This window comes from Aristolochia californica, unplaced genomic scaffold (genome assembly GCF_029961685.1).
Source record: "Aristolochia californica isolate CCGP_79_NKW_82.1479 unplaced genomic scaffold, dmAriCali1.0.hap1 SCAF_16, whole genome shotgun sequence".
Lineage (NCBI taxonomy): Eukaryota > Viridiplantae > Streptophyta > Magnoliopsida > Piperales > Aristolochiaceae > Aristolochia > Aristolochia californica.
In genome coordinates this window covers 4158708-4302886 of record NW_027181837.1, presented here as the reverse complement: position 1 = coordinate 4302886, position 144179 = coordinate 4158708, and the positions used below count along the sequence as shown (strand labels likewise).

At 35.9% G+C, this 144179-nt stretch overlaps 10 protein-coding genes, 1 long non-coding RNA gene, 1 other non-coding gene and 1 pseudogene across 16 annotated transcripts; 6 read left to right on the top strand and 7 right to left on the bottom strand.

Moving 5' to 3' along the window:
• The first annotated feature begins 28126 nt into the window (after window positions 1-28126).
• LOC137953599 (F-box/FBD/LRR-repeat protein At1g13570-like) lies at window positions 28127-29176 on the top strand. The gene is made up of 2 exons (XM_068801037.1): window positions 28127-29041; window positions 29138-29176. The coding sequence occupies exons 1-2, from the start codon at window positions 28127-28129 to the stop codon at window positions 29174-29176; spliced, it is 954 nt and encodes a 317-aa protein (XP_068657138.1).
• An 18360-nt stretch (window positions 29177-47536) lies between these two features.
• LOC137953392 (pentatricopeptide repeat-containing protein At5g61990, mitochondrial) lies at window positions 47537-56479 on the top strand. 4 transcript variants are annotated; one of them, XM_068800766.1, is made up of 3 exons: window positions 47537-47822; window positions 47951-51703; window positions 55982-56479. In XM_068800766.1, the coding sequence occupies exon 2, from the start codon at window positions 48170-48172 to the stop codon at window positions 51248-51250; it is 3081 nt and encodes a 1026-aa protein (XP_068656867.1). In that variant the 5' UTR covers window positions 47537-47822; window positions 47951-48169; the 3' UTR covers window positions 51251-51703; window positions 55982-56479. The 4 variants fall into 4 exon arrangements, with proteins under 4 accessions (XP_068656867.1, XP_068656868.1, XP_068656869.1 ...); XM_068800767.1 differs by lacking the exon at window positions 55982-56479 and adding an exon at window positions 55636-55805; XM_068800768.1 differs by lacking the exon at window positions 55982-56479 and adding an exon at window positions 53647-53662.
• An 11943-nt stretch (window positions 56480-68422) lies between these two features.
• LOC137953597 (uncharacterized) lies at window positions 68423-70800 on the bottom strand. The gene is made up of 6 exons (XM_068801034.1): window positions 70017-70800; window positions 69910-69971; window positions 69643-69780; window positions 69157-69417; window positions 68938-69029; window positions 68423-68540 (listed from the first exon to the last, which is right to left on the bottom strand). The coding sequence occupies exons 1-6, from the start codon at window positions 70798-70800 to the stop codon at window positions 68423-68425; spliced, it is 1455 nt and encodes a 484-aa protein (XP_068657135.1).
• Window positions 70801-74406: 3606 nt separating this feature from the next.
• On the bottom strand, window positions 74407-75126 carry LOC137952519 (uncharacterized). The gene is made up of 3 exons (XR_011112297.1): window positions 74987-75126; window positions 74860-74892; window positions 74407-74580 (listed from the first exon to the last, which is right to left on the bottom strand). It is a non-coding gene; the product is annotated as an uncharacterized lncRNA (long non-coding RNA).
• Window positions 74664-74735, top strand: TRNAM-CAU (transfer RNA methionine (anticodon CAU)). Its single transcript has one exon. It is a non-coding gene; the product is annotated as a tRNA-Met (tRNA).
• A 15-nt stretch (window positions 75127-75141) lies between the features above and the next one.
• Window positions 75142-75785, bottom strand: LOC137953596 (uncharacterized). Its single transcript, XM_068801033.1, has 2 exons — window positions 75220-75785; window positions 75142-75145 (listed from the first exon to the last, which is right to left on the bottom strand). The coding sequence occupies exons 1-2, from the start codon at window positions 75783-75785 to the stop codon at window positions 75142-75144; spliced, it is 570 nt and encodes a 189-aa protein (XP_068657134.1).
• Window positions 75786-78206: 2421 nt separating this feature from the next.
• Window positions 78207-79122, bottom strand: LOC137953594 (CASP-like protein 1B2). The gene is made up of 3 exons (XM_068801031.1): window positions 78875-79122; window positions 78675-78795; window positions 78207-78595 (listed from the first exon to the last, which is right to left on the bottom strand). The coding sequence occupies exons 1-3, from the start codon at window positions 79120-79122 to the stop codon at window positions 78356-78358; spliced, it is 609 nt and encodes a 202-aa protein (XP_068657132.1). The 3' UTR covers window positions 78207-78355.
• A 669-nt stretch (window positions 79123-79791) lies between these two features.
• LOC137953273 (protein LSD1-like) lies at window positions 79792-83777 on the bottom strand. 2 transcript variants are annotated; one of them, XM_068800595.1, is made up of 7 exons: window positions 83498-83777; window positions 82315-82428; window positions 81080-81193; window positions 80583-80695; window positions 80327-80404; window positions 80163-80234; window positions 79792-80059 (listed from the first exon to the last, which is right to left on the bottom strand). In XM_068800595.1, exons 2-7 carry the CDS (start codon window positions 82424-82426, stop codon window positions 80018-80020), a joined length of 531 nt encoding a protein of 176 aa, XP_068656696.1. In that variant the 5' UTR covers window positions 82427-82428; window positions 83498-83777; the 3' UTR covers window positions 79792-80017. The 2 variants fall into 2 exon arrangements, with proteins under 2 accessions (XP_068656696.1, XP_068656697.1); XM_068800596.1 differs by having other exon boundaries at window positions 80583-80692.
• Window positions 83778-85096: 1319 nt separating this feature from the next.
• On the top strand, window positions 85097-91096 carry LOC137953767 (vacuolar protein sorting-associated protein 2 homolog 2-like; annotated as a pseudogene).
• Window positions 91097-92682: 1586 nt separating this feature from the next.
• Window positions 92683-115163, top strand: LOC137953765 (SART-1 family protein DOT2-like). The gene is made up of 12 exons (XM_068801264.1): window positions 92683-93701; window positions 102901-103042; window positions 109729-109783; window positions 109911-110024; window positions 110207-110303; window positions 110393-110459; window positions 110564-110623; window positions 110739-111363; window positions 113490-113848; window positions 114190-114410; window positions 114508-114592; window positions 114669-115163. Exons 1-12 carry the CDS (start codon window positions 92683-92685, stop codon window positions 114741-114743), a joined length of 2919 nt encoding a protein of 972 aa, XP_068657365.1. The 3' UTR covers window positions 114744-115163.
• A 396-nt stretch (window positions 115164-115559) lies between these two features.
• Window positions 115560-120155, bottom strand: LOC137953810 (mitochondrial import inner membrane translocase subunit Tim9-like). The gene is made up of 3 exons (XM_068801325.1): window positions 119975-120155; window positions 118931-119158; window positions 115560-115975 (listed from the first exon to the last, which is right to left on the bottom strand). The coding sequence occupies exons 2-3, from the start codon at window positions 119023-119025 to the stop codon at window positions 115789-115791; spliced, it is 282 nt and encodes a 93-aa protein (XP_068657426.1). The 5' UTR covers window positions 119026-119158; window positions 119975-120155; the 3' UTR covers window positions 115560-115788.
• An 8819-nt stretch (window positions 120156-128974) lies between these two features.
• On the top strand, window positions 128975-132053 carry LOC137953369 (probable beta-D-xylosidase 5). The gene is made up of 5 exons (XM_068800737.1): window positions 128975-129649; window positions 129733-129902; window positions 130011-130108; window positions 130274-131038; window positions 131207-132053. The coding sequence occupies exons 1-5, from the start codon at window positions 128975-128977 to the stop codon at window positions 131884-131886; spliced, it is 2388 nt and encodes a 795-aa protein (XP_068656838.1). The 3' UTR covers window positions 131887-132053.
• A 2910-nt stretch (window positions 132054-134963) lies between these two features.
• Window positions 134964-142829, bottom strand: LOC137953583 (uncharacterized). The gene is made up of 14 exons (XM_068801019.1): window positions 142732-142829; window positions 142521-142620; window positions 141916-142036; window positions 141156-141287; window positions 138669-140872; window positions 138103-138423; window positions 137182-137460; window positions 136788-136916; window positions 136506-136706; window positions 136249-136391; window positions 135774-136080; window positions 135527-135666; window positions 135340-135388; window positions 134964-135140 (listed from the first exon to the last, which is right to left on the bottom strand). The coding sequence occupies exons 1-14, from the start codon at window positions 142827-142829 to the stop codon at window positions 134964-134966; spliced, it is 4401 nt and encodes a 1466-aa protein (XP_068657120.1).
• Between the last annotated feature and the right edge of the window lie 1350 nt (window positions 142830-144179).

Sequence of the window (144179 nt, the reverse complement as noted above, 5' to 3'; positions counted from 1 at the left end):
TTCTTGTCTCTTTTTCACTCTTATAGGGTGAGGGGCATAATTATAATATTATATTTTTATTCATTTTAAAATAGTGCTTCAAGAGGAGGGTTTGGACACAAGTCCACAATCTCATTCTCCTCTTGTTTTCTCCCTAACATGCCTTCTCTCCTTTTGTTCATAGATTAATCCATGGAGTTTTGAAAATCAACATGGTATCAACGCATTGATTTTCAGGACTCACAGTTATGGTTTTCAAGATTCTAGAAACCCTTTATTTTTCGTTGCTCATATTGCTGCTTCATTTTTCATCTTTGCTGGAATTTCGTTTCGATATTGTTGATCATCTTTGTTGTTGTTGTTGAAAACTTCATTTTTTTTATGTTACTCGTTCCAATACTAGTGGACAAACTGTTGGAACCATGGTTTTCTCCTAATTGGCTCGTCTTCCTTCCAGCACTGCTCATTTTCTCCTGCTGCCTAGCATTACTCTGTCATTACCAATCCTCTCTATTTGGCTTGGATGGTGCCTTTTTTTTTTCATTGGAGAGACTACCCTGTTTCTTCTGCACTTCTCGTTGATACGCAGAAAGCATAGGTGTTGATCATAGGGGAGAAATTATTTTTGGAGAAGCTGCTCTCTCAACGGCATAGGCAGTTGTTTTTCTTCTTTTCTTGATCATTATCTTTTGGAGAAGAAGATGCTCTTCCATTATCTGTCATAGCACCGATGTCTGATCTCTGAATCTCGTACCTCCATTGCTCATCCTTTGATCGGTGTCTAAAGAGGAGTCTCTGCTCCTCCATTGCTCGGCAGTTGATCACTTCCAACAAATCTTCCATCACTCGGTAAATCGACTGTTGGCTTCCAATATCTCTACCAAACTCGTTGGACGAAAGTTGTTGTCATCTTCGGTCACCATCTTTTGATCACTAGAGGCTGGCTTCTTTGCTCGGTTGGACATTAGCTGGCAAAGCGTGGTTGGTTTTATCCAGCTTGGTATCAATGCCATCTTCAATATTAATTCTGGAAACTTACTATTCTTCATATGAGAACGACCAATTGTCTAGCAATGTTATTTGAGCACTGGCATTCATATTCCACTCCAAAAATTTCTTCACCAAATAGTCAGCCATTGGTGTGTCATTCTGAAAACGTTGTTGCTTCAATGGAAGATATCTTCGTTCAACAAGACTTGTTGAAATGTTTTTGGATCCGTTTCTGGCTGAAAAATATTGTTTGATTCATCATATCTTCTCTTATGAGATCACGTGGAAAATGATATTTCTTGCTGGCTTTGTTGTTCATGCTCAAAATTGATCTTTTGGTATCTGCGGATCTTCGTTATTGATCTTCCGATTCATTCCATTTTTACTCTGATTGCCGAGAATATATTTGCATTATTCAGGAAGATATCTAGTTGTTTCCAAAAATATTTGATATTCCTCTGTTCAGAAAGATCACGACAATGTACCAATCATTTTTCTCTCATTTTTTCTTTACGATCTCTCAGACAGCATTGCTTTGTTTGGAAATATTTTATATGACTTAGCTGATTGTTATTTGGTTATTGCTGCCTACTGAGTGATATGCATGATTTACTCATTTTGAGCTAGTTATTTCTCGAGTGTCAACTCCGTTGCTGTTACTGGAGACGACAACACCAGACTCTGCCGAGTTAATCTAATTAATCTATCGGGTTTACATACTGATTCTGTTCATGGGTTATTTCCTGAGCGCTAGCTCTGTTGCTTTTGTCGAAAATGATGACACCAAACTTGGACCGGGTCAACTCGAACACGAGCCAACCTGACTCGGTCTACTTGCTCTCTTCTTGTGTTATACTGGTCTAGGTTCATATCTTCCTTATTCAAGAATGAACTCGCTACGAATTATTTCATGTGTCCTTATTCTCTTAAGGACTTCCATTATTTACCGGTTATTTGGGCATTGGCCCATTTCTCTTGCTACTATTGTGTCTCTTTGATTGAGACATTCTTATTGAAGAAAAACTACTCAATTGCTTGCCTTGGGTTCATTATTTACTGATTGTTGTCGTCATTGGTTATTGTAATGAAGATTTGAATTTCTTAAAAAAATAAAACACATAGTGAACCCAATTTCCACACCCTATCTTCCTCATTACCCATTACCCTTTGGCACTCTTTTCTCCTATCGTCATTTATTTGACTCTCACTTACCCTTTTGGCCAAACCTTTTAGCATTGCTTTGGTTGGTCATTTTATTTATATGGGTCTTTGAAATCTTTTTGAGACTTTTTATTAGTACCCTTGGGTCTTGAAAACAATAATATGGCAATTCCTACTTCAATTCAGACTCAAATACATCAAATAAAAAATTAGAGATTATATCAAATAAGAAATATGGAACTCCTAATAAGAAATTAAGACTGACCCCCCTAAAACTCCTACATTAACCAACCTTTTGGCTTTTCTTAACAAAACTTTTCCCATTTAACCCGAAGGTGGCACCCCCCTCCCTTTCTCATGCTTGGCTTCCAAATGCCAAAAATGACCCTATTAAACTTTACTTACCCCTAGTAATCTCCTTGCTCATCTTATAATACAAACATTAAGGATTATTGTATACACTAATGCCTTTGAGTCATTTGTATGTCTTTCAAAGAAGCTCCATTGGAAAGTTTTACTTTTTATTAGGTGTAAAATAGTATTTTATAATTTTAATTAGGGTATAACATTTTGATGTAAGGGTACGTTGGATATATATGGTTTGGAATTTTTGCTAATATCTGGTGAGATTTGTTAGTACATATGTACTAGCAATGAGTTGGTTCCCTTCCCATGGACAAACCATTCTTCCATGTAGACGAATTTTATTTATCCTTTTCATGTGATTAGAGGGGACTAATATCACTAAAAAATTTGAAATCCCTATTTACACGTTTACTCATCTCTTCGCTATATCGAATCCTAGGGGTGGGCACAAGTAGGATTTGTAGAGTTCTTGAAAACCCAAATTCCGATACTAAAGCTTGACCCTGAAAACCCAAATTCTGATACTAAAGCTTGACCCTGAAACCCAACCATTCCCCTTTCTCTTGGATTACCATAATTCTAGGAAAAGTGATCAAAATGACAAGGAAAAGAGGAAGGGGAGAGAAAAATAAACGAGGGTTATGAAAGAGACTTACAATTACTTCAATCAAAGGGATGATAGATAAAATTAATTAGAAAGATAAAAAGTAGTAAATTAACTAGAAGAAAATTAAAAAGGAAATAAATTAAACAAAATTCAATGCAACAAACAATCCTATTGAGGAGAGAAGTTATGGAACAAATATTAACCCCAGAGAAGATTCATTATTATACACTGAAAACGTGTCTTTACAATTTATTTGAGAATTAGGAGAGTTACAAAATATTGACTTTGTATCAGAAACAACACCAACAAGATCAGCTACCTGTGAGACAATATTATTCATCTGTTCTTTGATCCCGGTGAGGGCTACTCATTTAATCTCTCGATGTGGATTGATTTGTCTACAATAGGAGTTGAGGAGCTTGAACTTGATTTGAGTGGGGTTAAGTAGCTTGAACTTGATTTGAGTGGGGTTAAGTAGCTTGAACTTGATGATTATTAGAGGATAAAGAAATTCAAAATACCGAACTGTTTGTTCTCTTGTCCATCAATATCTGCATTCAACTTTACCTGATGCATAAAGAAGCCTCATTATGATTTCAAGGGAGTGAAATCTCTAAAAAATGAAAGTAGTGAAGATTGATCATCTTCGGCCCAATAGATGAAAATAAGTATGCCAAACCTGAAGAATCTTGAGTAGAAGGGTAGATTTTTTGACAAGCCAATTTTCAAAGACACCCCCTCCTCCTTGAATGAAATTACTATGATGCTCATCCTTGACCTCGATTTCTTCTTTGATCTATCCAGGGATGTAGACCACTAGAACTCAAGTTTTTCAAATTGAATGCTCAACCCAGCCAGCTGCTACCTTGAACCATCACGTTTGTCAAACTGAATGCTCAACCCAACCACTTCAGCATCTAGACCGGTTTGGTTGAGCATTTCAATTTGAAAATTTGGATGGTTCAACTTGTCAATATCTCAGGTAATAGCGGAGCTCCAATAAAATTCTTGTCGGGACCTCGTCGTGTTTACCTGTTATAAGCAAGAAAACGAACTTAAATAGAGTTCAGATGATTTAAGAAAGCACCATTAAAGAAAAAAAAAACAAAGAGGATTCAAATAGCGATGGGGAGAGCATCAGAATTGCACATTTTAAATAGATGAATGAATGAGAAAAAGTCTTAAAAATGGATCGATCGCAATACAGTAATCCAGTCTCCTAGAAAAAAAGAGGATCACAACTTTGAATAGCTATGTTGTTCCTCTTCTTTGCTACAATTTCTTTACAAAACGTAAAAGAAGAAAAAGATGAAAGGAAAGATAAAACACTCTTGATTCTCCTTCCCTCTACTCTCATTATTCTTATGTCTCTCCTGCATTATATAACTCTTGTTTACGCATTTCTAATGGTAACAAACAATGCAAACCTGACGACGGGGCGTGACAGATGTTGCTGTGTCAGCAACCATTTCAATATGGAAGCAGAAAGTGCCATTTGGCAAACAACCACGTGGACGAGTGCTGTTAGAACCGAACCTGACCCATCGGTCCTATCATAATTGGACTGGGTAAGATTAGGTCCGATTCAATGCTTACAAAAGTTATGTGAAAAAATTCAGTTATAGCAGTCAATCAAATTGCTAACTTATATCTGATGAGACGATCGAGTGCGCTGCATCTCCCATTACCACTCGATCACAATTAACTTCATCCAAAGGTTGTTTCTTATTAGAAATATTTTTACAAAATTGCAACGGAATATAAAAGCTAAAGTAAACCCTAACACTCGTAACCCTTGTGGCTCTTTCCCTCTCAGAACTACATCACAATTTTTCTACTCTCTTAGTATCACATGATTACTTAGCTTAGGTCTAATAAAACCCTTGTATGGCATTTTTTATTTCTCTATAAAAATAAATATGACCAATTGCAGTCCGAATGTTTATACAAAGGATTTTTTTTATTTTCACTATTAAATAGTGTCCATAAATCTCATGAAAGCTTCCCGAGGATTATTAATAATAATCAAGACTTTAATTTATTTATTTTAATAATTACCTAAAAATATTTTCTGTAACATTGGGATAAGAATAAATCATCTATGAGATAATACTGTAATTATATAATAAATTATAGTTAATAATTTATATTAACTAATTACTTGATCAATAACTCAATTAGTTACTTCACAAGTCATATTACATTAACATGACTTGATCAATTTATAATGTGCATCAATATGATCATGCAAATTATTATACTCTCACTAATTAATAATTTAAATCGTGAACCAAATAGTTATATTTAGTTTATATTTTAATTTTTCTAACTTTGAAAGTATTTCCATCAATATACAAAGAATTTATGTGTATCTCACTAATCAATTTCTATTTTCCATTTTAAGAAAATCTATAGAAAAAGTTTTTATCAAAATGATTATATATAAGGATAATTGAAAATTTTAATAATATCAAATAAATTACTTAATTAAAATATATTAATTAATTTTTATATTATGTTAACCAAATTAAGTTGATTGATCATTAAATTTTTTTATTTAATTTAACTTAAATATTTTCTTAAAATACAACAAATAAATTATAATAATATTTAATGAAAATTTAAAATTCTAATGTTTAATTTTTTTATTTATTCCATTGATAAAAATCTTATCTCGTTTCACATAAAAGCACTATTATACTTGATTAATGACTTACATAGCACTATGTTGGTAGTAAGAGGAAATGTTAAATATAAGTATATGTGAGAATAGGTGATTAATTATCTGTGATTATATTTTTTCCTATTTATTCTCGATAAAATTATTCTATCTAGAATAATATCTATTTCTTGATGATTTTTTAAATTTGCTGAGAATAAGTGAATATTTCTCTGCAATTTTTTTGTTTTTATACTTATTTTCAATTAAATTGTTTTATCGAGAATAGCATATATTTACCATAATTTTTTAATTTTATCAAGAATAATTAGATATTTCTGAATTAATTTTTTTTTAATGTTTCCTACTTATTCTTGCAAAATTATTTCGTTGAGGAAAAATATATTTCTCAATGATTTTTTATTTCATAGAGAATAGTGGATATTTTTTATTTTTTCCTAACTATTTCTTAGAGAAATTACTTCTTTGAGAATAGTGTATATTTCTCAAAATCACCAACATAAGTTCTTCTACACTATCAAAATAATAAAAATCAACAAAAACAAAAGTCAAAGTAAATAAAAAAATAGACCTAGGAAATGTGTCCCCCTCCCAAGTCTTGGAAGTTGAATCTCCATTTAGAAGAGGGGATGTTACGGTCCCGGATCTGATACATAGATTCGTAGGGAGGAAGAAGAGAAAAATGAAGATCAATCCGAAGGGAAGCTTGAAAACCCAAGGTTCTTTGAGGAGAACGTACACCCCTGGTCTCGTTGATGAGAACTCAAAAACATTGTTTACTCTAAATCAATGCATACCTTTTTCATTACTCTTACCCCTTAAATAGGGTTCACCCTCACAAGGTTTAAGATAAAATAATACAAAAATACCCCTATAAATAAAATATTCCAAAAATGCCCCTGTGGCCTATTAATTCTTTAACTAGCATAAAATAAAGTAAATTAAAAAAACAATTAAAATAATAATGTTATTGGGGAAAACAAGAGGCAAGGCTGTCCTTCCCTAGGTAAAATCCCTATACCCTCCCAATCCCATATCGAAGAGAAAGAAGGGATTTTGGAGTATAGAGAGAGAGAGAGAGAGAATCGTTTTTTGTATTACTGATATAATTTCTAATAACTCTGATAGCAATTTGTCTGGGGGTACTATAATTCTTTTATAGGAATAGGTTGACAATACAATACAAATACAGAAAAACAGGGACAAGTTATTTATAACTATGGCTAAAGCAAATGAAATGACTAACATAAGCAAACATGCTATATTCTGAAGGCTTTTCCTATATATAAAATCTTATACAGAATTGCTAAAAATAGATAAATTTTTTCACACAAAATTATAAATAAAACTATAAATAGAATAAGCATACAAAATATAAAGGAAGTTCATGGTAGTGATAACCAGGAGCGATCCTTGTCTTTCAATGCAGCGGGATCTATCAGAACTACTAGCCCTCACCCAGTAGATTCCAGCCTAATAAACTACTTTTTTTTTTGACAAACTATAAAAGTCGTAAGAATTAAAAGACTAATAATAATTATTATAACAACAAAAAGTAGTATCATAAATAAAGATAAATCAAGAGTGGAAAAACAGTATATGTGAAATTTCCTAAAGCTACATCCTAAACCTTTATTGTTTCAATCTTATCTTTCTTTCTTCAGGTATAGAGAACCCAAGACATGACGACTTCTATGGCTTCCTAGCAATTTTGCTTTTGCCATGAGCTCCTCTTTTTTTTCCCAACAACAAAGCCCTGACGCCTCCTTTGGCTAAACGGGCGAACATATGGGACATAGGACCGTGAAACATCAAAGGTCACCATAATGTTTTTACGTCATGCAGGGGATTGACTCTAGATTAGAGAAAGATATCATGGATTCAAACAGACAGAGGATTAGGAGTTCCCTTTAGGAAATAAAATTACTTTTTTAAAAATAAGAACTTACTTGGAAACACAGTTGATGTAGGAATTATGCAGGGGATTCAGAGGAAGAGAAAGAAGTCATGGGTTTAGAGAGAAAGGTGAGCAAGAACTGGGGTTTTTCATTCTTATCTTCTATAACTTACAACAGGGTATTTATAGACAAACCTTTGTCGACACGGAATAGATAGAGATTGTCATCCGGGTGCTCATTGCGCCCCATCGTCAATGACTTATCTCATAATCTTTACAAGTGTGCGGCTAAGGTTAAACAAAACCCAAAAATGAAAAATACAAACTTTTTACAAAGTCAAAAACATGGTGCTAGGAAACCAGGGGCATCTTAAAACCACCATGTGCTAAAATAGTGGGTTGGAAACTTTTATCTCAAACCATATGATGAAACCATGGGTTGAAAACTTTTATCTCAAACCATATGATTAAACCATGGGCAGGAAAACCATGTGCTGAAACCGTGGGCAGAAATTTTTGTCTTCTCAAACAGGATCATGTCTATCTTTATTTTGAGTCAATGATAGTCATTTCAGATGCCTTTTTCTAGATAATCTTCTTAGTATCCATTATCTTGAATAATAGTCTAAGTATCCATTATCTTTTTCTTTTCTAGATAATCTTCTTAGTACTTTTGTCTTGCTATTTGCCATCTAAAGTGGTCAAATTGTGTATAGCTTCTGAGTCAAAGTCATAGTCTTCATCTTCTTCTTGAGAATAACACTGAAGAGTCCGAGTACCAATAGATCCAGATTTACTGGATATTTCTGAGTCTTGTTTCTCATAACCTTGTTCTTTAAGATATTCTTGAAAATATTCTTTCATCATCTTTTTAATATCTCTGGATTTGTCTATTGTTTGTCTTTCTTCTTTTCTTCTGATATTTTTGGCAAAAGTCCAGCCCTCAACGGATTTGATGTGTCTTTACCAGCTATCGTTTGAGCTGGACTAGCTAGTGACTTACCCTCACTAGTAGGTATCTAGGTAGAAAAAGTACCTGTTAATCTTGCCTTGAGTTATCTGTTTTCTTCTTCAATGGTGTTCATGTATTCTTTTTGAAAATCATTCTTTTCCTGGAGTAACTTCTTTTTTCATCGAGTCTTTGTATGGTCTTGGATAGGGTTTCACAGTGAAAAAAAAATAATTCTTCTAGTATCTTTGGCAATCCCATAAGATATTGTTTTAAATGCAATTGGTACCCTAGCAAGAAAAATAGAACAAAATGTAATTTATGTTTTATAGAAGCTTGTATACCCTGCCTAAAGATTTTAGGTATAACACCAGAAGATAATACTTTGCATAACAAGATTAGTAATACAAAATTAGAAATTAAATCCAGATACATATGAAAAGAACTTTAAAAAAAAACTATAGAAGCCGTAAGAAGTAAAAGACTGACAATAATGATTATAACAATACAAAGTAGTATCATAAATAAAGATAAAACCAGAGAGGAAAAACAGTAGATGTGAAATTTGCTAAAGGTACATCCTAAACCTTTACTGTTTGAATCCTTATCGTTCTTTCTTCAGGTATAGAGAACCCAAGACATGTCGACTTGTATGGTTTCCCAGCAATTTTGCTTTTGCCACGGGCTCCTCTTTTTTTTCCCAACAACAAAGCCCTGACGCCTCCTTTGGCTAAATGGGCGAACATATGGAACATAGGACTGTGAAATATCAAAAGATCACCATAAAGATTTTACGTCATGCAGGGGATTGACTCCAGATTAGATAAAGAAATTATGGATTCAAACAAACAAATGTTTAGGAGTTCCATTTAGGAAAACCCCTAAGTAAAAAAAATTGTTTTTTTTTTTAAAATAAGAACTTAATTGGAAACACAGTTGATGTAGGAATTATGCAGGGGATTCAGAGGAAGAGAAAGAAGTCATGGGTTTAGAGAGCAAGGTGTGCAAGAACTGGGTTTTTTCATTCATATCTTCTATAACTTACAACTGGGTATTTATAGACAAACCTTTGCCAACATGGAATAGATAGAGATTGTCATACGGGTGCTCATTGGGCCCCATCGTCAATGACTTATCTCAAAATATTTACAAGTGTGTGGCTAAGGTTTAACAAAACCCAAAAAGGAAAAATACAAAATTTTTACAAAGTCAAAAACAAGGTGCTAGGAAACCAGGGGCATCTTCAAACCACCATGAGCTGGAAAGCTTATCTTCTCAAACCATGTGCTAAAACAGTGGGTTGCAACAAACCATATGATGAAACCATGGGCTGGAAAACCATGTGCTGAAACCATGGGCTGAATTTTTTGTCTTCTCAAACAGGATCATGTCTATCTTTATTCTTAGTCAATGATAGTCTTTTCAGATGTCTTTTCTAGATAATCTTCTCAGTATCCATTATCTTGAATAATAGTCTAAGTATGCTTTATCTTTTTATTTTCTTAATAATCTTCTTAGTACTTTTGTCTTGCTATTTCCCATCTAAAGTGGTCAAACTGTGTATAGCTTTTGAGCCAAAGTTATAGTCATCATCTTCTTCTTGAGAATAACACTGAAGAGTCTGAGTACCAGTAGATCCAGATTTACTGGATATTTCTGAGCCTTGTTTCTCATATCCTTGTTCTTGAAGATATTCTTGAAAATATTCTTTCATCATCTTTTTAATATCTTTTGGATCTGTCTGTTGTTCGTCTTTCTTCTTTTCTTCTGACATTTTTGGCAAATGTCCAACGGTCAACGGATTGGATGTGCTATAAAACATAAATTACATTTTGCCCTATTTTTCTTGCTAAGGTACCAATTGCATTTAAAACTGTATCTTATGGGATTGCCAAAGATACTGGAAGAATTGTTTATTGTGATCACTGTGAAACGCTATCCAGGACCATACAAAGACTCAATGAAAAGAGAAGGTTACTGCAGGAAAAGAATGATTTTCAGAAAGAATACATAAACACCATTGAAGAAGAAAACAGACAACTCAAGGCAAGATTAATAAGCACTTTTTCTACCTAGATACCTACCAGTGAGGGTAATTCACTAGCTAGTCTAGCTCAAATGGTAGCTGCCTAAAGATTTTAGGTATAACACCAGAAGATAATACTTTGCAAAACAAGATCAGTAATACAAAATTAGAAATTAAATCCAGATACATACGAAAAAACTTTAAAAAAAAATCTATTATTGCCATAATTAAAAGACTAACAATAATGATTATAACAACACAAATTAGTATCATAAATAAAGATAAAACCAGAGAGAAAAAATAGTAGATGTGAAATTTTCTAAAGGTACATCATAAACCTTTACTGTTTGAACCATTATCTTTCTTTCTTCAAGTATAGAGTACCCAAGACATGACGACTTGTATGGCTTCCTAGCAATTTTGCTTTTGCCACGAGCTCCTCTTTTTTTTCCCAACAACAAAGCCCTGACGCCTCCTATATGGGACATAGGACCGTGAAACATCAAAGGATCACCTTAATACTTTTACGTCATGCAAGGGATTCACTCCAGATTAGAGAAATAAATTATGGATTCAAACAGACAAAGGTTTAGGTGTTCCCTTTAATAAAACCTCTAAGTAAATAAAATTACTTTTTTAAAAATAAGAACTTACTTGGAAACACAGTTGATGTAGGAATTATGCAGGGGATTCAGAGGAAGAGAAAGAAGTCATGGGTTTAGAGAGCAAAGTGTGCAAGAACTGGGTTTTTTCATTCATATCTTCTATAACTTACAACTGGGTATTTATAGACAAACCTTTGCCGACACGGAATAGATAGAGATTGGCATACAGGTGCTCATTGGGCCCCATCGTCATTGACTTATCTCATAATCTTTACAAGTGTGCGGCTAAGGTTGAACAAAACCCAAAAAGGAAAAATACAAACTTTTTACAAAGTCAAAAACATGGTGCTAGGAAACCAGGGGCATCTTCAAACCACCATGAGCTGGAAAGGTTATCTTCTCAAACCATGTGCTAAAACAGTGGGTTGGAAACTTTTATTTCAAACTATATGATGAAACCATGGGCTGGAAAACCATGTGCTGGAACCGTGGGCAGAATTTTTTGTCTTCTCAAATAGGATCATGTCTATCTTTATTATGAGTCAATGATAGTCTTTTCAGATGTCTTTTCTAGATAATCTTCTCAGTATCCATTATCTTGAATAATAGTCTATGTATCCATTATCTTTTTCTTTTCTAGATAATCTTCTTAGTACTTTTGTCTTGCAATTAGCCATCTAAAGTGGTCAAATTGTGTAAAGCTTCTGAGTCAAAGTCATAGTCTTCGTCTTCTTCTTGAGAATAACACTGAAGAGTCTGAGTACCAATAGATCCAGATTTATTGGATATTTCTGAATCTTGTTTCTCATAACCTTGTCCTTTAAGATATTCTTGAAAATATTCTTTCTCATCTTTTTAATATCTTCTTGATCTGTCTACTGTTTTTCTTTCTTCTTTCTTCTTACTTTTTTGGCAAATGTCCAGCCGTCAATGGATTTGATGTGTCTTTACCAGCTACCGTTTGAGCTGGACTAGCTAGTGAATTACCCTCACTGGTAGGTATCTGGGTAGAAAAAGTACCAGTTAATCTTGCCTTGAGTTGTTTTTTTTCTTCTTCAATGGTATTTATGTATTCTTTTTGAAAATCATTCTTTTCCTGGAATAACCTTCTCTTTTCATTGAGTCTTTGTATGGTCTTGGATAGGGTTTCACAATGATCACAAAAAACAATTCTTCTAGTATCTTTAGCAATCCCATAAGATACTATTTTGAATGCAATTGGTACCCTAGCAAGAAAAATAGAGCAAAATGTAATTTATGTTTTATAGAAGCTTGTATACCCTGCCTAAATATTTTAGGTATAACACCAGAAGATAATACTTTGCATAGCAAGATTAGTAATAGAAAATTAGAAATTAAATCTAGTTACACACGAAAAGAACTTTAACAAAAAAACTATAAAAGCCCTAAGAATTATAACACTAACAATAATGATTATAACAACACAAATTAGTATCATAAATAAAGATAAAACCAGAGAGGTAAAACAATAGATGTGAAATTTTATAAAGGTACACCCTAAACCTTTACTGTTTGAATCCTTATCTTTCTTTCTTCAGATATAGAGAACCCAAGACATGACGACTTGTATGGCTTCGTGGCTTCGTAGCAATTTTGCTTCTGCCACGGGCTCCTCTTTTTTTTTTCCAACAACAAAGCCCTGACACCTCCTTTGGCAAAACGGGCGAACATATGGGACATAAGACTTTGAAACATCAAAGGATCACCATAATGCTTTTACGTCATGCAGGGGATTGACACCAGATTAGAGAAAGAAATTATGGATTCAAACAGACAGAGGTTTAGGAGTTCCCTTTAGGAAAACCTCTAAGTAAATAAAATTACTTTTTTAAAAATAAGAACTTACTTGGAAACACATTTGAGGAATTATGAAGGGGATTCAGAGGAAGAGAAAGAAGTCGTGGGTTTAGAGATCCAGGTGTGCTAGACCTGGGTTTTTTCATTCATATCTTCTATAACATACAACTGGGTATTTATAGACTAACCTTTGCCGACACGGAATAGATAGAGATTGTCATCCGGGTGCTCATTGGGCCCCATCGTCAATGACTTATCTCATAATCTTAGAAGTGTGTGGCTAAGGTTAAACAAAACCCAAAAAGGAAAAATACAAACTTTTTACAAAGTCAAAAACAAGGTGCTAAGAAACCAAGGGCATCTACAAACCACCATGAGTTGGAAAGCTTATCTTGTAAAACCATGTGCTAAAACAGTGGGTTGGAAACTATTATCTCAAACCATATGATGAAACCATGGGTTGGAAAACCATGTGTTGAAACCATGGGTTGAATTTTTTGTCTTCTCAAACAGAATAATGTGTATCTTTATTATGAGTCAATGATAGTCTTTTCAGATGTGTTTTCTAGATAATCTTCTCAGTATCCATTATCTTGAATAATAGTCTAAATATCCATTATCTTTTTCTTTTCTAGATAATCTTCTTAGTACTTTTGTCTTGCTATTTGCCATCTAAAGTGGTCAAATTTTGTATAGCTTCTGAGTCAAAGTCATAGTCTTCGTCTTCTTCTTGAGAATAACAGTGAAGAGTCTGAATACCAATAGATCTAGATTTACTAGATATTTCTGAATCTTGTTTCTTATAACCTTGTTCTTTCAGATATTCTTCAAAATATTCTTTCATCATCTTTTTAATATCTTCTTGATCTGTCTACTGTTTGTCTTTCATCTTTCTTCTGACTTTTTTGGCAAATGTCCAGCCATCAATGGATTTGATGTGTCTTTACCAGCTACCGTTTGAGCTGGACTATCTAGTGAATTACCCTCACGGGTAGGTAACTGGGTAGAAAAAATACCTGTGAATCTTGCCTTGAGTTGTCTTTTTCCTTCTTCAATGGTATTTAAGTATTCTTTCTGAAAATCATTCTTTTCCTGGAATAACCTTCACTTTTCATTGAGTCTTTGTATGGTCTTGGATATGGTTTCACAGTGATCACAAAAAACAATTCTTCTAGTATCTTTAGCAATCCCATAAGATACTATTTTAAATGCAATTGTTACCCTAGCAAGAAATATAGAGCAAAATGTAATTTATGTTTTATAGAAGCTTGTATACCCTGCCTAAAGATTTTAGGTACAACACCAGAAGATAATACTTTGCATAACAAGATTAGTAATAGAAAATTAGAAATTAAATCCAGATACACACGAAAAGAACTTTAAAAAAAAACCTATAAAAGTTGTAAGAATTATAACACTAACAATAATGATTATAACAACACAAAGTAGTATCATAAATAAAGATAAAACCAGAGAGGAAAAACAATAGATGTGAAATTTTAAAAAGATACATCCTAAACTTTTACTGTTTGAATCCTTATCTTTCTTTCCTCAGATATAGAGAACCCAAGACATGACGACTTGTATGGCTTCCTAGCAATTTTGCTTCTGCCACGAGCTCCTCTTTTTTTTCCCAACAACAAAGCCCTGACACCTCCTTTGGCAAAACGGGCGAACATATGGGACATAGGACTTTGAAACATCAAAGGATCACCATAAATATTTTACGTCATGCAGGGGATTGACTTCAGATTAGAGAAAGAAATTATGGATTCAAACAGACAGAGGTTAAGGAGTTCCCTTTAGGAAAACCTCTAAGTAAATAAAATTACTTTTTTTAAAATAAGAACTTACTTGGAAACACAGTTGATGTAGGAATTATGCAAGGGATTCAGAGGAAGAGAAAGACGCCATGGGTTTAGAGATCAAGGTGTGCTAGACTTGGGTTTTTTCATTCATTTCTTCTATAAGATACAATTGGGTATTTACAGACAAACCTTTGCCGACACGGAATAGATAGAGATTGTCATCCGGGTGCTCATTGGGCTCCATCGTCAATAACTTATCTCATAATCTTTACAAGTGTGCGGCTAAGGTTAAACAAAACCAAAAAGGAAAAATACAAACTTTTTACAAAGTCAAAAACAAGGTGCTAAGAAACCAAGGGCATCTTCAAACCACCATGAGTTGGAAAGCTTATCTTCTCAAACCATGTGCTAAAACAGTGGGTTGGAAACTTTTATCTCAAACCATATGATGAAACCATGGGCTGGAAAACCATGTGTTGAAACCATGGGCTGAATTTTTTGTTTTCTCAAACAGAATAATGTGTATCTTTATTATGAGTCAATGATAGTCTTTTCAGATGTCTTTTCTAAATAATCTTCTCAGTATCCATTACCTTGAATAATAGTCTATGTATCCATTATGTTTTTCTTTTCTAGATAATCTTCTTAGTACTTTTGTCTTGCTATTTGCCATCTAAAGTGGTCAAATTTTGTATAGCTTTTGAGTCAAAGTCATAGTCTTCCTCTTCTTCTTGAGAATAATAGTGAAGAGTCTGAGTACCAATAGATCCAGATTTACTGGATATTTTTGAATCTTGTTTCTTATAACCTTGTTCTTTCAGATATTCTTGAAAATATTCTTTCATCATCTTTTTAATATCTTCTTGATCTGTCTACTGTTTGTCTTTCTTCTTTCTTCTGACTTTTTTGGCAAATGTCCAGCCGTCAATGGATTTGATGTGACTTTACCAGCTACCGTTTGAGCTGGACTATCTAGTGAATTACCCTCACGGGTAGGTAACAGGGTAGAAAAAATACCTGTGAATCTTGCCTTGAGTTGTCTTTTTCCTTCTTCAATGGTATTTAAGTATTCTTTCTGAAAATCATTCTTTTCCTGGAATAACCTTCTCTTTTCATTGAGTCTTTGTATGGTCTTGGATAGGGTTTCACAGTGATCACAAAAAATAATTCTTCTAGTATCTTTAGCAATCCCATAAGATACTATTTTAAATGCAATTGGTACCCTAGCAAGAAATATAGAGCAAAATGTAATTTCTGTTTTATAGAAGCTTGTTTACCCTGCCTAAAGATTTTAGGTATAACACCAGAAGATAATACTTTGCATAACAAGATTAGTAATAGAAAATTAGAAAATAAATCCAGATACACACGAAAAGAACTTTAAAAAAAAAACCTACAAAAGCTGTAAGAATTATAACACTAACAATAATGATTATAACAACACAAAGTAGTATCATAAATAAAGATAAAACCAGAGAGGAAAAACAATAGATGTGAAATTTTAAAAAGGTACATCCTAAACTTTTACTGTTTGAATCCTTATCTTTCTTTCTTCAGATATAGAGAACCCGAGACATGACGACTTGTATGGCTTCCTATTAATTTTGCTTTTGCCACGAACTCCTCTGTTTTTTCCCAACAACAAAGCCCTGACACCTCCTTTGGCAAAATGGGCGAACATATGGGACATAGGACTTTGAACATCAAAGGATCACCATAAATATTTTACGTCATGCAGGGGATTGACTCCAGATTAGAGAAAGAAATTTTGGATTCAAACAAACAGAGGTTTAGGAGTTCCCTTTAGGAAAACCTCTAAGTAAATAAAATTAATTTTTTTAAAATAAGAACTTACTTGGAAACACAGTTGATGTAGGAATTATGCAAGGGATTCAGAGGAAGAGAAAGAAGCCATGGGTTTAGAGATCAAGGTGTGCTAGACCTGGGTTTTTTCATTCATTTCTTCTATAACATACAATTGGGTATTTACAGAAAAATCTTTGCCGACACGGAATAGATAGAGATTGTCATCCGGGTGCTCATTGGGCTCCATCGTCAATAACTTATCTCATAATCTTTACAAGTGTGCGGCAAAGGTTAAACAAAAACAAAAAGGAAAAATACAAACTTTTTACAAAGTCAAAAACAAGGTGCTAAGAAACCAAGGGCATCTTCAAACCACCATGAGTTGGAAAGCTTATCTTCTCAAACCATGTGCTAAAACAGTGGGTTGGAAACTTTTATCTCAAACCATATGATGAAACCATGGGCTGGAAAACCATGTGTTGAAACCATGGGCTGAATTTTTTGTCTTCTCAAACAGAATAATGTGTATCTTTATTATGAGTCAATGATAGTCTTTTCAGATGTCTTTTCTAAATAATCTTCTCAGTATCCATTAGCTTGAATATTGGTCTAAGTATCCATTATCTTTTTCTTTTCTAGATAATCTTCTTAGTACTTTTGTCTTTCTATTTGCCATCTAAAGTGGTCAAATTGTGTATAGCTTCTGAGTTAAAGTCATAGTTTTCGTCTTCTTCTTGAGAATAACAGTGAAGAGTCTGAGTACCAATTGATCCAGATTTACTGGATAATTCTGAATCTTGTTTCTCATAAACTTGTTCTTTAAGATATTCTTGAAAACATTCTTTCATCATGTTTTTAATATCTTCTTGATCTGTCTATTGTTTGTCTTTCTTCTTTCTTCTGACTTTTTTGGCAAATGTCCAGCCATCAATGGATTTGATGTGTCTTTACCAGCTACCATTTGAGCTGGACTAGCTAGTGAATTACCCTCACTAGTTGGTATCTGGGTAGAAAAAATACTTGTTAATCTTGCCTAGAGTTATCTGTTTTCTTCTTCAATGGTGTTCATGTATTCTTTTTGAAAATCATTCTTTTCCTGGAGTAACCTTCTTTTTTCATCGAGTCTTTGTATGGTCTTGGATAGGGTTTCACAGTGATCACAAAAAACAATTCTTCTAGTATCATTAGCAATCCCATAAGATACTGTTTTGAATGCAATTGGTACCCTAACAAGAGAAATAGAGCAAAATGTAATTTATGTTTTATAGAAGCTTGTATACCCTGCCTAAAGATTTTAGGTATAACACCAGAAGATAATATTTTGCATAACAAGATTAGTAATAGAAAATTAGAAATTAAATCCAGATAAACACGAAAAAAACTTAAAAAAAAAACTGTAAAAGCCGTAAGAATTATAACACTAACAATAATGATTATAACAACACAAAGTAGTATCATAAATAAAGATAAAACCAGAGAGGAAAAACAATAAATGTAAAATTTTATAAAGGTACATCCTAAACCTCTACTGTTTGAATCCTTATCTTTCTTTCTTTAGATATAGAGAACCCAAGATATGACGACTTGTATGGCTTCCTTGCAATTTTGCTTTTGCCACGGGCTCCTCTTTTTTTTTCCCAACAACAAACCCCTGACACCTCCTTTGGCAAAACGGGCGAAGATATGGGACATAAGACTTTGAAACATCAAAGGATCACCATAATGCTTTTATGTCATGCAAGGGATTGACTCCAGATTAGAGAAAGAAATTATGGATTCAAACAGACAGAGGTTTAGGAGTTCCCTTTAGGAAAACCTCTAAGTAAATAAAATTATTTTTTTAAAAATAAGAACTTACTTGGAAACACAGTTGATGTAGGAATTATGCAGGGGATTCAGAGGAAGAGAAAGAAGTCAAAGGTTTAGAGATCAAGGTGTGCTAGACCTGGGTTTTTTCATTCATATCTTCTATAACATACAATTGGGTATTTACAGACAAACCTGTGCCGATACGGAATAGATAGAGATTGTCATCCGGGTGCTCATTGGGCCCCATCGTCAATGACATATCTCATAATCTTTACAAGTGTGAGGCTAAGGTTAAACAAAACCAAAAAGGAAAAATACAAACTTTTTACAAAGTCAAAAACAAGGTGCTAAGAAACCAAGGGCATCTTCAAACCACCATGAGTTGGAAAGCTTATCTTCTCAAACCATGTGCTAAAACAGTGGGTTGGAAACTTTTATCTCAAACCATATGATGAAACCATGGTTTGGAAAACCCTGTGTTGAAACCATGGGCTGAATTTTTTGTCTTCTCAAACAAAATAATGTGTATCTTTATTATGAGTCAATGATAGTCTTTTCAGATGTGTTTTCTAGATAATCTTCTTAGTATCCATTAGCTTGAATAATATTCTAAGTATCCATTATCTTTTTCTTTTGTAGATAATCTTCTTAGTACTTTTGTCTTGCTATTTCCCATCTAAAGTTGTCAAATTGTGTATAGCTTTTGAGTCAAAGTCATTGTCTTCATCTTCTTCTTGAGAATAACACTGAAGAGTCTGAGTACCAGTAGATCCAGATTTACTAGATATTTTTGAGTCTTTTTTTCTCATAACCTTGTTCTTTAAGATATTCTTGAAAATATTCTTTCATCAGCTTTTTAATATCTTCTGGATTTGTCTATTGTGTGTCTTTCTTCTATTCTTCTGACATTTTTTACAAGTATCCAGCCATCAACGGATTTGATGTGTCTTTACCAGCTACCGTTTGAGCTGGACTAGCTAGTGAATTACCCACACTAGTAGGTATCTTGGTTGAAAAAGTACTTGTTAATCTTGCCTTGAGTTGTTTGTTTTCTTCTTCAATGGTGTTTATGTATTCTTTCTGAAAATCATTATTTTCCTAAAGTAACCTTCTCTTTTCATTGAGTCTTCGTATGGTCTTGGATGGGTTTCACAGTGATCAGAAAAAATAATTCTTCTAGTATCTTTGGCAATCTCATAAGATACTTGGTCTTCTCTCATAAATCTTAAGGATGGGGCTATATATTAGTTAGTTCCTATACTGAGCTTAGCAGCTTCTACGGGTTCTTGTAATTATTAAATCCTTTATAAATAGGTCTTTGAAAATCTTGAATACTTTCTATTACTTCAGTCCATGAATGAAAAACTCCTGGAGTTTTACCTTTAAAAACTACATAAAAATTAAAACTTTTCTTTTTCTAACAAAAATATTCTAATAAACTATTAATACTAGCTAAAAAGTACTTTTGATCTTTCGGAATTCTATGATAAGAAAGCCATAAGTTGTCTAATAAGCATTGTTCTTTTTTGCCAATAGAAATATAGGGTAAAATCTTAAATGTAATATTAGATTTAGGAAAAACTACAGATTTTTTATTACCAAAATTTAAAAATTCTTGTCCATAATTATTGAATCTGGAAGAAGAAGAACTTGAGGACATCTGGTCTAGAAGATCCATCTGTTCAATTAACCAAGGACGAATCAAAAAATCTCCTACTTAATGTATCTGCAAGACTATTATTTTTAGCTTTGATATGTCCAAATTCTATCTTGTATCCATTTCCTGTAATTATATTTACAAGATTTAGCCATCTTTTTCTACTTATCTTATTTTCGTTGCTTCTTTGGAAATATTTTACTATTGCTTCACAATCAGTTCTTAATGTAAATTCATTTTTACTAATAATGAAAAGCCAAAAAGCTTCTAAGGAGTAAATAATTGCTAAAATTTCTGCATCTATGTTACTCATATTTCCTTTTTCTTTTACTTTTCCACTAGCATAACTACTGATACGTTCTTCTTGTATCTTTTTCTTTATTGCTATCCCCCTGAACCTCTTTGCTCATCTCCTCTCTTCACTTTCCTCAAGGATTCTCCCGAGGTTCCCCTCTCTCTTCTATCTGCTCCTTCTGAAGCTACTAATCCATTCTCAAGGCTCTACGGGGTATTCGGCTTCTTTAATTCCAATCATCAACCTCTACAGGTTCATTTTCTTCTCAAATGAAATTCTCTTTCTTCAATCATTGACTGCTTCATCTTACGCAGATTTATTATTTCTGTTCTATTACATTTTTTTCTTTTCCTATCCATATGTTTCCTTTTTCTTTTCTGTTTCAATTTGAACAAATAGAGATGGATGCAGCATGGATTGATATCAGCTAGGTACATAAAAATGGTATCTCTTCAGTGATTTTTTTTTTTTTTGCATATCCATAATTGTCCTATTCTTTTATGGGTGTAATTGATCAAGTTTGTCTCCTTTATTGATCTATTGAATGCATTTTAGAAAAGCAATGTGCTTGGTTTCGTTCATATTGATATAGGCGCAGAGAAAAATTGTATCAACTTTTCTTTTGAGGAAGGATCCTTGGCTGATTTAATGGCGGTTAGCTTTCTAAAAAGAGAAAATAGGCAAACAAATAATTTTTGGGTTTCAATTAATCTCTTCTTCCCCTTCAATGTGCACTAATATAATAAACTAAAGTTTAATTGTTGGATCCGTGGCAATTTAGGTTTTTTATAATATAATCACCTCATTCCAAACGCTAGTGGTGCTTGTCATTCATGTCTGCCCCCTAAATGGCAACGAATATTATTTTATGCTTGAAAAAATTATGAGATTGCTTCATACCTAGTGATGCTTCCCCATCTTACTTTGTTTAGAAACCTTGTACTATAACTTGTGTAGAGGAGGATTTCCCTATAGTTGTAGTTCTTCCATACTAACTTAGTCACCAAATGATAGATAGGAATAACCTAGTCCTCTCGTATGCAGGCTGGTTCCTCATAGTTCTCCCTTTAACACAAATGGTAAATTGGAACAAAACTATTTCATAATATTCTAAACCAAACCGATATACCACTTGAGTCAGCATACAAAAACACCTTGAGACCTACTTCAACCACATGATGTAATGAGTCAACATTGAGGTGCCAAATGACTTAATCCATAAAATCTCTTGGGATTCATCAGCCTATTCTCCCTAGTATACCTTTGATCATGAGGCAAACTCTACCTTAAAACCAATCAAAAAGCATATCTCTTATGTCTTCTACTCTTTCATGGTTTAGTAAGAGTCAGAATATTGGTCAAATGAATAAGCCAAATCAATATTGGGATCCTCATTAAACTAATCTTTTGGGATGTTTAGTCATGCTAACCCAATGTAATCTCTTTGAGAATGAGACTATTCATTTTTGAAGTGATTTCAACCATTTGGGACTAAATAGCTTATATTCTCTCCATTTATAAAAGTTAATACAAAGTCAAGTCATTTTATATACAAGGACTAACACTCACAATTTGCCACTGTGAATGATAGGTGTTCCAATCATGAAGGCCAAGATGAAGATGCAATATCTTTCATCAAAGGATAACTAGAATAATGGAAGTATATGGAAGCTTTATTCCTATAGCTACAAATTTGACCAATAGTTATAGATCCACCTTAAGCAATTGAAGTGACATTTCCATTGCTTCTGGAAATGTAAGCACCATCAAATTGACCTCACAATTTAACTGATCATTAGAAGTGGAAGGCCATTTTAAAAGTCTTCAATATGATGGAGCAAAATATTTTTTTGGATATGGAAACATGGTCTCTCATTGAGGAGCAAAACTATCAAGGCACTTATACGTCTTACGTGACTCATAAATTCAAAAAAAAATCCTTGTATATTTTTCAAATTGAATCACTTTAAAAAGTCCAAAATAGAAGTCCAATGAAGTGAATCAATAAGAGCAAGTCCAATAAAGAAAATCTCTAAATTAATTAGGACCTTCTCCAATTGATTCATGAAATTGGACTTGCCCTAATTGATTGACTAAAACTACATACAAATTTAGAGATGACAAAAATATCATTGGGTTGCGTCTTTCATTTTAGTGGATTTTTTATCATGAAATTGGAGTGAAGGTAAGTATTTCTTCCATGGAGTACTAAACCAAACATTACAAGGTTTGGACATAAGCTAAAATATCTAACTACTCCAGTGTGCAAGTCATTTTCTCTTAGTTGTAATGTACTTAGAAAAGCAAGGATTAATAATAAAAATTCAACATGAATTACTATCCTAAAAGACTTATCCAACCTTTTCCCTCTCTTTTCTCCTACTATTTCTCAATCTCTATCTCAATATCTATCTCAATCTCTTCTTACACCAAAATCATGTGTACCACACTCAATTCCTCTTTGACTCTTTTACTCCACTCTACACCCTACTTTCTTCTCTTCTAACAATGCCAATGGCTTTATTACTAGCTAGGGTTCGTTGTCTTAGGGATGTTTAACCTTTTTTTGGATTCTTCAAATTATGTTTTTTAAGTGGAGCAATGTGTAGTGGGAAGATAAATTAATTTTAAAACCCCAAAATTTTTGCTTTTATTTTTAGTATTTGGCACCAAAATACTAGCCTATTTTGTATAAAATTAGGATTTATTTATAAGGTTCTGAGCCTAATCTATGTTTCCAAACTAATTGGTAATAGAGTCATTCAATCCAACGCATTGGTCGAAAGAAGGACAATGCAAACTTTGTGTTCTTGTCATTGTATTTTTCTCTTCTTAGACGCAAAAGACTATTTTTTTCTAGCAAAAGTTGAGTGGAAGATAAAACTCTTAAGTTTCCTAACAAGAGGACCCGGTTCATCACCAAAATTCTAAAAATATGATGAAGCAAAGAAGTTCTATTCTCCACAGTGGTTCAAAATCTTGAAGTCACTTGCAGTCGATACAAAAAACATCAAATACCTTGACATGACAATCACACTCCTAGGCAGCTTGCAATCTGGTAGCTTGCATAGAAAATACAACTCCATTTTGAGTATCTCGATGGAGAAAGCAGATACTTGAGAGAAGAAATTATCTATTTCACATAACAAGGCAATTCAGTCAATTTCTCTTAAAGTAAAGTCAATGTGTCGTCCACCTCTATCATTGGCAATGTTGATAAAATTTCTTTCCAAATGGCATACACCCAACAAAGCAAGCACACTCTTGCGAAACTTGCAATACGGTAGCTCAATCTAGCCTTTAATGCAAGATATATGGAAATAATATAATACCTACTATTGTGCTAATTTTCATTGAATTACCCCTTTTTGTTGACCCATATTATCAATTCCAAAAGGGCACAACAGATGGCTTACATCCTCTTGGTTTAAATTGATTGATAAAACCATTTAATGTTGCTATCTTGAAAAATTCAAGACAAGACTCATGGTTTAAATTGATTGATAAAACCATTTAAAGTTACTTTCTTGAAAAATTCAAGACAAGACTCACCGTACTGAACATGTAGTACACATCTAAGACCATGGATATTGAGATAGAAATGCATACTAAATAAGGAAAAAGAAAAATTGCGTACATATACTTTGTAGATTTTTGGATAAAGTGTCAAAGGCAATTCATCCTTCTGAGTTGGCCATAAAAACTACCAAATACAAGGAAGTATCTAATTTTCTTAATTAACCATCTAAGTCACTATGCAAGTAAATCACGTGTATCACCAATCTAACAATATATTTACTTGTTGAATCAAATCTAGAAATCAATCTTTAAGATATGGAAATTGTGGTACTGCTATATTCAAAATTGTCTGAGTGACACTTAAAGACTAATCCTTCCAAATCAAATTTTAATCCACTAATTTTTTTTGGTCAAAATAAGATAAAAAAATCAAACGAGTATGCGGTGGTTGAGGTCCCTCCTTCGGGGGTGGTTACGTGCACAAGTCTTCCAAGCGATCATAGTTGTGGGTGATACCAAATATCAATTCTATGTACGCCCTTAATCACACAAAAGAATCTTGGAAGCATTGAACTCTATGTTACCAAATCAGTTTTAAAGCTAGATATACTTTACTTGTGAGAAAGCATTCAAAATAAATACCTTTTGGCAAATGAATATTTCTTATAGTAGTTAGCCAATATCCTTGAGGCTAAATTAGTTAGTACTCTCCAAAATCACATAGTTAAGAAAGCTCAACTAGATATACTTGAGACAACGCATGATAAATAAATACCTTTAGGAATATTTATGTTTCATATAGTAGTTAGCTAGAACCTTTGGGGCTAAATTAATTACTTCCGACCAAAATAACTTAGTTAAGAAGGATCATTTCACATGAGCAATAGGATGAATGTGCCGGTCTCAAGATCCTCATAGATATAATTTTTATGACAACATACAATTAAGTTACTTATGAATGAATAAAGAAGAAAGCAGACGACCCCATGGAAGGGAACAACAACATGTGTCGCTCAAACAAGCCAAATTTTCAAAACAAGATTTCGGCCCAATTACAAGAGTCGACCCCTTATTTCAAAAATTCTATTTTTCAAAAATTTAGGCCCAGATTTGGATGTTACAGCACTCCCAAAGGATCAATAAGTGACATACCAATATGTTTTGTAATAAGAAAGAATTTAATATATATTTGATTAAATTTTTTGGACTTTTTTACCTTGTTTTTCTAAGTGACAAAATATCATTTTCTAACTCTAATTGGTTTTTTTAAATCTTGAAGAGATTTCTATTTAAGAAGATCTCTCACAAACTTGTTTTCAACATGCTACCAAAGAAAAATTTTGAAGTGCTCATGCTCCTAGACTCAAATTTGAGGTTTTAACCATCTCAAGCTCTCAAAGGAAGTCAAAACTTGAACTTAAGTATTTCTTCCTAGAGATAATAGTATCATTGTTTTTTTCTTTTAAATATTGTTTAAATACTTAGAACTATGATTGTTGAATGTGAGCCTATTGATTCGAAGATCATATTTGAATCAATACTTGATTGATTGTTTGAATGGTTACCACTCAAAACTAGTTTTGCAGCCCCTTGATTGAGCTTCTTATTTTCAAATCACTTTATACATTCTTGTGTGTTGATTTATTAGGGTATTTAAAATGGTTTTTACATAGTATTAGAAGTTTGGGGTAGAATTTCAAAATCCAAGTATATACATGCATTTACATTTAAATCTTAGATTGTATTTGGTTGAGAATATTAAACTAGTGTCAACATACTTTTAAATCGATCACTGAGGTTTAGACTACTGCTACCCATGAGCTATACTTTCAAACCATTGATTCCATTGAGCTGAGTGCAACCCTTGATTTGAAAAACCAATCCAAGATTTACCTTGGACTTATATTTTGAAATCTAATGATTAAAGACTATTTGAGATTTTCTTACATAGATTATAAGAATCGGTTGTGTTTATTATTTGCTCTTAGATTATAAAATCTACCAATTAGGAAGCTAGTAACACTTGTAAATTGGGTCAAGCATTCGGTAGACAAGACCATCCTAACCTCAATTTCATTGAGTGCATCCATGTGTGGCTGAAAAAGAAATGTTGTGAAGCATTGCTACTATGATTGTGTGATATAAGTCCTCATGTAGCCAAGCACTCTTGAAACTCTCATTCTTAAGTCTAGGCTAGTACCTTATAAGTTATTATAAATCATTGTGAAGCTCTAGGCTTGTGTAGTCTACTTTGCTACTAGAAACCCCTTTAATGGTCTAGAATGTGTGCTTAGTTTGTGATTGTAAATCTAAGTGAAGGTGATTTTTTGTAAGTTAGGTTTTTTTGTCAATTTAGTGGACGCCCAACACCCTCCAAAATTTCTCCCTCATTGGACCAAATAGATTGTACCAGCTCCATTTTCCATTTTCCTACTACTCACTTCCCTTCGTTAAAAATTGAATGCATGTTGAGTCCTTTTTAAGAAAAATGTTAGTGGAAGCATTACTATTCCCATTGATAACTAATTGTGGTAACAAAAATATACTCAAAGATAAGGCACTTAAATAATAAAGAACATTAAGATATTTTAAAGATAATTATGAACATATAAACACCATAAAATAACTTAACACGAGGATCTAATGGCTCAAGAATCATCTTATCACGAATATCAAATAGACAATAATCTAATTTTGAAAAGATGCTCCCTTTAAACAAAGTTTATTGTGACCATATTTAGTTGAAACATCTCCTTATCACCTCATTTGTCATGGACGTAAAGCTTCTTTGTGCCTCCAATGATGAGATTTCTCCCAAATCTTGTCATTTAAATATTGACATAGTCATGCTTCTCATATTTTGCTTCCAATAAGAACTTATTACACTTAACTTTTGTGATTTTACTAGAAGTCATATGCAAATTTTGGTTTACTTCCTCTTGGCCACAGCTATGCTTGCCTCTTTTTATCTTTTAATTAGTTTTTATGTGAACATAATCTTCTCTTTCCTCAAGCACTTTTAAATTGTTTTGGATTTCCTTAATTTGGTCCACTTACCCCAGGCTGCCTATATCACCAAGACATATAACATATCAAGTGGGACGTATTGGATATATGATCTCGTAGAGCCCTGAAAGATGATACATGTCTTATAAAGTGCAACACATGGTGCAGACAGTATGTATCAGATCAAATATTATTCGATATGTTACTGATACCAATACATACTCGATCTTACCCACTATATTAACTTTTTGATGTTTCCTTTTTGTAGCATCATATCTTTCCTAAAAAAACACATTTACCAAACTTAAGGTACTCTTGTTTGATGTTAGTTACACAAAATAATTGTGCATCAATTAGTAATGACAAACTTTATTTTGTAGTTGCTCTTTTCAACCTTATCCAATTTTCACATAAACAAAGTTATTTAAGGCACAAGAAATGGAAAATAGCCATAAAGCTGAAAATTAGTATCTTGAAACAAATTTATCCAGATGACATTTCTTCATAAATTGTTATATAAACCATTTTTATGTTGTTCTTATTTTTAATTTCTTATTTTATTATTATGTTAGATCCTGATACTTTAATTGTTGAATCTTAATATTTCCCAAATCAAGTAGAATTCTTGAACTTCTTGCTAATTTTTTTCCTTTGGTTTAAATTTATTGAAACATTTGTAACAGTCAGAAAAAAATATAAAAAAAATACAAATACAAAAGTCTTTATCCACGTAGAGTTATTTTTCTCTTGAATGCCATCTATTCCAAATAATGAAATGAAAAAAATGAAAAGCCCCTTATTTCTCCTACAATAGGTATCATTGAATATCAAAGCATTGTTCCACATGAACTGGGGTCGAGACTAATCATAGGTGGTAGTTGTGATTGGCATATGTAGAGCCTTTGAAACAAAAAGCAATGATTAATCTCGTTAATGGGATTCATTCATAATTAATCCCTAAGTGAACAAATAGACAAATTATTTCCTTCTAATGCAATTGATATATGTATAATTTTTTTGTCCAAAAAAAAAAGCTTTTGAATATATTTTTGCAATTTTTTTGTCCAAAAAATAGATTGACTAACACAATATTTTTTTTGTTATTTCAGGTCACAAATAGCAGTGCATAACAAACAAAAGGTCACTCAATGGACTTTCAGCGTAAAAGAACCTTCACTGAGAAGAAAGACAGTATTAGCAAGCTACCAGAAAATATTCTTCCATTGAACTGTGCAGTGAGGACTTCAATTCTATCTAGGCAATGGATAAACATGTGGAAACCCTTATGGATATACACAACTATTATAGACTTCAATGAGGAATTCACAACCAATTTAAAGAAGACAGATTATGTACAAGCTGTCCACCAACTTTTACAGCTCCATACTCTAGACAAGGTTAAGAAGTTTCGCATGTTCTTTTCTCCCGGAGACAGATACTCATTTGATCTCATAGAGTGGATTGAGTTTGTCAAAGTTAAAGGAGTTGGAGAGCTTGTGCTTGATTTGAGTGGAAGTGTAAGGCACTCCGACTCGACAGATGATGATGATATCAGGTGGGGGATGAATAAATTCAGAATGCCAAACTCTTTGTTCTCTTGTCTATCAATATCATCTCTCGACTTAACTTGGTGCATACTAAAGCCTCCGCATGATTTCAATGGTTTCAAAGCCCTTAGAAGTGTTGCTCTCTATGGTGTGACAATTAATGGTGTTCAATTAAGTGAGATAATTTGTGGGTCCCCTCTTCTCGAGGACTTAACTATGAGTTATTGCGACTCCCTGAAGTCAGTAAAGATTGATCATAATCAATTGATGAGATTAACACTGGAGTCATGTTTCGATGTTGAAGAGATGGAGATAAGAACGCCAAACTTGAAGAATCTTCAGTACAAGGGTCAAGTTTGTGACAAGCCTATATTCAATGATGTCTCCTCCATAAATGAAGCTACCCTACTGCTCACCCACGATAAGCTTGACTACGAGTTGCATCTTTGGCAGAATTTCTTGACGAAGCTCTCACATGTAAGCTCCCTATATGTTAAAGTCACAAGTACTTATCCGGTACGTTTCCATCTGCCAATTTCTGTTTTTGTGAAAATACATTTTCTGGTATGGTCAACCTGACTAGTTCCTTGTCTTTGATGCTCCTTGCTGAAGGGTCATGTGGACGACGTTCTTTTACATATTTGGAGTTGATCAAGCTAATATGTCTAAGTTTTTCAGTTACACCCTCTTGCCCTTTTCTCCTTCAGAAAAAAAAGATCTATATACAAGTGAACTTTTATAAATGTCCAAGTCACGTAATCATATATTTTTTCTGCTATTTTTTTACTTCCTGTTTCCACTAGCATGACATAAGAGGAGATAAATTTGGTTGTTTTCTTAAGAGGAACCCCTCATTGGTTGCTTGCTCAATTTATCACTTTTCCTCAACTGAACACTGGAGTCATACCCGTGATACAGAAGTAGTCAATGGAGCATCATTTTTCATCCGTTTTTCAAATATCTAAATACAACGATATAACTGAATGTCATATCACAAAGATGACTTTTGGTGCATTAGTCATGCAAATGTTTTACATTTTGTGGCAGCTAGAGCCCTCTTAAAGTTTTTTTCTAGTGCCAACATATAGGAATCTGACCCTTTAGTATTTAACCAAGGAGAGAATTTTTCTCAAAACTGGGATAGTGAAAATCTCTGCCTCTTCGTCACTCTTGCCTGATTGTGTGCATATGGCAAGTTGCAACTCTGCTGTATGGTGACTACAATGATTATGTTGTTAAATCCTCTTGAAGTTAACTATTTTTTACAGTATGCATTGCACGTTTCTTATATTCCCAGGTCCTCCAAGAACATGAAAATAGCAATTGTCATTGGTCAAACTACTGAAGCAAGGGCACTTATCTTCTAAAGGTGAAATGCATTCCTTGGACTTCTATTAAGTTCAGTTCACTTGTTTTGCTATTTTTTTGTGGATGCGGGATCACTTCCTTTGGTTGAGTTCGATTGGATTGAGAAAGTATAGATCTTCACCTTTTGTTTTGAACATGCTTTTATCGCTGGTTTCAATGAGGGGAAATAGTTGAGCAGATTTTGCTTCTCCTTGTTTCAGATCTCTTCGAGATCTACAAAAAATAGAATTTGAATCTGCATTTGGGTTTTCTTTGTCTCATCTCTTTAAATTTGACTTATGTATTAAATTTTGGTTAAATCAGACTTTGTCCTCTCAAATCAAGGAGAGAACGAGGAAGGGAAGATGCCATGCTGAGTTGACTTGATTGTTCTTTCTCTCTCACAGTGGAAAAGATTTTGTAGCTTTTTAGTGTGTTTGTTGCTCTATTGGTCATCATGAAGAGGAAAAGGCATCAGAAATTACAAGGAAACAAGCTCATAATTCTATTCATCGGATGGATGACATAGAATAGAATTTCATGGCGGGGAACATAAAATTTAGGATCATTATTAGGTTCGTTGTTTAAGTTTTTATCAATAATTTTAGTATTTATTATTCAATCATTTTTATCATCAAGATCATTTTTAGGTGTTTGTCAGAATTTATGTATTTATTACTCAACCAATTTTGTTTTGAATCTACTTGGGTTGTCTTACACACATATCTCTTTTTAATAAAAAGAGACATTGTTTCCATTAAAGTCCACTATTTGAAGATTTGGTTATTTTTTAAAACCATAAGTTTTCATTTTCTCCAACGATAAGTAAAACAAGTTGATAAGGCACATAGATCCAAGTTAGATTTTAATCATTTGAAGAAAAAAAAAAGGTTAGAATTTCAACAAAGGTTTATTTATGTATTTATATGATTTCATGATTTTTAATATTATATTTATTTAATAACTTACAGAGAAATTAAATATTATAAAACCAACATTTAATTATGAGGGTACTTTGGTACTTTTTATAATAAATTTTTATATGATATATTTAAGTAAATATAAAACCTTAATTTAAATTTTTTATTATCAATTAAGTAAGATATAAACTATTTAACTTAAAAGTATTATATTAGTAAATTATTTTTGTACTTTCCATTATATTTTTAAAGAGCATTCTAACAGACACAAAATTATTTTCTAGTGTACTTTCTCTTGAGTACATTAACACAAAAGAGTGCATTCTCTAAGGAACCCATGATTTCGCTTTCTCTCTCTCTCTCTCTTTCTCTAAGGACCTGTATGGAACCTACATAAAACAAAAGAAAATAAAATAAAAGGAGAGAGAAAATTATTTTATGTTGTTTGGCAGCAAGGAATCTGTTGAAGAGAAGATATGGAAGCCTCTTACATGACTCCCACAATAAGAAGTCTTACAAAGCCAAAATTTATTACGAAGGAGGTCTCATAGAAGAGTTTCAGTTTAAAGGTGTTTTAGTTATATTGGTTTTCTATTTATGTTGAATTATTTAATTAAGCTAAGACTTATCTTTAAGTGTTAGAGTTTGGGTGTAATTGGGACAAGGGTAGTTTAATTGTAATTGGACTCTACTACTTTCCTCTATTATAAATAGGGGTTCTTGTACTCTGATTACAACAAGTCAATGAAGTTTTTCTCTTTTCCATAAATTCAACAGAATCATTGAGGGAAAATAAATTTCACTTTCTCTCTTAATTAATATATTTTCTCGCACAAAATGATATAATTTGGGGAGGAAAAAAATAAATAGAAACTTGAGAGAAAATCTTAATCATCAACATTTTAAAATATTAGTAATTTTCTTTTCTTTTTCATTTTCCACATGCATCCAAACAAGAGAAAGTATATTTCTCTTCCCTTTCTCTTTCATTTTTCATGGTCATCCAAACAAAAGAAAAAACTTTTTTTCTTTTCTTTTCTTTTCTTTTCTTTTTTCTTTCTCTTTCTCTTTCTCTTTCTTTTCTTTTCTGTTCTCTCCACTTTAAGTGTTCCAAACACAGTCTATGGGTTTGTTTGGAAGCAGCAAAGAAAATAAGAGAGAAAAACCCTTTTTCTCTTAGTTGATAAATTTTCCCTCACAAAATGATGGAATTTGGGGAGAGAGAAAAAGAAATAGAAACTTGAGAGAATTTTAATAATATTGCTAATTTTCTTTTCTTTTTTCATTTTTCGTATGTATCATAACAAGAGAAACCACATTTGTCTCTCATTTTCTCTCTTGTTTAAGAATCAAAATTTTAAAATATTGCTAATTTTTCCTTCTTTTTTTCTTTCCACTTTCTAGTGTTCCAAACACAGCCTAAGTGATTTGCTTTGGCAATTAATTGTAATAATCCCACGCAAGTGAGAAGCCATAAAACTATAAAGAAGTACTTATTAAAGAGAATCTTATAATAATTTAGAGTTTGAGCTAGAGAAACAAAAAGAATAATCACACGAACTATATAAATAATTTAGACATATTCGACTTGCGTTCTACGCAATCAAACGGTATGCGCCTTCAGATTCATGAACTATATAAATAGAGAAAATAATCACGGTTTACATTTCTTCGATCAAGTTATCACAGGCAAAGACACCTGATTAACCATTTCTCCGGTGCTGAGAGCCTTTTTCACTTGGTCGCCAAAATTTCTGCTGACAAAAATAGATGGGATAGTTATATTGTGCACATATTTGGCCGATTCTTCAATGTTATTCGCAATGAAAACAGTTGATGCTCCCGCCTTCTAAGCACTCCAGACTTTCAGTGCAAAGTAGCAATCTGTAGGATCATAAACAAGAATAAGAACAATTATGAAGAAGATAAGGAGAATTCAATAAAAAAAATATTGAAGTGAAGCACCTGCATACTTTCTGCGACGGCCCAGGTCTTTCCCCAGAAGGAGATGCCTAAAATGATCAAAGTCTTCACAACCCTATTGATTATCATTCGCCTGGGCAGTGTTGTGATTCCCCTTCATACTTTTTGGGGGAGGTCACTCTTTAAGCTGGTTCCCGGTGCCGGAAACAAGAACAGGCATAGGAAGACAAGAAAGAAGCGCCAAATCTCACTGCTACCTCAAGGAGGAAATAGATAGTGATTACATTGGAGGATGATTGATGTGACAATCGTGGTCATTTCCCATTTTTAAATCCCTTTACTGTATACTGCTGACTTATACTTTATATCTTGGGGTCAAATCATTTTGGATAAGCCTTCACCAACTGGGATTCTCTATAGTCATTATCTCGTCAAACTGAAACTACAACTTGGTTCTACGATTTTGTCATTATCTCTGTCGTTTCTTTGAAAATCCAAAATCTATCTGATTTTATGTTATCTCTCGGATTTTCACTCAACTCACGTTTTGCTTAAGAGGGGTTGCGATGTTGGCGAACTCCAATTTCCTCTCGATCTCGTTCCTTTGGTATATAGATAGATCTAGATATATAAATAAATATAAATATAGATGAGGTGAGCCCTACTTAGGACTGGCACAAGTAAAATACCAACAAACGAACCTGTTGAGGGGACAAGTTATGGAATAAATATTAATCTCTAACAAGATTCATTACTATACATTGAAAACGTGTCTTTACAATTTTATTGAGAATTAGGAGAGTTACTAAATATTGATTTTGTATCAAGATTGTTTGTTCTTTTATCCATCGATATCTTCACTCAACTTTACCTGATGCATAAAGGAGCCTCATTACATTTTCAAGGGTCTCAAATCCCTAAAAAATGAAACCAGTGAAGATTGATCATCTTCGGATGAAAAGATGGAGATAAGTAAGCCGAACCTGAACAGTCTTGGGTACAAGGGCAAAGTTTGTGACAAGCCCACTTTCAACGACATCCCCTCCCTAGATGAAGCTACCGAGATGTACACCCTTGACTTTGACTTCTACTTCCAACTATCCAGGGATGTAGTCCATTTGAACTCAAGGTTTTGCCATATTTTTTTTTTATATTTCAGATCACAAATAGCAGTGCATAACAAACAAAAAGTAGGTCAATGGACTTTCAGCATAAGAGAACCTTCACTGAGAAGACTGACAATATCAACAAGCTACCAGAAAATATTATTCACCACATACTCTCTTTTCTTCCATTGAAGTGTGCAGTGATGACATCAATTCAATCTAGGCAATGGATAAATATGTGGAAACCCCTATGGATTTATAACACTATTATAGACTTGACGAGGGTAGAGTTTCTAAAAAGCCAATTTTCAAAGATCCCTTCCCTGAATGAAGTTACCAAGATGTTCATCCTTGACCTCGACTTTTTCTTCGATCTATCCAAGGATGTAGACAACTTGAAGTCAAATTTTTCAAATTGAATGCTCAACTCGTCCAACTACTACCTTGAACCATCACGTTTGTCAAATTGAATGCTCAACCCAACCAGTTCAGCATCTAGACCAGTTGGGTTGAGCATTTCAATTTGAAAAGCTGGATAGTTCAACTTGTCAATATCTTAGGTAATGGCGGAGCTCCAGTAAAATTCTTGTTAGGACTCCGTAGTGTTTACCTGTGATAAGCAAGCAAACAAACTTAAATGGAGTTCAGATGATTTAAGAAAGCACCATTAAAGAAAAAAACAAAGAAAGATTCAAATAGCAATGGAGAGAGCATCAAAATTGCACATTGTAAATAGATGACCCAATGAGAAAAGGCTTACAAATGGATCAATTGCAGTATAGCAATGTTGTTCCTTATCTTTGCAGCAATTCTTTACAAAAATGCAAAAGAAGAAGAAGAAGAAGATGAAAGGAAAGACAAAACACTCTTGATTATTTTTCCCTACTCTCATCGCTCTTAAGTCTCTCCTGCTTTATATAACTCTTGGTTACGCATTTCTGACCATAACAAACAATGCAGTCATTGAATGCGCTTGTAAAATTTGGTGTAACGAACCTGAAAATTAGTTGTTACTTGTAACACACCAGGAAATTGATTGTCACAAATCTGACTATGGGGCGTGACAGATGTTGTTGACTCAGCAACCGTTTTAGGAAGGAAGCAGAAATTTAATGGCATAGAACCGAACCTGACCTTTCCGTCCTATCGTAATTGGACCGGGTAAGATTAGGTCCGGTTCAATGCTTACAAAGTGATGTGAAAAAACTCAGTTATAGCAGTTAATCAAACTACCGATTTATATCTAATGAGACAATCAAGTGCGCTATCGTGCATTGCATCTCCCATTACCGTTCGATCACAACTAAGTTCCTCCAATGGTTGTTTCTTATTAGAAATATTTTAACATTTTTGTTACAAAATGCCACGGAATATAAAAGTTAAGGTAAACCCTGACACTCGTAACTCTCCTGGCTCTTTCCCAACAAAACACTTGATGGGTTTTTCTATTTCTCTATAAAAATAAATATGAGCAATTGTGGTCTGAATGATAGGTTCCCGAGGATTATTATAAATTAATTAATCAAGTTATAGTATTCTATTGTTATATGATAAGTTATAGCTTAAATACATATTACGTTTGTGGTTTTTGAATCCTATTAATGATGAATTAATAATAACCAAGTCTTTAGTTTATTTATTTTAATAAGTACCTTGAAATATTTTGTGTAACATTGGGATAAGAATAAATCATCTGTGAAATAATAATGTAATTATGTAATAAATTATAGTTAATAATTGATATTAACTAATTACTTGATCAATAACTCTACTAGTTACCTCACAAGTCATATTACATTAACATGACTCGATCAATATATAATGTGCATCAATTTGATCATGCAAATTATTATACTTTCACTAATTAATAACTTAAATCATGAACCAATAAGTTATGATTAGTTTAGAGTTTATTTTTTTCTAATTTTTCAAGTATTTCTATCAATATACAATGAATTTATGTGTATCTCTCTAATTCATTTATATTTTCTATTTAAAGCTAATATATAGTAAAAAAATTATCAAAATGATTATATATAAGTATAATGGAAAAAATTAATAATATCAAATAAATCACTTATTTTAACTATATTAACCTCATTGATCATTTAATTATTTTAATTTAATTTAACTAAAAATATTTTAGTTAAATATTTTTCATAAAATACTAAATAATATTATAATATTATTTAATTAAAATTTAAAATTCTAATGTTCAATTTTTTTTAATTATTCTATTGATAAAAAACTTATCTTGTTTCACATGAAAGCACTATTATACTTGGTTAAAGACTTACATAGCACTATGTTGGAAGTAAGAGGAAAAGTTAAATATAATTATATGTGAGAATAGGTGATTAATTATCTGTAATTATATTTTTTCCTAATTATTCTCAATAAAATTATTTCATCGAGAATAATATATATTTCTTGATGATTTTTTAAATTCACTAAGAATAAGTGAATATTTCTCTATAATTGTTTTTTCTACTTATTCTCAATGAAATAATTTTATCGAGTATAGCATATATTTATGGGTAACTTTTTGAATTTCATCAAGAAGTAGATATTTCTTTATTATTTTTTGTTGTTAATGTTTCCTACTTATTCTTGGCAAAACTATTTCATTGAGAAAAGAATATATTTCTCAATGATTTTTTTATTTCATTAAGAATAGGGGTTATTTTTTTTCCAACTAATTCTCAAAGAAATTTACTTCTCTGAGAAAAGTACATATTTCTTAGAGAATGTTAATTTCACCAGTAATCAGTTATTTTTTTAATTTTTAATTTTCCCTACTTTTCTTGATGAAATTATTTTACCGAGAATAACATATATTTCTAGGGGATTTTTTAAATTTTCCAATAATAAGCGTATATTTTTTGGGTTTTTTTGTTTGTTCTAACTTATTCTCGATGATTTTTTTAAAAAAAATAGTACATATTTTTTGGTATATTTTAATTAATTTTAAAATAAATGATTTTTTTTATATTTTTCTCTCCCCTCTTATTCTTGGCGAAATATTTTTTCCAAAACTAATATATATTTTTGTTAACCATTGAATTTTTTCAAGAATAAGTGGATTATTTTTAGTTATTTTTTTGTTTTTTCCTAACTTTTTCTTGATGGGATAGTTTTGACAAGAATATCTTAGTGATTTTTGAATTTCATCCAGAATAATTGGTCCTTGCCAATTAGTGGGAATCTTTTTCTTGACAACATTCAAATTTCATCAAAAACATCAATTTTCTTGTAGCATAAGAAGTTAGAGCAACTCAATTGAAGATGGCAATGAACTACTTCTGACAAGCACACTCCTGCTTAGACTATTTGATTTGAATGTAAGTTGAATTATGTATAAACGTGTAGCTTTTGCATGAAGTCTTGTTTACTTGAATGGGACACAATCATGTTCATGCTACAAGAGTAAAAAGCATATAATCGGAATAGAGTAAATGATTTTCTATAGTGTTGGCCCCAAAATCCCCATTAAGATAATTTTGATGATGACAAACAATTGAATTACTAATGACGTATGTTAAGTATGCGGTGTAGTGAAAAAGCCATTTAAAAAGAATCTAGTAGCATATTCATTCGATCGACCACGGCCCATTCCAACAATCCATAAAAAAGGGGGAAAATTGCACATACTAGAAAGCACACCATCAACATCCAATAGCACCATCTAATTAAAAACACAAATGAAGAATCATTTTTTGCAAACAAAACTAATATTAGTTCAAAAAAGGGAAGAAGAATAAATCACTCAAAAGGAGATGACTACATAGGAAGAAATCAGCCACTTTAGTTAGATAATTAAAAATTGAAGTACCAACAATCAAAGGAGTCAAACCCATTTATAAAAGTCCAGCAAAATCAGTGAAAAAGATGAAACCCTAAAGTAAAATGACAAAATTAAGGAGTCAAGCATGTGGTGAAAACGGAGCAAGAAGAGTTGACATATATGGAAGGAGTCGACCTCATGTCATTATGAAGAGAGCAAAACCGCAGTGGGAGTCGATCATTTTACTAAAGTACATATAGTAAGAATCAACAACATGGAAGGAATCCACCCCATCTGAGTAAAAAGAAAAAAGAAAACAAAAAAGGATTTGACTCTATGCAACAAAAAGTTTTGAAATAAAACAATCAATCAACCCTTATTAGGTGCAAAAGCAACAGGAGTCAAACTCTAGAGTGGAGAGGATTCAAACTCTGGGGAGGATTCGACTACATAATCAATCTATTAGAAGAAAAAGGAGTGGAGCCCATGTTGTAGAAATTCAATTTCTTGAATCTCGGGTCCAAATCCAAAAATTGTATGTTTCCAAATCATGTTAAGTAACCTATAATATGTTCGGTAGCAAAAATAGGAACTAATGATAATTTTTTCATAATTTTTAGACCTTTGTTTTCACCTTCTTTTGCTAAATGTTGGAGAATTTGCTATTTAACCCAAACACGCCTCCAACGAAATTCTCTCTTCTCACAGAGAAAACCAATCCGCCTAAGCTCTTGCACATAATTAAAGAAGTTTTTGGCTCCTCTAAAACTTAAAAGAAAGTCAATTTTGATAGTTTTTTTATTGAGTTAAGTATTTATGTGTTGTTTAATTGAATACTTAGATATCAATTAGTTGAACATGTGCTTGACAAAACAAGATCAAGGGACTGACGGAACAGTCCAAACATCCACAAGAGAGAGCGTAGCTCTCTGGTTTCACGGTGAAACGAAACACACGAAGATCAATCCAAAATTGTTTCCGTTAGGGATTTTCCCTCTTTCATTAAGTATTTATCCTTTAGGTTTTCCTGTTACAAAATGGCCCATGGGCCCAAGACAATACCCCCTCGTCCCATTAAGCTTAATCAAATAACCCTATATACATATCCCAAATTATACAACAATTATGAATATAAATTATATTTAATATACATTTTAACATATCGTAACATCCCCCCTCAAATTGATGATGGTGAGTCAACCAGCAACAATTTGCCAACCAAAAAATTATGTCAGGATTGAGACAATGCTTTGGTGAAGACATCGGCCACTTGAAGATCCGAAGAAATGTACGGTAGAGATATTACCCGGCGCTCCAAAGTGTCACGGATGGAGTGACAGCCAACCTCAATATGCTTGGTACGCTCATGAAAAATCGGATTGGCTACAATCTGTATAGCACTTGTATTATCTGCATGAAGCGGTGTAGAGGAGGGCTGAGGAAACTAGAGCTCAGCAAGAAGACCATGGAGCCAAATAACTTCCGAACACGTAGTAGACATAGCACGATACTCGGCCTCGGTAGATGACTTGGACACTCGATCTTGTTTCTTATATTTCCAAGAAATCAGTGCATCGCCTAAAAACATACACCAGCCTGTAGTAGAGCGACGGGTATCGGGGCACCCTGCCCAATCAACATCACTGTAGGCAACCAAATGTAGCGCGGAGCCAGTAGGAAAGAATAAACCACGAGCAGGGGAGCCGCGCAGATAGCGGATGATGCGTTGAACGGCCGCAAGATGAAGGTGTCGAGGAGATGCCATAAACTGACTGACCTTATGAACAGCATAGGAAATGTCCGGGCGAGTAGTAGTCAAGTAGATGAGACTCCCGACTAGTCGTCAATAGATAGTCGGATCATCAAGGAGAGTCCCTTCATCTTTCCGATATTTGACATTGACCTCCATAGGGGTAGCCACCGAAGATGTGTCCTCCAACCCAGCGAGTGTGATAAGATCTTGAATATACTTATGTTGGTTTAAGAAAATACCTTTGAGTGTGTGATGGACCTCCAGCCCTAAGAAGTAGGTGAGGCGTCCAAGATCCTTCATATGAAAAGTAGCATGCAACACCGTATGAAGCGTGGTAATCAGTCCAGAGTTAGCGCCAGTAATGATGATATCATCCACATAAACCAAGAGAATGATCATGCCTGCAACAGACTTATGATAAAAGAGGGAAGAATCATACTGACTTTGGGTAAACTGGTGGAGGATAAGGGTGCTACAAAATTTTTCAAACCAAGCCCGGGGGCCTTGTTTAAGCCCATACAAAGGACGTCGTAGCTTGCAGACGTGATCAGGAGAGGATGTAGACATACCCGAGGGAAGCTTCATACTGACTCTGGGTAAACCGGTGGAGGATAAGGGTGCTACGAAATTTCTCAAACCAAGCTCGGGGGCCTTGTTTAAGCCCATACAAAGGACGTCGTAGCTTGCAGACGTGATCAGGAGAGGATGTAGACATACCCGAGGGAAGCTTCATATAGACATCTTCCTGCAGATCACCGTGGAGAAAGGCATTCTTCACATCCATCTGATGCAATAGCCAAGATTGACAGGCTGCAATGGCTAAGATAGTATGGATTGTGGTTATCTTGGCAACTGGGGCAAAAGTTTCCTCATAATCGATCCCATATTCCTGCCTGTTCCCCAAGGCCACAAGGCAAGCTTCGTATTGATCCAATGATCCATCGGAACGTAGCTTGACAGAGAAAACCCACTTACTTCCAAGAGGCCGAATAGTGGGAGGGCGGGCCACAATGTCCCAGGTGTGATTCTCCTCTAGCGCTTGTAGTTCAGTTTGGATGGCCTTTTGCCAACACGCATGGGCTATAGCCTGTTTATATCCAGAAGGAATGGAAATAGAAGACAAAGTAGCTACCAGAGATACAAGGGAGGGAAAACCATACCGGTCAGAAGGGTGAGAACTACGTGTGGATCTATGAAGATGGAGGGAAGCAAGAGCAGATGGAGGATCAGGAGCAAGCGCTAGGTCAGAAGGAGAAGAGGGCAGCGAAGCAGTGGGTTGAGGCTCATCAAAGCTTGGCAAACTAGACAAAGAGGTAGACGGAAGTGTAACTTGAGAGGGAAAGAAATATTGGTTTTCAAAGAAGACCACATTCCGAGCAACACGGACTCGACGCGCCTGAGGATCATAGCAAGCATAGCCCTTTTGAGAACCGGCATACCCAAGAAATGCACACATAACGGATTGAGTTGTAAGTTTATGTCGTTCATGATCAGGTAAATGCACAAAAAAAACACAATCGAACGTCCAAAGATTTGTGTAGGACGGAGAATAATCGAATAATTTAATAAAGGGAGAGACTTGATGCAAGACAGGCAAGGGCAGGCGGTTAATTAAAAGGACGGAGGTAGAGAGAGCTTCACACCAAAACCTAGGAGGAACAGATGATTCAATGAAAAGGGTGCGAACCATATCAAGAAGGTGACGATTTTTGCGCTCAGCAACACCATTTTGTTGGGGTGTCGAGGGACAAGAACGTTGAGAGATAATGCCTTTGTTTTGAAGAAATTCTTGAAATTCTGTCGACATGTACTCGCTTCCAGAGTCAGAGTGGAGTACTTTAAGGTGAGCGGAGAACTGGGTTTCAATGAGTGCAAGAAACCTCTTAAAAATGACAAAAATGTCAGACTTAGCTCGTAGGAAGTAGACCCAGGTAAATCGACTAAAGTCATCAATAAAGGTGATAAAGTACTTAATGTGTGCATGTAAGATAACGGGAGCAATTCCTCAAACATCACTATGAATAAGGTCAAAGCAGTGGGAGGCATGCGAGGCATGATGCGGAAATGATAGAATTTTACTTTTGCCAAGTTTACATGATGAACAGTCAAAAGACGTGTCACGAGAAGTACAATCTTGATTGCCTAATAAACCTGATTTAAATAATGTACGAAGTACAGCCGAGTTTGGGTGGCCTAGACGTCTATGCCACAACTTAGGGCTAGATCCAACAACATTACAAGCAAAAGAAAGTACAGGAGAACGTGGAATAACAGTGGATAGAAAGACTTTTAAGTGGAAATAGCCTGCCCACTTTAGGCCCCTTCACGATCACCTTCCCCAACGCTTGATCCTGCACAACACAGCCAAAGCGAGAAAACTGAACATTACAGTTTTTATCAACCAATTGACCAACAGACAAAAGGTTTGTCGACAGGTCAGGAGACACAAAGACATCAACTAAAGATGGAGAGAGATCACCAACAGCACTGATAGGCAGAGTGCTGCCATCAGCAGTGTTGATGTGCAGATTGCCATCATACTTTCGGACATTCGAAAGAGATACCACATTGTTGGTCATGTGGTTAGAGGCACCAGAATCAAAATACCATGGTTGAGTAGAAAGGTTCTGTTTACTTGAGATACCAAAAGTAGAAAAGGCAGAAATGATCATCTGTTGTACCATTTCAGGAGTGAGAGTGGTGGAACTGGCAGGTGCTGGTGGAACAGGAATGATAGGGACCGAAATGGCAGGCGGCAATGTGGCAAAACTAGATGTACCGGTGGATGCATGATAAGCTGTAGGCTTCCTCCGTGGAGGTCGTGTAGGGCAAACGGTGATGTGATGACCCGGCTTCTTACAGTAGCTACAGAATAGAACCGACTTCTTGGGGCAGTCCCGAATAAAGTGACCATAAGCCTTGCAGTGGAAGCACTGAACAGAACTGGTGTCCTGACCCTGAGGCCTTCCTTGTGTTACATAAGCTACAGGAGCCGAGAGATCAGCCTGAACGTGAGGTTCCATGTTAGCCTGAGTAGTAAGGCGCTGCTCCTCCCGGAGAAGTTCACTCAAACAGGCATCTAGGGACGGCACCGGATGACGATTCATCAGATGTGATCGATCAATCTCAAACTCGGGACGAAGCTTCATCAAGAATTGATCTCGTTTACTGGTGTCATGGACAGCTTGCACAGTAGAGAGAACAGCAGCAGGGATATCCTCGTAAACAATGTCAGTGTAGTCAGCCCATAGATTTTGGAAGCCCGAGAAATATTCTTCAATCGAACGACTGCCTTGGGTGAAATTTACAAGTTCCTATTAAACTTGAAATCGACGGGTCGTGTTGGTTTGACGATAAACCTTGTGGAGGTAATTCCACATATCGACGGTAATTTTGTAAGGCCTCAGATTTGGGACTAGGTGAGGCTCAAGAGATCCAAGTATCCAAGTCATGACTCTAGCATCCATGATGATCCATTTTGACAATGCGTCAGCATGGCCAAGTGCCGGATCACTCCCATCAATATGACCCCATAAACCTCTTCCCTGAACAAATAACCGGAACTGAAATTCCCAAGTACCATAGTTCTTGCCCGTGAACCGAATAGGAACGAAATCGGACTTATCTGCTGACATGATAAAATTGAATCTAGCAAAATTCCTGATGCACCCCCGCAAGATAAAAAATTCTAAATATACCCCCACTTTTTAGAAATTGCAAATAGACCCCTACACTTACAAAAATCCAAGAGTTGCCCCTAGGTTACAAAAATTCGAATTAGACTCCCAAACTGTTAGAAATTCGAAAAGCACCCTCTCACCTTTAGAAATTCCAGAATGCCCCCCCCCCCCCCCCCAAAACTTTCAGAAATTGCAAAGCGGCCCCCAAAGATTCTCAAATTACAAAATGACCATATGCCAAATAATCACCCAAAACGAACGCGCGGGAGAAAAAAAAATCTTACCTTCGTTCCCCCTTCCGGCGAGTGTCCCGGCGAGAACCCCCGTCCCATTGTAGATTCTTCGGCAACGAAACCACCGATGGAGCTTTTCCGACGACGGAACCACAACGTTTCCGAACTCGGAGAATACTTTCCGACAACCCCTTTCTTTTCCTCTTCCGGTGAGAACCCTCTGCCGTTCGTTTCCCCTTCCGGCGAGAACCCCCTTCCTGGCAACGGAACCTCCGTAACTCGTCCGGCAACGGAACCACCCGACAAGTATTTCCAACTGTGCCCGAAATCAATGGCGAAAGCGAAGAGAAAAAAAATGGTCAGACAACGCAGGTCGTCAGACGGTTACTCTTCAGAGCTCTGATACCATGACAAAACAAGATCAAGGGACTGACGAAACAGTCCAAACGAAACACACGAACATCAATCCAAAATTGTTTCCGTTGGGGATTTTCCCCCTTTCATTAAGTATTTATCCTTTAGGTTTTCCTGTTACAAAATGGCCCATGGGCCCAAGACAAGACCCTCTCATCCCATTAAGCCTAATCAAATAACCCTATATACATATCCCAAATTATACAACAATTATGAATATAAATTATATTTAATATACATTTTAACATATCGTAACAGTGCTAAGTGATTTTAAGACCATATTTGATTCAACCATTGCATTATGAGTAGTTGTGTTATTGACAACCATTTGAAATTACGTTTACAACCTCTTCTATTTTTAGATCATATTAATGCATGCTTGTATGTCAAGTTATTGGGGTATTTGAAACGGCTTTTACTAAGTATTTAAACTTTGGGATAACATTTCAAATCCAAGTGTATTGTGAACTAGTGCAAAGTACACTTTGAAAAATCATTCACTATAATTTATAATGCTACTTATGGGCTATAGTTTGAAATTTATTACTTTTGAGTTGAATTGAATACGTTCCCCAACTTGAAAAGACAATCTCATACTTAAATTGAGTTGATATTTTCAAATCAACACATCTTGAGCTGCCTATATTTTCAAATCAAATCATAAATGACTATTATGAGTTATTTTTATTTTAAAATCAAGTTACTAACTATTTTAAACTACTAATTACATTGGATAGGTACCAAGGATAGATGTACCTATTTGTTTGTACCTAGATTGATAAAATTTGCCTATTGGGAGATAATTAATATTGGGTTATATGGTAAGCAAGTAATGCTTACAATTAGGTCAAACCTTCCTTAGGTAAGACCATCCTCACCCCAAATTTATTTAAGATAAATTATTGTGGCTGAGGAGTTGAAGGTGGGAAGGTGTGTTTGATGTTGTTTGAGTCATAAGACGTTGTGTAGGTAGGCGATGCTGAAAATCTCTTTGTAGGTCTAGATTGGTGTGCCTAGTAAGTGGATGAAAATCTCTATGTTCGTCTAAGCTTGCGTAGCCTAGTGAATTGATGGAAAATCTCTTTGTGGATCTAGGCATGTATGCCTCATTAGGTGTTAAATCTAAGGGAGTGCCATTGTCAGCTGGTTGTTATGGTCAATCGAATTACGTAAGTCCATGTATGGACAACATTGTAATTGGCCTTGGGCAAAGCCAACATTAGTGGTTCCTTAAGATTATAAAACATCTTAGGGGGTGGATTAGCAATCGGCTAGAAGGACTACAAACCTCCCTAAAAATCCTATAAGTACTTTGTATGTAATTGCTTATACGAATGCTATTGTTCATTGTGAACATAATCTATAAAATTGACCTTGGATTTTGAATTAATTAAAAACAATATGAACTAACTAAAAGCAGGTAAAATTAAGAATAAAGGTGAAAAAATCTGACTATTTTATCAGACTAGATATACCTTAATCTATAGATCATTTATATATCGGATTATGGATTAGTAAAATAGGAATAAATATCATCTCTTCAATACAGCAAACAATCCTGTTGAGGGGACAAATTATGGAATAAATATTAACCCAGAGAAGATTCATTACTATACACTGAAAACATCTTTTCAATTTTATTGAGAATTAGGAGAGTTACAGAATATTGATTTCGAATAAAAACGAACACCAATAGAATATTCATTTGTTCGTTGATCTTTGTGAGAGCTACTCATTTGATCTCATGAGATTGATTGATTTGTCTGCCATAGGAGTTCAGTAGCTTGAACTTAATGATATTCGATGGATGAAGAAATTTAGAAAACCGGATTGTTTGTTCTTTTGTCCATCAATATCTTCGCTCAACTTTACCTGATACATAAAGGAGCCTCATTAAGATTTCAAGGGTCTCAAATCCCTAAAAAATGAAAGTAGTCAAGATTGATCATCTTCGGTTGAAGAAATGGAGATAATTAAGCCGAACTTGAACCGTCTTGGGTACAAGGGTCAACTTTGTGAGAAACCCATTTTCAGCGACATCCCCTCCCTGGATGAAGCTACTGAGATGCACACCCTTGACCTCGACTTCTACTTCGAACTATTCAGGGATGTAGTCCACTTGAACTCAAGTTTTTGCCCAAAAAATAGATTGACTAACATAATACTTTTTTAGTTATTTCATAGCACAAATAGCAGTGAGTAACAAACAAAAAGTTAGTCAATGAACTTTCAACATAAGAGAAACTTCACTGAGAAGACTAACAGTATCACCAAGCTACCAGAAAATATTATTTATCACATACTCTCTTTTCTTCCATTGAAGTGTGCAGTGATGACATCAATTCTGCCTAGACAATGGATAAACATGTGGAAACTTCTATGAATTTACAACACTATTATAGACTTGACAAGGAGTTCACAACAAATTTAAAGAAGGCTCATTATGTACAAGTTGCATACCAACTTCTACAGCTCCATACTCTTAACAAGATTAAAGTGTTTTGCCTGTTCTTTTGTCTCGATGACAGATACTCATCCGATCTCATAGAATGGATTGAATTTGTTAAAGAAGGAATTGAAGATTTTGTGCTTGATTTGAGTGGAAGAGTAAGGCACTCCGACTTGACAGATGATGATGATATCAGGTGGGGGATGAATAAATTCATTGAACTGAACCTAATGCATGAAGGAGTGTCATTATGATTTCAAGGGACTCAAATCTCTAAAAAATGAAAGTAGTAAAGATTGATTATCTTCGCATGAAGAGATGGAGATAAGTAAGCCGAACCTGAAGAGTCATGAGTAGAAGGGTCGAGTGTCTGAAAAGCCAATTTTCAAAGACATCCCTCCCTGAATGAAGCTACCGAGATGCTCATTTGTGACCTCGACTTCTTCTTCGATCTATCCAGGGATGTAAACCACTTGAACTCAAGTTTTTCAAATTGAATGCTCAACCCAGTCAGCTGCTACCTTGAACCATCACGTTTGTCAAATTGAATGCTCAACCCAACCAGTTCAGCCTCTAGACTAGTTGGGTTGAGCATTTCAATTTGAAAAATTGGATAGTTCAACTTGTCAATATCTCAGGTAATAGCGGAGCCTCAGTAAAATTCTTTTCAGGACTCCTTAGTGTTTATCTGTGACAAGCGAGCAGACGAACTTAAATGGAGTTCAAATGATTTAAAAAAGCGCCATTAAAGAAAAAAACAAAGAGGCTTCAAATATCGATGGAGAGAGCATCAGAATTGCACATTTTAAACAAATGAATAAATGAGAAAAAGACTTACCAATGGATCGATTGCAGTACAGGAATCCAATCTCTTAGCAAAAAAATGGGATCACAACTTTGAACAGCTATGATGTTCCTCTTCTTTTGCAATTCTCTACAAAAACGTAAAAGAAGAAGAAGATGAAAGGAAAGACAAAACACTCTTGATTCTTTTTCCCCTACTCTCATCGTTCTTAAGTCTCTCCTGCTTTATATAACTCTTGTTTACACAAACAATGTATTCATTGAATGTGCTCCTAAAATTGATTGTAACAAACCTGAAAATTAGCTGTAACTTGTAAGACATTAAGAAATTGGTTGTCACAAACCTGACAATGGGGCGTGACAGATGTTGTTGTGTCAGTAACCGTTTTTGGATGGAAGCAGAAAGTGCCATTAGGCAGATAGCCACGTGGATCAGTGGTGTCAGAATCGGACCTGACCCGTCGGTCCTATCGTAATTGGACCGGGTAAGATTAGGTCCGGTTCAATCCTTACAAAGTGATGTGAAATCCCTAAAAAAACTCATCTTTCAAAGACGACCTGTCTCGAAACTCCGTTCCTTGTGACAAGCTAATTCTCACGGAAACCTCACGATTTACAGTTAGCAACAAAGTATACGACATAGCGTTGAGGCTTCCAAAAAAATCATCGACGTCGACAAAGGTCGAAACACACTTCGAATATTAAAAGCTATGAGAGAAGCTTGCAGTTGCCGAACAAATTTCAAGGAGAAAAGTTCGACGTCTGGGCCGAGCAAGTGTCTTTTGTGATTGGCATTTAAGCAATACTTGAAATTTTCAGTCGATTATTCTGATCGTTGAGCAAAGCGTAAATTTTGAAACCGTTATCTATTTCGACCGTTCCAGGTTTGGTTTCTACAATTGCCAATGTTCGAATTTTCGCAAGATAGCTTTCTTTTCACCTTGTTTGTACTGTTTCCGTCCTCTCTGTTTTTCACAAAACTCTTATCAAAATTTCTTTTTATAATTTCCAGGATTGTTTCAGCACATCAGAGTTAAACGATGGACCAATCAATAGTGATTTATATGGTTGCGTAAGGGCACTGTATAAGGAAGTTTCATAAGTGGCTATAAGTCGAGTGAGGGGGTAAGTGGGGGACTTGCTGCCGGTGTAAACCCGAAGAAATGTTATCCCTTTAGGAAAGTTTACTCCACCTGAGAGCTCGTTTTTTCTCTGCTGGAGGGAGTGGAAAATGACGAGACCTTCAGGGCTCTTGTTGTCCCCGGCTAACCCTGCCTGCATCGCTACCTCAAGATGTCCACGTTCACTCAAGCCTTTACGCTTTTCCACATTACAGGGCGCTAAGGATGCACTCCGCAATGACGAACATTTTGCAGAGAGAATCATCAGTCTCCTCCAACACAACAATTGGCAGCTTCTCATGACCTCCTCAGACATTCCAAGAAAGTTAAACCCGGAAATGATACAATGTGTCCTTCGCCAAAAACAGGTAAATGACCCGAAACTCCTCTTGAGTTTCTTCCACTGGTCCCAGTCTCAAATGGGTCTTCCGCAAACATTAACTTCTTTTTCAACACTTGCTGTAAATCTATGTAACGCCTGTTTGTTTGGTCCTGTAAATGGTATCTTAGAGCAAATGATTGCCACCCACTTGGGCAATTCACATGTGGATGCTATTGTGAACTCAATCTTATATAGCTATAAAGACTGTAAAGAATCCAACCCTCTTGTGTTTGATATATTGATAGATACATACAAGAAAATTGGTATGCTGGAAGAAGCTGCAAACTCAGTGCTAGTAATGGGAAATGAAGGACTCACACCAAGTATAAGGTGTTTAAACTCTCTTCTAAACGATTTAATGAAGAGAGAAAAGATGGGCTTGTTTTGGAAGGTTTACGATGGGGTGATCCTTGGAAAAATCCCACCTGATATTTACACTTACACTACTTTGATCAGCGCCTTTTGCAAGGTTGGGAAAATAAAAGAGGCAAGAGGGACCTTTACAGAAATGGGGGAGAAGGGTTGTACTCCAAATGCCGTCACATATAATACTCTGATTGCAGGATTGTGCCGAACTGGTGGGATTGCTGAAGCATTTGAGTTGAAGAGAGAAATGGCTGAAAAGGGTGTAGTTGCTGATGGATTTACTTATTCTACACTTGTGGGTGGATTGTGTAACCAACGGAAACCTATAGAAGGAAGAAAGTTGTTGGATGAGATGTGCAAGATAGGTCTTGCACCAAACTACGTTACATATACAACTCTGATAGATGGGTTTGTTAAAGAAGGAGATGTAGAACATGCTTTTGAACTTAGGGATGAGATGCTAAAGCGAGGAATTCAGCCGAATGTTCTGACTTACAATATACTTGTCCGAGGTGTTTGCAGGAGGGGAAAGATGGAGAAAGCACAGGAGCTTTTGCATGAGATGGTTCACATTGGTTGCAAACCTGATGTCTTTACATATAATACTATTATTGAAGGTCATATACAGGATAAGAATATAGATAGAGCATATGAGCTAATTGTGGAAATGAAAAAGAGAAATATTTCTCCAAATATGGTAAGTTACAGTGTAATAATTAACGGGTTATGCCACAGTGGAGACCTTCACCGGGCAACTAGTGTTCTAGAAGAAATGATCATTTCTGGTTTGAAGCCAAATGCTGTTATTTATACAACACTTATTACTGGTAACCTTAGACAGGGGAGAGTCGATGAGTCTTGCGAGCTCTTCAAGAGTATGACTGGGAAAGGAGTCACTCCAGATGTCATTTGTTATAATACCCTGATAAGTGGCCTTTGCAAAGCAGGAAAAATGAAAGAAGCAAGATCATATTTATTAGAGATGGTCAAGAGAAGACTGTTTCCTAATTCTTTTACGTATGGAGCATTCATTCATGCTCATAGTAAGGTTGGGGAAATGCTTGATGCTGATCAATACTTTAAGGAGATGCTTAATCGTGGCTTAGTGCCAAATGAAATTATTTATACAGCCCTTATTGATGGTCACTGCAAATCTGGTAATTTAACCGAAGCTTTTTCTGTATTTCATTCTATGCTTGGGAAGGGTGTTCTCCCTGATTTAAAAACATATTCTGTGCTTATTCATGGACTCTCAAAAGCTGGGAAGATGCAAGAGGCTATGGTCTCATTCTCAGAACTTCAAAATAAGGGATTGGTCCCGGATGTTTTCTGTTATAGTGCCCTGATTTTCGGGTTCTCTAAGGTGGGGGACATAGAAAGAGCTGCACAGCTTCATAAAGAGATGATTAGCAAAGGTATAGATCCAAATATTGTTACCTACAATGCTTTGATAGATGGGTTATGCAAGTCAGGGGAGATGGAAAGAGCAAGAGAATTGTTTGAGGATGTGTCAAAAAAAGGTTTGGTACCCAATGGTGTCACATTCACTATATTGATTGATGGGTGCTGCAAATCGGGAAATCTGAATGAGGCATTTAAATTATATGATGAGATGGTGTCAAGGGGAATTAAACCTGATAGTTTTGTCTATAATGCCCTTGTTGATGGTTGTTGTAAAGAAGGAAATTTTGAGGAAGCACTGGAATTGTTCAATAAAATGGAACCAAAGGGCTTTGCAACTACACTTTCTTTTAACACTTTAATTGATGGTTTCTGTAAATTTGGTAAGCTCAACGAAGCAACCAAGCTACTCCAAATTATGATAGACAAAGGGGTCCTGCCCAATCATGTGACTTACTCAACCTTGATTGATGGACTTGTTAAGGTAGGGAAGATGGAGAAAGCAAATAAACTGTTAGAAATTATGCAGGAAAGAAATTTGATGCCAAATGCTGTTACATATACTTCACTGATTGATGGGTACAACCACATAGGAAACTTTCCTAAATCTTTGGAGTTATTTGAAGAAATGGTGGGTAAAGGTATTAAGCCAGACACAGTGACTTACTGTGTTGTCATGAATGCTCTCTGTAAAGAAGGAAACTTGGTGGAGGCTTTTAAGTTGAAAAATGAGATTCTTCTTGAAGGTTCATTAATGACAGGTGCAGAATATGATGCTCTCATAAATGCCCTTTGCAAGAATGGGGACTTTCCAGAGGTATTGAGATTATTCAATGAAATGGTTGAGCGAAAAATTAAGGCTGAGCCTGCAATGTGTGACAAGCTTGTAAATGCTTTATGTGAACGAGGCTGCACAGATGAAGCCACTCAGATCTTGGAAGGCATGATAAAGATGGGCATTGTGTCAAATAATGCTAGATTAAGTGACTTTGTTGATAAGCCTGAGCAACCGGCAATTGTGGAGAAGACTGATTCTCAGTGAAAGTGGGAAAGTTAATCCGAGGATGTTGATTCACTTACACAGGTCAACCATCCATGTTTTCACATCTGCAGTGTTTACCTTTGACTGTTTATCAGGCTCATAAGGTGGGTTGGCTTTCTGTGAGAACTATCAGTTGACATTCTTATGATCAAATGATCGAACATCAAGAAGATGGATAGAGGATATGGGTGATCCGTTATTGTTTCCTGCCACAAAACCCCCTCTTTTCCCTTCACCTTTCAAATGCATGACTCCTCCCCTTTCAAAGCCCCTTCACTAGCTCGTGCACCTATTTCCTCACTCACCTGGAAAGGTCCTTACCTCACCCATGAAAAACTGGCTATAATCAATGAAGATTCTTTGTCCGACTTGTGAAGACACCTACAATGAGAAAGCGGATGAGGAAGGGAATCTTATTTGAACTGCAGATAAACGAAGGCAATTATTGAGCAGGTAATGGAAATTTTATCCTCTTAGAGTCTTCTAACTGTTGCATGACTTTTTGGTTTCTTACATATGGAAGTGATTCGCTAGAAGGCCCTTATTCTCTTATTTTTCTTTTTTTATTTTGAGAAGGAGGCTCTTATTTTGTCTCACAAGGTTATGGTATGTTTTCATTCCTATTGCTCTTTCCAAGGCATGAAGCTTAGTGAGTTTTCATTCTTTCACATGTGGGTACTTCTAGATTTTTATGGTTCTTTTCAAAGCACATTAGAGTGTGAATAATGCGGTTATGTTGGGAGCTATTGCCAAGCAAACATTGTTGAAGAAAAGCATTCACATCAAGCACAAGCTTCAAGTGGAGACGCCAAACCAAAATTCTTATACTAGGTTTTGAATGACTAACTATCCTCAACACTTCCTCTAACTTGCGGACATTCACTGTAGCTGTAAAAATGCAAATAATTTTGGGTAAAGACCCATCAAACTTGCTTTGATACCATGAAGAAGTGGCAAGTATTTTATGTGCCTTTGCTCAAAAAGAAAAAAAGAAAAAAAACTCAAAAATTCGGGCTTAGGGTAGGAAGGCCTAACCTTAGATCTTATACTAGGTTGTGAATCTCTCTATTACCTATGTGGGATGGACCAATTTGCCTTTTCGGTTGTACGAGCTGGTAATTATATTTTCACAAGCATAGAAATAGTCACTAAAAAGCGTAGGTTGGTCAACATCTTGAATTTCGTAAACCTTTTCTCAAGTTCAAAGAATACTGGTCCACTATCTTCTCTCTCCATAGTGTTGCTTATGTGATCCGTTAGAATATATGATGTAATTAGGGTGTCATTGATGTAATTAGTTTATGAGCCCCTATTTATAATAGAAGAAAGTAATAGAGTCCAATTATAATTAAAGTACCCTTGTCCTAGTTATACCCAAAGTTTAACACTTAAAGATAAGTCCTAGCATAATTAAACAACTCAACATAAATAGAAGACTAACATAACTAAAACACCTTTATACTGAGACCCTTCTGTGAGACTCTTGTAAGACTCCACTAGATTAATTCTGCCTCTGTGAGACTTCTTACTGTGAGAGTCATGTAAGAGTTTCCCATATATTTTCTTCAACACTCCCCCTCCAGCTGGAGTTTATAACTTCAGCTTGTAATAAAAAATATTTTAAGTCTTCAATTTTCTTTGCCGCAAAAAATTCTTTATAGATGACACCCTAAACTAATTACATCAATGACACCCTAATTACATCATATTTTCCAACATGATCATTTTAGTTGAGATGGGTTGGTGAATTGTTTTGCCTCTTACTAGTGTTTTGGTGATGTGTAATTTATATAGGATAAAAAATTGTGTTGACTGAATGATGAAGTGAGTTTTCAGTTGATGAAAAGGTAATGTTTTAATGAACAGATAAAAAATGAGTTTGTTTTAAAAATAATATTAAATCAGAGTCAAACAAGTTTTTACCCTTTTGTTTCACACAAAATTGCTTGTCTCATTGAGCTCATCTTAAGAAAGAACTATGTCAAAGACAGTTTAATTCTTCATGATTTTTTGTCACATTTCACAAGAACTCATTGATGAAATTGTAAATTTGGTTAGATTGGTTCTTGTTATATTCTGCATCTGCTTTAAAATCATTTTTCTTAATGAAGGATTACGTCGGTTAGAACATTAATACCTGAAATATCATGGCAGTTTGCACAAAGATATTATTGCATCATAATACTATAAATATTATGCAATAGTATCAGTATTATGAATGGTGATAATTTATTAGTTTGTATTATTATCAGTATTATTAGCTCTGTTTCAAATTGAATGACAATAAATTGGTTCACATATAGAGATCCTTTCCACATGGTTGATTGACTGATTAACAGAATGAACAGTGTCGAGCGTCCAGCTTAATTGTTTTTATCCTCAAGATACTTGTGCAGGTTATTTTATGGTTAGGGTCCTTGATATGCACCCAAATTGAAACTTCACTAGCTGTCAAATAGAGAAGACTTCCCTTAAGGGTAGTGGTGAAAGGATCAGATCAAGAAATTTATGAGCCAGACACTGCAACTTCACATTGATTAGATGATTACCATTGTCTAAAAGAATAAACCAGACATTTTGTGGTTGGGAGATATAAAGGTACCTACTACTGTAAATTAGGTACATGACCAGTTGTTCTTGTTTGGAAAAATCCAAGCGAAATAGGCATCCCAAGTGAAATGTATATGGACCCTCATGATCTCAAAGCCAAAGAATTTTCTAGTGGCCAAAATATTTTTTCTAGTTCCAGAAATGTGTTACCACCCATTAGTGGATGTTCTTGTGTTTGTTGGATCATGTTATAATAAACTTTTGTTTGGTTAAATTAGGTCACCATATGGTAATCATAGTATTCGTAAAATTGGAAGTATGAATAAGGCTCTTCTTACCAAGAGGTGTTGGCAAATTAATACTTGCTCTGGCTTCCTTGGATCCCTTTTGTAAAGCACAAATTGGGTTTTACTGATTCTTCTTGGTATTTTGAGAAGTGCATTTCTAGAAGAATTTCTCACATATCCTCCTTGCCAGCTATCCTCCTTGTGGAAATATATTCGTATAAAATTTCCTTGTTCTCGTCCAAAACTCGGTTTCATGCTGGTTTTCGTCACTCCATTAAGTTCTGGACTGCCTTGTGATCAGGGGAGTCCTCCTTCAATATTAAATACCATCGGTTGTTCAATTTAGCACAGCATAAGAATGCTTCAATCTCAAATATATATGTTGATGGATCTTTTGATAATGTTGACTGAAGGAGGATGTTTTGGCGTGATTTAATGACTTTGAAGCTCTGGAAATCTGTAATCATATTCAGCATCTTGGGACTACTTCAAAAATACTCAACCGGATAAACTTATTTAGAGACCTGATGGGTTGGTATTTTACTGTTTCATCTTGCTATAATCTGATTGAATTGTTCCAACATCAACATGTCCAGCTTCTACTGTTTGGACTCTTTTCTGAGCCTCCAAAATCTAAATTCTTCTTATGGAGTGTCGTTCATGGAAGGAGTCTCACTTGTGACAACCTGGTTTGCCCTGGTCACAGTATTCCTAGTCTGATTTGTCCTCTATGTGACACTGATGGGGAACTCATTAATCATCTGCTCCTTCATTGTTGCTATTCTTGGCAAATTTGGAATCTATTTTTCTCAGCTTTTTGAGTTCCATAGATGCATTCCAACTTTAATTACTGATCTCATATCCTTTTGCTCCAGTTTTTATTTTCCTAATCTTGGGAAGATAATGATGAAAGTTTGTTTGGTCTATGTTCCATGACTTAATTGGAACGAGCATAACAATAGGATTTTCCAGCAGAAATTTTCTTCTTCTCATCTTGGGAAGAATGTTCTCTCTCAAATAATAATTAGGCTGAAAGCTCTAGATTTATTCAAGAACTTCTTGGGCTCAGGTTGCGAGGCTTCATAGCTCTAATCCTTCAAAATTTATTGAATGGAATCCTCCTGAATTTGGCATCAACAAACTAAATTTCGATGGTTCTTCTCTGGGTAATCCTGGTCATTTGGGTATTGGAGGAGTGTTTAAAGATTCATCTGGTCAGATTTTTGCCTCCTATGCCGGTCTTATTGGTGTTTCGAATCCAACAGCAGCTGAATTGTTTGCTCTTAGGCAGTCTTCATTATCTTTTGTAGTAGGTTTTAGGCGTATCTTCAGATTGAAGGGGATTCAAAAAGCATCATTAGCCGGTATTTGGACTAAAAAGCTCCTCCTGTTTGATGTTTCGTGTATTTTTTTTATTTTATTTTTTGCCTTTGGGCTTTTCAATACAATCACCTTCTCTAAAAAAGCAATAATAATAAATTACTGTACATTTACATTTTATTGCTTCTGTTCAGAACAAGATAAATGTATTGTTCCAAATGTTTGCAGGTCTATGCAGTGAGGTAGATTCTTCACACCTTGTTCTCCATCCAATCATATGTTATCAGGAGACCAACTTTGGTCGTTGTTCTAGTAACTGAGCAAATGGAGATGCATGAAACTTGTTAGTTATGTTACGATTATTGATTTTATTGAGCAGAAGTTGGCTCACAATCAAAGAGCTGATTATTTTTCAGTCCTTCCTGCAAGATTAATAAAAAAATTCCTTCTTACAATAATGTCAAATGAGTTTGCTGTTAGCTACCATAGCGTATCACATAATAGAGCTCTTTAGTGCTTGGTTGCTTTTTGTAACTCTGAGCCGTTGGATTCAGAACTTGATAACTTGATGCAGGCAACAGGACCCGATTCAGCGAGAGTGAAATCCAGTCAGGTCGCCCAGATCGAGCTGATTTTTCTCTGGGTATGGAAGCGAGCAAGTGAAGAAGCCAGAGATGGGTAAGTCAGGGGAGTTTGCAAGGGGCGTGTTTAAACCCACACCCAGCGAGATCAGTTTTTTTCCGAAACCCAACATACATTGTGTTTCCGAAAGGCCGACGCGTATCAGATATTGGGGTTAGTGCCAGGGTTTTCATTCAGCTGAACCAACCTCGAACTTCATATGTTCGTTTAATCTGAATATTTTAAGTTCAGTCTCGAACCTAAAATTAGAATCAAATTCGAGTCTAAACTTTTTAACCGAGTATGAACCCTAGTTCCAGCCGGGTTCGAGTTACAACTTAAATTTAAAATTTTAAAAATAAAAAAATTATAAAAATAAATAAAGGGAATATTGTGATAACTAGTACCATTGAACTGAAAAGTATTACAGAAAATTCTAAAACTTTGCAATAGAGGATACTAAGTATAATAACTAATTTAATAAACTTAAAAGAAAAGAACAAACAACTTCATTAATAATATTTATTTTACTAGCAAACAACAATATTAGATGTTGAGGGACCTAAATAGGTCAAACGATCGATCGTCTTTGAGGTGTGAGGTTAATAAGAGTAACAATTGACCAAGAATTGACAAAAACAATTAGAGTAAAAGGTATTTTTATAAAAAAAAATTATGCTAAAAGTTGACTTATGAGCTAACAAGTCAAGTTTAGAAAATCTTAAGTTTAACTTGTTATAAACGAGCCTTTTTTCAAGTTTGAATTAGAGGTAAATTTAAGTAAAAACTAAATTGAACCAAATTTTTTTTAGCCGGTTTATTTGGTGCCACCCCTAGTTAGTGGACTTAGAAAATAGATCACCACTGAAAAGAGAAATTGAAAGTAAATTCCTGCGGTGACTTATTTTTCTTAGAGAATATACTCTTAACGAGTATTATTTCAAGTTTGAGTTAAAGGTGGATTCAAGTAAAAACTAAATTGAACCGAATTTTTTTCGAGGCGGTTTAGCTTGGTGCCACCCCTAGTTAGTGGACTTAGAATATAGATCACCACTGAAAAGAGAAATTGAAAGTAAATTCCTTCGGTGACTTATTTTTCGTAGAGAATATACTCTTTTATGTTAACGTGGCCTATAGAAAGTATAATAGAATGTAGATTTTTGTGATAGTATTACATTATGATAACTGCAGACGGAATTTATTAATAAAATAGATTTATGATAAAAATAGCTAAGAAAAGAGGGTATGCATACTATTATCAGTTATTATAAATTATAAGTATTTTAATTAGTTAAAACAAATATGCTATTAACTACTCTGATTATAAATAGTTTCTAATTTGATAACATAAATTTGAATCTTAAAGATAATCTAGAATTAAATTAAGATTTATTACATAAAAAATTAATTTACTTAAGAAAAATTAAATTAAATAAGGAAATTAAATTGATAAAATATTTTTAATTAAAAATAATTAAATATTTTATTATGAACTAAATTTGTAATTGCTTTATTTGCAAACAATCATAAAAATGTAATTAATTTATATACAAATTAATGAATAATAAAAAAAATGTATTTGATCAAATAAGCATAATTAAAAAATAGATATATAATAATTTTTAAGATAATTAAATTAATTTTATTTTGGTAAAAGTAAAATTTGAATTAAATAGAGTAATTTAAGTTTTGATAAAAATAAATTAAATTCATAATTACTTAGTATGATTAAGCAATAGTAATAATTCTAAAATTTTCAGTCAATCTAATTATAAATTATGAAATAATAAAAATAAAAATAAAAATAAAATAAAAAAAGAAAGAAGATCAAAAGAGAATGAAGGAGCAAGCAATGTACAAACTCACGAAGGCAATTAATGATGGAATGTGAAATCCAACTTGAGAAGTAGAATTTTACATTTCATCGTTTTATTCAAAAACAATCCTGTGATTCACTTTGTCTGGGCGAAGTGAATTCCACTTAGGGGTGGCATCGAGCCGAGCCGAGCCGAGCCCGAATCTGCCTATATTCGAGTCGAGCTTGATTTAAATATTTCGAACTCGAGATCGAGTCGAGCCTAGGCTCGAGCCTAAAATTGTTATCGAGCTCGAGCATAATAATTTTAACTGAGTTCGAGCCGAACTCGAGCTTCAAGATACATTTAAAATTTTTCAAAAAATACATGTTAAATAAATTGTATATAAAATTATGCATACATTTTACATAAAATTGGGAATGACCTCTACTTAAAATTGGGCATAAGGGTGGCATCGAATCCAGCTGAGTCCGAACCTTGTTTAAGTCGAGCTTGATTTTAATATTTTGAACTCGAGCTCGAGCTGACCCTAGCCTCCAACCTAAAATTGTAATCGAACTCGAGCCTAATAATTTTAATTGAGTTCAAGCTCAAACTCTACCCGAGTTCGAGCTTAACCTACATTTAATACTCTATATAAAATATATGTCAAATAAATTATATATAAAATTATGCATACATTTTAAAAAAAAAAGAATGATAGGGAGGTTCAAGATTGAATTTCAATAATGGATTAAAACACACCAATATTAATTTGTTTTACTCCAAATGTTGTCTAGCTTGTTTTGTAATTTTTTAATCTAGCCATAAATTTACGATGGTCTCCTTAGTGCCCCTGGTTGAAACTTATATTCTAGGAAAAACTATAAATATTTTTCTTATGATACATATTTCTAAAAAAAACTTTAAATAATATCCTATTACTATTAGTGACTTATTAGAAAATTACAAGAAATATTTTAAAATTTTCTTAGGAAAGTTAAATGAACCTCTTAATGCCTCTTCTAGGGAAATAAATAAAAATCAATAATCACTCTAATATATTACTATACTTATTGATAAATTTTTAATCAAATAAAATATCAAACACAAAATTGCAATAAAAATTGCCTCATGCTAAAAGTATTACAGCATCAACTGTCAAATACTTATTCAAAAAATTTCTATACGGTTTTCTAGCCCATCTTAACAGAAAAATCTTACTTAGAAAATTATATGATTTTTTAATAAGAATTTTCAATTAAAAAAATATTTATAAAAAACATGAGACACTAATAGTCCCAAAAAACTTATTTATACTAAAATGTATTTTCAAGTTCTTCAATAGCCATGAGGAAGGAGAGTTTAAGGAATTTTATTTTATTTTTTAACTTTAAGATCTTGTACGTGGGAAATCATCTTGGGGGGGGGGGGGGGGGGGCGGGGATTTTATTTCCCTTGAACAAGTATTCAACCGAGATGATGCGGAGGAAAGGGGTTACGGCGTCGTGCGACAGAGGCGCTAACAATGGAAATAGAGGCGAAGGCAAGTGAAGGAAGAAATCGAACTGTCGGTGACAAAGGCGACCGGTGAGCAGTTGTCCATGACAGAGGGGTTCAGCGGTGACGAGGAGAGGAAGAATTTTTCCCCCTCTTGCTTTCGCTCCCGTTCTCCTGCACCCGACTCAGCTCGTTAACGAGCCGGCTCGTGAGTCGTTGATCCAAGCCGATATTCGGGGGAGCACTAGTTAATTTACACGAACCGATTCCGGATCTCGAGCGGGAGAGATACCGAATCAAACTCGTTTAGAAGCCACCCCTAATTCGACTCCAACTTTCCAGGTTGATTAACGTTTTACACCACTTTCTCTGGAGAAACTGAACTCGCCCGTCATTCGTGTTTTTTCCTTTGTCAAAAATCCTGTAGGTTTCGTTCTTCTCAGTATTGGTTGGCTCCTCTGTTTCTTCTCATAGGGTTGTGTCCGCTGCTCGTCCCTACTACGACCATCGCCCGTCATTCGTTTTTTTCCTTTGTTAAAAGTCCTGTAGGTTTCGTTCTCTTCTCTGTATTGGTTAGCTCCTCTGTTTCTTCTCACAGGGTTGTGTCCCCTGCTCGTTCCTACTACGACCATCTAGTCGTGCTTTACTGCTGCGATCATCTTTCATCCAGTAGAGAAATGGACGCGCATCACTCCGCGGACATGTACAAGTAAGTTTGGTCTCTTACATATATCAATGGTTGCTTTTAGTTATCGTCCCTCTTTTCAATGCAGTACCTGCCCTTTATTTGCGATGAAATAATGTTTTCAACCATAGCAGAATTTGACAAAGTGTAACATAACCTGCAGGCATTTGGAGAAACAGAGAGAACTTCTTATGGAGGCATATAGGTCATTGTCGCATGAGCTGCATACGCTTCAGGTTGTTGTTGTGCATCTTTTCTTGCGTTTTCTTATGTTATTTTCTTTAACTGGTTGAGGTTAATGAATTCCCTTCTTTTTGTTCTCAAGGTGGAAGAGGAGATGCTCATGCGTAAGTGTTACCAAGTTACATCTGCTGAAGGCCTAACTGGAAAGGTGGGTTGGTCGACGTTTATCGAACTCAAATACATATTCAGGAAAACATTGAATGAATAAACTTTTATCTGTCAACAGTTTTAAAGGAAAAAAAACTTCTATCTGTCATTGTGGTCGGGGAATTAATAGATGACCAACCAATTATGGATTATTTATCCTTTGCTGCAGTCGCTGAACTGTGACAGCATAAAGTATTGTTTCAGTTTAATCCAGGAAATTTGCCAGTTGCATTCACATAGGAGTGGAGTTGAAGAAGAGGTTTTGTGTAGAAACATGGACAATCGTTTTTTTTTTTGTTTTCCTTTGAATCATGATGAGAGCCTATAGATACTTCTAGAGGATTATTTGATATAGGTGTAGCGTCTCAATCTTTTTACATTTAATTGCACCTAATAACTTGATTGCATTTAGATCCACAACTTAAGTAATGGAATATTCTCTCATTCCCTTCATGAGTTCTGGGATATTTTCACATATCAATTAGGTCACAATTTTTTCATTAATCTTAGAGGATGAAGATGTTATAGTGATTTTGAAAAAATGAGTAGACAAAGGACATAAAAACATTTAAACTAGAGTTTATAGAATAAACAATGAACAACAGGAAGGGAATGTGAGACTTAGCTGCAGTTCGGTGGTCTCCAGGGGAATTTCTAGAATAAGCTATCAAGTTTTAGTCTCAGTGGACTCAGGGGTAAAGGGTTACACCCATTGTAATAGGAACACCAAAAAAGAAAAAAAGGGTATCTGCCAACATTTACTTCTTTGTGGTTCTGCTACCAGGTAACATCTTATTTGAGGCATTAAGTTTTGGATTCTTCAAAACATGTTTCAAATCTCAAAGACCTGTCTGATTTGGGATACTCAGTGTTCCAAGTGCTTTCACCCACTGCCAGTGATATTATTGTTGAAAGATGGCTATTTACCTGTTTATTGGAGTCTTTAAACAATATACATGTGCTCAAGTGGTGGAAACCAACTCTGTATTTAAAAACCCTTTTTAGGGCTACAGATGAAAAGGCCAATACACTCAGGATTTTTTGTTTTTTCTTCAGAACAGCCACTGAGGGTTACATCTCAGTAAACTTGTGTTCATAGTATACACTTTTTATGAGTATTTTATACTCTTTAGACACTTATTGGTTCTTGAAGATATTTTTCTTAAGCTTATATATTCCCTCTAGGTAGATTTGAAAATAGGTGTTCTTTTAAGTCCTGTCATGGAAACATTGTCATGGAACTTTTTAGGCCTTCCTTTTGTCCGAAGTGGAATTTTCACCTAGACGTTTGTCTTCCATACACATTCCTGCCATGGGGCAGATTGGGACATCCATAGGGAATGAGAAAGGTCTTCCTCCCTCAAGACTGCCACGTTACCTCCATGTACTATATATTTTCTTGGTTGGGAAACTTATTTGTTTCATGCTTTGCCAATCTAAAGAGATTTTTGAAAGAAAACTAGTACATCTTTTCTTAATGTGTTTTCAAAATTTTCTGGCAACCCACTCTAGAGGCCCACTCGTATGATTATGTCAAACATTTAGAATCAAGTCATGTATTTTGGGAAATGAAACCTTTAGTACATGTTACATTCTGACCCTTGTTTCTCTAGATGCTCAATGCACAATAAGTTTCGCTTGAACCGGAAGGAATTTAGTTGTAGCTTATTAAGTGTCAGCATCATATTCTTTGTGTTCTTCATTACATGTAGTTGATGTTTTGATGTTACGTTGTGTTATAATTTGGTTTACAATTGTGACTTGGGGCTTTGGCTCAACAGTCATACAGGAGGGTTGGGGTTTCTAGTGTGAGGTCTTGGGTTTAAGTCTCACCAGGGTAAAGGGTTTATCATTCAAAAAATCATTTGAGCTCTAATCTACCAGCACTTGCGCCATTTAATAAGTATACTATTTTATAAAAAATTATTTAAATTATGTTCAAATGAGTACTAGGACCTTTGAACCTTGTCTTTAATGGTCATATTTTCTTTTGCAGGACAAAGGTGCAAAAGATAACAAGACTCAAGAGCATTAGTTTGTCATAAAAGCAGGCTAAGGTAGAAGACAGCTTGTTGCATGAAGTCTGGTATGAACCAGCAAGAACTTCTTGGATTGAGCTACCATGTCATGGCAGGATGATCCACAACTGTTATTCTTATAGAATTTGGTCCATTACTGGGGTGATGTTCAGACAGATATCTTCAGTTTATAAATGATGAAGCCTGCCAAGTGCACCTTTTTTTGAATGTTTCGTATGTACATGCATGTATTTTTCATTTATAACAGTAATTATTTTTACAGATGTTGCTCTCTTGCCACTGAACTGTCTATGCCTTTTTTTTTTTCCTACTTCGGAGTTACTTCAAATCTCTTGTGATTTTACTGTCTATGCTCAAGGTTTTTCATGATCTGGCATTTCATGGCACAGGATTGCCATAGAAAATTTTGTCTACAAAGGGTGCAACATGTGATCTTATTATACCGGGTGTCCATGGTACCTTTCTTGGATAGGGTCAATAAGCCACAGTAGCTAAGTCCTTTTTCTCCTTTGTCCCCAACCGCTGTCATAGAGATAGAAGCTCTTAAACTTGTGTCTTGATTCCGAATCCCACACTGAGATAGAAGCTAACACATGAATTATATTATCAGTGTCTTGTCAAACTCACTACGGATTACAGTGTTTGCATTAGATTGTTGATTCATAACTTGTGGTTGGTCTGCCTACTGAAAATTTTATACTGTAGGATGCATACGAGAGTCATCACTCACATGTCCAAATCCCATTGTGGCTGAAACATTAAATGGTTCAGGTTGTCTGAGAGGGTATACCTGCTGTCCTAATAAGGACAATAGACGGATTCACCAAGCAATCAAATCAAATCAAATCAATTATGAACATCTGGGTAAGATATACCCATCTCAAATTTTACAGGATGGTGGACAGAACGAACATGTACATAAATGGACCTCTTCCCAACTCACTGAGGACCTTCAAGCATTAGCCCTCCTTTCAGAGCTTCTGTTGTTACCTGAACCTTACACTCCTTACTAAGCGTTCTGCTTTTATATTCTTAATCATTCATAAGTGTCAGTCAATACAGGTGCCAATTACTGTGCTCACTGCCCGTAACACAGACTCCTGGCCCCTGTCTCAGCATGATGACTAGCAGCTACGACCTTGTGAAGTCTTCAATATGACAACTCATTGCACCGAATCAGATTAAGCAAGCTTAGTTCCTCCCTGTGGAGGCCTCCACAATTCCAATACTCAGTTGATTCAACATTGCTAAAGCTTTTTTTCATTTCAAGGCCTGTTCTGGAATTGTTTGATGCCGTATTGAGGGGATTCTTATGTCTCTTGTCTATGCATCAGTTCTCTTTCATGGCGAAGTCTGGCTGACATGGTCAGAGTAATTGTTGGATAGCTTCATTAATGTGCAAATGACATACAGGATAACGGAAACAGTAGAAACTGCATGGATAAAGATTTATCTAAACTTCAGGAAGCCAAAACTAATTCCTGACACTTCTGCAGGAGTCCTGCCAAGACTTTTCTCATGCCTAACAGAATGGCCTCATAACGCAACAAATCTCCAAGTCCAGAGAAATTCCTGCGAATGTTTGAGGCATTCATGGAAACCGGTGCAAGATGACTTAAAATGACTGAATGAATAATGGATATTTGTACTCAGTGTTTAAGTATATTAAAGTATAGCTGAAGTCAGTAATAAAAACCTTACTTTATTCATACCAGAAATCTGTATTTAACAGTCAATCCAGCATTTACAATGTAACCACATATATCCCCTAAAATGTCAAACAAAATCTACTTGTCCTTGGCTTTCAAATCAAAATATACATATTCCTACAATACCAACAAAATTATAGGCATAACCCTTCCACTAGATTCTCCAGCATTTACAATACCACATATATCCCCCTAAAATGTCAAACAAAAATCTACATGTCCTTTGGTTTCAAATCAATACATACATATTCCTACAATACCAACAAAATTATAGGCATAATCCTTCCATTAGATCCATTAGTGAACTCTAAATATAGCATTGTGAAAGTAATATATTGACTTGTGGACCTGTATATTAACTTCTTCAGTATAGACCAGCAATAAGATGTTAAAACTCAACCAGGTTGTTGACCCAATGTGGCCATTGAATTTGGTTTTAACTGGACGGGTCGATCCAATGGTTCTGCTTGGTATATAGATACACACTTGTATATGTGAATAAATATAATATTAAAATGCATCAATGTCAATTTTATTAATATATAAGATAGAAAATATAGGTTAACAAACAGTGTATACCTATGGGCATGAAAGTGTAAAGTAGTTTACTTCTATGGACATGAAATGTAAAATAATTGTCTACATCTTACCCTCCCTTCCTCCCAATAGTAGGTGAGATGAGCAGGGAGGAACGACCCTCTCCTCGCCATGCAGAGGAGAAGGGTGCAGTCCCTCCCCTGAACAAAGGGAAGGAGGAGGATGAAGTCACCCCTACTCCATTTATAAAATCACATGAGTGAGGCAAGGGGTGTGGAAGGGCCTCTCCCCTCCTTTCACAAGGTGATAAACCTTCATTTATGAAAGCATTAAGAAAGTTGGAGGAAACTTTTGCATTGTTCAAGAAGGGTCTGCATGGGAGGATGTGCCATGTTCCCCACCCTGATATCCTAATGCTAGGAGGAAGGGAGAGGATCGGGCCTTTTGTTTTCTCTAAATGTTGATTACATGCATAATTCACTGGAAAACCTTATAGAGACTTGAATGAAAGACCTCATACACGAAACTCCCTTCCCCTACAACCATTAAGCCAAAACCCCAATCCACCACTTTTTTTATATTTGAAACATTTTTTTAGTTAAATTAGAATAATAGAATGAGATTATGTCTATCTTTTTCTATCATAAATATAATTTAGTAGGATGAGCGAAACAATGTTTGAGTAATTTGCATTTTTTCAAATCAGTGAGAGTGATTAACCCTATATATATGTATGTGTGTGCATGTGTGAGTGCGTGTGAGAGAGAGAGAGAGGTGAGGCACTTCAGTTTCAATAATAAGATTCTATAGATGAGGAAAAAAGCTAACACAATGTTGACACAAATTGAACCAATTATGTTTTTAAATGTTGTCATGAATTATCAACTTGAAGACACTACTTCAAGTGAAACTTAGGTCTTAGTGAAATTTAACAAACAATAGTTGTTTATCCTACATCTGAATCCACTGCTAAGACAATGCCAATGAACTTAATAAACGCTATTCAAAATGATTTTGTTGAAAAATACTGTAGAAGGGTAGTTTGGTAATTTCTCACAGTTTGCACCTCCTAGAAATAAGTTTATCTTATTCAATATGTTTGATAGTTTATTTAGTGTAAATTTCATGTAATTAGGTGTAATGAAGGATATATAAGGGTGTAATTAAATGCTAAATAAGGTGATTAGGGGTCGACCAGAACCATAATCACACGAGAGACTTTTCCCTTTGCTGCCGCCCTCTCTTTCCTTCTCTCTTCTTCCTCTCTCAATCCCTCTTATTCCAAAATTTCACAGATTTCTATTCCTTGATAATAAATTAGAGAAGCACATTATGAAATGAAAAAAACACAAAAAAATAGAAATTTACATGTCCAATGTCAATAACATATTATATCTTACCATATTTAGATCCTTCTCTAATTAGAAACAATAGTCTTAAACTAGGTTTGGTTACTATACGTATCTATTTTGACCATTCAAGACAAAATCCTGCTTGTCAACCAGATCTTATGGATTTTCTATGAACATAAAAAAAAAAATGAGCTCCATGTCATATAACAGCATATCCAAAATAAAAACATGAAATATAGTATTAACTTATTAGTGAATCATATCATTTGATTATTGTATAAACAGATCAGATCTAGCTATCGGGATGACCCAAACTCAAATCCAGATTGATTTGCAGTCGCAAATCAGACTCAAATACAATTAGTATGGTCGCAGGCCAGATACTTGGTGTACTTCATGCTTGTGGCATTTGAAATGCTTTATGTCCTAGTCCTGTCGAGACTTTGACTTAACTGAAGTTTTGGTTGAGTTATGATTAAAATGGCATCAAGAAGGCATTCTCAACTACTTTGAAAGTCAGTGTTGGTGGATAAACCATTACACCATGTTGTTGTTGTACATATGTACCAAATTTTAGGTTATTTGTTTTGTGAGAGTGGCTGTGGGATCAAATAGTCTCACATCATTTTGGGTTTGAAAAATTCCTATGTTTATTTGTTGAAAAGAGGACTTTTAACTTCAGGTAGTCATTTTGAGAAGAATCAGCTGAAATTTAACAATCAACAACTTCCTGTCCATTTCATGTTTTGAATCCAGTGATACTACAGCCATTGAAGCAAGCAATATTATTGACAACCAACTTAGCATCCTCTCCACACTACTGGAAAAACAACGACAACATTTAATAGCACAAGTTGAACTAATTATATATCAGTTTATTTTACAGAAATCACTGATCAGTAATTTATTTTTATGATTTTTCCTAACAGGTCACTGATCTTCTTTCTACCCATAGAAAATTAAATCATGAAGTAACAAAGTAAGACAGAAAGGATATCCAGCAACTCTTAAGTGGGTTTACCTCTACCGGAACAATGCACTCAAGAGTTGTCCTGTGAGAATCCATCGATGATCTGCTTCTCTTTCTCCAGATCCTCAGCATTAGATGTGTAAGAGTCCTCCATGGCGTTCCTGGTGGATTCTGTGTGCTCTAAGAGAATGTCATAAATTTTATTTTGCATTCTTCCTCGTACTTCTTTTTCTTCATCCCCCTGAAGACCATCCTTTGATGTTGTACCATTGACATCAGCACTCACATGTAACCAACTATCAACTCTCTTAATCAGACACATAACCCCAGGAATCTGAGTATCTTTCTCATTTGAAGCAACTCTGTCCTTAACATCATCTAAGAACTTCTCAACATAATGAAAAAACCATCTCCTGCACTCAGTCTGCAAGTTATCCCCTAGGTCAGATGACACAACAAGACTACTACCCTTTATCCACTCCATGTTTTCCCTCAGTAATGTAGGTCCCACCCGAGTTTCAGTGTCTTTCTTGCATCTACTAACCACACAAGTACCATTTGGTTTTCTCCTCATGCCAGCCCGCCTTACAGTTGTGGGAGCTGCATTGGATTTACTTGGGGGTCCTGCGAGAGGAGGAAAGGGAGAAAGATCAGAAGCCACAGCTGCTTTAACCCATGAATCAGCATTTTTCTTTCTTTGACGTGCAACTTTAACTGCTTCCATGATTGAGCATGGTGTAGATGATTCACAATCAGATGTTCTTAATGGACCAATTTTTATTAATGATTGAGTGACTACTCTGGCCTGCATCAAATCCTCATGCAGATCCAAAAACTTCTCTACAATTGAGTAACAGGATCCATCTTCCTTATGATACTGGAGCTCTGAGAATATGCTGGGAAAGATAACAAAAGTTAGATTCATGATAAAAGAGGTATCTTTAGAAAAGCGAATCAAAGCACAATGTAAATGCAGTTCCTACTGAAAATACAATCGACGTATTAGCTGGTATAACTTAATCAAAGAATAACATGCTAGCTAACAACACATTCAAAATCAAAGTCTGCTATTAGGAGCATCAACTTAATAGAACTAAGCAGTTGCACTAAGATAGCACAATCTCTTTAATCAAACTGAAACCTTCAGGTACATACAGAGTAAACCATATTTTGAAAATTTTAATAATAATAATTGAAGAATAAGAGCGATGAGATCCTCATTGCGTAATAAGATGCTCCAATCTAGCAGCTTATAATGCAAAGTGGCCGATCACTTATTTTTTTAATTTTTTGTCATGGAAGTTCAATGGACATGCCTTCATTAAACACTTACCTCATGGCAGCAAATCTGTAGTTGTGCACTAAGAAGATAATTAACAAGTCTACTTGGGAGATAAGTTGGGTGGATAAGTTCAATTAGTTGCATAGAGCTCGCAGGAAAGAGGAAAGGGAGTTATTCAATAAAGAACCAGTGCAGCAATAAAAACATAGATTTTCTTTCTTCTGATTGTCATCCACATTTTTGAGTTGCTTCCTATGTATGAATGAACTGCTCAACTCACTCAAATTAACAAGGCTTTCACATGTTTTACGACACTGGCTGGGTAACTTGCATTGTGATTCATCAAAATTTTCAGTGGAAAAAGAAACTCCATACAATGTTTATTAGCAGGATGGAACAACTAGCATGACTATCAATGGAGCACCTCACACATATCATATCGGAGTCAAAAGTTTCCATAACCTAACTGGAATAAACATTTCACCAATTGCAAACAGAATTGGAGTAAATTAAACAACTAAGCTATCTATATAAGTCTCGTGTTCCTAGACCACAAAAAGTTAAACATCAGAGAAAGAATCATGCTTATAATTTGCCACTGAAATCAACAATCATAAAGAACCACTAAAAACTCATGTCATTTATTCACCTCAGGCATCTAATCATTCTTTGTGCGGCCGCTGCCTCTTGTAAAGCCTCCACAGCAGCAAGGAGAGCCACATCTTTTTGCCTCAAAACTTCCTGAAAAATATGGAAAAGCACATATGTTTATCATTATTTTTTCTATTGCCCAGAATTAAATGTCTCTATTTTAAGCTTTGCAAGTATATATTTATTCATGACAGCAAGTAAAAGAGAAGAATATGACCTTGCCAAGCTTGGCTATGCTAGATGAAAGAGAATGCCATGCCACACTATTTTCAATCCGCTTCCTTTCAATTGGAGTGCCACTTGCTGGACTGGAAGACAGAGTATCAGTGGAGGTCTCTGAACATGGTTTACTTGCTATTTCCAATTTCCTCTTAGTGGAAGTAATGAACACTTTCAAAGCTGGTTGTGTGTCTGTTTTTCTCACTGACGTGTAATTTGGGCTCTCATTTTTGGGTATACAGCTAGCATCGGAAGCATACTGACTCGAGCCATTCTTTTTAAGCTCAAAAGAGAAGGGGGAAAAGGGAAAAAAAAAGAAAAAAAATATCTTTAGGTGCCATAGAAAGGTAAGGCCCACTCAAAATGGAAAAGAAAACAAAAGAGAAACATTAGCAGAAGATATCACACTGCACCCTAATTAAGACTTTCCAACGATAGATTTGTATAGATATTCACATTTAAAGTTATATAAAAAATAACTCACAGAAGCATTCTGAGCTTGAGGTGATTGTTTACTCTCATTCTTTACAACTTGTTCAGTGATCTCTAATTTTCTTATTGAATCTGAAGGATCATGTTTGGAACCACTGGCATCAATTTGAGCATAGTGACTAGGAAGAATCTGTTCATGCAAGTAAAAAGAAAATCATGTCAAATAGGAGGATTTCACAAGGTTGAATATGATTACTATCATTAAAAGATATAATTTCCATCAATCCTAGCAAACAACTCAAATGGATGACAAAATAACCACCAAATGCTCCCATTGAAGCTTCAAATGAACAGCACTTACGAACTCATATATATTATGTACTGGTAAGGATAAAAAACATATGGAGAGCAAGAGAAGAAAAATACTCACATCAGCACTTCTGGTACGAAGAATGGGTCTTGCTTTGTTTTTGGTAACTTGAGCTCCTCTCCTTTCTTTAATCCTTGCTTCTGTTCCCCTGTCCCAACTCCTCCTTGGTGCTTTTGGTCTCAAAGAACACGATGACCTGGAACTATCGGAATCACTTTCGTCATCAACACATGTAATGCTGACGTTAGCAAGCTCTGCTATAACATCAGATGTTTTTTTTTCGATGTCACCCTTCTTAATTGGAGATGAGGGTCTTGATCGGAATATTTCCTTTCTACATGTCCTTTCTTTAGCACCAACTCTGGATGCACTTGAAGAACGCCTTTTCTCCGGTGGCTTTTCTCTACAACTATTTGAATCTTCCATTTTTGTAGGTAAATTTAAATTTGGAGGCGTGAGAAGATCTGAGGACCTTGATGTGATGACAAGATCTTTTGGATTGCCAATGCAAGGGTGCCTACCGGGAAGGGGTCTGAGGCCTCGAAGAATGGGAACAGGTGATGCTAACTCAAATTTCTGCACATATATAAACTGTCCCAGTTGCAATTTATCACATAAAATCAACTCATCATACTCTTGAGGGAGAATTACATTTGTGGCATGAGATGAATCAGAGACTTTCAAGAAGAACCCCTTGTTAGGCCAGAGATCCTGCCCTGAAAGCATAGGCGTTATACTCACAACCTGCAAGAGTGGGGACCTCTTCTCACTGCCTGTATCTTCTTCAGTTTCCATATTCTGTAGCAGCTTTGTAAGTACTCCGGGGGTTAGAGAAGCCATTGGAATAACAAGTATTTTTGCACAGCAATTTTATATCACAAGCTCTGAATTTTTTGACACAAATATTACATTTAACACACAAAGAGTCAACCCTGCCTCTATAGCAGCTCAGGTCTCAAAATTTTGCAGCAACACAGCGTTTCCTCAATCAAGTATCACGGGCTCAGCATGATACAGATAAAACGGAAGGGAGCCGCCGCTGAATATAAGTACTCAGAGAAAATCATATCAAAATTTTCTGAGTCCAAACTTCCTTGAGAAGTTAATGGATCCGAATCTCCGGTGCTTCACCTAGTCTTAGATCGACGACATTCTACTAGGCCTAGTCTCATCCAACCTCAGGACAACTCAAACTTCAAAACCTGCCAATTTTTCTCTGATCCTGTTTTTTTCAAGGAAATCTCAAAAAGAAGCAACACTCACTGAAACTTTCCGAACTCATACGAGAATACGAAAGACGAATTTTCCCACGCCTTCTGAGTTATCACAGCTTTTTCCAAAACCTCAATTTCCCCAGCCTCTCAGGTTTTTCCGTCAGCAAAACAGCTCACAACCTCTCATTCTTCCCCGACCTCCATTTCCGACCGAAAGATAAGATTACCAAAAAAAAGGTTACATAAAAGGAAAGCTCCGTGTCGATCTGTAAAAGCTCGAGCCGACGTGCGAAAATCTTGCAGAAAATAGACCATAATTGACCATTTCTCATCCAAACTGACGTGCAGGCGTCGCCCATGTACTTTTTTCCGAGTTCTACGGTGCCAATGTGGGGAACCGAGATGATAACAGAGGTCGCAAAAGACGATGACCGAACAAATCGCCATGGAATGGAAGACCAGCAGAGGAAAAATGGCAGGAAGGAACTCGACTACGTCCGTTAAAAAAACAGATTAAACTACCATTCAAATACGACCCTCTCTGCACTCGTGCGGAACCAGCACTTTACACTCAGCTCGCGTGGACAACGTGGCATCGAACCTAAAATTGTTATCGAACTCTAAAATTGTTATCGAGCTCAAGCCCAATTTTTTTAACCGAGTTCGAGCTGAGCTCGAGCTTTAACATACATTTAAAATTTTTAAAAATATATATATAAAATTATGCATATATTTTACATAAAATTGGGCATAACCTATATATATAATACATGTATAAGATTGAGAATGACCTCTACTTAAAATTAAACATAATCTATGTATATAATACTTATATAAAATTCGGCATGACCTCTACTTAAAATTAGGCATAATCTATATACATAATACCTGTATAAACACTCCATAAAATTGTTTATATATTCCATAAACACTCCATAAAATTGTTTATACACTCTATACATTCTATAAAATAGTCTAAACACTTCATACAATGCATAACATTATGACTAAACTCCATACAATAATCAAACACAACAAAATTAAATGAAATATCACTATCAATTTACAATCACCCAAATAAAAACTATAAATCATTTAAATAAAATCCTATTACTATTAGAGACTTACTAGAAAATTACAAGAAATATTTTAAATTTTTCTTAGGAAAGTTAAATGGACCTCTTATTACCTTTTCTAAGGAAATAAAAAAAATTAATCTAATATATTATTATACTTATCGATAAATTTTTAATTAAATAAAATGTCAAACACAAAATTGATATGAAAATTACCTCATGCTAAAAGGATTACATCATCGACTGTCAAATACTTATTCAAAATTTTTCTATACGGTTTTCTAGTTCATCTTGGCAAGAAAATCTTACTTAGAAAATTAAATGATTTTTTAACAAAAATTTATAATTAGAAAAATATTTTCAAAAAACACGATGCACTAATTATCCCTATATTTCTACTAAAAATGTTTTTTCAACATTTATTGAAAAAACCACTAATAGTCTCTAGAAACGTATTTCTACTAAAATATCTTTTCAATTTCTTCAAGAACTATGAGGAAGGGACAAAGGGTTTTTTTTCCTTGTTTATGATCTCACACATAGGGGTGGCTTCGAATAAATTATATATAAAATTATGCATACATTTAAAAAAAATAATGAGAGGGGAGGTTTAGGATTGAATTTCAATAATGGATTAAAATACACCAATATTAATATTTTTTACTCCAATTGTTTTTTAGCTTGTTTTGTAATTTTTTAATCTGGCCATAAATTTACTATAGCCTCCGTATTACACCCGGATGAAAATTTATATTATAGGAAAAACTAGAAATATTTTTCCTATGATACATATTCCCAAAAAAACCTTTAAATAAAATCCTATTACTATTAGCGACTTATTAGAAAATTACAAGAAATATTTTAAAATTTTCTTAGGAAAGTTAAATGGACCTTTTATTGCCTCTTCTAGGGAAATAAATAGAAATTAATAATCAATCTAATATATTATTATACTTATCGATAAAATTTTAATAAAAAAATGGTTAAAAAAAACATGAGACACTAATAGTTCATAGAAACTTATTTATATAAAATGTATTTTTAATTTTTTCAAGAGCTACAAGGAAAGAAAGTTTAAGGAAAAAGTTCTTTTTTTTTTTACTTTATGATCTCGCACGTGCGAAATTATCTTCACGCAAGAGATTATTTCTCCCCTAAACTTACTGGTTCAGGTTTTCCGTCGAAACAAGACAGAGGGAAGGGGGTTATGACACCAGGGAGGCGATCGTTAAGCAGTTGTCGATGGCGATAGAGACAACGACAACAACCGATGGTGATGAGGGGAGGAAAAATCCCCCCCTCGCTCTTGCTCCCGACTCACCTTGAGCCAACGAACCAAACCTGGCTTCGATCGAACTCGGCTCCATAAATAACGAAAGCCGAACTTGAGCCAGCTCGGTTCGAAGCCACTCCTACTTACACGTCCATAAGATTAATTACCAATTAATTATAATTAATCTCTTATACTTAGGTCTATTTGGAAAATAAAATAAATTTGTAAACATTATTATTCAAAAAATAGTTTGTAAATAAGAGAATCTCATTTTTACTAACTATTTTTTAGAATAATAATAATAATAATTCTTTTCATTAAAACCCAATTGAACACAATCAGGTGGACCCAAAATTACAAGGACTCCCTATTTTTCAAGGGCCCCCCTCCCCCTCCTAAATTCACCCAAAAACGGGAAAAACCAATTCAAGTCCACCGTTACCCAAAATTACAAGGGCTGCCTATGTTTCAAGAGTCCCCCCTGAATTCACCCAAAAATGAGAAAAACCAAATGAACACAAGGCATCGGAGAAGCCACAACTCAACCAGGTGGACCCAAAATTACAAGGACTCCCTATTTGTCAAGGGTCCCCCCTCCTTAATTCATCCAAAAGCGAGAAAAAACCAATCCAAGTCCACCATTACCCAAAATTACAAGGGCTCCCTATGTTTCAAGAGTCCCCCGCTCCTTCACCCAAAAACCAGAAAAACCAATTGAACACAAAGCATCAGAGATGCCACAACTCAACCAGGTTGACCCAAAATTACAAGGACTCCCCATTTTTCAAGGGTCCCCCTCCCCCTCCTTAATTCACCCAAAAAGGAGAAAAACCAATTCAAGACCACCATTACAGATATACATAAAATCTGACCTCCATTAACATCTCCTACATAGCTTCATATTACAAACATCAAATCTCAATTTTTTAATCCCTCTACTGACTAAAATTGGCTAACGACTTTCGGAGCAAAATTACCCTCAATTCTTCCGGCGGCTGCGAACCAACAGGAAACGTCACCCACCACCTCCGCATTTAGGAAATCCACCGGAGAAACCCTGCAAAGAACTCTGCCATGAAATCAAAAGTAGACCAGTCACATAAAATGTTGAGTCATACAAAGTGATTATATATCACAAAAATCAGAGTGGCGCAGCGGAAGCGTGGTGGGCCCATAACCCACAGGTCCCAGGATCGAAACCTGGCTCTGATAAAGAGTGGCAACCGGATTTTTTTTCTTTCAAACATTTATAACCTATTAACTATTTTGTTAATTTTCTTTAAATAAATAAATTAGGTTTTTCATTTTTTTCTCTTTCATGTCTCTGTTCTCTTACCTCAGAGGAGAGTGAAATGACAATGGAGAAAACCTGCAGAAGCCGCAGCGGAATGCCGGTTAAAATTCGGGAAGAATCAATATGAAGGAAGAGATGTAAGAAAGAAATTAAAAGCACTGGAGCTTACTGGGATCGGAATTGATAATCATGGCAGTCCCTCCAAAGCTGCAAGTCCCGCCATTTCTCTTGTTCGTCTGCCAATAGCTATTGAAAGCATAAGAGGCATGAGCTACAACATTGTTGGGCGCATAGCAGCTACCATGAGGGTCAATCTCCGCACAATCAGCTCCTCTTTCCCCACAAGCAAAATCCAATGCCTCCTGTAAATCGGCTGCTGGGACACTAGGCTTGGCCACACACCACAAGCCCTGCTCTTCCCCTGCGTCTGGAGCTGGCCCTATGTTCACACAAGGCGGATAAGCAAAATCATCTATGGGTGGGTTCGCCGGGGCTTCTGGAACGACGTCAATCGGTGGCGCGTTGACGGATACTTCCGGCGGAGCGACCATTTGGGCGGTTGGAGCTACTGGGTTTTGCATGCCGATGGACGAACGCAAGGGCGGTAAAGGGGTTGGCCTAGCTGGGTTTGGCTCCACAAGCTCGGAGACTGAAGCTGATAGTTTCCTGGAGATGGGTTTGGATGGAATGATGATACTTACATGATGAATTGTGGAGAAGCCGAGCTTTCTAATGAAAAGTTCATGGGTAGAGACCAAAACGTGAGCTTCATCAGCAGAGAAATGAGGCGGGGGCGTTATGGTATACGAGTTGTAGGAGTTCTGAAGAAAGCTTAGAAGAGGTTTCAGATGAAACGGATCAGGTGAGTTCAGGCAATCAGTGGAGAAAGCTGCAGAAACTTTGATTTTTGGGTGTAAATCCCATCTCACAAGAGAATGATAGATATTTTTCGTTGCAGGCAACACCATGGACCATGTCTCTCTAAGGCCTTCGCTGCAGAGAACAGAGTTTCCGACAACAATAGTAGATATGTTTGTTGACGGAATGTGGATTACGACATGGTTTTTAAGCCAGGATTCAGCAAGTAAGACACTGGAAGAAAGTCTCGGAAGCTCGGCTTCGTTTACAGGGACTGCGAAAGGCCGGAAAGACGAGTGCCCAGAGACTGGGTCATGGAGAGTTAGCAGTTCGATATCTCCATCACCTGCATATGAAGAAAACCGAAAAACAAAAAAACACAAAAAGATCAGTGCTTTACCTTACTAGAACCAAAACCCAAAGAGGTGTTACCAACAGGAAGACAAGGATGCCAAGACTCCCCCAAAAAACTACAGTGTTCGTGGAGCTTTTCAGATCTCAGCTGGACACTGAAAGAGAAAGGAAGCAGAAGCGAAGAAGAAGGAAGAAGAAAAACGTGTTATTTTCTTGTTTTTCCGCTTCCACAAGGACGCTGACGCCGAGAGGACAACAGTACTGCAACAAAAATGGAAGAAGGGACGAGCAACATTGGCAACATAACGGCTCCCGGAAGACAAACAGAGAAATAATAAGGAATGTTAAGAAGAAAAAAGAGAAGAGAAAACCGAATTCTTCCGCGTACCAGCAAAACCAAAGACCAACTGAGAGAAGAAGAACGCCACCAGAGCTACCACTTTTTCCATCTTACCTCCGCAACAGGAAACCAGCAGAACAGGTAAACCACTATGCGTTGCCGAGATCCTGCTTTATATTTTCCCTTTCTGTAGTCCGTATCAGTGCGCGCGGAGGTGGTGGGTTTTGTACAAGGGTATTATGGGAGTATTTCAGGCATCGAGTACTGTGTACTTTACTCGAATAACCATGAACGCGAAGTCGTGGGAAGTGGGCTAGCAAATGGAGACCAGACGTTAAAGAGCCACCTCTGGAGTCTGGAGAGAGAAAAAAGAGTGCGAAGACGAAGAGAGAGAAGACAGCTTTTTGTTCACTTTCGTCTCGAATGGAGTCGAGCCTGGGGGGCTCTGCAAGATTGCAACTCCATTCTAGTCTGCCAGAGGGAGTATTTGTCGCCATAAAATATCTGCATTCGGAATTTCGGACAGGAAACATGAAGGATACGATTCGAGTTTTTTTTGGCTCGAGGAGAAGAAAGAAGAAGAAAAAACCACTTTCTCAACTATTATCGTATTCTTTCTTTTTTCTTATTTAATTAAAATTAAAAGATAATTTTTCTATTAATAATATTAGATAAATAAGTAGAAAAAAAATAAAATATTTTGTTTAATTAACTATAAAAATATACAATACTTAAACAAAAAAATATTCTTTTAAAATGTCCAAATGCTTAATCAAATTATTATTTTTATAATATCTAAATTCTTACTCTTAAATTAGTAATTAAATATAATACTATAAGTCATGAATTTTTATAACTAAATAAATAAGATATTTTATTATATAAAAATAATTTGATAGATTTATACCGAAACCGAACTCGGATCCGTTTAGATTTGTAGGATCGACTGCAACTCTGCTTCGTTGTATTACAAAGGGGCACTATCTTAGTGAGTAAGCGGGCGTCTTACACAGAGTACCACTTGTCCAATAGAATTCATCTACGGATCTCGTCGCGATCTAATTGACGCCACCACCTTCATTCGGCATTCAAATGATTCATCCACCACGTTCATTCTACATTCAAATGATTCATCCATGATGGCCTAAACCCTTATGAATTTGTTTTTGGGTTTTATCCTCAAAAGACCTTATCCTAAAGTAGATAATATCCATACTTATATATCTAAGATTGTCCCAATTCTAACCAACTTGGACTTTGGTCGTATGGGCATCCAACCGCTATTCGGCCCAAAATCCGCAACGGCAATCCGCTTCCGATGTTTCTTTTACGACTTTTTTTAACACATTTGACGAAAGCCCCCAGAGGCAACGGAGGAGGTTCGTCCGGCTCTGAAAGAGTTCGTATGGATGAAAACGGAAAGTGGGTATCGAGAAAATCGAGTGGGAATTTCGTGACATACTTGCCGCAGGACGAGGCAGTCGCGGCAGGTCTCGGAGTGGAGGATGGAGGATTGGACGCTGTGGAGTCCCAGAGAGTGGTACATCTTCTCAACAGGGAACTTTCGAGGATTTTGAAGTTAAATGCAAGAGATTTCTTGAGAGAAGGTGTCCTTGCGTATTATTTGTTCCTTGTCCGGAAAATTAGATTTGATATGTATTCGATCGCTTGTGCGGAATGGTTATTCCTTTCTTAATTCGTGACTTCAGAATTCCTCCGGAATTCCTTAGATCTATTACTCCATAAAGTTGGCGAATCCTTATTCAAGTCAATCCTCTTTATTTGTTTTCAGAGCTAATCCTTAACTGAAAGCAAATGAACAAGTGTTGCTTCTGAAACAAGATCATTGCTTCAAAAGGAAATCAGTGACAGTAAATTCATAAGAAGCCATCTACTCTTTCAGATTTCCCACTGTGTAATAACACAAACGTGACAAACACCCACATAACATTTAAGGTGATCATAGCAGCGAGCACCGCTCAGAACTCAAGAGCAATGTGTAGTGGCCGCTTGGTTCTTGTAAAGGTTAACGATGGAGATCACGGTGAGAGCGATGAGGAACCCAATACCTGCATAGGAAGCCAAGAGAGCACCACCGCCCCGGTCGCAGTAGGCATCAAATTTGTCGCATATTTTGTTCCACCTCGCATGGGAGTTCCCACTCTTCCCGAGCTCGGCCATGGCAGCCGCAGCCGCCGACCCTGCTGTTACCAGCGCCACCATAAACTGTTTGCAAACTAAGAACATCAACACTGTTGCGTAATAGTTGTAGCATGCTAATGCACAAGAGATTAACGGGACTTACCAGGTCTGCGAGGATCCTTAACAGCCCCAACCCTTTGAAGTTGATCTTCTTCTCAAGCAAAATAAGCAACAGCATCGTCAGGTTGTGGAAGCTGGCTATGGCATTGGCCACGACAAAGAACCTGCAGGTTTCATTAGAGACTTACCGATGAGAAAGAGAGAGAGAGAGAGAGAGAGAGAGAGAGAGAGGATAGTAGGTACACAAAGGCAGGAGTCTGCTGAAACTTGGCGGTGAGACTCTGACGGACAGGCTGAGTTCCGATGATCCCCACCGTCACGGTCTTGGTCTCCTTGTTGAGTGCCATCACAAGCGTGGCTGCGACTGTAGCAAACAGCGCCAGCAGCCTCAAAGCTAGCAACACCCACCAATCTCGTTCCTTCACCTTGTTCGCCTTTGGGGGGATCGTGCAGACCTCTCCCTCTTGCTTCTCAACATCTTCACCAGCCATGACTAAGCAGTACCAAGAGGGAGGAGTAGACAGGCTTTTAAAAGGGAAACCAAGCAAGAAGAGAGCAACTGGGACTGTGCTTTGTGAAGCTGGTCTCAAAACGGATAACCAGCTCACATTGTTTAGATCAACAGGCTTAGTATATCAGACTTTCTTTAATTTATTGCTTCTTTACTATCTCGAGTTGGAATTTCGCTGGCTTTCCCTACTCGCGTCTCATCTACATAATATAAGAAAACAACATTTGATGAAATTTTGGTTATGGTAGGTACGATTTGTACAAGCAAATGGTGGAAAAAATCAATGTTAGATGAACCACAATCATGTCATAGTTTACTTTCTTGGGAAGAAACCATACTACCAAAGCTGGGCAAGCTCTGCTAAAACAAAGGATCAAGGTACAGTCTGAGGTAAATTAGGCATGTAATTTCATTTCATCAACCAACGCTGGCTTTTCTGACATTCTCTTCAGGACAGTTTGAAACAGTCATAAGACCTGCTTCTGCACCAATCTTTAAATTCAAGGAAAGAATAAATGTGAAAGTGATAATAAACAGGCTGGAGGATAGGAGGTGCTAGTGTTAGTTTGAATATATTGTGTTTCAGAAATATTGAAGATGTTGGTGCAAATTAAAAGGGAGCAACAGCAAGGAATATACAAGGATCTGGTTCTTTTTTTTTTTGTTTTGTCACACCAATCTTAGGAGAAGTCCTCATTACAGGCACAGATATCACATCTCCAATTCTTCATAGTATACAGGGATCCCCTTTCATCATACACATTTCATAAAACTCGTTCCAACGAGACAGTAATAGCCATCTCAAGCTCAATAATGAGTAATACCAATAAATATACAGCAGATTGGATCTTAACATTACAAGAAGACCTTGTATGTCACTTTTTCTCTGTTGTCACTCCCACTACAACATTGCTTACCTACAACACAAAGACAAAGAAGATGTTCAGTCATTAGCTATGACATCTTTATTGACTACGGCGGGCAACGATGAGATTAACCAGAAGTGGTAAAAGAGATTACCAGTTTTCCGCTTTCATCAACAGTCATGGGGTTCTCCACAACAACGGTCTGGTTGTATGAATATGGCATTGACTGCAAGGAGAAGAATAACAGTGTAAATAGTTGGATAAGAAATGCTTTGGGAATGGCCAGACAGTAGAGATTGTTAGAGTTTTAAAACTCACAGAAGAAGTGGATGGCATTGAGGGGGTTGTAGGTCCGCCAGGTCTATGTACAGGAATCGGCACCCTTACATTACTCATCTGCAAAACATTTGAGCAAGAACCCAAAAAATGAGCTTTTCTTTTTCTATCTTATCGTCTAAAGAAGGGTAAGCACTTGGTCAGGTTTCATCTGCACTTTTAGAGTTCACAGCTTCATGCTAATACCTCAGTGACAAGAAAGAAAAGCAAAAACTAGATTACAAAGTCAGTTCCTCACCCCAACGTTTGTAATGTAATGACACAACGCACACTTCACTGATGGGGCTCCACTTGGATACGCAAGAGTTGTATGGCAGTGGCTGCAGTTCACCTGTGCGACTGCATTAGCTGCTTCACATTCAAAACCAAACACACACTCTTAGAACATTGAACAAACAAAGAGAAAAAACACCATAGTTAGTCTACAATGTCAAATCATTTCCTCAAGCTGCAAAAAAGGAATACAGGATTATGGATGGTTTTCATTGTATTCATAGTTTTAAATTTATGTAGTGGACTGTAGAAACACTTATTCATGAGCCTCAACCATATTACAAATGGAATAAAAAAGAGAAATACAAGAGGAATAAAAAAGTTTTACTCTCCACCATAAACTAGATTTACCATAAAATAGTAACACTCATACAAAACCATTTTCTGCACATAGATAAGTCAGTCTCTTCTAAAAATTAAAAAGTTTGCATGATTCCAAGTAATGTGGAAAAAATCATTCACCTGTCCTTGCATCATTTGTTGTGTGACAGCAGGCACACCGCACACTTGTTGCACCACGAGGATACATAAGCAATGTCCGACATCCGACACAGACAAGTTGAGCCGTCTCCATTGCTGCATAGGATATGATAAAAAAATTAGTTTCTTCTCTAAAAAAGAAAATCCTAGCAGTTAAGTGAAGTTGCCATTTAAACCAAGTAGAGTGAACAAATCCTGATCACCTAGGTGAAACTAATCTTATCTAATTATCCATGAAGTAGAAACAACATATAAAGTACTGGAAATACCCATAAGACTACGATATGGCACCAAACTTGATAGTACATATCAATTTTACAACCTAGAACAATTTTTTAAAAGCAAATAAAAAAATTACAATAAACTAAATCACATTAGGAAAGGATTCCATATTTCCATGTTTGTTTCGCTTGAGATACATTAGACACCGAATAGACTGGTATGGCTTGAAACCAACACCATATATTAAGGGACATCAGATCTGGCCCTTAACATTTACTCATCCCACTGCCCTCCCAAATCAACTGCTAAAGAGGAGAAGTATTTAGTGTACTAATACACAGGGAAATGCTTAAGGCTGTTTATGCAAAAAGGCAAACCATAGATTTCAACAGAATGAGGTGAAATGCACCATAAATTCATCTGAAAGTCAAAGTGCTTAAAGGCTTTGACAGATAGGACTGTACACATATAGCAATAGAAAATTTATTCATTTTAGAATAAGAAGAGATAATAAAGTCCTTTCATACTATTCTGAAAGCAATGGATTATGCAATTTCTCTATCCTATAAATAACCACTACAATTTAAGTCACGTTCTGTAAAACATGAGCTTCACATAGTCTTTTTTGGTTTAATTTCATCAAGAAAATAATCTCTCCACAAGGCCATTTAAGAAATTCATAAATTTAATTTTATGAAGGTTAGCTACTATGGTTTTTGTCTCCTTCTCTAACTTATGCACTCCCATAAATCAGTTTAGACTATTCATTTTACACTGAGAAAGCAACTAGAAAGAAAAGGAAGCTGGGACACCGATGGTCCTGCAAACATTTATATAATAAGAGATGATTCACAGGTTGTCTATTTAATCAGTAGATCACATGCTTACAATCAACAAAAACAAGGACATGCAATGCTAGATGAATCATTGATTCTCCATGTACTACAAAAGGAACCTAAAAAATAACAGGCAATGAGAGAAAGAAAGAAAGAGACCAGGAGGTGCGACTGAGTTTATTGTATTGCATATTGAACAACGAACATTTGATGCTCCTCTAGGGTACTGAAGAAAATGCCGACACCCGCAGCACACCAGCTGACTCTGCATGCCTGCAAGTTCCAATTAACAATCAATATCTCCTAATACCAAGATAACTCAATGAGGACAGCAAACTCCTGATATAATCAGACAAAGGAACACATGAAGAGTTTAAAACCCAAAAATCATGGATACAAAATAACAAAACAAAGAACAGACACCTCTTAAGACTTTCCGTCTTCATTAAGTCGAACAGAAAAGCACTTGGATGTTTGGTTCTATATGAACCTGAGTAGACTAGTTGCACTGGGGACCATGAAAAAATTCAATTTGAACTTGGGATTGATCACTTTTTTTATAAATGAAAACTTTGTTAAAATAAGAACATATTTAAAAGAAAAGAAAAAAGAAAAAAGAAAAAAGAAAAGGACAATTTGGGACGTCGGGTTGATTGATTATGGCTTATTTAATTAGCATGAAAATCATGAAAATATGTGATCATAGAATACGAGACAAAACAAGCAAGACATAGCTAAGAGGCCAGTACAATCATAGTCAGTTAATGAAAGCTTGAGCTAACCTGATCACTTTCTTATGAAAGATGCTAATTATATTGTATCTGCTAATAGAGTGCTAATAAATGCCGGGTTCTAAAAGATAAAAATATCAAGATAGCTTAGTGATAGTTTGACAGCACATCACATGAAAATAAGGAACTTGCTAGAACGTTCGAGTGAAACGAATGATCAATGAACAAATTCAAGGAAATGCGTGCATGCCAAATGACCGGCAGCAGAAAAAGTAAATAATCTAATCCTGATAAAAAGAACCTCAGAAAGGAACCAGAACTTACATCATAAAATGAAATTTCAAATGCAACTAAGATTTATGGGTCATTTACTCGTTTTCATTTTGTCAAACATAAAACTCCTTAGGAGTCGCAGAATCCATTACCCCGCGAGCACAAAATGAAGAAAAAAAATGGAAGCATAACAAAAACGCAAAATGAGCAAAATAAAAAGAAGCAAAATAACTCATGAATCCAACATCAAGCACGAAGAGATAATCCCAGGACACGAACGAATTCCACAACTTCACACAACTCCAAACCAGGAGAGAGAAAAGATTCAAGCAACCTACCTCCAAAAAATCGAATAAATTCCGTATCAAATGTGCAAATGCTTCGCGAATTCGGATAATCCAAAAAAGAAGAACCAACGATCCGAGAAGATCCCTAGACCCAAAATTCAATAACCTCGATCTTGATATAGGAAAAATCTTCGCAATCCTTTCTCCCCCGTCAAAACCCTAGACGCGATTTTCTGTCAATTTGCCTTTTTCTCGTGTAAGAAAAACAAATTGACTCCAAGGTGGCGAGAGAAGAAATTGAAGAGTCTCCCTCAGAGGAAACGGAGACGAAAACGAGCTCCGTTTCAACAATAATAATAATCCAAAAGGTGGCTTTATTAATATCTGACTTCCTAATTATTTTAGTTACTTATTACTTGATTATGTCTCTAAAAGCTACCATCAACGTATTAAAATACTAATAAAATTTTATATTTACAGAAAGAAGAGTCGGGTCCACACGCCGAGCTTCGACTAAATCGAGCCCTTCATTTGTGGGCCCAAAAGTGGTAATCCATGTTGTTAATTTGCTCTTTTGTCAAAAAATTTCATAATCCATCATCGAAATCGAGTCGCCTTTAGAACGAACGAACGGGTGAGATTTCATAACAGGGATGTACGAAGATTTGATTGGATTTGAGATTTGACAGAATTTTGTTTGTCTGGACATTGTTTGGGATAAGGACGTTCATGTCCCAAGCCCATTAGGCTGCAATCCCAAACATCCGATATCAATCGTAACTGCCAAAGCAAAATCCGATATATATCGGCCGTTACACACAGCCCACCCCTTAGGAACACGACGAAGATATAAATTAAGATTTTCTCTCAAATTTTTATTTTTTCCCTAAATTTTATTATTTTATGAAAAAAAATTATTAACTAAGAGAGATTTTTTTTTTCTCTCGATCATTCTCTGTTGTCAAACAATAAAAAATAACTTCTTTGTTCAATGGAATCAAAAACCTTTTTTTTTGTAAATAACTAGCAACTTAAAAATACTTTCCCTAACTAATAAATTCAAGATATTTATATCCACTAATCCATGTGGGAATATTTCTTAACACTCTCCCTCACGTATAGGCCCGTTTTCTTTTTCTTTTGTAGCTCTATAAGTAGATAATTCTGGTGAAGGTTCAGATACTGAGTGACTTGCTCTATCATGTTAAATTGGGTCAAAGGTTTTTTCCTAAAATGACTTATCACTTAAAATTTTTTTTCCCAGTTAATAAATTTAAAATATTTATATCCACTAATCCATGTGGGAATATTTCATAATATTCTTTAAAACCCCAAAATTCTTTCTGTCACCCCCAGCTAATTTCAATCTTTTCTACCGTTAAAAGATAAAGAGTTTTGTAAAATTTAGAAAAATTATATGACAGACCCATCACAACGGATGCGTTTTATAATTTCAGAAAAATGGATAGTTCGATAGCTCTGGTGTGGGTATATTTTTCCTTTTCTTTATTCCTCCTTTTAAGACTGAAGGGAGTATTTCCTATGGCATCAGCTCGACGAGAAGTGGGGAAGATGGAAGTCCCTCCTGGAATGGGTAATTTGGTAAATGCATATGCTGCAACGGCTATCTGGTTGTGTACCCTTGGATCCGTAGAAAGGTGCAGCACGCTCCTCAAAGTGCCACCGTCGAGTGAAGTTCAGTAGTTAATCGGTACCAATCCAAGGCGCAACACGCATTGTCAAAGGAATTGGGATTTCTGGAGAGTTTCTGTTGCATCCGAGATGAATATCTTTAAGAAGAAAACTACTGCCAAAGGTATATTTTTCAGTTTTAAGGTTTTGCAGTTCCAATTACATACTTATTTGATGCGTTTTTCTGTTTTTTTCTTTTGAGTGTCCATTTGAGGCTGGATGTGGCGAAATGGGTTTCGCTGATCTTGTTTTTCGCCATTGTTGGTCTTGAAATTTGTTCCATTTTTTTGTCCGGAGCTTAGTGAGTTTGTCTCTTGTTTTCTGGGGAAATGGTCGGTTGAGCAGGATTCTCACACTTGCTCTTTTAGTTTTGCTTTTGACTATGGGAATTGGGGTTAGACTCCGTAGTTGAGAACAGATTTCTGAAATTCATGAAGGCATTCGTTATGTTTTAGTTCTGGCATTTAGATGGGTTGAGTTGCTTCTTCACAGTTTCATTTTCATTTTCTTGGCTGCTCTCCCCTTTGAATACAAAGATGTGTTAAATTGGTGGTGCATAATTTTAAAATTTTGCCTACATTGGCCATATAATTTTGTTTTGACTAGATTTTTGTGCTGCTTCGATTACTGGTTCTGGGTAAGAACTCGTTCGGAGCGTATATTGGTCCAGTGCAGGGAATTTGCCACCCTGCGACCTCCAGTGGTCCCTCTTTAATAACTGGAATTATCATTGGTCTTCTCAGTGTTCCATAACTGCTGCTCTAATCCAACCCTCTTGTGCTTAATGTTTTTTGAAATTTCTGTATTGTCGGAGCGATTTTTATTATGCTTGAGGCTGACGATTCTCATTGTTATCATATTTAATTATTGAATTGACACAAATTGTCTATTGTTATGCCACTGTGACCTCTCCTGCTGGTTTTAATCTGGGAAAATATCTTTCTAAGGTGTGCAACTGTCAACTTACTGTTTCTAATAGAGCTGCAGTTCATTTTTTAACGTGATGCTATTTTCTATTTCTGCAGATGCTCTCAGGGAAAGCAAAAGAGAAATGTCTAATGCCACAAGAGGTTAACTTTCTAAATCTTCTGTTTCATTCTATTCTCTAGGAGTTGGATTGTTTCCTGAGTTCGTCATGAATATCTTTGTCTAAAATTTTCCTTCATTGTACACTTCTATATTCAAACTTCAAGTTCAGTTCTCACGTTTATTATGGAAAATGATTGAGTTTTTTCTTTTACATTTTCTCAGGTATTGAACGTGAGATTGGAGCTCTACAATTAGAGGTAACAGTAACAATTGATTCCTATGTATTATATTGCGTCACTTCTTTACCAGTTTAATCTTTTGTTTTTTACATGGCATGGATACTGGCAGGAGAAAAAACTGGTAGCGGAGATAAAGAAGACAGCAAAAACTGGAAATGAGGCAAGTCCACCTGCTAATTGGATTCCTTATGCTTCAGCTTTTATATTTTCTATGTGCAACTAGACTGTGGCCTGCCTACTTGACACAGTGACACATTCCGAACTCCACCATTTTTAGTTAACCTAACTAATTGGATTAATCCAAGCCATTGAAGAAATTTTACACTAGTTAAATGTGAACCGTCTTATTTCATTATAGTCTATTTGTAGACAATCAGATTGCTGATAGTATCCATTCTCAGGATTTTTTTTACCGCAGTCACTCCATGGTGACTAGGGGTGGCTTCGAACCGAGCCGGCGTGCGAGCGGTTCGAGTTCGGTTCGGTTCGATTCGTTATCTCTCGAGCTCCGAAATTGGCTCGTTTAAATTAACGAGCCGAGCTTGACCAAAGCCATGTTTGGTTTGTCGGCTCGAGGTGAGTCGGGATCGGGATCGGGAGCAGAGGAGTGGGAGCGTGAGTGAGAGCGGGGAGGGGGGGGGGGGGGGGGGGAATTTTTTCCTCCCCTCGTCGCCGCCGAGCCCCTCCCGTTGGCTGTTGTCGCCGCCTCTATCGTCGTCAACAGCTGTTCGTTGGTCGCCTCTGTGGCCGTCCGTTCAATTTCTTCTTCTGATTTCTTCCTCTCCTCGCTGTCGCAGCCGTCATCCCCGACGACAGGTCCTCCCCGGCGTCGTAACCCCCTTCCCTCCATGTCGTCTCAGCGAAAAACCATAAATAGTAAGTTCAAGGGGAGAAATAATCTCCTCCCTCACCCGTGCGAATATGATTTCGCACGTTCGAGATCATAAAGTAAAAAAAAAAACTTTTTCCGTAAACTCTCCTTCCTCATAGCTCTTGAAAAAATTAAAAATACATTTTATAGAAATAAGTTTCGATGAACTATTAGTATCTAATTTTTTGGTAAACATTTTTCTAATTGAAAATTCTTATTAAAAAATCATATAAATTTCTAAGTAAGATTTTCCTGCCAAGATGGGGTATAAAACTGTATAGAAATTTTTTGAATAAGTATTTAACAGTTGATGCTGTAATGCTTTTAGCATGAAGCAATTTTCATTGCAATTTTGTGTTTGACATTTTATTTGATTAAAAATGTATCGATAAGTATAATAATGTATTAGATTGATTATTAATTTTTATTTATTTCCCTAGAAGACGCAATAAGAGGTCCATTTAACTTTCCTTAGAAAAATTTAAAATATTTCTTGTAATTTTCTAATAAGTCACTAATAGTAATAAGATTTTATTTAAAAGATTTATAGTTTTTACTTTGGTGATTGTAAATTGATATTGAAATTTCATTTAATTTTGTTGTGTTTGATTATTGTATGGAGTTTATTCATAATGTTATGCATTTTATGGAGTGTTTAGACTATTTTATGGAATGTATAGAGTGTATAAAAAATTTCATAGAGTGTTTATGGAATGTATAGACAATTTTATGGAGTGTTTATGCAAATATTATGTATATAGATTATGCCCAATTTTAAGTAGAGGTCATGCAAAATTTTATATAGGTATTATATACATAGATTATGCTCAATTTTAAGTAGAGGTCATGCCCAATCTTATACATATATTATATATATAGGTTATGCCCAATTTTATGTAAAATGTATACATAATTTTATATACAATTTATTTTATATATATATTTTTGAAAAGTTTTAAATGTATGTTGAAGCTCGAGTTCGGTTAAAATTTTTGGGCTCGAGCTCGATAACAATTTTAGGCTCGAGACGAGGTTCGGCTCGAAATATTTAAATCAAACTCGGCTCGAATATAGGCAGGTTCGGGCTCGGTTCGGTTCGATGCCACCCCTATTGGTGACCCTCCCATATGGTGGGTTCAAGTTATGTGGAGCTGTAGAGTCCATATGTCTGCTACTTGACGTTCATGCATTTTTGAACTCTATATCAGGAGGCATTCTTTGAGTTAAAAAATAGTTGTTATGGAAGGATTCAGTTTGGAAAAGGATAAAATGAGGGTTTTTATTGAATTGAGGACATGGGATGACGAATAACATTTTATTTAGGGTTTGACTAAATTGTTCGAGTGACAAATCTGAAAAACATAATTGGACAAGTTTACCATAGACACATCTAAATAGATAATAGAGAAACTGAAAGACCTCTAAGAAGGATATTGTCCATGCACAACTTGCTCTTGGTAGAAGGAACTAAGTTCTTTCCAACATGCAAAATGTTAGTTTCTAAAGATGATTTGGTAACTAGGGTTTATGAGAAGTTTTAGCACTCTGGCTCTGTCTTAGGTTTGATTTGAATAACCGAGAGAAAGAAGTGAAGTTTTAAAAAATAACAAGAATAAGGCATGGACGTAGAAATGGATGCCACAAATTATAAAGAAATGAAAGAGGTGCAAAAGGAGGAGCCCTTATAATTGAGAAAAAGGCATCACAAGTTGATTAGGGTGTCAAATCTTGAACTTTGCATCCTAGGCCATTTGAGAAACTTCCTAATTCTTATTCATTTTTACTTCTGTGATAAAAGAGTAATTAAGCTCCATATAACTACTAACCTTAAAAATCAATGGCCTATATTAAAAGTTAAAACATCAGAATAACTGACAGTCAAGGACCGTGTGGAAGCATATAACATAAACCATTATGGGCCTTAAAATAACTCAAATAAGTACCAAATGTAATAAAATGGCCCAAATAATTCGCAAATAAAAATATCTGTAAAAAATAAAGTCAATGAAAATTGAAAAGCAAAAACAAGTTCTTAAACTGGACTTTAAGTTCTTTCCACGGTTCTCTGCACATTGGTTTCTCAACCACAAGAATAATTTTAATGGGTTTAATCACTTTTTTTTCTTTTTTTTGAAATGGAGGTTTAATCACAATTTATAGCATCTCCACTTATCAGGCTGCCACTCGGATATTAGCCCACCAACTTGTTAGGCTCAGACAGCAAATCACTAATTTGCAAGGGAGCAGAGCACAAATAAGAGGTGTAGCAACCCACACACAGGTATTGGCTCAGAAATCCATTCCTGTTTGCACTACCTATTCTCATTTGTTTCTCTTACCTTTTCTTTCTGAATCGGTGGTTGCTTTTTCAGCCTAAATATATCCTTTGTCATTTCTCAGGCTATGTATGCAAATACTTCAATATCAGTTGGAATGAAAGGTGCAAGTTGAGCAATGAAAGCTATGAACAAGGTATATCTTTGTCTAATTTTGATACCGAGAAGATACCTAAGTCTTCCTGGTCATATGTATTCTATTTAGGGTTGGCTAAGAAGAGCTGGAAAATCCTTTTGTTGATCAGGTCATATTTTCTACCATCTGAAGAACATCTTTAGGGTTGGCACTATGTCTCGTTTCATTGAAAGAGAATAAAATTGTTGCTTTTATGTTATTTACTTCAATATAGAAGAAGATCTATTTCTCTCTTGTCTTGTGCCTTCTTTGTATTCAGCGAGTATTCTTTTGTAGTGGTTTCTTTGTTAACACATTTATTATGTTTTGCAGGAAATGGCCCCCGCTAAGCAGGTTAAAATCATGAAAGAATTCCAGACGCAGTCAGCACAAATGGATATGACAGTAAAGTTTAAGCATCCCTAGCTTTATCTATGCTTTTCTATGCTCCTTTTTACCCAAATAAGAAACATGAGCTTTCTTGATTAGTAAATTGGTTTTCTATATTCAATGTAAGAGTTGTAAGTAGCAGAGTCAGATGTCTGTTGTAGCTGATTTGTGCCTCAGATGGCACTGACTATATGCTAGTGTCATTAGAACCTAGCTGACTAGAAATGGTTGGACCGGAGTTCATGCGATATTCAGAAGTTATCTCACAAGCACTAGCTGTGCACCTTTCTAGCGGTATATAAAATATTACACTTTTTTTCTGGATGAAAGTGAGAAGATAATATAGAACTTAGGAAGCATACTTATGTTTGAGATGTACAAACCCCAAAAAATAAGAGAGCTGGGAAGTTTCGGTCTGATATTTTAAAGTGTATTTTCCATGCAGATTGAGATGATGTCAGAGGCTATAGATGAAACTCTGGACAAAGACGAAGCTGAAGAAGAAACAGAAGAGCTAACTAACCAGGTGAGGTTTTCAAAAAGGATAGAAGTAGACAAACACATTTTGGGACCATCAATGGCTAAGATTTGCTTCGTATTTAATTGGGGTACTAACATGGATGGTTCATCTTAGGTGCTTGATGAAATTGGTGTAGACGTCGCCTCTCAGGTAGGTGTACTTTATTTCTCGAGCTTTTTTTTTTTTTTGACTGCTTATTTTGTATATTTATGAACCCCTTCAGTTATCATCAGCTCCAAAGGGTCGAATTGCTGGGAAGAAAGTTGAAACTGTTGTTCAAAAGTAATTTGACTAATCTTTGTCTTTGCGAAGGCAATCAGCACCTTTATATGTTTTATTATGCTAGGTACTGATCATTTGAACTTGGTATCGCAGTGCCCAATCTACCCAAGTCGAAGATCTAGAAAAGAGACTAGCATCCCTACGGCGTTTGTAATCCATAACTGGAACGAGCGAATTCTCGACAATGTGTGCTGTTGAATGTAAATTTTGCATCAGAGGAGCTCATTGAGACTAGTTCAATTGTTGTAGATAAATAGCAGTTTCTCCATAAGCATTTGTTTTGATTTTTGTCCTTAATTCCAAGCTTTCATAGGACAAAAGAATTCTACTCCAATTTTAGCACGCATTTACATTGTTTTGTCACTTACAGAGGAGTGGAATTTACATTCCACTTTAACTTTCCAAAGTACACTAACAGAATCTTAAGTTAAACTTTCAAAATCAGAACTAGTAAAGAAAAATCATTTTGTCTGTGAAGTTGTTATTTTTTTAGAATTTTGTAATTTTCAACATTTTTGGGTCATCGAGCGGGTTGGGGTGAGCGGCAAATCGAGCGGTTAGTATTTGGACCGGGTTTTTTTATCAGGTCAGGTACACCTAGGCCAAATAAAAAAAAAGAGGTGGAAATCTCCAGTACCGTGACAAACATAAAACGGGACACTTCTTGTCGGAGATCAAAGAAAGGGAAGGTTCGAAATTTTTTCTCTGTTCTTCTCTCAGCCGTATTTCTCATCCCTTGCGCATACCCTTGGTTTCCTTCTTTTTGTGGTCCTTTTCTGGATATCCCTTATAAACAAATCAATTGTGATGTTGGACCTTTTCTCCGACACGTTTTCATTGCATTTACAAACCCTCAGCTCGGTGAAGTGAAGAAATTAGAGACTTGGGGTTTTTCGTGTGTTTTCTTTATGTCTTAGTTGGAGCTATATAGTGACTATTTAATTTTAGTTATTACATACTTTTCGAATTAAGGTAATATTTTTAGCAGAATCTCAGTTTCCTGTTGCTTTTTGTTTAGTGGTTTAATGCGGGGAGGCTTTCGTGCCAGTGTCATAGAGGCCTCCGGAAACTTCAGCTTGCTGCGCCAGGCGCTTTCTACTGTTGTTTTCATTTCTTTGTGCTATTCTTCAGTTTTGTTAGGGCACTTTGATGTTTCTGAAAAATTTGCTGCTGTCTTGTCTTATGTACTACCAATTAGCTAGCATGTATTTCATTTTCTTTCCTTTTAAGTTGTGGTTTATTTTATCTACACTTTTGCATGAATTATTGTGACTCAAATATGATTCGCTCGTTTCTGTCGCTGCCTTCGTCATTTTTGTTGTTATCAAACTATCTATTCGTTCCATTTTGCTCTATTTTTTTCCGTGTTTGATTTATTTATTTTCCGTCTTCTGGCTGTTGTATGTTTGGGAAACTGTCCGTTGTATTATAGTGTTTATCATGCCAATTCATATGCATGATTAGGATGCCTGGCATATTTGAATGCCTCTTTTTAGAAGACCAAACTTACTTTTTCCCTGCTTTTTGAGGTTTATAAAAACAATTTTGATACCCACTATGGCCTTTAGAAGGTTGAATTGACTTTTCCTTTTCATTCTTTCTTGCCTTCATGCATTCTATAATTTTTAGTCTCCCTTTCAGTGGCAGCAGCTTCAAAAATTTTCTTTGACTCAATTTACTTGCATTTAAATATCTTGTCTTTCACCTTTTCTTATTTGTCTTTTTGCTGAAATATCCAGTCTATGCATCCCAGGCTAGCAGAATGGAACTGGAGGAAGGGGAGCACATTGGAGACGGGTTTGTGAAAAATGATGTTGATATGGAAGTGATTGACAGTACTAAGCCAGATAATAGCAAGGAGAAATCAAGAGAGTCAGGAAAACATAGGAGCAAGGATAGAAAGGGAAGGAGGGAGGACAAGGAAATTGGAATTAGGGAGAGGGAAAGGTCCAAGACACATGATGGGGTGAAAGAAAAGGATAAAGAATTGGAAAGGCATGAAACAAGGGAGAAAGACAGAATGCTTAGTAGAGAAAGAAGGGTGGATGATAGAGAAGAGCACAAGAAAGAGCATGAAAAGAGTGGAAATAAAGAAAAATTGAGAGATAAAGATTATGATCATGAGAAATACCGGGAAAGGGATCGGTATAGAGGTAGAGATCAAGAAAAAGATCATGACAAGGACAAAGAGAGAGGAAGAGACCATGCTAAGGATCGGGAGAGGGATAGAGATAGAGAGAAAGAACACAGTAAGAGTAGAGTGCGGGACTGGGAGTTTGAGAAGGAGAGCAAGAAAGACTGGGAGAAGGAGAGGATAACAGAAAAAAATCGTGACAGAGAGAAGGATAGAGATGGAGACAGGAATAAAGAGAAATTACCAGAGGGAGCAAAAGACAAAGAAAGGAAAAAAGAGAGAGGCAAGGAACATGAGAGAGATAGGGAGAAAGAGAAGGACAAAGACCGAGAGAAGCTGGATAAGGACAGGCATAAGGAGAAAAATAAGGATAAGGACAGGCAAAGAGAGAGAGCTAAGGAGAGAGAGAAGGATATGTTGGATGAGAAGCGCCTCCATCAAGGACTTGAGAGGGAGATGGGTAAGGTCAAGGAAGGGGGAAGTGATGAGAAGCTGAAGTTTGAGCTCGATGAAGTGATAGATGCTTCCAGACAAACAAACAATGTTGATCTTCATTTGGAAATAAGTAGAGAAGGGCAGAAGTACATGAACAGGGAACCAAGTGGATCCCAACAATCAAGTCTAGACCTACAACAGCGCACATTGAAGTAAGTTCATGTCATTTTCTTTTGCATTTTTATGTGCTCATCGTTATGCATCTGTTTTGTAATACTTTTTTTTTTTTTTTTCTTGTGATGAGAAGTATACTGTATATTCTGGTGCTAGGTAAAAGGTGTCGAGGTATATTCTTCTGTGTTTAGCTAATTTTTTGAACTAGGCTCATTTATTGGATTTATTTAGTAAGTATTGTTTGCTCTATTCTCAAAGTTTTTATTTTTTTTATTACAATGAAAAAGTCGACTCCATTAAGAAGGCTCCCTAGGGAGCAAAAAGTGCATGAAGTACAAGAAAAGGCACGAAACAAACAATAGGAAACAAAATCAAAAGCAGCACCCCAAGCTGAAGCACAAATGGCCGAGTCACATAGGAAAAGAGGTTCCTACAATGACGTGCTGCCTGGAAATCCCTTCCCTAGCTAAAGTGTCAGCAATGCTGTTAGCACTTCTAAGGGTGTGCTGTTGTGAGACATCTAAACTTTTACAGAGATCCTCTATTTCATCAATGTACAGTAAGAAGCATCCCAGTGGTTTTTCTTCCCAACAACCCAGCTGATAACCTTTGCAGAATCCCCTTCAGCAATTAGGGGTGCAGAAAACCTTCCTACATAGAGTCTAACTCCCTCTGACAGGCTCTCAATACTGCCACACTAGCATCCCTGAAGCTGAAAGGAGCAGAGTAAGCAGGAAGGATATTACCTGAGAAGTAGGGGTGGCATCGAGCTGAGCCGAGCCTGAACCTACCTATGTTCGAGCCGGACTTGATTTAAATATTTCAAACTCGAGCTCAAGCTCAAGCCGAGCCCAGCCTCGAGCCTGAAATTGTAATCGAGCTTGTGCTCAATAATTTTAACCGAGTTTGAGCTCCAACATACATTGAAAACTTTTAAAAAAATACATGTCAAATAAATTGTATATAAAATTATGCTTTTACATAAAATTGGGCATGACCTCTACTTAAAATTGGGCATAACCTATGTACATAATACCTGCATAAAATTGTCTATACACTCCATAAACACTGCATAATACTATGAATAAAATTTATACAATAATCAAACACAAAAAAATAAATGAAGTATCAATATTAACTTACGATCACCCAAATAAAAGCTATAAATCCAATATAAATTTATAAACTATAGCTCTCTCTCTTCATGCTAGAAGACAATATACTAAGTCCCCACATGAGCAAAATCTCCACCTACGATAAAAACAAAAGAATAAAACTTATTATTGTTTGATAAAAAAAATACTCTTCGACTACAAATTACTTAATGTAGTTAAAAATATTAAGATTACCAAGATGAGAAAAACATGAAAAATCATGTAACTGGTGGCATTATCTCCACAATCTTCTTCTCAGTCTGTAATCATAAAACAAAATTTTAATAAATAAAACTAAAAAATATACTCAAAAATATCATAATAAATAATTATTCAAAAGAAGTTCACCTTTTGATTTTTCTTGAAACTTTGAAGAGCCCGGACTCAATCACTGCCACAAATCAAAGCTTGAACTGTATTTGGTGCCAAGGAAGAACGATAAGAGTCTATTACTTTACCACCGACACTAAAGGTAGACTCTAAAGCTACTGTGGATATGGAAATTATAAGGATGTGTGTTGCCATCTTAGATAATACCCAAAATTTCATATGATTCACTTTCCATCATTCTAAAACATCAAAATCATATTGTGAAGTTTCCTCACAAATATACACACCTTCTTCAAGATAATTTTCCAATTCTGGCCTTGGTGAATTAACTACTTCCACTTGTTTCACATAAGTCATTAACTTTGACTAACTTGAACTTGATGAAGAATGTGATCTATGACTTGTGGAAACACCCATAGAGTTAGTACTTGAAGCAATCCCTTCATTACTAATATTCACATGATATATATATGGATGCATATTTATAGTAAATCTCATATAAGGTGCATCAAACTAAGTTTATATTCATCGTAGCTTCCTCCTTAGAATATATCTCTGGAAAACACATTTCGATCAGCCTTAATTTGACCCTTGGATCCAAAATTGAAGCAACAACCATCAACAAATTGCATTCACCCTAGTACTTCTCAAATTTCTCTTTCATTCTACTAACCATTGTCCTAATGAAAACATTTTCATTTGTAGAATGAAAATTCAAAACTTCTTTTACCCTATATACCTCACTAAGGTACAAATTAGAAGTAGGGCAGTCATTCCCAGAAATTATATTAGTAACTACATTAAAAACTTCTAGAATCTTACACACCATTTCAACCTTTTCCTATTCATTAAGACTTGGCAAACAATCATAAGTTGGTTCTCTAACTTGAAATCTAGGGAATGCATCTTTGAATTTTAATGCAGAAGACAACATGTTATAAGTGGAGTTCCAATGAGTTGGGCAATCAATAACCAACCTCTTTTCACCTAGTTCTAGTTGTTGTACAATTTCTGAAAAAGTGTGAAGTCTAGCCTTAGACAGATTTATGCATTTGATACTCTAACGCACATTCTCAATGATGTCCTTAATCTGAACAAGACCATCTTGGACTAATAAGTTCAGAATATGAGCACGACAACACACATGAAATAACTTTCCACTACAAACCAATTTCTTTTTTCTTGAAAAATCTTCTTTCAAAACTCTCAGACAAACATCATTATATGCAGCATTATTAACTGAGATACTAAATACTTTATTTTTTGATTTCCCAATCTTTCAAACACTTGTAAATAGCATATGTTATGTCAACACCACAACGAGGAGGAGGAACATGCACAAAACTCAAGACTCGTTTTTGTAGCTTTCAATTATTGTCAATAAAATGCCTAGTAATAACCATGTATTTAATCTTTTGATTTTGGGACTTCCAAAGATCCGTGGTAAGACTAATCTTGTTAATCTCTTTTCATTAAATTTTCAATTTTTTTTCCTCTGCCATGTACTCCTCCATACACTCCTTCTTAATGGTCTTACGGGATATTTTTTCATAATTCTCATTTGCCATCTTCATTACAATATTAAATCCCTCATTTTCTACTATTATGAATGGATGTTCATGCATAAGAATCCAATGAGCAATGAGTACTCTCATTTTAGTTTGATCTTATTTGCCTCCAAAATCCATAAAAGGAAGTCCAGATGGACTCTGATCAACATTAGACTTCACTGGTTGAAAGTTTATGGTTTTTTGTTTTCTCATTGCCACTTTTCTACCAGAACAACGTTTCAAATGTTGACTCATATGTGTAGTCACTCCACTACTAACAACACTCAAATTGGTTTTACAATGAACACATTGAGCCTTTTTTGTACCATTAAGTGAGACTTTTTTAAATTCCAACCACACATGAGACTTTTTTTGTCTTTTTGAACTATGGGTAGAATCACCTTCATCCTCATTTAGGGTACCCTTCATCTAGGCTCACTTCTGTTACATTAATAGTTTTAGAGGGATATGACTCTGGTGGAGTTGAGTCACTATCTATGGCCCCACTAGAACTAGTGTTAATTATTGATGTCAATTGAGGAGGAGGTGTTTAGGGAAAATCGCTCAAGTTTTGGGAAGACTTGTGGATAGGGCAGGAGCCTCTGTAGGCTGCATTCAGAAGTCTCTTTCTCCTCATGTCTCGCAAAGACATCAGTAGCATAAGCTTTTGAGAGAGGGGGGGGGGGGGGGGGGGGGGGGGGTATGAGCCTCCATCGTAGAAGGGGTCTCTCAGATAGTGAGGCTTTGGAGGCTAGTCGTTTGATGGACCTTGTTGCTTCGTTTAAAATCCGTCCTTTGGAGGCCGACAATAAAAAGGGTTCTTTCATGGTCTCATCCGCATATAGCTTCTTAAATGGCGGTAATTCATCTTAGAGGGAGAATGAGATCAGCTTTGTATGGCGTTTATGTGCCCCTCCAAAGGTAAAATTCTTCATGTGGAGTGCCTGTCAAGGCAAAATTCTCTCGGCAGTAGTGTTGAGAAGAAGAGGACACCGCTCCGTTGATCCCTTGTGTTCGTTCTGCAACTCTAACACTGAAACTACAAGCTACATTCTACTTCTCTGCAGTTTCTCTTGGAAGGTGTGGACCAACATTCTTGGAAAGTTTGGGTTACAATTCTGCATGGTGGTTGATCTACTCTCGTTTAGTAAATCTCTCACTGGAACCCCTTTGCCAAGCCTTAGAAAACTGATGCTCTCCGCCTGTGCCAGTTTCATACCGTGGGGGCTTTGGAATGAGCGCAATAGAAGACGATTTGATGCAAAAAGTGAATCTTCAAACCGGGTTGCGGACCGACTGGTAGGTCATATATCAACTTGGCTTTTAACAAAGAAAACCGTCCGCAACTGGTAGGTCATATATCAACTTGGCTTTTAACAAAGAAAACCTTCTCTTCCTATTTGGGCTCCTCCATTCGTGAAAATTGGAGAAATTTAGCTATGATGCACAAAGGGAAAAAACTTTCGGTCATGCAAGAGTGGACTCCTCCTGATCCTGGTTATCTCAAGTTAAACTTTGATGGCTCGCCTCTTGTTAACCCTGGGATTTCTAGTTTTGGAGGAGTTATTTCAGATCATTCCGGTAATCAACTCTTCACTTATGCTACCCCTCTTGGCATATCTGACTCTATGTCTATAGAGTTACATGGTCTCCTCTGCGGTCTCTGTGTCTTCAGAGATAAATGCAGTGGGCCTCTTCATATTGAAGGTAACTCAAAAGTGGTTATAGGCTGGTGTGAGAATGCATCCTCTCCCCCGTAGAGGCATTGGGATACCTTTAAGGAAATTTTAGATATTACCTCAATTGTTTCTTGTATTTGGACTCACATTCCGAGATCTGCAAATTTGGCGACAGATGTATTTGCCAGGCAGGGAGCTACCCTACAATCGCTGGTTGTAAGGGACATGCTCCCCCAAATTTTGTAATTTCTCTTGTTTTATTAATACATCTTTATCAAAAAAAATTTTGAGGAGGAGGTGTTGACATTCTTACTTTTACAAAAAAAAAAAATTAAAAAAAAATTACAAATTAAAAACGTAAAGAAAAAAAAGCAATCCAAACAACATTAGTAGTTCCATGCAAACTGGGTTTAAGCCCCAATTCAACCGGATAGATACAAAATAACCAATCAGTACTGAAAACTGCTAGTTAATCTTCCTAGTTTAAATTCCTAAGTGCACACTGTCCTAAATTTTGATTCTTGAGAAAACCCATGCACAAACCTTATGCTAAGTTTGTGGCTGTCTGGAGAAAACCCATACAAAATATCAACAAAGAAGTGTTCCACCAGAGGAGATTTCTCAGAAGGAATTTGGCAATAGAGCCTTTTTAAACATGTTGGTGGTACAGAGGATGAAAGTGGGTCATAATCTGTAACAATTGAAAATTTTATGATGAAGGTTGAATCCAATTGTCTTGAGGTTGGGGTGTGATATTGGAGGGCTGATTGACAAATATCTATCATGGTGAAGATATGACATCTACTTATATGTACCAGAAATACTGTGCTAATATGTAACTTATAAAGAGCTTGCTGATTTCTGAACTTTAGGTTCCTCTATGTTGCAAAAGAATTCTGCTTAAGGGGGTAAACATGAAGTAGAATGGTGACAGAAAAAAGATTTGAGACTTTCTAACAGAGACTTTACAAAAACGAACTACTTAATTGAAGACTTTCACAAAACAAAACGCTCTTCTTCATAAGATTTTCTCTGTCTTGTTTCTTGTTCTCCTTCGTTTTTTCATAAAGCTGAAAAATAGTAAGATAATGATAGAGAGATAAGGAGAAAGAAAGAGAATAATGTGTGGGAAATTAACAAAGCTAGTTATCTCCATAATCTCATCTCTCACAAATTAAAGACCTACAACAGATCTCCCTCTTGAGCAAGTTTGAGTACGTAAATAAGCCTTCTTCTTTCCCATCAACTGTTAATTTCAGAAAATAAATATGAAGGAATGAACTCCAATATGGCAGAAAGTGGGAAACTATGAAAATCAATTTCAAGACTTAGCATGAAAAAGGTGGAAGAAACACATGCTAGGCATTTCTATAGCAGATTATTTCTTCCAAACAGATGAACAGGAATACGAGTAGACATAATCCACTCTCAGGTAATATTGCAATGCAGGCTATTAAGGCAATGCTAAAATATATGCTACTTTTATAAAATTGTAGACCAAAATTGGCGGAGAGGAAATATATAAACATGGAAGACAAAACAATGAAAAGAAAATAAAAGATATATCTAATCTTACCATGAGATGACTCAACATCTAGAAAATAAAAGATATATCTAATCTTACCATGAGAAGACTCAACATCCAGAATGCATGGGAAATTAACAAAGAAGGAAAAAGTGGAACGGAAGAGGGAAGAAGAGGTTGACTGGCTCTCATTACCAACAAAACCCGGGTGAGACTGAGAAAGAGTCGGCGAATCAGCCAAATCGACTTTAGGTCGAGGCCGATCGGGCCGACGAATAATCGAAACAACATTAACAACATGACCATGAACTGGGATAGAAGGGAGAGTTTCTTTTGTGAAGTAAGGAATAAAACTGACATGAGGAGTAAAAGGAAAATTTGAACAGAAGGGAGAGTTTCTTACTGAAGTCTTGATGGGATCGTCGCTTCAAACAATACAATTCGAGAAAACGGAGCTCTCCGAACCTTTTAATTTGCGGGGAAAAAGCGAAAGAAACACGCAGAGTACCGTATCTAAGGAGCGAGAGGTGGTGAATTAAAACATTAATACAAAACACTTAAAACGCAAAACACAACAGAATGGTAAGAGCTAAAAACATAAAATCAACAGTAGGGGAGAGGTTGAGAGCCATTACCTTTGAGAAATGAGTAGGAAGGAGCTCCTGAAACAGCATCAGCATGAGGCATTTGTCTGGTCGAAGATAAATAATGGAATATAGAAAAAAAAGAAAAAAAATTAGTGTTAGGTCGGCGACGAACACCCCCCCCTCCAGAAGATTAAGAATAAAACAACTTAGCTCTTTCCGTCAGCGAGGAAGAAGTTCGGAGGAAGAAATCGGAGATTGAAACCGAGAGTAAGCAATAGGAGACTGAGACTGAGAGTAAGGAATCAAATAGGGAGAATGAGGAATAAGAAGACAAAATCCCCCCATTTTCGTTGAATCACTGCCTGACGAACGCCGTTTCTCTGTTCCCCTGATCCCCGCTGAGAGAATGAAAGCTGAAGAGACAAAATTGAAGAGTCAACCTCATGCTCCCGCTCCAGCCTCCCGAGTCCCAGACCCTCGTTAAGTTAACGAGCCAGCTCGCGAGCTTTCAAACCGAACCATGGTTCGGTCGAACTCGGCTCGTTAACTTAAACGAGCCTTATCTAGATAAATCGAATTGAACCGAGCCGAGCTCGAGCCGCTCGCAAACTGGCTTGGTTCGATGCCACCCCTACTGAGAAGTCTTTAATCGCACCATCCCTATCACTAAATTTCTCACCATTTTTTAAAAAAATTATTGAATTGATGGAAAAGAAAAATACTTCATTGACTTCTTATAATCAGAGTATATGAACCTCTATTTATAATAGAGGAAAGTAGTAGAGTCCAATTATAATTAAACTACGCTTGTCCCAATTACACCCAAACTCTAACACTTAAAGATAAGTCCTAGAATAATAAAATAATCCAATATAAATAGAAGATTAACATGACTAAAACACCTTTAAACTGAAACTCTTTTGTGGGTCCATATCTTATGGGCTTGGGCCCATCTTCCAACATTCTTAGATATGTGGGCCTTCTTTGGTTGTGTGGGTTTAGGCCCATCTTCTGTGGGTCCATATCTTATGGATTTGGGCCCATCTTCCAACACTCTTAGATATGTGGGCCTTCCTTGGTCGTGTGGGCTTGGGCCCATCTTCCAACAAAAATAATCTTCAAAAGTTAGCATTTACGAAAAAGGATGAGGATGAGAGTCATTTATTATTTAAAATTTAAACTATGCAACATATTTCTTTATAGTATATATATTTTTGAAAAAATCCATTTTATGAAAAGTAATACATTTTTATGAAAGTGGATGAGGATGAGAGTTATTGTATTATTTAATATTAAAAATATGCCACACATTTCTTCACAATAAATATTAAAGCAGTATTGAGTTAGAAGAGGTACTAGAAGTTTCAATATTCCAGCAAGACGCTGCAGATAAAATGAGCTGAAAATAAAAAAAATCTGGTTTTAATACTAGTGAAGTAGTAGAGTTTTATGGTAGACATTAGTTATTCATGGAGATTTGCTGAGTGTCTCTCAAAGGTATTCCATATAATGGACTATGTTTTGTTTCTCATTGGTCTTCCACTTTTTAATGTGAAGGCAAATTAGCCTTGGAGGTAAAGTAGCCTTGATAAAATTTACCCTTGTGGGGGGGGGGGGGGGGGGGGACTTTATTATCTTGTAGAAAAGCGAGGGGAGGTGGCTGTTCCCTTTGAGTGGAAAAAGGGTGGAGCCTCCTGTCCCTTACTCTTTCTGTTTGAGTGAACAGGAAGAGGGCTACCCCTGCCTTCTCTTTGTTGTGGATGGAGGTGCAATGCCCTCCCCTCATTTTTGTCAGCGAGAGAAAAAAAGAGGGGGAGCTTCCCTCCTCTTCCCCCACACTCTTGCTAAAGAGGGCCTCCCAATTGGGCTCCTCTTAATTTTTAAATTCTTTAAAAATATTAAACATTTTTTAAAATTTATTACTAGTTTACTTTTAACCGTTACGGATTCTGTTGGCTGTATTCAGAATTTGGCCATATTCGGAATTACTGTATCTAGAAAAAAAATGGAAATATGGGCATCTAAGAAGGCTGTATTTGGAAATTACCTGAAAAGTAGTCATTCGAAGATAGAAATGTAGTTGCCAATCTCAATATAAATACACTATTAGTTGACTGCAGTTTTCATAATTTTTGTATCTTTCAATCACTGGATCATGCTACAAAATTCTTATTTTTTCGTACTACATAGATTGGACTTGTCATCCTGTTGTACGTAAATAGTCAATTGACAACTTACAATCAGTCTGTATTCTAGTCTGTGGATCAATAAGTGATCACTGCCTTCAGATGTAGCTGTAAGAAGCAGATTCTTCTTATTTAAGTCTTTGTCCAGTATTGCTGTTTCATGTGACAAAAGCTGCTGTTTAACAAACGGTTCTTATTCTTATTAGCTTAATTCATTGCTCTACAGGATGAGGGAAAAAAGGTTGAAGAAGAATTCTGAAGGTGCCTCTGAGATTTTATCATGGGTTGATAAGAGCCGCAAGCTGGAAGAGAAGATCAATACTGAAAAGCAGAAAGCTCAGCAGCTTTCAAAAATCTTTGAAGAGCAGGTTCACTTGTTGACCTTTTTTTATGCTTGATATTCTGTTCTGTAGATTTATAGACATTAGACTTGTAAGCGAAGGGAAGTGCTTTATGTTTTTAATGAATAATAAATGAAGCATATTGTAAAAAAGGTTAAAAATAAGAGGAGAAAGGAGAAGAAGAAAAAGAGAGAGAAGAAAGTGCATTGATTACACTAGGTTAGGAGATTCACGTCCCTTTCTTTTTATTTCACTTAAGTGGCTTAATGTCTTTTTACAAAAAATGCCCCTTAAGGATCAATAATACATAACTTGCGAACTACATATCCAAATAACATATTCTGAACCATATCCTTCTAACATCAATCCATACTAATTAACACTCCTACGACTCATACATGATATATTAAAAGACTAAAATATCCCTATACACATAACTTACACTTCCCCTCAAGCTGGAGTTTATATATATAGGAGCCCCAACTTGTTACAAAAATTCCATGGTCTCTTTTTCCAAGAGCTTTGGTAAATACATCACCAAGTTGATTAGAATGCTTGACATAGGGAGTGTCCATGGTACCACAAATAATTGCATATCTGATAAAGTGACAATCAACCTCCACGTTTTTAGTCCTTTCATGAAATACAAAATTATTTGCAATGAAAATAGTAGCTTGGTTGTCAAAATACATAGTCATAGCTTTTTCAATTGGGGTGTCCAATTCATGAAGTACAAATTTCACCAATAAGAGCTCACTAACTGTATGTGCCATTGGTTTACCTCAACACTAGAACGGGCAACAACAACTTGCAAATACCCTACGTGGATGTTCTATCTAGTTTTGAACCAGCGTAGTCGGTGTCAAAATACCCTATAATCTGCAAATGTTTGTGTGTCTCATACAATAACCCTTTTCTTGGTGCACCCTTCAAGAATCACAATATTCTCAATGGAGCTTCTGGATGAATCTTCCTTGGGTGTTCCATAAACTGGCTAATCTCACTCACAACAAATGCTATATCAGGTGTGGTCACTGTGGTATAAATAAGCTTGCGTACCAATCTTTTGTACATATTCTTATCTTGGAGCTCAGCACCGGTCTCATCATGTAGATTAGGCCAATTTCATAGGGGTTTCAGCAGGTTTGGCTCCCAACAACCTATGGTCATGTACTTTTTTGCTTCTTGCTACTTCAGTCCCAAGGAACTATTTAAGTGACCCTAGGTCATTTGGAAATGACTAGCCACATGTTCTTTAACTTCATAAACACCTGTTTGTCACTGCTAGACAACACTATATCATCAAAATACTCAATTAAGACTACAATTCCAAAAGGAGTGATCACAATGAGTCCTCATAAAACCAAGGACATCGACACATGGTTAAATTTCTCAAACCAAGTTCTTGGATTTTGTTTGAAGCCATAGATAGCTTTGTGCAATTGGCATACTTTCTCAATATCCCCCTGAGCAACATACGCATGAGGTTGCTCCAGATATACCTCCTCAACTAGACCCCTATATGAAAAAAAGTATTTTTGGTGTCAAGTTTGTATAACAGCCAGCTTTGATTCAATGCAATAGAGATTAGAATTCGAATAGACAACCGGGCAATGAGTGAGAAGGTCTCGAAGACATCTACACTATATGTTTGTGTGTAATCTTTTGTCACCAATCTGGTCTTATACCTCTCAATGGTACTATCTGCCTTATATTTGATTGTATATACCCGATTGCATCCTATGATGGTAACATCGGGGTGGTGGCTCACATAAAGCCTATGTTTCCTTATCATTTTTTGCTTTCGTTGCAACATTCATGACCTGTTTCCAAAGAGGTGATGCTAATGATTCCAGCAGTGAAGAAGGAATAGAGCAGGTGGACAAGGACAAAGTAAATGTTTTAAAAGACTTTGACAAGTTATCAAAGGATACAAAATTTGAAATGGGATACCTGGTAACTCTTTGTGTACAAGAATGAACACCCCTACAAATAGAAATAGGAAGTTTCAGAATCACTTACTGTTGGAGTCTTTGATGAGGAAGACACTGGTATGGGTGGAGGAGGAAGCATTGTAGAAGAGTACTCTTGCAAGCACTTTTCGCTTATAAATCTGTAATGGCTTTGGTGATTGTAGAACATCTATAGGAATTGATGCAATACTTGGAACATCCTTCACAAGAAGTGGAGTAACAACCTCAATATCTATAGGAATAGTAGCAAACTCAATAAATTGGGAAAAGTTAGGGACATTCTCAAAAAAGGTTACATTTATGGAAATACAAGTGTTAAATTAGGTCCAAGGCCTATCCAAAATGACTAGCCACCTTAGGAAACTTCATTTCCAACTAATAACTCAAGATTTTTTATCTCACTAATCCATGTGGGATTATTCCTTAACACTCCCCCTCACGTGTAGGCATGTGGATAATTTGGGTGGAGGCCCACATACGAGTACTCGCTTTGATACCATGTTAAATTGGGTCCAAGGCCTATCTAAAAATGACTAGCCACCTTAGGAAACCTCTTTTCCAACTAATAAACTCAAGATCTTCGATCTCACTAATCCATGTGGGACTATTCCTTAACAATAAGTTTTCTTAGAGGGTATACATTAGCATTTGTACCTTTTTTTGTGGACGTGAATACCTGAGGAAGACACATTTAATTGCTCTAGAGATTGTTTATCGATAAATACCAAGAACATGAACATAACGTTCTGACCCAAATACATGTGGACAAGGAGGAACTAACTCATAATCGGGCTTGAGAAAACATAACTGTATTTTTCCACCAAGTACAGAGGATTACATTCTAATTATCAATAAACTGTAAGAACAACATCAACCCAATAATATTTTGGATCCGTCATTTGAAACATTATTGTATGAGCCATATCAAGTAAGTGGTGGTTTTTCCTTTAACCGCACCATTCTGCTGAGGTTTGTATACACATCAAGATTGGTGAATAATACAATTAGCAGAATAAAAGGAATCAAACTAATTATTCATAGCCCGTTGTCAATATGTAAGACACGAAGTGAAGTACTAAATTGATTTTTGGTTTCATTGTAAAATTGAAGAAATACATGAAACACTTCAGGTTTCTCTTGAAGAAGATACACCCAAGTTATTCTGCTACAATCATCAATAAAAGAAACTAAATAATAACAATAACGACAAGACGTGGATTTTGATAAGGACCCCAGACATTTGAGTGAACAATCTCAAACAGGCTACGATTATGATGCGGATGAGAAAAAAAAGATGATTTATGGTGGAAATAATTGAAGAAGCTTATTTGGAGAGGGATGACTGAGTCTCAAGTGCCATTGGAAGGATAGTTTTGCTGTTTGGAGTGCTGAGAGGGACCAAGTGATTGATCCTTCCAAGTATTAGAGGCCTCCACTCTCACTCCTTAAACCAATCGTCCCCTTCATGTGATGGTTCTGAAAGATAAAATGAGTAGGATAGAATGTTAGTTTGTAATGCCTTGGTCAATTGACTTATAGATAATAAGTTGATTGGAAATTTAGGAACAAACAAGACAAGATCTAGAGACAAAGATGAAGTAGCTTTAAGTGTCCCAACACCACAGGAGAAGAAAGGGAGCCATTTGCCAGTGTAACATTCTAAAACAAGATGATTGTTAAGTGAAGAAAACACATTACACATACCTAACATGTGTGAAGAAGAACCAAAATCAATGACCCATGGAGAGACTGGAGTCGCGTGAAATGTAGACATACCTAAATTGGCCATAATGACAATAGCAATGGGCATAGTTTGATTCACTGATGGGGAAGAAGCAGTCATTTGAGCTATACGTTAAGCCTGTTGTTGAAGCTCATCAGGTGCATCAGAAATAATTCCAACTAACCCAGTAGGCATGGGCTGCCCATTCTCTGTAATGCTTGAGTTTGCTCAGGTTGGTTTAATGTACTTATGCCAATATTTATCTGAGTAATGGTTAGCGCGCCCACAATGAGCATACCTTCTGTCACCACTATTCTCTCCATGACCTCTGCCTTCACAAGAATTATCTCTACTCGTACCATGACCACCTCGGCCACACATCCACCTCTAGAATCCGAGCGCTGCTGTGCTGGCTGAATAATAAGGGCAATAGCTTTTGTGTCTTTATTTTTCTTGGTACTAGGTGGAACTACAACTATCTCAGTCTTCATAACTCGGTTAGCAAGAATTTGGGCCCTGACTATATCTTACTCAGATCTTAAACCATCCAAAAATTTAAGCACATATAGTTCACCACGTTGCTTCTGAAGGTTTCACTTGTAGTAAATGGATGATACATCTCAATTTCCTTTAGAAATCCCTGTAACTCACCAAAGTAATCAATTACAAAACTATCTCCCCTCTTAGCTCAAGCAACTAAGCATACAATTGGTAGACTCTGGATAGTTTGCTCTCCTAAGCATAAAGTGACTCTAGAACTATCCAAATCTGCTTCGAAGTTTCAATGTTTATAACTTGCCTTTAGAATCTGAATTCCATGCTATTTAGTATCCAAGTCATAACCTGACTATCCTCAGCCTCTCAATCATCTGTAAGTGGTTGGGGAGGATCTTCTTGCAAATACTTTGCTTTCTTCTTACCCATAAGGTAGGTTTTGACAGATATAGCCCAACTTAGTAGTTTGATCCACTCAGTTTTTCGGTAGTATTACAATTGCATATTTCCCTTTTGAATGCATACCATCTTTTACCGAAGAGACAACTTTACTTAAATCAGGCATAGTTCCCACAACTCTCCTAATTCAATAAGAAATTGCAATTAATCCCCACAATGATCATACACTTGCACTAAAACTGTCTGTAGATGATGTGGGCCCTAAAAACGACCAAACTTGCAGGGCTTCAATTCTTCAATGCTCTAGCAAGACACAATACCGACGATAACATAAATTCACTTTAAACAATCCAATTTTAAGTGACTATTCAATTGATGCAATTCTAGTTAACTGCTCAATTGTTAGCACAAGCCATTAACCTTAGGGTCATGGCACAAATTAAGAGGAAAAAATTGCACCTTTACTTCCAATCAGCAGTAATTTGAAGAAATCTCTCTTGCTGGAAGATTTATAGACTGAGAAGAAGAAGATTGTTGTCAAGTGCTCACAGTAATCAGATCGATTGCTTTGATACCATGTAAAAAGGTTAAAAATAAGAGAAGAAAGAATGAGAAGAAGAGGAGAGAAGAAAACACGTTGATTGCATTAGGTTAAGAGATTCACATCCCCTTCTTTTTATTTCTCTTTAGTGGCTTAATGCCTTTTTACAAAAATGCCCCGTAAGGCTCAATAATACTTAACTAGAGAACTACAAATCCTAATAGCATACGATCGGAACCATAGACTCTTAAAATCAATCCAATCTAACTTACACTCCTATGGACTCATACATAATATATAAAAAGACTAAAATACCCCTACACATGTAACTTTAACACATATCATACCCACCTAATGCAGGTTCTTCCTAAAGTGACTCAAATGAAAGTATCTGTAGGTCATCTAAAGAAAACATACAATAGATGGATAGATTTTCTAGGACTTTATTCCCATTGGAGTGGGTTTCATATGGCTTCCGTGGAACTTTTATTCTGGGACATTACTCCCTTGTTGCTATTGGTGATCTTTCAGCGCTTTGGAAAATCTATATCTGCATGGATTTCTAGAGGAGCATATCCGGTGAAATAGAATTCTATAGAATTTTATATCTTGATTATTTTGAGGAACATATCTGTGCCCTGTTTGTGTTTGTGCTTTGCTGCATTGTTTGGGATCAATTTTTTATATCTCATTAAATTGCGTTTTTTTGGTATGGGGAAGTTGCCCTCGTCTCTGTTCTTGCACGGCCATCAGCCATTGCTGTGTGTGGCCTGGAGGGCCTCCAGTGGCTGTGCAGGTGTTAGGGGGAGGGCGCAGCTCTTGCCTTGTCTATGTTTTTGGATTTTGTACGACACAAGTCACCTGAAATCCGTGTGACTTGAATAAGTGAAAGGTCACATGGCGTTCACTTTTATTTCAAGTGCAGTTTTGGACTGGTCAAGCAGAGCTTTAGATGAAAAGTGCAGCTTTATGAAACATAGCTTTAAGAACGGCTGCTTTGTGTCTTAAAAGTGGCGTTTTGAATTGATTTGAAGCCCACTTTGGCACTCTGATTTGTGGTGCAGGAAATTGGTGTGACTTGCATGGCACCAAATTCAGTCTCTCTTTTTATAGATACAGAAGGGGGAAGGGTGGGTGGGCAGGAGGATCCCTTCTTTTTATCCCACTTCCTTGTGGGGGGAGGGAAGGCCTGACCTTCCCCCAAAACCTGCTGCAAGGAAGGAGCCCACACTCCTGTTGCAACCTTCTTGTTCTGTCCCGATAAGGGAGAGGTGGGGCCCCTCCCTCCATTTTTAAAAAATGTCTGATAAAAATTTTAATTGATAAATAAAAGTGAAAAATATTTTTGCTTATTTTTGAAAAAAATTCAAGTCAAGGGGCTGGTGTAATGATTTTTGAAACCTTGGGGGATGAGTGTAATGATTTTTGAAGCTCTGGGGACGAGCAATTTTGCAATTTCTAGATGGGTGAGTGCCATTGATCCAAAGTTCCTATATCAATTCAATACCCCTAGTGTAGGATTTGTAGTAGCCCTAGCCTATTGCATTTGCATCTTATCAAATCATTGCTTATGGCTTTCCAGGATAATGTCGATGAAGGAGAAAGTGAAGATGAAGAAACTGCTATTCATACTTCAAGTATATCCTCTATTCTCTCTTACCGTCACTGGGGAATATCATACTTAGCTGACTTTTCTTTATTCATGCTCTCTTTATCTCACCCTGAAAAGAAGAAATCACTCTCGTCATACAACTACTGTTGCAGAGGATCTAGCCGGGGTAAAAATCCTTCATGGTCTTGATAAAGTACTTGAAGGTGGTGCTGTTGTTTTGACTCTCAAAGATCAAAGTATTCTGGCCAAAGGGGATGTCAATGATGGTATACAATATTTTTGTACCTTTTTTTCTCTTTTTTCCTCTATTTTCTTTCTTTCCTTCTTCCCTTTCCCCCCTTTCAAATGACCCGAACACAATACAACTGCTCTGTATTACAAAACAACTGCTCGTTGATTGTACTGAATTTTTGGGATTTTAAAGACTGATACAAGTTATGTATGGCAGAGATTGATATGCTTGAAAATGTGGAGATTGGAGAGCAAAAGCAAAGGGATGAGGCATACAAGGCTGCAAAGAAGAAAACTGGGATATATGAAGACAAGTAAGATTGGCAAGACATCCTTTATAATTCATATGTTCGGACTCGCATGTGGAATTTACGTCTGTTCTTGTTCTTTTATGATTGTGCAGGTTTAGTGATGATCCTAGTACTCAGAGGACAATTCTTCCTCAATATGATGATCCTGTTGAGGATGAGGTCTTTTTTTTTTTCTTTTGAAATGTTGGTCACGTTAAAAGATTTTGAGGGTTAACTGCTTCTCTAATAGTTTTGGTTTCTTGCAACTTTTATTTTCCTTTCAGGGGGTAAAATTGGATGAAAGTGGACGCTTCACTGGTGAAGCAGAGAAGAAGCTAGAAGAGGTATTTCAGTTTTTTTTGTGATATGTTGTTGTTTGTTCATCTTTAAAAACATTGACACTTTCCACCAGTATCGCCTCTTCTTCTTTGTACTGAATGGGGGGTTTTCTGTTGGAAGCTTCGGAAAAGACTGCAGGGTGCTTCAACGAGCAATCGGTTTGAAGACCTCACTTCCTCTGCGAAGACATTGTCTGATTATTATACCCAAGAGGAAATGCTTCAGTTTAGGAAACCCAAGAAGAAGAAATCTTTGCGAAAGAAAAACAAGTTGGATTTGGATGCACTTGAGGCTGAAGCAATCGCTGCTGGGCTGGGTGTAGGGGATCTTGGATCCAAGGATGATGCTAAGAGACAGTCTGCTAAAGAGGAAAAGGAGAAGTCTGAGGCTGAAATGAGGAGTAGTGCATACCAATCAGCTCTGGCCAAGGCAGAAGAAGCATCCAGAGCTCTCTGGATGGAGCAAACTCTCACTGTTGAACGAAAGGAAGATGAAAATCCTGTTTTTGGGGAAGATGACGAGGATCTATACAAGTCCCTGGAAAAAGCAAGAAAATTAGCTCTTAAAAAGCAGGGCGAGGCTTCATTATTTGGACCTCAAGTAATTGCTCAGTTAGCTGTGGCCAATAGTCAATCAGGAGGCTTGATTGAGAATGACAAATCCACACCAGGGGAGGAGGCAGAAGAGAGCAAGGTTATTTTCAGCGAAGTGGAAGAATTTGTGTCATCTGTGGGGCTTCCTGAAGGTACATGTGGTTCATAATTTTTCTGTTTTCTGGGACTTTACTTCTATTTAATTCTCAACACATGCAAAAATGGTAGGGATTGAGTCTATTTATAGAACAAAAATATCTGTTATTGATGACTCCAGAAGTAGAGATCCATGTCCTGGTGGGCACAGGTGTATTAGGTGAGCCTGTGCTGTATTCGAGAGAGAAATTATCATTTTAACTATTCAGTGGATCACTTGGAAGTAGTTAAATCGAAAAACATGCTTTTAGCTTTTAACTAAGACAATAGTGGTTCATGTAAAGAAATAAAATTATGGGAGAAACAAAGAGGAAAAATGTGAGATAGGAAGAAAAGAGAGCTGTCTAAGTGGTCTGTGGACCACTGGTAGACCTCTTTATATGGTTTCCATAAAAAAGTAATTGAACGGCACTTAACAAATAATAAACAGGACCCCAAAAGCTAACATACTTTGATTTTCTAATGTAAACTTTTAACTTGATGAACTGATTTGATGGTCTTAACTTAGAAACATACTTGGACTAAGCAACTTAATAGGAAGCATAATTCGGTCTTATCTCTTATTTCCACTAACTAAAAACTTTGAATGATATGCTTACCTCTTTTTTTGAAGCTCGAGTACAAATCAACATGTCTGAAAATCAAATGGTGACTGCTAAATGAACTATAATTCTTCTACAGGAGAGTAAATAACATGAACTCTCAGCTATGAAGAAATAGATGTGAAAGCAACTTGTCCCAAAGTTTTAGTGTAGATGTTTGCAATTTGGAAAATTGATGGCACATGTTGGGGAACATCTCTTGAATGAAATGATACCAACCTCGAATTGCAGTTTTATGTTTTCTTCTCCCAATAGATGAAACAATCAATTGATTAGAACTGTCTGGATGGATCGAATCCGTGACATATCACAAGATTTGATAGGCAAAGATAACGTACATAAATGAAGAATTAAGATGAAGGTAGTAGCTACTACCTAAGTACAGGGTTAACGTAATATACAAGAAGGGAACTGAAATCAGCAAAACGTAATAAAGATGCTTCTGAACAGTGAGAAAATAACCAAGTAGAATAAGCTGAACAAGAAATATGGGAGTAATTTTATCACATCAAAACCTGCCAAAGTTAAAAAAGAATCATCCTTGAAATCCTTTATGCTGGATTTGGTCAAACCTAAGGAGGGAATTTTATTTCACTGGATTATGTTCAGAAATGAAAGAGAAATAATTAGGTTTAAACAGAAAAGAAAAGAGTATTTCTGAATTCAGAACCAAGAAATTGCAGTTCTACTGTAAAGGAATAGAATACTAAGGGTCCAGTGCCACCCGATACAGAAACAGCACTCCCCAATCATTTGCCAAGGAGTGCAATTTGAAAGCCCAGTGCTGATTTCTTTTATCACTTTGGCAGTAAAGCACATTTTTATGCACATTTTCATATTCAAGAGATTAAAATATTTATATCTCATATTTCAGAAAAAAATTAAGTTATTTTCTGATTTTTATTTAAATTCTAGCCATTTTTTTGAAAAATCTGTGGCATAGGATTATTGGTATCAATTTTGAATTGCAAGCTCTTGTTTTTCATGGCGATCAAGTGATCAGTTAATATCATTATCTCTTTTACTGTCTTACGGAGATATTTTGAAAAAAGAAAACCATGTTATAGACTAGTCAACTTGACTTATAAAGACCCAAAAATCCAAGGTAATTTATAAAATGGCTGAAAACTTCTTCTGGCATTTATCTTTGGAAAGCTTATAAGTTGTCTTACTGTTAAGTGTAATGAGCCAATGTTTGACCCCAAATTGCCTAGTGCACTCTTGCACAATTTCATTGGGAGTTGGGCAATAGACCCATCCTTCCAGAAATGGTTTTGCAAGGTTTATTTGACTCTTTGACACATTCATTGTAGTTGTAGTCTAGTGGCATTCCATCGTTTTTGGAATCAAGTCTATGGACTGTGCTAGTGGAGGCGTGTCTTTTTTATGAGACCATTGTGCATGATTGCTTGTTTGCCTTTCTTTTATGAATCCACTATGCAGGCTTTCGTAGCTAGTGACGTATAGGCCTTCTTTTCTTGTTTTAGTTTTCACTTTTGTGGTCATACCTGCTCTTGCAGAGAACCCAAAACCCGAAACGGAAGATGTTTTCATGGTTGAAGCCGATTATCCCAAATCTGCTGAGGAGACAAAAGATGAAGATGGTGGCTGGTCAGAAGTGAAAGATAGTGTAATGGATGAATTACCTGCCGAAGAGGAAACGGAGGATGTAAAAGCAGATGCCATCATCGATGAACCTGTTGTTGGGAAGGGATTATCTGGTGCTCTTATGCTACTAAAGGATCGAGGAACACTCAAAGAAGGCATAGATTGGGGTGGGAGAAACATGGACAAAAAAAAGAGTAAACTTGTTGGGATTAATGATGATGACAATGCCAAGGAGATACTTATTGAGAGATTGGATGAGTTTGGTCGTGTTGTAAGTACTCTTCCTTGGTCTCAGCTTCATTTTTAAGTAGGTTTAGGAAGGCAATAATCTGCTTCCCCGTGCTGATAGTTCCTTAAGAGCTAATAATCAACCAAACCAGTAGAATATCTAGCTAAGCTGTTGGTTGCTGAAGTTTCTTGCACTGGTGTGCATGGTAGGAACCCCACCCAGCAGTAGCTGGAGTACTGCTCGGAGGCAATTTGTCTGTGCAATCTTTTGTTTATCTTAGCCCTTTTTCCCGTCTTCTTATTTGAACAGAAAATAAGCAGAATTAACCATGATATTCTGCCTTCTGATTTGGATACTAAATTTTGATTAATTGATCATATTAGATGACTCCGAAGGAGGCATTCCGAAGAATTTCTCATAAATTTCATGGGAAGGGCCCTGGCAAGATGAAGACAGAAAAACGCCAGAAACAATATCAAGAAGAACTCAAATTGAAGCAGATGAAGGCCTCGGATACACCATCACTGTCTGTAGAGAGGATGCGTGAAACTCAAGCCCGCCTTCAAACTCCTTACCTTGTTCTCAGTGGACATGTGAAACCAGGGTAAGCTTTTTCAGATGGTTCTCCTGTTATAAGTTGTAATTTTTTTTTTTTCCCTTTCAAAGAGAAAAGTTTAAACTTTGTTCACACTATTTTCCAGGCAAACAAGTGATCCAAGGAGCGGTTTTGCTACAATTGAAAAGGATCACCATGGGAGCTTGACACCTATGCTTGGGGATAAGAAGGTCCTCTCTCGACAGACATGTATATAGTTATAAACCATGTACCTGTGGTTGAATCTCATATGCTTCTGTTTTACAGGTTGAGCATTTTTTGGGGATCAAACGCAAGGCAGAACCTAGTAACTTGGGACTTCCAAAGAAACTCAATTCATAAAGCTTACATGGAACAAGTTTTATAAGTAGAACAAAACTAAACCTGGAAACTGAGCAAAATAAGCTGGACATTCAAAGGCAGAAATTTGACGAAACTACAAAAGGAGATTAGTGGTCTCCTTTTTGAGGTTCGTCTCCGAGACCATTGCCCTATTTTCTGTGGTTTCTTTTAAGAGCAACATCAGCGTACATGAAAATTCCTTGTTATATATGTAGCAGTCGATGAAGTTATCATCCTCAAAATATTTGAAGATCAAAGAGCTATTTTGCCACTGTTTGATACAAGTAGGGAGAGATATTTTGTATGACAAAAAGGAAAACAATATGGGGGGCCTCTTTCAGGCCACCTCGCAATTCTGTCTTTATGGGGCTTAACACGATGGTTTTGCCGACAAGGTGTTCTTCTTGACGAACTAGACAAAGGCACCCAGGTTCGATTCCTCTAATGATATAAAAGTAAATAAATGTTTATTTACCTTGAATAGGTTTAATGGAAAACTGATCCAACATAAAAAATCATTTGATGCACGTAATATTATTTCAACCGTCCGATCATCATTAATGGTTATTTCTGATCATTTGATGGGATGGTTCTGTTTCTTATGTTTGGTACCAAATCCAAGATAATTATGCAGTTCAATGAAAGGTCCACATAAAACAGTAGCTGAAATGAAGGGTCCAAGAACCCCTTTCTGGTTGACCTCCCTCCCACTGCCATTATTTTTGAGATAATCCAAATTTTTTGGCGAAGACAGACATAAACCAAATACCAATGCCAGTTTTCCGGTGGACTAAGATCACTAGGAGAATATTTCAGTTACTTCTATGGTTACAAACTCCACATAAAACAATTATGGTCCTCATAAAAAATTTGGGAATATTAATAACAGATAACCAATGGAAACAACGTAAGTCCTCCAACATAGGTACTCCAGTTCAGGCTGAAGAAGAATTGAAGAAAGAGAAATCCCTATTTGAACAAAGATTAGTTTATCAAACTCAAAATTATTGAATATCCCGAGTTTCAATTAGTTATTACTGGGAAGCTAATCTTGTGTGGCAGCCCCTTGGTTAAGCTCTGCAAATCTCATGCCGACTCGCATGGTGTGTTTCATGAATTTCTCAGCACATCTGCGCACGCACGTCTCCTCTTGCTTGTCCAGGGACTTGCGACGGAAGGACTCGATACAGTCACAGAAACATCTCTCCACCAGCGAATTGTACATCCTTAGACTGCATATCGAGAACAAAAATGAATAAGAAATGACAACTGAAAACATCAGGAAATAGAAAAGGATTTAGCATATCATATGAAAACCAGCTGATGGAGATTTGGCCAAAACCGAGCAGCTCAAGTTTAAAAAGCAAGTCAATTGCGAATTGGAATTGAGTTCCTCATAGAATTAAGGAGCTTCTGTCAAATATCAGACTGACCAGGCAAACTAAACACAGATGAGCCCAAAACTGATGTTCCTATATCCGTAATGTGATTTCCCTCTTGTCAAGATACCATGGCAACATCTGTAGTATTCATTAAGAGCAGTTGGCTAAACTAGCAGCAGAACTCGTCCTACAGAACATAACATACTACATCACCTTAAAGCTAGGGATGGCAATAAGTAACTTGGACTCAGGTCCGTTTTGAATACTGACTAGATATTGACTCAGGCTCATTACCGTTTTGAATACATAACATACTATTTAGGCAACCGTCAAACAAAAGTTACTGGTCCCCTAAGCCAAACAGGAATACCCTTGATTGATATAGATATAGCCAGGCAACCGACTGGTAAGAAATTGCTCGCCCTTTCAAAATCTTTCACTGATGAACTGCTGCCAGTTTCCAGACCAGTTCTGTCCAAAGGCATTATCATAAAACTATGCAACTAGAGAGGTTTTAGGACTAAAAAGAGCATCATCTTCCAGGAATATAAGAAGAAGGCACACTTTTTTTGTTCTTTTTTTTGGGAAGAAAATAACAATAAGTTAATGTCGATAGCAAGAATGACAAGCCAAATACAAGAGATCACCAGCCAAAAAATCAATAAATCTCAAAGACCTAATTATATAGGGATGTGTTTCCCAAAATATCTGCAAGGGGCTGAAGTGGAAGTTAAGGAATCATCAAAGAATCATCACTTGATACTTCTTAGATCACACCCAATAGTATCTTTTAGATAAGCACTATATCACAGATCTAACCACAACAATGTCAATGGAGAAGCACCCAACAAGGCCTCAAACAAGAGATGTGCAAAGATATTTTGCTCCAAGGTCTCCATGGCAACTGTGGTACATCTCAAGTCACAATAATGTAGAAAACAAAACCTGATAATGCAAAAGAAGCAACACAACCAGAAAAACAAAAAGAGGTTCTACTCTAGCTAAATCATTCTCGCCATTCTCAACTCATTGCAAGAGGTGGCAACTACTGACATATTCTTGAATATTGGTATAGCACAAATCCACAAGCCCTAGTAAAGTCAGCCTTGCTTGTAAAAATGCTAACAGCATATTCTCAAGACAAAACAAAAGAAAAAAATTGAAGCCGTCACCTCAAATAAGACTAATGAGATTCACTAAAAAAAGAAATCAGCCAATTTAAAAACTCTTTCCACCTCAAATACGACTAATGAGATTTAATAAAAAAAGAAATCAGCCAATTTAAAAACTCTTTCCACCTCAAATAAGACTAATAAGAATAATGCAAAACTGAAAGAAAATAGGTAACATCTTTTAAAATCCCAAGGGTCCAGAAGTGACTGATTATCTGCAACTTTAACATCTTGTACCCCAGGTGAAAATCATGAAATGCAATGCCACTCTTTTGTCCATTTGCTGTGCTAGTAGCCAAAAGAGACTATCTTTTCAATCATGATGATTTAATCACCCTGATAAACCCTACACACCAGAGGAATTGCACAAGAGTGTCAGCAAAATTTTCTTGTGCCAATGCCATGATTTAAGTGCACTCATCTAATCTGATAGTTCAGGAGATAAATATTGTTGGCAATATAGACACTTATCTGATGAATTCAGCCTAAATGTGCCCTATGTGATACTCTAGTAAAGCTAGCATTTTCGACCTGTACTATTTAAGTAGAATTTGAATTCAACCATAAAATCTAGATGGTATATGAGGACAGTACAGGTAATTACCAATTATGGAGGTAATTCTATTTTTCCCTGAATACTGATTCCATAATTGGTTTTAGTCACACTCAAAAGCCCACTATAGTCACTCAAGGTTTTCGAACAAAGAGGGATGTGAGTCACCCATACCCATCTCGCAATAGATTTTGACATTCCAAATTCGACTGATCTATATAAGTAGTTCTAACCATTATAAAACTTGTGCATTTTGCTTGCAATACAAGATCTTGGAATGAGACTACATGATTATATTGACAATTATTGACAATTATTATTTGGGCTAGCTATGCAAATCACTGAAACGGGGAAGAACTTCACAATATTCTAAGCAGGAAGAATGAAAAAGCATTTTGACACTAATTTTTTATCCATAGACATGCTTATCAGACGAACGTCTGTCATAGTTGACTCCTTCCTGTCAACTATTAAACAGGAATTGCTACTACAACAAAGCATTTGCAACCAAATTGTTAAGATGTTGCAAACACCCAGTAAAACTTAATTTGACAAATACTTAATTCAAAGTTGTGACACAATGATGGACATTGAAACTAACCTCTATAACTCTTCTATTCCCAGAAAAAAATTGTCCAAAATGAACATAGTCTAGTTCTCAAGACAGGATAACATTGAGGAAAGTTAGGCCTTCTCCAAACTCATGCAAGTATCAAACTCTTACTTTATTTAATAGCGAGTAGTATATCAACCAATTGACACAGAGTGCATTCTCAATCAGAGGTTTTGAATTCCAATCTCACATGCTACGGGCTATCAGTGAGTCTATATTAGAAAACAGTATAAATTAAAAAAATAGAGCACAAAAAATTTAAGAACAAATATGATGACAAATTCTATACAAGGTTGCAAAAATCTTTTAGAAGAACAAAAAGGAGAAAGAAAATTTTCAAAAATAAAATTTAAACACTAGGTCTAACCAATCTCTCTTGGCACGTAACTTGATGATGAATAGAAAAATCAAAAGTACAGGAAACTACACTTCATGAAAAAGGTCACATTAGACAGTGAAATAAAAACCTATCACGGATCTGAAGCTGCTCCATTGTAGCTGCCATTTTAAGCTTCTCTGCCTCTGGAAGAGAGTCAAGATCTGCCATCATGTTTCTATCCATCTCCGAGGGAAAAGCGAGTTCTTTTGCAGTTCTTAGCAGAAAAAGGTCTCAAAAAAGTGGGCCCCGCCTATCCTTATGGTTCTATTCAACTTCTTCCTGGATCTGAATCCCAGGAAAATTGAAAATCTATAACCTGACAAACCAAAACAAGAAATTAGTAACATGGAGGACTGTCAGACCTCTATTAGGAGTTGCTTGGAAATATATACTGCTTTTACTAGTAACAAAGACACGACCAAAAGCTTATTATAAACTTTTATAACACTAGATTTAGAATATAACACTAGTTGCAACATGATTCAAGAGCTTATTAATACAATAACAGTCTATATGCAAAAAACTCCAAAAATAACAATAATAGATATTAATAAAGAATATAACAGCGAATAATACGAAAATAATGACAAAACAACATCAAAACTACGAGTATGATTACTAAGGATGCAAGATTTTTCAAAATATATGTTGCAAAGATGAGCCTATCCCCTTGATTGTTTATGAATGTTAGACAAATGCAAATCTTAAAACTAGCAGATAACAAAAGTTTCAAGTCATATATCTTTGCCATTTTCAACACTTTAAGAAACGTATAACGAAAAAGGAAGATTTTAAAAGAGTAAAGCGTTTGGTTTATAAGTGGAACTCAATGACTACAGTCCAAATTCACCGCTTCAAATGTTCAAAAAAATAAGTCTACAGTGCGCACTCTGTCCGCTACATTTGAAATCAGCATTGAAGTCCAAATTCACTAGCTTCAAATTAACCATTTATCATACTCTCAACCACTCGAATCAATACGCATTTGACTTGATTGACTCCTTCCAAAACCGAAAATCAGTATTTTCACTCAAATAACTAAATTCACCAATAACATTTTTTTTAAAATACAACCAAAAGGGTGTCGTCGCATGCAAAAGGAAGAGAGAGAGGGAGAGAGAGAGATGCTTACCAGGTAATGCAAACAGCAATAGCAACGTCAGGCCTGGCGGGGTTCGAGCAGGGCGGCTGGCAGCAGTACCACAGCAAAGACGGCGACGAGGAGGGCTTCTAAGGCGAAAACTAAAAAAGAGAGTCCAAAATACTTAACCTGCGCAATCACCGCGACGGGAAGCATTTCGTAGCGGTGGGGAGACGGGGACAATTTTGGGCCGAAGTAAAGGTCCATAGCACAATAGTATTGGCCCATTTTCGGTAGTCTCACAAGTCACAACGGTTAGAATTCAAAATTTGAATTGAAAATCACTTAACATGCTATCTCTTCCTCTATATTTTCTATTTGTTCAATTTTTTGTTTTAATTTTTATCTATATCTTCTATTTTTTTAATTTTTATATTTAATCATTTTGTATAATCTACTTAAAATTAGTTATACAATATTTTTCTATACTTTCTTATTAAATATGTTTTTCTCATTTATTTTATATACTTTTTAATGTTTTTCATAAAGTATTTTTATCTATTTTATTTTTTAAAAATAATTTTATGTTTTCTTTTATTTTTCTATTTAATCATTTTTTAAATTATTAATTTTTATTATATGCTTTCATTTTTTAAGTTTTATTATGTTTTCTATTTTTTATTACATAATTTTCTATTTTATTTTTTGTTCTATTTTTATGTTTCCCTTTTTATCTATATCTTTATTTTATTTTTAATTTTCTATTTAATAAAAATTTAAATATATTTTTTAATAATACTAATTGAAATTAATTATAATATAATATTAAATATTAAATATTTTATTTACTTTTGAATTTTTTTCATGTAAATGTTTTCTCTATTTTCCCTTTTTAATTTTTAAATGTGCTTATTATTTATTGTTAAAAATTTCATCAACTTAAACTTAATAAAATAAATTAAAAAGAATAACTTACACTTAATAAAAATTAATAATTTATTATTTTCTCTTTATTATATATTTTTTACAATATTTATTTATTTATTTTTGTTTTTTAATATTATCATATTGTAAATTTATAATATTCCATTATTCATGTTCATTAATTGCATATATAGTTATGTTCAATAATTCCCTATTTATATGCTTTAGTTCATACATAATTATGTTCTACTAAAAAATATTTATTTTCTAATTTTTTTTTAAAAAAATACATTATGTTTTGCTTTCAAATTTTAAAAATTTCCAAAATTATATACTTGTGTTTTTATTATATATATTGTCTTGGAAACAAATAGATCTATTCTTTTGGTTGGAAAACATGAAATACAAAAGATCGAGAAAAAGAAAATGAAAAACATCTTAAAGATCAAGACTATGCGAAAAATGATGAATTGAAATTTTTTAGATAATTGTAAAAGAAATGATACAAAGAACTCATTTATATTTGAATAGATTCATATATTTAAATATAGCATTAAAATAATAATTTTTTAGTTTTTAGAATCTATTTATTTATATTTTTCCTTTTCTCGGCCCTTGCATTTTACGAGCTTTCCTCTAGTCTATATTAAACAATGTTAAAGTTTCATAAAGGTGGGCACGCTCGAGGAAGATGAGAAGATGAGAGAAGGGAATAAAAAGAGAAAGAGAGAAAGGAGAGAATAATCATAAGAGAAACTACAGAAAACAGAGGCTAAAGCTCTTCTCCATGCACATTGAATTGTAGAGATATGTTTACAATTTCAATAATGTCTTTAGGACTACACCTCTTAAAAACGAAAAAAAGATCCAAAGACATGCACGATCTTGTATAATTACAAAGTCATGCAACTTCTTATTAGAGAGTTATCCTATTTACCATAATGCACCTATACATGTGGGTGTCTTATAACTCTCCGTCAGGCTAGTGTTTGTAACTTCTACTCGCAAAAGTTTTTAGCCATGGATCTTTGTGTGGCAAAAAAAGAAATTTTGATAAAACTCCAACTCCCAATCTAAATTGGCTGCTCAAATTTACGGGCGATGTCCAATTTTAGGGTCATGAAAAGAGTATACTTACTTTTCAAAGGTAGCTCAAAAATACCACTTATAAAAAGAATAAAAGAATTGAATTAAACTAGATATCAAACACACTTATGATTTTTACAGGTAATGGGTCTTATAGGCATTGATCTGAAGAGATTTTTAAAAAATACGAATTGAAGAAAGTACTTTGACGAATTAAGGGTGTGAATAAAAAAATAATATTTTTTATATTTTAAATAAAAGAAGGCACACAAAGCAACTTTTTATACCTCCAAATAAGAAAGGGCGTTTTTAGACCAATAGATGGATAAAAAGTCTTGAGATTAGATTCAAGAGGGACACACAAAATATTTCCTCTATAAACATGTATGATTTAGTAAACTTATAAAAAACTATAATAAGAATTTTTCTAAGATGAAACATAATAAAAGACACTTTTAGAAAGAAAATTCTCATGTAAGAGAATTGTTTTTTAACACAACTTAACCAACTTAGAAAGAAAATTTTCAAGCAAGAAATTCTGGAATTAGGGAAATTTAGGATAAATATATTTGAAATTTAGAATCAGAAAACACCTTTTTTATCCAAAAATTCTAGACTTTGTCATAAAGAAAACTAAACTCATGCCATTATATGAAGAGAGAAATAGGATGTAGGATGAAACTGGACTAAACTTTTTTCATTTTATTTTAATTCAAAAACTCCTAATTCAAAATCCAATTACTACCCATAACTACTCATAAACAAAGTCTGGAATTGGAAATTTCTCAAAAAACATGGAGACCATAAAAAGAGGAATGGGTACTTAAAAAATCAAATTTCACGTATAATGTATTTCTAGCTTGATCTTTGAGTCTTCAGCTGCCGATATCATTCTCTAAAAATATCAGAATAAGAAACAATTTGTTGAGTTAGAAAATAGACTTACATAGATTTCTTTTTATATATAGTTTACTATATCAATTATTGGTCTAGTTGGCACAAATATCCCGCAAACTGAAGCTTTTTGTTACTACTTGAAATTTTTTTGTTGCCCGACCTTTGGATGTCAATTTCTCTTCGTAGAAAACTTTGATTATAAAAAATTTATTTGTGTTGGAAATTAGACAATTTTTCCTAAAATATATAACTTTCCATACGAAAATGTGATAAGATAGTGAAAAATCTAATGAATAATAGGAACTACAAAAGGAGAAGGCTAAAGGGAAAATAAAAAGCTCATGTTCTTTTTCTTTTTCTCTCTTCTCTTCTTTATCTATTTCTTATCCATCATCTTCTCATTTTCCATGTCAAAACCTTGCCCGCTCTTATACCATATTTAGTTTCATAAGGTGGGCATGCTTGAGGAAGATATGAACACGAGAGAAAGAAAAATGAAGAGAATGAGAGAAAGGAGAGAATACTTACATAAACCGAATTAGAGAATAGAGAGAAAGGAGAGAATACTTACATAAACCGAATTAGAGAATAGAGAGAAAGGAGAGAATACTTACATAAACCGAATTAGAGAATAGAGAGGCTAGAGCTTTTTGCTCTTTTTCATGCCCATTGAATTGTATTTATAGTTGTAAAAAGTTGTTTACAATGTCAATAATGTTTTTAGGGCTACACCTCTTAAAAGAAAAAGACACAAAGACATACAACATCAAGTATACTTATAAAGTCATGCTTCCTCTTATTGGAGAGTTATCCTATTTAACATAATACCACCCTACACACGTGAGTATCATTTCCATGTTGGGAGAGAGTGGGTGTACAAGAGGTCTTTTTTTCCCATTTTTTTTCTATCCCATGGAACAAATAGAAAAAAATGTCCATGTTACATCTTTAAGTTAGTGAAAATAATGGTACAAAAGAGGGCCTCCCACCTCTCTCTTCCATCACTAAAGGGCACTCTTTACTTGCAAAGGATGAGTAAAGGAAGAGGGGAGGCATTCCCCCACCCCCTCTATTTCAAGCAAGGTAAAGGTTGCACATGATAATTAGGTATTTTGCAAAGAAATGACTAGGTGAAGGCATCATTTTGGAAAACCGGTTGGTAAAGGTAACTGATAATGGCCAATGGAAAGGCCTATGTGAAAAAAAAAGTGACAAAATAGGAAAAATAGGTCTTGAATATGATATAAAACTATTTAACAAGTAAAAAATAAATGATTGTTAAACGACTTGTTAATTTTTAACTTGGGGAACAAACTCGTATGGTGTTTGAGCTAAAGTTAAAGACAGACAATGCATGAGTGAACTTAGTTAAGTGTTTTCAAAGATTTTATCATGAGTGCATTGTATACACATTTTTATTTTTACTAACAGCGGCTAGCCAATACAACCCAACAGACCGATCTGTTAGGTGCGGAAAGCTACCGCCTATAAGAGTGGACAGAACTACTCTGACACATCCCGGCAACGGAACCACAGTTGGAGCTTCTCTGCCAACGGAACCGCCTGTTGGAGCGTTTCCGACAACTTTTCCGAGTTCCGACAACCCCCAAAATCGCTCCTGAAAAACAGCGTAGGTCGTTGAATAGGTATTCATCGGGCGAAAAACCTGCGAACGAAAATGATTTGTCAATCTTCAGGTGAATCTAGCTTTGGTACCATGACAGTAGCTAGCCAATACAACCCAACAGACCGATCTATTTGGTGCGAAAAGCTACCGCCTATAAGAGTGGACGAAACCACTCTGACACCCACCCCGCCCATTCTTGACTGCCTCTCACGGGATTCGAACGCGGGACATGGCGTGCCCAACCTTGATACCATGACAACGGCTAGCCGATACACCCAAAAGACCAATCTGTTAGGTGTGGAAAACTACCGCTTACAAGAGTGGACGGAACCACTCTAACACCCACCCTGCCCATTCTTAACCGCCTCTCAAGGGATTCGAACGCGGGACGTGGTGTGCCCAGCTCTGATATCATGACAACAACTAGCCAATACAACCCAACAGACCGATCTGTTAGGTGCGGAAAGCTACCGCCTACAAGAGTGGACGGAACTACTCTGACATTTACATATTTCAAAAATTACCGTAGTGATTTATACAAATATTTTTTACATATTGAATTGGACATTTCATGTAGTAGCAGCTTAATTATCCTATTACAAAAATGTCTTGAAATTACCCGCTTCAAGTTACTTACATAAAAAGGAAGTGAAACGGTAAGTGTTCGAAAAGATGGATAAAACTTCTAAATAAGAAAATGATTTGTGAATGTTGAAAATGTACCTTCATATATGCGCGTTCTGATGTAGAGATTGATTTAAACCATAGATTGTAAATTTGCGTAAAATATTGAATGATAAAATCCGCTTCCAACTCAAATGGTACAAGTCTAGAATTACATAATCAAAGTACATAAATCATTGCTTGAAAAATATTTTTTATAATAAAGATGGGTAAATCATCCTTGTTTTATTATTAGTTAAGATCCTCTCATTTTATGGTTACTAATAATGGGTGGATGACTCCTAATTCAAGTAAGCATGTGTAGATGGTTAATTCTTTTATCTACTAATTTAATTGATCTTACAACCAAAAAAATGACACATGAAATCAAGATCTCAAAGGATTAAATACAAAAGCTGCATAACAATATATAAGTTGTGGAATAAAATAATCAAACAAACCTTGCAATGAGTCGAGATAAGGAGCGTAAAGTTTTTATGTTCAAATCGAGAATCTTAGGTCCGATGAGTTACAATTTAATCATAATTAATTGATTCAAGCACTTATGACAGATAGGCTAGAGAGACTTGATTCTAGAATTCTATGAGTGAGGCTTCAAAAATCTTAATATGTTATGTGACCTTGAGACACAAATTTTTGGGTGCAACTATGCTAGTTCATAGATTATAATTTATTGGAAAGAATTATCCCACTTGGAAAAATGAGTTAAAAGATCTTGAGTTTATTAGTTGACAAAAAGGTTTTACCTTGGCCAATCTTTTTGGGCTCTAAGATTTACAATCTCGACTCCATTGCCAACTCTTGTCTTCTCCAGGACTTGTTGCTCATGTACTTGGAGAAAACCCATTTACTAAAAGCTGAGATAGATCCTTAAACTAGGTAATGGCGGTCACAATGTACTAAAACTTACATTGAGACAATTTTCTCAAGGATAGAGGAGTCTACTATATATGCCTATATGCATAATATAATAGTGCCTTGTTGTCCTTCTTCCTATTTGCCCACATAGTCTTTTGTCATATGAAGAATTGAGATATCTTCCACAGCTTGCTCTTGACAATGTCAAGAGCTTCCTAATATCGAAACAACACTTCCATTTGAGCCCTCCAATGTTCAAAATACCTTTCCCATTATACTTTGGAAGTGGAAAAAAGAAGTTTGAATCACTTAGTTGTTAAACTAGGATTTCTTCTTAAATTGGTTGTGAAAGACGTTTTGAAGAATTCTTCTAGTCAATCTAGAAGAGAAACACCAATCCATTCATCGCACTCTCAACATGCCTTCTTTCTTTCTTTTTTTCCCTTCTGGAAATCACAGGGTCAAGTTGATTCCTCCAAGCTGAAGTTGATCCCCTTGTTCTCATCCTTTCTTTGTCCGAAATTGCCAACACCAATTTTTTTGCCTAAAAAAATGTTATGAGCTTTCTTAATTTTTAGATGCAAATCTGAATTTCAGGCTCTCATCATCTTACTTTGATACTATTTTAAAAATTGGGTCCAAGGCCCAACCCAAAATGATTAGTTAAGTTAGGAAATTTTTTCCAACAAATAAACCAAAATCTTTTTAACGTATTTGTCTCTGTGGAACGATTATTTCTAATACTCCCCCTCATGTGTGAAGCTTTTTTTACTCCTATATTTGAACAATATAGGGTGGAAGCCTATGCCAGTGCACTTGTTATGATATTGTGTTGGTTTAAAAATCGAAACCAAAAAAGACAGAACGAGGAACAAAGGAAAAGTCCAAAAAATTTCTCCACATCTAAAGCACAACCGTGCTATGCCATAATTGGGGTTTTTAAAAAGAAAACATTACAAGTACTTTATAGGCAAAAAATGACTTGTAGGAATTAGAATTCTAATTAAACTAAAACTCCTAATTTAAGACTAAAAATCACTCTCTTATCCTATTCCTAGCTTTGTGTAATATGGGATGGAGTCAACAATTCTTTGATCTCATTCTTTATTGGATTCCTACTGCAACTACAACTCTGTAGTGGCAAGCCTTGTTTAACCTGGACTCCAACAATATTGAGATAACTTGTGTCGGAGGAAGGTGAATGAGACTCCGCTTAACTTCCCATATACATGGGTCTTATTGGACCAACAACCCCTTTGCTTGTCCATGGAGTAATAACTGAATTGAACTTTCTCCAATGAAGACTTTCTCAAGCGAGTATCACTTGCTGGGCAAGCTACGCTTGACCTGATAAAGATTTCTCTTTGCTTCTCTTCTTCCCAACTTCGTTAATGAGCTTCTTGTCTCATTGGACTGCAGTCACGATAAAAGGGAACAAAAAGAAACGCAACCATACTTGATGCTATCCGGAAAAACTTAAAACTGGGGAGAAGTTACTCACAGGGATGATGGCGACATGAATCTCAATCAAACTTCAGTTTTTTTTCCTTTTTTCCCTTTTTTGTGCAGTTACTGAAGCATGAGCACGTCCTGGAGAAGATCTAATTTCTTGCAAGCCACTCAGCCATGAGTGCCGTCTACAGAAAAGAAAAAAGTGGAAAGGAATCTTTTTAGTAGAGTTCCAGTATAAGAGGGAAGGGTCCTGATTTTGTCTAAAAGGAATTTTGATGAACACTAGCAACAAGGTCTTTTGATTTCGAAACAAATATAAGCTTTACATGTCTTTCTCTTACCCCTCTCCATATTCTACAAGATGGACAGAAAGGTGGTTCTGGTACTGTCATATTCTGTAGTAGGTGCAGATGGACTTATCATGATCAATGTTGTAACAACTGTTTCAAGCAATAGCAGGGTTTAACTCTTTTGTCTACTACGAGGTGGCAATGCAAGTATATCAAATATGTAAATGAAAGTTCACAAGTGAGAAATATATGAAAAATGAGGAAACCCATGGTAACTATTTGAATAATATAAATAAAAAAATATTGACATAAAGCCCATTTAACCAATATCTTAAAAAGAAAGAAAATTAATGTTAGAAACTAGCTATGATGAGATTTCCCCATGATTGATTGACAGAGGAAGAGATTCCGAAATATCGAAAAAAAAATTTAAAGCACTTTTATGGTAGAAACAAACTAAAACTCATTCAACCAAGTGGGGACTAGGTGGTTAAGACAGGTCCATAGTACCAAGCTTAGGGCATAAACAAGTTTGTTCTATAAGCCATTTTATTTTTCATATATATAGATATAGATATAGATATGTATTCTGTTGTCCGTTTCATCTCGAATATTTTTATTTTACTATTTAATTGTTTACCCAATTATGCTAAGAAAACCGAAAAACAAATAGGCCTAGTAAAGACTTAAAAGATAAAATATAAAATCGATTAAAAATTTAAAGTAATATAACATAACAAATATAAAAAAACATGTAAAAATATTTAATAATAATTGTATGGTAACAAAATATTTTAGAATTTGGACCAAAGACTATATAAAGAGAGGTTCTTTCTCATACTCACATAGAGAGAGGTTGAAAACTACAAACTATTTCTCTTTATGTTCCGGTCCTTAAATAGTTGGATATATAACCCTGTATCTGATCCGTTTGATGTGGTGTACAGATAACAGAGAAGATAGTTAAGTTTTACACAAGCGAGTATTTTGGTCCCATATTTATGAATGGACTGATCACGGAACCGTAGATAGAAAGAGTAATGTGGTAACATCAGGAGGCTAGGAGCTCGCTTTCTGACATTGCTTGGAGATCTTTCAACTGGTCTTGTAATTTCTTTTTATTCCAAAAAGAGCTTTTCATGGCTTGAGCACAAAAAATTTCTCTTGCAAGGAAACTTGCCACTTCTATAAATGGCTCTCCTGCTCATCCAGGCAGCACAAAGAGAGCCAGCCATGAAGAAGTATCTCTTTCTACTCCTGCACTTATGCCTCTCTTTGCAACTATCCACCATACCCTTGTGTGAGAGTGACTATGCATGTGACCCAAGCATCATTGATACCACCATGTTGGCCTTCTGCAAGACTTCTTTGTCTTTCCAAGACCGTGCGCAGGACCTTGTGTCGCGCCTTAGCCTCCAAGAGAAGGTACAACAGTTGGTAAACAAGGCTGCTGGTGTCTCACGACTAGGCATCCCAGCATATGAGTGGTGGTCTGAAGCCCTTCATGGAGTATCAAACACAGGGCCTGGCGTGGTGTTCAACTCCACTATTCCCAGTGCTACTAGTTTTCCGGCAGTGATTCTCTCAGCAGCTACCTTTAACAAGTCTCTTTGGTATCAAATGGGACGTGTGGTGTCCACAGAGGCACGGGCCATGCACAATGTGGGGCTTGCAGGACTCACTTATTGGAGTCCGAATGTGAATGTTTTTCGTGACCCCCGATGGGGCCGTGGACAAGAGACGCCAGGAGAGGATCCCTTAGTCGTCGGAGAGTATGCGGTGCAGTATGTCAAAGGGTTGCAGGAGATAACTGACGGAAAGCTTAAGGTTTCAAGTTGTTGTAAGCACTACACTGCCTATGATGTGGACAATTGGAAAGGAATTGATCGGTTTCATTTTGATGCTGAGGTAAGGGTGTCTCTAGTTATTGCACTAATCACTTGGATATTCTATTAGTGATTGTGATATTGGTGTGTTTGTTGGAGCTACAGGTGACACAACAAGACTTGGAGGATACATACCAGCCACCATTTAAGAAGTGCGTTGTGGAGGGCAATGTTAGTAGTGTGATGTGCTCTTACAATAGGGTGAATGGAGTTCCAACTTGTGCCAATGGAGACCTGCTCAAGGGAATTATAAGAGGGCAATGGGGATTAAATGGGTGTGTGTTTTTCTATCTTCTCTATTTAGTCTCTCTGGTAGTGGGATTTGAAGAAATTCTTCAATGAAAATCCAGCCTAACACTTGATCATTTTGGTTGAATAAACAGATATATTGTCTCTGACTGTGACTCCGTAGATGTTTTCTATAACGCAATCCACTACACTGCCACACCAGAGGATGCAGTTGCTGTTGCTTTACAAGCTGGTAATTATTATGCTAGCAAGAAGTAGGAGTGAACTTCATTCTCGTCCCATTTGTATACAATAATTCTTGGGGATGTTTGACATAATCATTACCAAAATTCAGTTGTAGAAGGCTTTTGGTCTTGTCATGTGCTGTAGAATTTACTAAAAGTTATGACTCTTGTAGGTTTAGACATGAACTGTGGAACTTATCTTGGGAAGTACACAGAAAATGCTGTTAATCTGAGAAAAGTAGAGGAGGCCATAGTAGATAAAGCGTTGATGAACAACTACATAGTTCTGATGAGGCTGGGCTTCTTTGATGGAGACCCCAAACAGCTCCCATATGGAAATCTTGGACCTCAAGATGTCTGTACAGATGAGCACCAAGAACTGGCTCTTGAAGCAGCAAGAGAAGGCATTGTGTTGCTTGACAATGATGGAACTCTCCCATTGTCTTCTAATGACACAGAAGGCTTACTTATTGTTGGGCCCAACGCTAATGCCACTCAAGTCATGATAAGCAACTATGCAGGAGTTCCCTGCAATTACACTAGTCCTCTTCAAGGACTTCTACAATATGCACCCAAGTCATTATACCAGCCAGGTTGTGCAAGTGTGTCATGTACCGATGGGAGCCTCATCGAATCAGCAGCCATGGCTGCGTCAAGTGCTGATGCAGTGGTTATTGTTGTGGGGCTTGATCAGTCAATTGAGGCAGAGGGGTTGGACAGAGTTAACTTGACATTGCCTGGGTTGCAGGAGAAGCTTGTGAATGAGGTTGCAAGTGCTGCAACCGGACCTGTGGTTCTTGTGGTCATGTCAGCTGGACCTATTGATGTGTCTTTTGCCAAGAATCAGAACAAGATTGGAGCAATTCTCTGGATAGGATATCCGGGTCAAGCTGGAGGACAGGCCATGGCTGAAGTCATAGTCGGAGATTATAATCCAGGTTATTTCCTTCTCTTATTCTCATTTCTACTAGTGAAACTCCTTCAGACATACATACTCTTCTCAGAAATAACTGAGCCATGTCCAATTGCAGGAAATCTGTGTTTAGATCCTTTTATCTCCATCTACATAATTCCATTGCCTAAAACAAGTCTGGTGTGTTGAACAGGGGGGAGGTCACCTGTTACATGGTACCCACAAGAATATGTGGAGAAGGTACCAATGACCGACATGAACATGAGATCCAACTCTTCTAGGAGCTTCCCAGGAAGAAGTTACAGATTTTACAAGGGCCAAACAGTTTACCCGTTTGGTCATGGACTCAGCTACACCACCTTTTCCAAGTATATAGGTCTTGCTCCTTCCACTGTCTTGATACCACTTAATCAACCAACAACCCTTATCACTTCTAACATTAGCTCTTCCAGACCTAAATCCACAACTAATTCATTGGAGGCTGGTGAACGAGTGATTGATGTTTCGAGCATCAAATGCGAGGGTTTAGAGTTCATGGTAGGAATCACTGTGAAGAACACTGGAGATAGAAATGGGACACATGTGGTGCTACTCTTCTGGAAACCCCCAACTTCAGATAAGGTGAGTGGGACGCCTAACCAACAGTTGATTGGGTTTGAAAGGGTGCATCTGAAAAGAGGTGAAGTCAAGAACTTGAGCTTGAAGGTAGATATTTGCAGAGATTTCATTGTAGTTGATGGGCAAGGGAATAGGAAGATAATACTAGGACAACATACTTTGCTTGTGGGTGCTTCCAATGAGCGCCAAGTGAGGCACTATGTCTATGCGAGGGCTCTCCAAGACGACGATGCTTCATCTATTTATACTATTTAATCCGTAGGTGTTTGTGAAAAGGTACAAGTAGATAAAATGAAGCAATATCTGACATTGCTGAAATGTTTCAGTCTCGTTATCCAGGATTTCAAAGACTAGAGAATAGAATATGTGTAAAAGGCATGGATCTATCCATTTTTAGCTGTACTATAAACTTTCATTATCGAACAATATCACTCGTCTTAAATGGCAAAAACTAAGGTATGCTTGCACAGATAGGAAAGTGTAGGAGAAAATACAATAGGAAAATTTTTTTAATGACCAAATTTTTTCAATATTTGTGCCAAAATTATTGACCAAAATGTTTCAGAAGGTAAGTACTTACCTCCTTGAGAGTGTGTTTCTCTGGGATTTCTTTCTCTGCTTCATGACAACTGTCAAACAAACAACATGAAATTAGAACGTGGAAAACAACAGTTTAGACTTACAGACACATTTCTATTCCAAATTAAGGGCTTACTTTGCACAAAGATGAAAATTCTAGCAGTATGTACAATCCCAATGCCGGCCTGACAATAAAAATTGACAGCAACAGGTGCAAGTGAACTGCAGGTTGGCCACAACACAACCATCCTGCACTGGAGATGGTTTCACCAAGCTGCAAATTGGAACAGATGTAAGCTCATAATGATGATAAATAGTCAAAAAATGAAAAGAAAAAAAAGAAACTACATGATCAAATATTAGACAGCATGATGGATATTGTACTGTCTGCATCAACAGAATATCTGTCACAGAATCACCAGTTCTGTTGGCCATACCAGCAGCTTTCAGAGCCCTTTTGTTTATTTTTTTCTTTGTTTTTTTAGCCGCTTTGTTCCATCCTTGTTATCTTGAATACTATCAATTGTATCTTTAATAGCACCCAGCAAGAAGTCCCCATCAAAGTATGGCAACCGAACTGCAGTCACTTTTGCCTTACATTCCCCAGTAGACATTAAAGATGTGGTCAGATAAGTTGGTCAACTTGACCACTATTTCTTCTTGAGAGCTTTCCGAAATAATGCTCAGTACCTAAGATTTAAATAATCATTAAAAAGAGCACAACAAAGCAGATATATACACAGTATATAAGAGCATATGAAGGTACACAAAAAGTACAAAATATTCATGAAAGCATCTGTGTGTGAAATAAATCAGGGCAGGTATACACATCAGTCCTTCAGTTTATCAAACAGGTCACTTAAGAGGGTGATAGAAGTCGTCATCAAAGTCTTGTCACAACTTCATTGCAGTCAAATACATGAATACTCCTCTACTCTGCTCTATCATAGTTTCAAGAAAAAAAGGAAAATAACCAAAAGAAAAAGCTTTTAGATGTAGCTTACCATGTAAAGACTGACTTGGAAAACTCTCAGATAGGTTTGAGAGTTCCAAGTTGGCCTCTCTAAATGATGGCTCTAATGGACTTGCTCCAGGAAATGCATGCAAGGAGAAGCCTTGCTGATGTCCAACAGTTCCTGTCAAAGAATCAGCCAGAACGAGTATTTTGTCTGTTTTCTGGTAGGAAGAAATTTCCACATATAATCAAATAAATATGAATTATCCATAATTGATTCATAGAATCAGTTTGACCCTAAATGATAATTACTGAAAAGCAAAATAATAGAAAGCTCAACCAAGGAGAAAAATGACATAAAGGTAAAAGATATTTGAGTAAATAGATTCACCAATTAATGCATCTGAAACAAATAGATAAATAAAATCAACAAGGATCACGCACATTTTCAAAATATAGAAAAATTCATATTTACAACACGATGTTAAAACTTGCATGAATAATTAGACATGACAACAAATTGAAGTGTTAACCACATAAGAAATGTAATTACCATCAGTCGTTTAATCCATATTAATGATAGTGTGATTGAATTTATTACTATTTGTTCAGTGAAGCGTTATATACACACACTGCTTTGAAGCAAATTATAGTCTAGTATGTTTTGATGAACGTTCTAGCAAACTGTGGTCATTATGAAGACAGAGAAATCTTTTGCTGATACTAAAATACCAGAAAATGCCAGAGTTGAAAACGAAAGTACTCAACTTGAGCCTTCCTAGCTTACCTGTTACAACAATTGGTGAAGAAGATGTGCTAGACTTATTTTTAGCCCAAGTGTGTTCTCCAACATCTCTCACCACTATTTGCAAGCCTGTTTCCAGAGTACTTGGATCACAATATTCCTCCTAAAAAGAAAGCAGTACAGATAATATTAGTACTGGATTGGAAGCAGCAAATCACATTACAATGGTAGCAACATTTAAGTATGTAAAATCAGAAGACTCATCCACCATGACCCAACTTGAGATCCATTAGCTATTGGCTCTTTATTTTGAACAAAGGAATTGGACTAAAGCAAGTAATTTTATGAAATTGGGCCAACTAACATAAGTAATATCTCATTGGCTCAAAGAAGCATAATACAACTGACCAATAGATGGAGTTTGAAATTAAATGATGATTGCTATTTAGTTATTTAACTTCCTTTCCATATTGGAATAAGCATTTATACTTATATAGCAATTAGGTGAAATACAAACTGAACTCAGTGAATAGTGGTGAGAAAAAAGAATTGAAGAAACAAATAAAAACAGGAAAGTGCTAATGTGGAAAAGATAAACCAACCTCGCTGCATTAACAGGTATTCCACTCTTTCTCAAACACAAGTTGGTTTGGCAGGTGGATATAATTGGAGGGCTTTTATCCCAGGGTATGAATTGTTCCTGATTGCTTTCAGTGAAGCATGCAGGTATTGCCAGGAAAAAAGTAAATCAAAGAAGTGTATTCTGCTCCATGAGAATCAAAAACACATTCAGACTTCATCTCAGTAGCTCATCGATAGTGAATACCGTAAAAGATAAAGTAAATCGCTGTCTTGTGAGGCTCAGATTGTCAAACCACCCTAGGCTGATGCAGGATGGGATTCTTCACTGTCTATGGTGCCCCTTTTTTCGTGAGTTTCAAAATTAATTGGCTCAACGAAACATAAGTAGAGGAAAAATTAAATGATACTTTATTAATGAAATAATGAACAGTTACAAATGAATTGTTCATATACTTTTCCTAGAATGGAATTTTACATATGTAGTTTGTGCAAAATCATCATGGATGAATGTTTAGCTCGCCGGAGTGTGTTGAACTGCAGAAAGTTCTCCTGGCAGAACTCCAAGAAATAATTGCGATTGTCAACGATACAATTCTGAATGTTCCTATCCTTATCCTTGGTTTCTTCAGGAACATTGTCGACCACAACCTGAAAACGCTCACAGGTGTAAAAATCGATTTCGTAGTGATATTAGACAAAAAGAAGACAATGAAAGTTCATTCTCAAGTATTTTACAATGCAAATGGACACATTGCTGACATGCTTTCTTTCAGAAGGCAATGAAAATATGTTCTCAAGTATCTTACTTAAAGAATGCAAATTCTTGTTTCAGAAGTTAAGTGCTTACCTCCTCGAGAGTGTGTTTCTCTGGGATTTCTTTCTCTGCTTCATGACAACTGTCAAACAAACAACATGAAATTAGAACGTGGAAAACAACAGTTTAGACTTACAGACACATACAACAGTTTAGACTTACAGACACATACAACAGTTTAGACTTACAGACACGTTTCTAATCCAAATTAAGTGCTTACTTTGCACAAAGATGAAAATCCTTGCAGTGCGTACAATCCCAATGCCATCCTGACGATAAAAATTGACAGCAACAAGTGCAAGTGGGTTGCAGGTTGGCCAAGATACAACCATCCTGTACTGGGTAGATGGTTTCACCAAGCTGCAAATTGGAACAGATGTAAGCACATAATGATGATAAATAGTCAAAAAATGAGAAAGAAAAGAAACTACGTGATCAAATACTAGACAGCGTGATGGATATTGTACCGTCTGCATCAACAGAATATCTGTCGTAGAATCACCAGTTCTGTCGGCCTTACCAGCGGCTTTCAGAGCCCTTTTGTTTATTTTTTTTCTTGGTTTTTTCAGCCGCTTTGTTCCATCCTTGTTATCTTGAATACTGTCAATTGTATCTTCAATAGCACCCGGCAAGAAGTCCCCATCAAAGTATGGCAACCGAGCTGAAGTCACTTTTGCCTTACATTCCCCAGTAGACATAAAGATGTGATCATATAAGTTGGTCAACTTGACCACTATTTCTTCCTTGAGAGCTTTCTGAAATAATGCTCGGTACCTAAGATTTAAATAGTCATTAGTAAAAGCGCAACAGAGCAGATATATACACAAAGTATATAAGAGCATATGGAGGCACACAGAAAGTATAAAATATTTATGAAAGCATGTGTTTGTGTGTGTGTGTGTGTGTGTGTGTGAAAACAAATCAGGGCAGAGATATACACACCAGTCCTTCAATTTATCAACTTTTGGAATCTTCTGTATCTCAGGGTGGCAATTGAAAATATAATCATTTCCTTTCAGTGGAGGGCAGGCCCATATATAACAGCTTGCAAAACCACGGTTTTTTGCATAATCGAGGTACCCAATCTGCATCAGTCCACATAATTCACTTCAGCATTCATCCTTAATCTAAAAATGTGTAAATATGAAAACAGAAAATTGAACAGAAGTTAAAACCATGAAATGGGATAAGAGAGGTACCAATATTTCATGGTAAACAAATGTGCGAAGAGCCTCTCCACTGGCAGCACTTATATCAGGGAGGAAGTATTTGACTGAATCAATATATGAAACATAAACATGCCTCTGATTTGGAGATGCACATTCTGATCCAAACTCCTGGACATACATGGCCAAAAGTAGAACTTCTACCCCTTGAATCTTTTGAAACAGCACAATGGCCTGCAAAAAAAAAGGCATATGTTTGTGAGAACTGTTCACGATTAACTATGTTCAAAGTTATATATTATAAAACATCATTACCTTTGATTTGAACGGGAATTCTGAAGGGTAGCTTCCCTTGGGAAAAATATCACGAAACTTTGGACTCACTTCCAGTATTTTGTCAATTGATGAAACTACTCTGACAACAAGATTTTCTGCTGCAGGTACCTGAATATTAGGAAAAAGATGTATTATGTTCACATTGCTGTTCTGTATCAACTGGAATACTTGAAAACTTTATCGCTAGACATTGCAAACAGAACCATCCTTTTTACTTTGAACAGTTCAAGAGAAGCATCAAATTAAAATTACAATACGCAAAATCTGTTTTCAAACCTTTTAGTGTCACATCATTTAAAAAAAAAAAAAACTTTTAGTGTCACATAGCGGACTCACTATTGGTTTGTCATGTATCATTAGAAAAAAAAATTACCTCATTGAATTTCTTTCCCGAGGCCTTTGCCCGTAGTTTTTGATCTTTCCTTAAACGTTGGGCAAGTCGCTTCTCTATGTGATCACTAAGGAAGGATTTTGGCAAGTCTTTGGCACCAGGAACAGAATTTTCAGGCAAGGGTTTCCTACTCCCACTTTCAATCTCTTTCATGGAACAAATAGGACATGTGTATTCAGCTGCTCCTCCTTGATTATTTTCACTATTGAAAAGAGCACATATCTCATGCTGCCAGCCCTCACATTTATCACACTGAACCCACTGCAAGTAACAAAGAATGCATGATAATCAGACTGCAAATTGCTAAAACAAAGAAAAATAAACTTAAAAGTTCATGCAACCGATTTCAACCACAGGATTGTGGGGGTTTTTTTTACGACATGAATAGAAAAGATTTTTAGAAGTGAGCAGTTAGAAGCATGGTTTTCCAATCCGGTGGGTCGACCTGGCATTTTGATGGGGCGGGTCGGGTTGGGGGGTCACACTGGCCCCATCAGTTTTAGGTGAGTCCCCTCCAACCTGCCCTGAGTCCAACTCGGGACTTGGGTTGAGCCGAGCTGACTCAGCTGACCCGACCTGTAAACCCAGATCAGGTCCCAATTCCAGGTCAGAAAACCTGGTTAGAAGTAAAACTGCATAGCTTGATCGAGTACATTTTATTTTTTTTAGAGAAAGAGCTTGATCAAGTACACGAGTCAATAAATTTGATTAATTGAATCAGGTAGGTCTGAGCAGAATCAATGTCAACTTATGATTGGTTCATTTTAAAAAATTAGAAACCAGTATAGTGTCATTGAAAGTTGAGATTAAGGTTACTCAACAAATTCTTCAAGTATGTGTATTTTTTATATGCATCACAAACCAAAATATAGTATATGACAGAGACACAAATAAAGGACTTACAGGTTCTTCAAATGCTTCATCATTCTTCGTCCTCTTGAACTTATACTTATCCACAGCAATACCGTCAACCTTAAAACTCTCATTTCGGAACTCGGTGTAGCAGTGATTACAGAAGCAGAAGGTTGGCTTTCTTGCCTCTTTCATGGACGAGTTTTCAGCAGGCTTTACATGGTAAACTGCATTTCTCTTGATTTGAGCAGAGCATAATGAGCAGTATATAGCTGGTGGCTCAAACATGAGAGTCTCCACTCTGCACAATTTACATGAGTTCTCATTCACCACTTGTCCCAGTGTGTTGAACTTCTCAGCCTTTGCTTTGCACTGGAAATAAATTAAATAGACAAGATTAGGTCATTTAAAATGACAAAACATTAATGCATAACAAGTGAGAGGACAGTAAAAGTTAATCTATAACAAGTGACATAGCATATTTAATTTTCAGAAAACACACGAAAATTTTTCTTTTGCTCCATGCAGAACAAACCAAGCTTATAGGTCTCCACATTACAATATTAAGAAACAATCAACAAAATTGAGCTTATGTAGCTAACAAAATGAAACTTTACCTCCCCGGTCCACTTCCTGAGACTCTCAATGTGCTCCTTTATTTGCTCTGGCACAAATAGTTCAGTCATGGCTACAACTTTTAGACTTGCGGAAACTGAATTTTTGGCAGGATGAAGTGATGGTTCTGTAACTTCATGTTTTAACATTGAACGGTCCTGATTAGATTCAATCTCCAAGTTCATATTGTTTTCTTTGGCAGGAGATCCATCAATATTAACAGGATTCCCACGTATGCAAGTTACAGGTGGTTCCATATTTCTATCCAATTCGCCTGCACCAATTTTGTGGACTTCCTTCATACTATCCAAGACATCCTGTTCTTTATCAACAGCATTAATGACCTGAACAGACTTCATTAGCACTTTCCCTAGATGGTGAGAAGAACACTCCTTCCCAGGCATTAGGGAATCAGAAGATTGTAGATGACTCACAAATAGAGGTGATCCTTGAGAAATTTCTTTAACTTCATCTTTTAACATTGGGCGGTCCTGATCAGATTCAATCTCCAAGTTCATATTGTTTTCTCTTTTGTGGACTTCCTTCATAGTATCCAAGGCATCCTGTTCTTTATCAACAGCATCAATGACCTGAACAGACTTCATTAGCACTTTCCCCAGAGGGTGAGAAGAACCCTCCTTTCCAGGCATCAGGGAATCAGAAGATTGCAGATTATTCACAAATAGAAGTGATCCTTGAGAAATTTCTGTAACTTCATCTGTTAACATTGGACAGTTTTGATCTGATTCAATCTCCCAGTTCATATTGTTTTCTTTGGCAGGAGATCCATAAGGATTCCCACGTATGCAATTTCCAGGTGGTTCCATATTTCTATCCAATTCTTTGTGGAATTGCTTCAGAGTATCCAACACATCCTGATCTTTATCACCAGCATCAATGACCTGAACAGACTTCATTTGCACTTTGCCAAGAGGATGAGCAGAACACTCCTTCCCAGGCATTAGGGAATCAAAAGATTGTAGATGATTCACAAATAGAAGTGATCCTTGAGAAATTTCTGTAACTTCATCTTTTAACATTGGACAGTCCTGATCAGATTCAATCTCCAAGTTCATATTGTTTTCTTTGGCAGGAGATCCATCAATATTAACAGGATTCCCACGTATGCAAGTTCCAGGTGGTTCCATATTTCTATCCAATTCGCCTGCACAAATTTTGTGGAATTGCTTCAGAGTATCCAACACATTCTGTTTTTTATCAACAGCATCAATGACCTGAACAGACTTCATTAGCACTTTGCCCAAAGGATGAGCAGAACACTCCTTCCCTGGCATTAGGGAATCAGAAGATTGTAGATGATTCACAAATAGAGGTGATACTTGAGAAATTTCGTCCTTATTTTCCTTCACACCACAGTAAATGTCATAAACAATCTGAATAGACTTCCTTGGCCTTTGTTCTGCAGCAGATGGATATTGACCCACCCTAACCTCCTCAGCCATTTCCACCTCAGAAGACTGGACCTTCTCTTTGAAAGGATGTGAATTTTGCCAAGTTACACTCGCTGGAGAGGGGTGATCCACTTTCATGCGTTTCAGTGGGAGCTTTTGAATCTCTTCAGCATCTACTACATTTCCAGTGCCACAAAGCCGTTTCCTCGAGTCTTGTGTAGAAGAAACTGGCTTACAAAGAAGGCATGAGCTATGACTGTAGTTCCGATAACAAGCTATCAATTCTCTGTACTCGTAACATCGGAAACTTCTGCAGCTATTGTCCCTACACAGATTTGAATGTTGTATAATCTCTTTCATTCTTTTACAGTAAGTATCCTTGCATTCTCCTTCTGGAGTAGAGCAATTCAAACTATGGACACATGCATGAAAAAACTTGTGTCGTGCCTGCAAAGATGATGAAGAATTTGTATTTCTGGCCCCAGAGGGAGATCCTGTAGAGCCATATGAAATAGATGTAATACTGGAACAGCCTTCAGAGGGACTTAGAGGCTGGATACTCTGAGAGCTTAATAATGTGTCAAAATGACCTTGAACCACCGTGCTTTTCATGCCTGTATTCAGAACATCCACTTGTTGACTCTGGTTCTGATGGCTGAAATGTGGTGCACATTTTTGACTTTTGAAAGGTGCACACTTTTGAGTTTCGAATGGTGCCCCATGGAATACCTCAGAGGTGTCCACAAAAACATCAGAATGCCATGTGCATTTTCTTTCCACTTTATTTTCATATCCTGCCAAAAAGTGAAAAAAATAATTCATGATCAGGTTAGTCAAGGCATGATAGGGATAACTTGCAGAAAATATCACTATGCATGCTTTCTAGATTAGTGATACCTATTCTTCAGCCTAACAAACAGGTCACTTAAAAGGGTGATAGAGGTCGTCATCAAAGTCTTGTCACAACTTTGTTGTAGTTAAATACATGAATACTCTTCTACTCTGCTCTATAATTTTGCTAGTTTCAAGAAAAAAAAGGAAAATAACCAAAAGAAAAAGCTTTTAGATGTAGCTTACCATGTAAAGACTGACTTGGAAAACTCTCAGATAGGTTTGAGAGTCCCACGTTGGCCTCTCTAAATGATGGTTCAAATGGACTTCCTCCAGAAAATGCATGCAAGGAGAAGCCTTGTTGATGTCCAACAGTTCCTGTCAAGAATCAGTAAGAGTGAGTATTTTGTCTGTTTTCTGGTAGGAAGAAATTTCCACACATAATCAAATAAATATGAATTATCAATAATTGATTCATAGAATCAGTTTGACCCTAAATGATAATTACTGAAAAGAAAAATAATAGAAAGCTCAACCAAACCAATAAAAAATGGCTTGGGGACGAGAAAAATGACATAAAGGTAAAAAATATTTGAGTAAATAGATTCACCAATTAATGCATCTGAAACAAATAGATAAATAAAATCAACAAGGATCACGCACATTTTCAAAATATAGAAAAATTCATATTTACAACACGATGTTAAAACTTGCATGAATAATTAGACATGACAACAAATTGAAGTGTTAATCACATAAGAAATGTAATTACCATCAGTCGCTTAATCAATATTAATGATAGTGTGATTGATTTTATTACTATTTGTTCAGTGAAGCGTTATGTACACACACTGCTTTGAAGCAAATTATAGTCTAGTATGTTTTGATGAACGTTCTAGCAAACTGTGGTCATTATGAAGACATAGAAATCTTTTGCTGATACTAAAATACCATAAGATGGCAGAGTTGAAAATGAAAGTCCTCAACTTGAGCCTTCCTAGCTTACCTGTCACATCGATTGGTGAAGAAGATGTGCTAGACTTATTTTTAGCCCAAGTGCGTTCTCCAACATCTCTCATCACTCTTTGCAAGCGTGTTTCCAGTGTACTTGGATCACAATATTCCTCCTAAAAAGAAAGCAGTGCAGATAGTATTAGTACTAGATTGGAAGCAGAAAATCACATTACAGTGGTAGCATCATTTATGTACGTAAAACCAGAAGATTCATCAACCATGACCCAACTTGAGATCCATTAGCTATTGGCCTTCATTTTGGCAAGGTCTTGGCTTAGTCAACCATGACCGAACTCAGGGCCCACCAGCCATTGGCTCTTTATTTTGAACAAGGTATTGGACTAAAGCAACTAATTTTATGAAATTGGGCCAACTAACATAAGTAACATCTGATTGGCTCAAAGAAGCATAACCAACATGACTGACCAATTGATGGACTATTTAGTTATTTAAGTTCCTTTCCATATTGGAACAAGCATTTATACTTATACAGCAATTAGGTGAAACACAAACTGAACTCAGTTAACAGTGGTGAGAAAAAAGAATTGAATGAACAAATAAAAACAGGAAACTACTAATCCGGAAAAGACAACCAACCTCTGATGCTGCATTAACAAACAGTATGTTGTCCATAGTCATCACTCCTCTGGGCATCCTACTGTCCCAGACACCTTTCTGCTGAAGGAAAATTTCGGATCTGAAAAAGAAGAAGAGACAAAACATATGATCAGGGAATTCAAGTTCGGTAAACCAAACATCGACGAAAAACTAACGGTAATTAAAAAGAGTCAAGAACAGGGGCACTTACATGCGTTGCTGAACGAGTGGCCTTATCCCCAAAACACCACAATCGGTACGCCATGCCGCCATTGAATCATTTCGGTAATTCCCCATTAAGTGCGACATTATGAACTTAGCTTTTCCAAAGAAAGAATCAAAATCAGAATTCCAGGAACACGACGTTCATTCTTTTTATTTTCCTTTCACGAAATCCCATAATTGTTTTCTTTTGTTACCAAACCCTAATTGAAGAAACACCAATTAATCGTTTGATAAGATTAGTCTATAGGTTTTAGAAATCCAGACAACGAAATCGAATTGCTTTGAAGATTCTGAAAGACCTAAATTGAGAAACCAGAAGCAAACCTGAGTAACCGTGAAACAGTTCGTGCCAAAACAGAGCTTTTTGTCGCTTCTACGAAGCTGGAGAGAGTCACTCAGGTCGAGTCGCTATCGAAGACTCTGTGATGCAATCTTTGAATCTGACAAGGACTGCTTTCTTTCTTTTTAAGGTTGAAAAAACAACGAACCACAAGCCCTAATAACGAGATCGATAAGACAAAACGAGGTACCTGAGAACACCCTTTCTTTATACCCTCATTCTATATGGGGAAAGTCTGAATTACCCCTCATCACGTTTTAAGTCTCGGATAGGTATTAGAGAGCAGTCAAATTGCCCAACACTAACTCATTATATTACAATTAAGCCATGGACATGTACCTGATTCATGTGAACTTAGACTTATAAAATTAACCTTGATATGATCTTAATATTTAATTATAATAAAAAATTATTCTAATTTATGTCCAACCTTTGTATCCATCACATATGTATAAACTACACTACCTCTCGAGAATCGATATTTTTTTGCCTTCCTCTTATGGCTAAGCTCTGCAGGCTTATAGGTTGTCAATTTTACCTGTTTATGGAACAAATTTTTTTTTCTTAGGAAACTTATTTTTCAACTAATAAATTTAATATATTTTTTTAACTAATATATGTGAGACTATTTCTTAACACGCCCCTTCATAATTACCAACATATAAAATACCTACTCTGATACCAAGTGAAGTTGGGTATAAGACTTATCACAAATGACTAATCGAAGAGGAACTGCAGTGATCTTAAATAGGGATCCTATAGCGATAGAAAGAATCCCCAATTATTAAAATTAATACATTTGTTCTCATTAATCCATATGGGACTATTTCTTAAGAGCCTTAATAATTCGAGGGTAATTGCCCGAGAAAATATTTGATCGACCCGTTAAATTACAAACTGGGTTGATTTTTGTAGAATTTAATGCAGGCATGGGTACAGCAAATCTGCTGCAATTCACCGGGAGGAAATAAATTGGCAGAGATATCCAGACTCTCAGACGCACTTGCGCATGCCTTCACTCATGAACTCGAGAGAGTTGCAGGAAGGTGATGAAACACAGGTAAGAGAGAGTATCAGAGGAGAGTTATTAAAAA

What these genes read in the sequence shown, in the direction of transcription:
- LOC137953273 (XM_068800595.1), bottom strand. Translation starts at nt 82,426, where the DNA reads ATGCAGAGTCAGCTGGTGTGCTGCGGGTGTCGGCATTTTCTTCAGTAC. An exon ending in AAACTCAGTCGCACCTCCTG is followed by an intron (nt 81,194 to 82,314) that starts GTCTCTTTCTTT and finishes TATCCTATGCAG; the next exon opens with CAATGGAGACGGCTCAACTT. An exon ending in TTGATGAAAGCGGAAAACTG is followed by an intron (nt 80,060 to 80,162) that starts GTAATCTCTTTT and finishes TTTGTGTTGTAG; the next exon opens with GTAAGCAATGTTGTAGTGGG.
- LOC137953392 (XM_068800766.1), top strand. Translation starts at nt 48,170, where the DNA reads ATGACGAGACCTTCAGGGCTCTTGTTGTCCCCGGCTAACCCTGCCTGC.
- LOC137953596 (XM_068801033.1), bottom strand. Translation starts at nt 75,785, where the DNA reads ATGGTGTTGCCTGCAACGAAAAATATCTATCATTCTCTTGTGAGATGG.
- LOC137953597 (XM_068801034.1), bottom strand. Translation starts at nt 70,800, where the DNA reads ATGGCTTCTCTAACCCCCGGAGTACTTACAAAGCTGCTACAGAATATG. An exon ending in TACCAGAAGTGCTGATGTGA is followed by an intron (nt 69,972 to 70,016) that starts GTATTTTTCTTC and finishes TATCCTTACCAG; the next exon opens with TACATAATATATATGAGTTC. An exon ending in GCATAGCCAAGCTTGGCAAG is followed by an intron (nt 69,030 to 69,156) that starts GTCATATTCTTC and finishes CATATTTTTCAG; the next exon opens with GAAGTTTTGAGGCAAAAAGA.
- LOC137953765 (XM_068801264.1), top strand. Translation starts at nt 92,683, where the DNA reads ATGGAACTGGAGGAAGGGGAGCACATTGGAGACGGGTTTGTGAAAAAT. An exon ending in CTACAACAGCGCACATTGAA is followed by an intron (nt 93,702 to 102,900) that starts GTAAGTTCATGT and finishes ATTGCTCTACAG; the next exon opens with GATGAGGGAAAAAAGGTTGA. An exon ending in CTATGCTTGGGGATAAGAAG is followed by an intron (nt 114,593 to 114,668) that starts GTCCTCTCTCGA and finishes TCTGTTTTACAG; the next exon opens with GTTGAGCATTTTTTGGGGAT.
- LOC137953369 (XM_068800737.1), top strand. Translation starts at nt 128,975, where the DNA reads ATGAAGAAGTATCTCTTTCTACTCCTGCACTTATGCCTCTCTTTGCAA. An exon ending in GGGCAATGGGGATTAAATGG is followed by an intron (nt 129,903 to 130,010) that starts GTGTGTGTTTTT and finishes TTGAATAAACAG; the next exon opens with ATATATTGTCTCTGACTGTG. An exon ending in TGCTGTTGCTTTACAAGCTG is followed by an intron (nt 130,109 to 130,273) that starts GTAATTATTATG and finishes TGACTCTTGTAG; the next exon opens with GTTTAGACATGAACTGTGGA.
- LOC137953583 (XM_068801019.1), bottom strand. Translation starts at nt 142,829, where the DNA reads ATGTCGCACTTAATGGGGAATTACCGAAATGATTCAATGGCGGCATGG. An exon ending in ATGAAGCATTTGAAGAACCT is followed by an intron (nt 137,461 to 138,102) that starts GTAAGTCCTTTA and finishes TGTTACTTGCAG; the next exon opens with TGGGTTCAGTGTGATAAATG. An exon ending in GATTTTCATCTTTGTGCAAA is followed by an intron (nt 135,389 to 135,526) that starts GTAAGCACTTAA and finishes TTTGTTTGACAG; the next exon opens with TTGTCATGAAGCAGAGAAAG.
- LOC137953594 (XM_068801031.1), bottom strand. Translation starts at nt 79,122, where the DNA reads ATGGCTGGTGAAGATGTTGAGAAGCAAGAGGGAGAGGTCTGCACGATC. An exon ending in CAGCAGACTCCTGCCTTTGT is followed by an intron (nt 78,796 to 78,874) that starts GTACCTACTATC and finishes TGAAACCTGCAG; the next exon opens with GTTCTTTGTCGTGGCCAATG. An exon ending in TAAGGATCCTCGCAGACCTG is followed by an intron (nt 78,596 to 78,674) that starts GTAAGTCCCGTT and finishes GTTTGCAAACAG; the next exon opens with TTTATGGTGGCGCTGGTAAC.
- LOC137953599 (XM_068801037.1), top strand. Translation starts at nt 28,127, where the DNA reads ATGGACTTTCAGCGTAAAAGAACCTTCACTGAGAAGAAAGACAGTATT. An exon ending in AAGTCACAAGTACTTATCCG is followed by an intron (nt 29,042 to 29,137) that starts GTACGTTTCCAT and finishes TCCTTGCTGAAG; the next exon opens with GGTCATGTGGACGACGTTCT.
- LOC137953810 (XM_068801325.1), bottom strand. Translation starts at nt 119,025, where the DNA reads ATGGATAGAAACATGATGGCAGATCTTGACTCTCTTCCAGAGGCAGAG. An exon ending in CAGCTTCAGATCCGTGATAG is followed by an intron (nt 115,976 to 118,930) that starts GTTTTTATTTCA and finishes CTCGATATGCAG; the next exon opens with TCTAAGGATGTACAATTCGC.